The 144,179-nt window shown below is 39.5% G+C and overlaps 4 protein-coding genes across 7 annotated transcripts; 2 read left to right on the forward strand and 2 right to left on the reverse strand.

The window, feature by feature from the left end:
• The first annotated feature begins 18,394 nt into the window (after positions 1-18,394).
• On the forward strand, positions 18,395-28,069 carry HSPA13 (heat shock protein family A (Hsp70) member 13). Its single transcript, XM_082304064.1, has 5 exons — positions 18,395-18,471; positions 19,639-19,979; positions 20,921-21,134; positions 21,764-21,931; positions 23,486-28,069. The coding sequence occupies exons 1-5, from the start codon at positions 18,447-18,449 to the stop codon at positions 24,154-24,156; spliced, it is 1,419 nt and encodes a 472-aa protein (XP_082160190.1). The 5' UTR covers positions 18,395-18,446; the 3' UTR covers positions 24,157-28,069.
• Positions 28,070-29,234: 1,165 nt separating this feature from the next.
• LOC309586719 (multidrug resistance-associated protein 1-like) lies at positions 29,235-66,962 on the reverse strand. The gene is made up of 28 exons (XM_082304063.1): positions 66,895-66,962; positions 65,344-65,405; positions 62,480-62,621; positions 60,921-61,078; positions 59,688-59,865; positions 57,855-58,109; positions 56,293-56,358; positions 55,544-55,681; positions 52,420-52,566; positions 51,101-51,185; positions 50,919-50,985; positions 49,080-49,206; positions 47,496-47,672; positions 46,808-46,975; positions 45,537-45,723; positions 43,855-43,924; positions 42,842-42,902; positions 41,521-41,740; positions 40,848-41,002; positions 39,592-39,747; positions 38,346-38,545; positions 37,411-37,537; positions 35,877-35,978; positions 35,028-35,171; positions 34,204-34,362; positions 31,613-31,779; positions 30,406-30,600; positions 29,235-29,913 (listed from the first exon to the last, which is right to left on the reverse strand). Exons 1-28 carry the CDS (start codon positions 66,955-66,957, stop codon positions 29,802-29,804), a joined length of 3,888 nt encoding a protein of 1,295 aa, XP_082160189.1. The 5' UTR covers positions 66,958-66,962; the 3' UTR covers positions 29,235-29,801.
• A 2,554-nt stretch (positions 66,963-69,516) lies between these two features.
• Positions 69,517-78,963, reverse strand: RBM11 (RNA binding motif protein 11). Of its 4 annotated transcripts, none has more exons than XM_082337656.1 (6): positions 77,656-78,536; positions 76,466-76,867; positions 74,604-74,766; positions 73,615-73,693; positions 72,778-72,874; positions 69,517-70,840 (listed from the first exon to the last, which is right to left on the reverse strand). In XM_082337656.1, exons 2-6 carry the CDS (start codon positions 76,466-76,468, stop codon positions 70,508-70,510), a joined length of 675 nt encoding a protein of 224 aa, XP_082193782.1. In that variant the 5' UTR covers positions 76,469-76,867; positions 77,656-78,536; the 3' UTR covers positions 69,517-70,507. The 4 variants fall into 4 exon arrangements, 3 of the variants coding, with proteins under 3 accessions (XP_082193782.1, XP_082193781.1, XP_082193783.1); XM_082337655.1 differs by having other exon boundaries at positions 76,466-76,871; XM_082337657.1 differs by lacking the exons at positions 76,466-76,867; positions 77,656-78,536 and adding an exon at positions 78,840-78,963.
• LIPI (lipase I) lies at positions 78,940-102,279 on the forward strand (the record flags this gene model as incomplete). Its single annotated transcript, XM_082336462.1, has 12 exons — positions 78,940-79,013; positions 81,857-81,998; positions 82,885-82,969; positions 85,939-86,315; positions 87,952-88,060; positions 90,599-90,700; positions 92,146-92,235; positions 93,386-93,553; positions 95,139-95,231; positions 97,697-97,808; positions 98,185-98,358; positions 102,192-102,279. The coding sequence occupies 12 exons, from the start codon at positions 78,940-78,942 to the stop codon at positions 102,277-102,279; spliced, it is 1,614 nt and encodes a 537-aa protein (XP_082192588.1).
• Positions 102,280-144,179: the final 41,900 nt, after the last annotated feature.

Genomic DNA, 144,179 nt, shown 5'->3' on the forward strand with positions numbered 1-144,179 from the left:
CGTTCCTTTATTTTTAACTACTATTCCACTGAGTCAGAGTATCTGTGGTAAGGCTGGGAGTTTGAAAGAGCAGGAGTCTATGAAGAAATTCCCCCAAACTTCCCACGGACTGGGGAGCTGAAAGACCCGTAGGTGTTAGGTCCTAACTTAAGGCTTGATTGCATGAAATAGCCCACGTGGGGCAGTAATACTGCGCCAGGTCTCTGTGCAAACAATTTTATTCTGCTGTAATGCAGCAATTCTTTCCTCTTTATGAAGAAACTAGGGTTGTGGAGGAAGCTTTTGTACAGGAGATCAGTTCCAACTAAGCCCCAAACAATTACAATACTCATGCACATATTTCTTGGAGGAGGCAAATCTTCACAAAGAGAAAATTGCTAAAGTCCAGAATCAGAGCTTAGAGATGGGATGAGTCCTTCTCTCTATAGGACTGTTCCTTAGTAGTTAGGTTTACAACTTGCCAACATTTGCTGAGATGAATGGAAAGGTTTTGATAGAGAGTGGGACAGTTTAAAATCAATTGCACTTTTCCTTTAAATATGAGTAATATGCAAGCTGGTGAGAAGTGAAAGGGATAAAATCAGAAAGGTGGAAAAAAAATCTTTCCTTGGGTACAAGATCTGATATAGAGATATTTGCTATGTAGGCTGTGCTGAAAACCCTCTAATGCTTTGGAGGGACTATTCTGGTCCTGCTTACCCACTGTGATTGAGGCAGAACAAGGTTAGTGTTGGGACAGCAAGAGAAATTCCCTGGGAAACAGATTTCCTTTGACAGGTGTATTGACCCTGGCTAACAAGAAATGCCACAGAGATGCTGGATTTGAGAACAGGTTTGAACAGACCTTGCTCCAGTGTCCCCACTGTCAGCTTATGTGAATCCAGTGTCCCATACCTTTGCAAAGCCAAAAGAGACAGCAGACCATGCAGTCAGCTGGGTTTGGGTTTCACAGTCCTTTCCTCAATATGTGAAGCTTTTGTGAGGGCCATGCAAGTTCATCAGCCAAGCATGGAGCAACCCAGACACCATGTCCTCACATGTTCAGGCACTCTTTACAAGCCGCAGTATTTTAATACTGTATGAAGTAATACGCCCAGCCAAAGCTGGTTTCTCCCACTCCTGCCAGAAGGTAAATTAGCAGTAACAATTTTTACAACTACACTTTTTCAGTCGTTTTAAAGTCAGTTGGTAACTTATGTGGTCACTTTCTTAGCAAGAAAGCACTTGTGCAGTGTCTGCCATATGTGCTCTAACTATCTAGAATTTAACAATTCTTTTTAATTTAACTGAGAAAGATAACTCCTCTTGCATCTAGTCTCTTCAGGAGGTGCCTTACTTCCTGTGTAATTTCACTGTGTGCGGCATGAAAAACAACGATGCTGTTCATCATTTCCTGTCTCCTCATTTTTAGCTCTAAGGTACAGAGCTTGGTACTGCTGCACATTATGCCAGAGGTCTATTAAGCAGCATACTGGTGCACCGATCTGGAAAAATGTAGCAGTCAATGATGCTGGCTGCATTCAGCACAAGCCTCGTAAATTGTGGGCACGTTCTCTGCATCACTTAAGAGGTGCTGAGGTAAAAGAGAAAAGCTGTGCTACCTGCATTCATCGTTGATTGCCAGCATCGAAACATTCCCTCAGAGCACGCTGCTGCTCCTTTGCCACCTTTGCTCCAAGGGGCATGTCAGCAGGGGAGGCAGAGACGAGAAGGAGGAAGAAGGGCACAGGGGATGTGCCCGGGTTACACCACTGTCCATCCATATTCATTGTGGCTAAGGCCTCAGAGATGCCGCTAGATGCTATATGTCAGAGCAGCTCCCTGGCTGCTCCAGCCTGGCTGTGGGCTGGCAGCCAGGCAAGGAGTTAGGAAGCCACAACCAGTTCCTCACTCTTCAACAAATGTGGACTCAGCAAAGCTGAAGCTCTGGCCCAGAGCCTTTGCTGCACACAGAGCCTGGGACTCGGGTGTATTTTTACCACTTGCATTCTCCCTTGAAGTCTGAGACTGGAACATTTATGCAGAATTCATTCGCTGAGTTTTTGATTCTTTGCAGGCAAAACAGTTTGTCAGCAGGTATTGTCTTGCTCTCTGAAAAAAGTAATCATCTTCAGCAGCCCTTCCAGTCAGAGGGTCTCCAGGGCCAACTCCAAGCTCTGCAAAGTCAAAGGGGATGTTTGAAAGAGAGGGCTCTGGATCCAGCTCCAAAGCCTGTCAGACATTTTAAGTATGCCACATGGCACTCCTTGGAAAGCATTGCTGTCCCTGTATTATGGGCATAAATTGTAACGTAAAGAGGCCCAAGTTTTGCTAAAGGCTCTATGCAAAACAGTGGTGGCTGCTATTACGAGTGATATCCTGTATTTCTCTATGTTCCCCCTGGATCATGTACCTCTGAAGGTATCAACACCTCAGCTCTCACTGGTGTGAGCTGGCACAGAATTTGGAAATAATCTCTTAGCTGCTGGCTGTGAGGGAGCTTCCAAGAGCGCCCGCCTGCCTGCCAGGGGCAGCCAGCCACCAGCTGTGAGGCCACGCTGCCCGAGCAGCTCCCATGCTGCTGGGCAGCCCTTGCAAAGCGGCCTCACTCCTCAAATCTTCCGCACCGAGTGCCCAAACAAGTATCAGGAATCATGCTCAAGCAAACCGTTCATGGTATTGGCACAAAAACAAAATAAAAACCCTTGCCTTGATAACCGTTTCTGAATTAAGATAAATATATCCTCCACTCACTGGGTGTGACTGAAAAAATTAATGTGCTCTTCCTCCTCTGACCCTGCTATTGCTGTCACGAGCGTGCTGGTGGCAGCCATCCCCCCCTCCCCAGACCCGTCCTTCCCATCCGTGCGAGGCTGCCTGTGCAGGTCTCCAGAGCTGCAGCAGACTGGGAAAACCCAATGGCCAAGCCGCGAGGCTTGACTCCTGGCAGGCCAAAAGAGCAATGGTGAATCCTCACCAAAAATGGTGGGGTGCCTTTCCCCCACAGGTGGGCCCTCGGCAGCGCTGCCCACACCCCGCTCCGTGAGGCTGGCTTGCAGCAGCCATCCTGGGCTCGGCACTTGGTTTTACCCGAGAAGTAACATTGAACTGCGTGGCAATGTGGGGAGACAACAGTGAAGTTGCCAGCCTCACGCCTGCATGAGAAGGGCATCCCAGCTGAAACCTCCTCGCCAAGCAAAACCTGCTGGGGCTGGGGGCTCTCGCAGCCCCGGGTCACGGCAGCGCTGGTCTCCATGAGCCGCACACAGGGAAAGCGTCCCGGGTGCAGGGGCGGCCACGAGGGCACGCGGGGCACGTGCGAGGGGAAGGCGTGGGAGGTGACAGCCCCCGGGCAGGCGTGGGGAAGGGGGCGCGATGGCTGGCGGCGAGGAGCACCTGTGGGGGGGGTGAGGGACCGCAGAGCCGCCTGGACCTCCCCGGGACCTGGCAGCTCGGCTGGCGGGTGCTCCTCCACGTTGTAAGCAGATGGGGAGGAGAGTGCCTCTCCTTTGGAAAGGGGGTAATTAAGACATTGGGATTTAATTTATTTGCCTTTGCCCTAAAAATGTTGCATTAGAAAGCTCCTGTTTTCTGTGGCGTTATAAAAGATAACAAAGGTGAGAGGACCGAGCTCTGGCAGCTCAGGCTGAAGAATACCTCATGTTAAACAAGCAAGATAATTATTCTGCTCTACTTAGCATCAGCTAGGCCTCGTTTGGAGAACGGCATTCATTTTGGGGTACCACATTTTAAAACAGATAGCAAAACTGGAGGGAGTTCAGATGAGAGCAACAAAAATGATTAAAGAGTTAGTAAATAAGACCTCTGAGAAAAGGTTACGAGAGCAGGGCCTGCTCGGTCTGGAGGAAAGAGGACTGAGGGGAAGCATTACTGCCTACAAATATGCAAAGGGCTGTTACGGAGAGGACGTAGACCAATTATTCTCATTAGAGAACAAGGACAGAACAAGAAGTAATGGGTTTAAAATGCAGCAAGGGGGAATTTAGATTTAATATTAGGCAAATGTTATAACTATTGGAAAAGTTAGGCAATGGAACAAGCTCACAGGGAAGATTGCGTACTTGCCGTTACCAGAGAAATATGTGGCTGAGATTAGAGACCCGCCTGTCAGGGGTAGGCTAAGGCTAATGAAACTCAGAACCCTTCTCTGGTGCATGGGGGGATGTTCCTGAGCCCCTCACGGGCTTATGACGAGGGCTCACAATAAACAGAAAGCTATCAATTCAGATAAAATTCAAAATGAGAAGTTTGTGTATACGCACATGCACAATGAAAGAAATGGTCTCGGTATTCACAGCCCTTATCATTACTCCATGTGTTGTCCCAAAGCGCCATGCCTCCACATCAGTCTCCCTCCAGCACTATGGAAGCCATTACTGGGACATCAGTAAAACTGTATATACATTTTTGGGTCCCAATCCTGCAGTCAGTTTCCCACAGGATGACGGTGATGGTAGGAAACTCACAGAGCTTGATTTACAAACAACAGAACACACAACATAGAAGTTACCAGGCTACTGCCATGGGTGCTACTGCAACAGCTCCATCATTCTCACCCCTATGCCTAGTTGAGATACAACTGCACAACTAAAACCAGGTTCTTCCTACTCAGTGATTACGTTAACTGCAAGCCAGAAGTCATCAAAGGTGCAAGAGAGGAACCACAGAAGCTAATGGAAGCACTGAGTCACTCCTACTACCACCTGCAGTGTTTGAACACTGGAGAGTCGGCACTGATAAATACCACTTTCCTGCTATGAAAACAGAGTGCAGCCAAATAGCAGTATCTGAAACGCAAACTTTCTCTTATATTTAGATGATCACTACCACTTCTGTGAAGTCCTAAATGCTTTGAAAATCAACATAAGCAACCGTTGTGCTTTAGAAGTTTAATAGCTATCAATACGTTCGGTGATTTTTTTCTAAAACATGAATTTCACCTTTTGTCATTAAAAGAATATCCAGCCCAAACCAAAAAGGCTCATACACTTGGCCCGCTCTCAATCTTTAAAGGCTATTCTGATAATTTGAAATTTTGGACTAAATAATACAATTAATTGCAGGCAGGCAGTTTACATACCACTTAGCCTAGAGTGAGGTTTTATGCTGAAGTTATAAATTCATTTGAAACAGAAAAAAAAATACAGGATGGAGCTATCATAAACAAAGTGTCAGCCTGACTGTGAAACACTGAAAAGGGTGACAGTGTAGTCAAGTGCCAGCACGAACTACTTACTTGCTAATATACTGTAGTCATGTGGAAACGCTCCTCTCCTTGTTGTAGGTCAGTGCTCTGCAGAGGTTATCACCACTGACCAAGCTCTTTGTAACATTTTTTGAGGCTATCGTAAAGGCAAGCAAGAAGCATGTGTTGATAAAGAACTGATTTGAAATGTCAGCCTTATGGGAGAAGGTGCCAGCAGAGCTAGCTGGCTTTTTTTTTTTTTTTTTTTTTTAACAAGTACAAGAGAATTAAAACCTTCCTGGTCAGGAAGCAAACCCTGAGGAAAAGAAGCCAAAAGTCTGACAGGGCTGTGAACCTCATAGCCATAGCAATAATTTCACAAATGACTAATAATAAGGAGTCGATAATCCAAAGGATGATCTCTGAAGTGAAGAGCACCAAATTACTTCAGGGAGAAAATCAATTATCTTCAATGCAGTTTTGTGGCTGCACAGCCTACAATATGCAAATGCAGAGAAGTTACCATAGCCACAGAAACCTGAATATCAAACTTAAAAGAAAAAAAAAACCAAGGAATTTTACAAGAATCCCTAAAAAAATATCCTTCTCATGAATGGATGCATATCTGCTTTATTGACGCAGCTACAATGTTATTCTAATATTCTTCATCACAAAGGCTGACAGCCGTCTAGAGATGTCAGCATCTATGAAAGAGATGCTGCACTGTGGTGAAAGCAGAAGGGGGTGACTGGGTCTGGGAGGCAGTACAGAAATCAAATTATCATCAAATACTGTGGGCAGATTTTTAACATCTTTTCTCTTGCTGAGTGGCGTCTCACTCCATAACTGGGTCACTGAAATTAATGGAACTACTTGCAAGTAAAACAGTACTCAACGTGCCTTAGAGCGTCAGAGTCTGACCCACAGTACATATTCAAATGTCACCTTGTATTTTAATGTATCCCAGACTTAAGGGGTTTTTAAAATTATTATTGATATAGAAGTAGATTCCTTATTGGGATCAGGCTCTTTTTTTCACTAGAAGCAAAAATGTCTTTAGAGGAGATGTCTGAACCATTTGGCCACTTGTTACTAAAAATCCCATTTCCATGCGTGTGTAATCCACGTTCCCTGAAGATTTTGAGAGCAAGGAGCTTATTGCTGATGAAAAGGGAGAAGTGCAGCCTAAGGGCTGCTTGGGAACTCCAGATGGATGGAGGCCTCCAAGGGGAGGGTGCATTCCTCGAGCATCTGCTGGTGAGCCAGGAAAACGACTGTATGGGACAGACCTCATTTACATTGCAGTTAAGCATTGGGTTTGGGCACTTTGGTTAAAACGCATTTAACCTTTGGATTTAAGGATAATAAAATACTATTATCCCTGTCGGGGGATAATTGGCAAAAGGACTGTATCAATTGTGCTTGGAATGAAGAGTTTCCCTGATTACAAGCACCGCCTTTACGACCACACGAGGGAAACCTCTGAAAAGGCTGGGAAAGAAATGAGACAAGAAAAGTTCCTTTCAGAACAGCTTATTTAGGAGCAAGGATTTTTCTCAGCCTCGGTGTATCACTGGTATTTTCTAAAAATGAGAACAGAATGGTGTCACTTCTGAGATGCTGAAAAGAGCTGAAAGTACTTGGACTCAAGCCATGGAGAGAGAGCAACCTAACTGAGGGACATGGATAAGGACCTCCTGGCCTTATTACATGATCTGAGACAAGGGACAGACACTTCCCTAGGGGTTTTGAAAAAAAGAAAAAGCCGTGAGAGATCTTTGTGCCCCACAGGTGAATTTCCCCAATTCTGGACAATACATTTTTAGACATAATAGAGAAGATGGAAAAAGTACTTGCGAATTGCCTCAGTACTTATGGCTGTGAGAGACGGACTGGGGTTAAGACTTCACTTGGAGAAGGAAGTCTCACCTAATACCATTTCACTGTTTCTCAAGCTTATTCTGTGACCCCTTTTATACCTGCCGGTAATGGGTTCTTCAGAGACACTCACTGCCAGTGAATATGTGGGGCTGGATAACACCTTCAGAGATAACTTCATTTAGTGTCCCAAGCTGCTGGGATAGGGCACTAAGCTGAAGTTATTTAAATATTCTTTTTTTAAAAAAAAGTAACTCCTGAAAATTTGAATATAGACCTTAATATTACCTGTAGTACTTTGCTGAAAGCATGGTGAGTTATAACAAGCTGCAAACTTGTCCAGTCCAAGATCCACTCAAGAATATGTACTCCCCAGGCCAAAGATTGCCTCCAAGGATGGTTTAGGTCGGCCCATAAAGTTTTGGGCTTTCAGACACCCTCCCCGCTGGGGTGTTGTTGCTGAGTTAATTTTCAGTCCTGAATTAAACAGACACTGCACCAGCATAAGCATGAGCACTAAACCCCACTGAAGGAACTCTTCTTTTTTCATTGGGTACAAAGTACAGCTGAGTAATCCTCAAAATAAACATTTATGGCAAAAAAAACAGTCAGTCGTGCCCAAGACAGCTGGACCAGAACTACCGTGTAAATGGTGGCTCAACTACACTCTTCACTCTTTCGGAGCAGCACTGAGTGATGCACATTTGCTTGCTATAGTATATGACGTGTTCTAATATTGAAAATATGGATACAGAAATAAATGTTAACAGCAAGATGTAGAGACTACATACCATACTCCATGCCGCTGGGCATTCCCTTGCTTAGGCTCATTAGTAACAAGAATTACCATACTAGAGAAATACATTGGTCTGCCTAGCACAGCAAGCGAAAAGAGCTGCCTCAGAAAGAGGCACTATGAAATACTTGCATATATGAATTCTGTGAAGGCACTTATGGCATTCACGTGCCTTAGAGAAGCTTTGTCCTAACACCTATTTCGTGCAAGTTGGCCCATACTCTGCAACTAGAAAATCACTATCCTTTCTATCAGCTTCTGTTCTTACTCTAATTGTCAACTCGAAAGTCCAGTCTGAGGCGCTCACAACATTTAGCCTTTTATAAGACAGATCTCATCAAGAATTCAGTTCACCAAATCTTGACAAGAACTTTTTTTTTCCGAGTAGCATAGGGAGTATGTGTATATATATATCTGTCTATCTCTCTAAAGATAACATGGGAGCTGGTTGCCTTAGTAACAGGATATTTCAGCCATTGTGTTTAGTATTTACTCAGCACTGGAAACGTACACTGTATTGAGAAGAAATGTGGTATTTTTATTAGTCTACCCCTGTGTATATGCCCATCAGCAGCAAATGCATGCTGTGTAGTTTTGACTTTCCATTTCTGAGCTGTGTGAAACCTCTGAGAAGAGACCATGCAGAAATGAAACCAGGGCACCTGGTGCAATGTATTTTTGTTACAAGTATTTTGAGAGAAAAAACTGTTGTGAGAGTTTAAAGCACTGCACTAAGCATATTCCTTGTCTCACAATTGCATCTCCAGCAGCAGAAGAGAGTAAGAGCATTTCTATTCCATGCTTTCATATTCTGATGAAAAAATCTACAGAAAAGAGTTATGAAAGAGGGTATTTCTGCAGTGCCAGTTTCCACAACTGTATTAATGTGCAGTACCAATTTAACAAGCACCGTTAAATGCTGTTTTACCTGACATTTGTGGGGAGGAGTGAGGGAATAGACATTTAAAGGGCCGTTTCAAAGCCTGCTTCAGTCTGGGAGAAGCAAGGCATCAATTACAGCTGCATCAATTAAAATACAGGAGAAATTAGATAGAACAGATCCGTTTCATTTTGGGTCCAGCCAGCATACCAAAAGGTTTATATCCCTTCTTCTGCAAACATGCCGTGGGATTTTTCATCCTCTCAGCAAGACACCAGAGTTGCCTTTGGATGCTAAGGAAAAATCTACCACCTCCAGCCGCCCAGGCCCTGCGGGGGCGCGGGGCCGAGCAGGGACAGAGTGCCACCTACCGCGGCACCGAGCCCCGTCCTTCCCTCCAGGGCTGTGCAGAGCCTGCCATCAGCCTGCTCCGAAACCACAGCTAAAACTCTCCTCAGCTTTGACAGATTTTGGCTCAAGCCCCAAGGACTCCATCAGCCCCCACCCGCTCGGCTAGCGAGAGCTGACGGGATCACAGCGTGCTGCCGGTGGTGCAGGAGCCTGTCGCTCGGGACCTCACACTCCCAAACGCACAGGGCTGATGCTGGAGAAGACTGAACTGCACGAACTAACCCGGCGCCCTGTTTCTTGTAGTAGTCTGGGCATTACCTCTTGTTCCTGGGGTAGCCCGGCGATTGCACCAACAAGAAATCCACTCCTGGGCTGCTCTCTCTCATTATAATTTCAGATAGCGTAAACCAGTTCTGTGTTACATCAATTTAATATCTGATATGGCCTCTGTCACGGTATTATATCACACCCTTACAGGATGATGGACTCCAGTCTAATATGGCTTTTCTTTCTCTAACTACTGCAATCCTCTACCCATTTTGCCATTCAGATGGAACAGAGCCTGCTCAGATAGAAAAGCAGAATGTTACAGTCACATAGAATAAGTTAAATGTAATTGCAGACAGAACATTTATTCTATATTAAAAAAAAAAGAGCTGGAAAATAGATGTGGAAAGGCGCAATGGTGGTGAGAGCAGGTTGAACCAGACAGTTCTGGTGGTTAAAGCGCTATCCAACAAATGCAGCCTTTTTCTTTCATCATGAACAGTTTTCTCCCCGATCCTCACTTTCTCAATTTTGTTTAGCTCTAAATATTGTTGCATAGATGGGTTCGCAAGAGACTTTTTGGTTAACTACTGAAAATGAGCCAAGGGGACTACATTACCAGGCAGCGTTATCGGACTGCGCGCTCCCCCCGGAGGGGCAGGCACGTGATTTCACCGCGTTCGGTGCGCAGGGCCCTCCCGATGCTCCGCAAGCTGGAAAAGCCGGCGGTGCCACACAGCGCGGGTGCAAGGGAGGTTCCAAAGCACCCAGGTGGATGGAGATCAGCAGCAGGAGGAGCAGAGGTGTGGATCAGTTTCCAGCAGCGATCACTTCCTCCAAGTCGTTTAAAATGTTTGTGTTTAAAAATAAAACTGTTTTTTTTTCTCCGTTTCTTTTGCCATTCTTTAGTACTGGATAAAGAAAGCGTCCTGTTTCTATCAAAAGAGGAGGAAAAGAAGATGGATAATATACGTTGTTTAAAAATGGCATAGAGGTGGTAACCTGATTTTCCTGACAGGCCCTCTGTGAATTATCTCATTAAGATTATCGTAGGCTGCAAACTAAACCGCATTTTTCTTAGGACCGCCTTTTACAGGAAGAGCTCTGCTCCTAACTGTTTATCACACATTTGAGCTAAAATCTATCAATCTGCACTAAAAAAATTAGAGTACTTCTGAGACCCAGGGAAAGGTTTAAGCTAGTAAGGCCTTTTGTCTAATGAACTTTCCAGAAAAAATAAATTGGCTTTGCTTGTCCTCATCAGATTTCAGGGCCACACAATTCAAAACTAAAATATATAAACCAGTCACACAGAAACAGGCTTATCCATAGCATTCTTACCCACACACAGAAGTCAGAATGAAGAAACAGAATGGCAATGAACTACCAGCCCTCAGTGATTGCAGGTAACCGTCAAATCAGTGCTATTTTATGGGAGGTCTGCTGTACGAAATCAAATTACCAAAGAGGTTTAACTATTTGGCTCCCAATCACATACCCTTTGGAACTATCCGGACATGCCACATTTTCCCTATATTGAGCCAGAATGTGTAACCCAACTTCAAAAAGCTGCATGTTACTGTGTCCATACACAGCACGATATACAACTGTTGTTTTGCGTTAAATGAATGTAATAGCAACAAGGATGCAGACACCGATCTTTCAGTTCAGATTATTTATTTCCACTGAAATTGCAAAACCTTTCTTTACCATTTGTTTTTGTTTTATTTTGCCGATATACAAATATTGCAGGCATTGTAGATACGTAGCAGTTGCCTAACTGTATTCTTTTTGAGTAGCACATCGTTATACATCTGTATCTATCCTACAGTTCTGTCATACCTAACCGCTGCTGAAATGACAGCATGGAAGATGGTTACTGTAGCATACAGCAGACAGAGAAAGATAGGTAGCACATGGTATTGTTCCTTGGATCCTTTTCAGCAAAGTGAGGGTAAGGTATTGATGTTGCATGATGTGAACTGAATCTACGTCTCCTTGTGAGAGAGAGGACAGCTATGGTGGGAGTAAACAGGTATGGAAAAAAAAAAAAGGAGTAAGTTTGTTGTTCCTGCAGCTGAAGCTGTCAAGGTCCTTAGGAAAGGGAAAATCTGAAAGAATCGACATCTGTCAGCTCTGCTCACTTTAGGACTGACTGACAGCAAGAAAAGAGCTATTATACTGAGATGGGAAACATTTGGGGCTTCTCCAGAACATATGAAGAGATGCATTCTCTGTCCCAACAATTCAGCAGAAATTAATGTACTTCTATTACATCTTTCTGAGATTGCAAAATCCCTCTCTCACACCGCTGTTTAACTGTAATTATTGCTACTGTGGGAGCACCTCAGCATGCCGACAGCCCCAGCCCCCTTGGTGCTATGTGCTAAGAACAGCAAAAAAAAAAGCAGTCCTACCCAATGAGACTGTTTGCACAGAGTCAGAAATGTTTCTTAGAACCACGACATAAACATACTGTTGCATTTTTATCAGTATTTTGTATTCGGTAAAAATATGCTGAAGCTTAAGGGCTCAGTGCCCACAAATATGCTGGCACACAGATTTCACATATCTTGTAAAGTCTACTACTGTACTGGTGTATGCATATGCAGTAGCTGATTTTTCAAATAGGCAAAAGCATGCGCTTGCATATCTGAGTAGCAGGACTGAGCCAAAAGCATGGCAATGAATTATTGGCTGCAAGAAGGTATTGATGCAGTCCAGCAGACCTATACACAGCACAATCATTCAAGAAGGAGAGAGAAAGCTGGCATGGGACTTTTATTTTATTGTGATTGCAGAGAAAGACTCATTTCTCCTTCTGTGGATGGATCATCTTCTGTAGCAGAGCACACTTCTTCTAGAATGGCTCTAACTTCACAGTATCTGCTTCCAACAAACTTCTCTCCAGGCTAAACAGACACTTGCTACGCACATGACAGCGCACGGGGGAGTGATGCTGAGAAAAGAAGACACGCTGTGGCTAACATCTTTGCTTGTCTTGTAAGAGTAATCTGACTAATGTCGGAATGATTCCATCAAGATTGTCAGAAATAGGTTTAAGAGCCCTCCAGGTACGTTGCAAGCCTTGGCACAGGCAACAACTAATGCGAAGTGGATGCCAATTGACCAGAGGTTCTGGGAAGGTACAAAGCAACACTAAGGACCTTGACTTAGGCTGATGACACTGAGTTTTCTTCTTCTGTGTTCTCAACATTTCTTTCCCTGTTTCAGATGGACTAGTGTATGGCAGAGGCACTGTGGGATATGCTGTCAAGTACTATTGGTTTCATGTATCGCACTCAGAAATAAAACCAAACTGACTTTGTATAACGCTGGATGAGCTTGCTCACATCTTAGCTGTATTTGAACTACGCATCCATTAAACTGAAGTATGCTGGATATTTATACAATGACAACTCCGGTTCCTGCAGGAGAGACACGTACTATGAAGATCATTAGGAAATGCCACTACCACTTTGCCCAAACAGCAATTATAAATGAGGACCCTTCTCTCCCATCAGATCTTTGCTGACCCTCCTTAATACAGATTCCTTTCCTTAAAAGAATGGAAGAAGGCTGATGTTGTCGTGAGCTGTCTGGAATGGTGTTTGAGACATCTTACTTCAAACTGTATCTGCCCTCCAGGCTTCTTCTCTATTCTTGAGTCGCTGAGTCACTGAATTTCTGTATTCCTCCACTTCACACTGTGTAAAGAGGAATACATGCTCTTACTTATTATTTCGCCTGTATACTTGGATTAGAAATAATTTGGGCCAGGGACTAGCTCTTCTATGAAAATAAGTGTAGCATAGTTGCTCCTGGAGTGCCATAACACTACTTATAAGTGATAACTGAAACAGATCTTCTGTGCCAGTGGAAAGATTCACCATAAAGGCCCCAAAGTTCATACCCAGTGTACAAACCCACTGAGGTACTGTAGGTGATACCTTCAGGAAAAGAACAAGTGTAAAACAGATATTCTGATACTAACGCCTCAGTACCCAACAAAAAGAAAAGCAGGACTTTTCTCTATCCACACATATTGCAAAACCTCTTCTCCTTTGCCTGGGGAGCTCACTGTTAAGGCAGCTATATTTGAATGCATTCCTGTTTATCTTTTTGTTGTCATTTATAATACACAAAATTGACAAGCCTGACTGACATCTGTATGGATTTCATATACGCAGCAACAACATGAATGAGAAAATGGCCTCCTGGGAGACTGCTGGGACTCTTGTTCATTATCATTATCACTATCATGATTCATGCAGATGATGAGACTCCCAGCCATATCCTCCTCCTTGTGCTCTACGCTGCACTTTGCAGCACCTTGCTGTCACTGAACGGTTGTACAAGCAATCAGTTTTCCTGTGATCCCCGGAGTTACCGTGGTGTCATTCTCCCTGCTTCCACACAGGACACCCGAGCTGAGCAGAAGGTGGATGATGTGCTCCAGACATCAGCACGAATCTAAGCCAAGACACGATTCGGCCCCACTAACCCAGGCTGCGGGTGGCTGGGGAGAACTCAGCCAATCTCACAGCTGCCGTTCAGCTGTTGGCCTTGCAACACCTACCCAAAATGGCACTTTGGTGAAGCAGGAAGAGAAACTCTCAGTTACCAGACCAGTAAGTGCCAAACCTGCTTTGTCTCTTCAATAAAAGGTCTCTGGTTTGTTTTTTTTTTTCCACACCACAGCAAGCTGTATCAGCATGCAGACCAACTGAAATTCAAGTAGAGAAGTGGGAGAGACACCTGTGAAAATCTCATTGCTCTTCCAGACTGTTTTTCCTGGACATCTACTGGGTTATGTTATACTGGTATCACTGCAACTGTATTCGTAAAAGGGGAAACAGTAATTTCATTGTTAACCTTAAAATGATTTCACGAGGGTTCAGTGAAATGGGTACGTTAAGGCAATTCAATAAACTGTAATGAAAAATGAGGCCTCGTTTTCATGACTTACGCCTTCACAAGAATTTGGATGGCAACTGCAAAAGGTTAATATGCTTTATATGAATCTGCAGGTATCTGTCAAACACTGAAAGCGGTCCGGGGAAGCAACGCTGCATGGCAGAGACATCTGCTGGGAGCTTCTCGCACTTGTCTCACGCCTTGTGGTTCAGCTCTCTGGGGCTGCGAATCCTCCGAGCAGCCCCAAGCTGCTCCTGCTGCCTCCGGCTGGGGAGCAGGTTTCTGGCAAATGAAGAATTCAGTGCACTCCTGCCTGGCGACGGCCAGTCAGCCACTCAACGGAAGCCAGAAATCTTTAAGCTATACACTGGAATTTAAATGGAAACTTTTGCATCTAAATTGAAGGTGATACTTCTCTTCCAGCTGCCTGACATTGAACTGTCTGTCAGAGGAAGACTGGGCACTGGTGAAATTCTTCCCTTTCCCAACTGTATACAGCAGGAGAAGATCAATGTTTTCATTAGGGAAAGGAACTATCTTTGAAGTTCTCTGTAATTTTGACGATGTGATTGCACTAAGGCTAAGAACCTACTTTTACCTACAATAAAAACTGAAAATGAGGGTTCAGATTTCAGCATCTAAATAAATTGCCTCCCTTCTCACAGAGACATCGACTACACTTTCCACCTAAGAACTGGATCCAAATCCCTCTCCCCCTTCCTCCTTCAGAGCGGGAAAACACAGTTTGATCATACTGGGTTGCTGAGATCAAACCATGTTTTGACTACACCCTGGCCCCGTGTTTTGCTTTCCGACACTGGCTTGAAAATTATTAAGACAGTGTGGAAACCCGAGAAAGAGGAAGCCCTGTTTTGTACGACAGCAGAAAAGAGGATGCTTTGCAAACTCAATTCCCTTTTCTCCAACTGCGGGGATACAGCTGATGCAAAGTATCCTACAAATGAAAACGAGCTGCATTTGATTCCACACACACTGAATGCTTGAACTGTGTTTAGCACATCACAGGTCTACAGTTTAAGCGATACTCCCCAGTGTAGCAGGTTTTTTTTCCTGCAGACACCAGTTCACATCTGATGGGAGACCATTTTAAAACCAGCCTCTGCTCTTACATTGTAAGAACAACTCTCTCCCTCAAGCTACTTGCAGACAAAAACATGTTTACCTCCACCTATCAAAGCACCAGGGGAAAACAACAGCCCCTTGAAGGAAATTAATTCCCAAAAACCTTTTGAAATGTTCTAAACAGCTTACTACCAGAGTGAACAGATGCACTAATAAGGATAAACAAGTGCTTGGCCCAGACCCTCGGAGGGAGTTAGCTGCCTGCCCACCTTCCACTCAAGCCAGCCACAGGCGAGTGTTGAGGGCCCAGGAGGCGGTCGCCAAGGGCCGGTTGAAGCCGCACAGCCAGCACAGCCCAGGTATGCAAACCAGCAGATACCAGAAGCTGTTCAGTCCTAGTAGCCCATGTCACCGCAGCACCTCGCTTACCCTAATTCAGCTACATCCAGTGAAGCTTTATCACAGTGATGGGCTTTTTAAAAGGAGTTGTATGAGTCTGAACTTGCATTGCCCACCCTCAGGTGAGGATGTTAAAGACGGCAGTATGCACTTTGCCTGCCATTACAGGCAAGTGGCTAAAGCACATTGTTTCAGGAAAAAAAAGGCCTGCCTTCCAGTGTCAGCCCCTAATCACGTTTATGTATTCCCCACAAAGCAGTCGATGGGGCAGGGGCTACCCATAGCTTTCCCCTCCTAGCCAAACGAGCCTCTCCTTCTATTGACCAACGAATATTTAATTATTCTGTGCAAAATCAAGCAATTTTCTCCAGAAACACTGAACGTTCACTTCTGCTCCCGAACAACCCGCTCCTGGGTATAGCACCCCCTCAGATAAAGGAAGAAAATGGAAACAGGTCTTACCCTCCTGGACGGGAGCTCTGCAAGGGCAGGTAAAAGAAGCTGATCCAGAAGACACTCTGGTAATGCTGGGAAAAAGAAAAGGGCAAGCTCACTAGGACTAGTTCTACCAATTTTGCAGATGCAGAAGAAGTCAGGCATCTCTGTGGAAAGCCCAGGAGTATCCATGAGCAGGTCCTGATAGGTCATGGAGAAGATGTGGGAAAAAAAATTAGGCACTTCTGGACTTCATCTGAGCATGGGTGCTAAACATCAAATATTGCCTTCAAAGGACTACAGAGTACGTAGGCTGGATCCAGCCTTCAAACTACACAAAAGCCAAAAACAGCTACAGGGAGGAAGGTGGCTTCTGAAGGAGTTTCTGGCATGACAGACCTTTGCTGCGGGGCAGAAAGCCTGCCGAGATGCTCTCCTCGATTTGACTCCCAGGCAGGTGCCCCGTGCTGTGTAATTCTGCAGGCAACAGTCAGGCCTCTAGGGAGTCAGAGTCAGGTAGGGAGGCCTTGACTGATACGCTGAATTCATTAAGCAGCTTTGTTTTGAAGAAATAGAATGGAAGCTGTATAGGAAAGGGCATGTGAATTCTGCCCTTCAGCAGGTACGTTATCAAGTGATGCCAGTGTCTTTCAGAGTTTTAACCTCCAGGATGAAGAGCAGAGTCTGGCCGATGCTTTAAAAAAGGATGAAATCTCTGAAATGAGGTTTTGTATCACTATTTTTAAAAAACATCCATACGTACCTGCATTCCACAGCACGACATTTCAGATGGTCCCTATGTATTAAAGCACCTGGTTGCTATCAAATATCAAAATTATGAACAAAACCCAGTTTAAACATATGCCCTGTTTTCACTAGATCTTTTTTTCCTGCTCACCATCCACTGACAGTTGCATAAAATACAAAGTGCCTGCGCTTGAGTTACACAAGTGAAGAAATACTGTAAACAATGATTAGAAGTTTTCCCCCACTTAAATAACTTAAGAATAACCACAATTACAATGGTGCCACTTCAAGAAACATGGTTAAAATATTGAACTCTGATGTATGGAAAAGAAATGTTAGATATGTAATTAGAAAACAGTCAGATCATGAGTCATTAAGAAGGCTGAATGGCTTAACCTTCTCTGCCCTTCCCAAGGAGTTTCCACCTTCTCATGCAGAGAATAAACCACATCGCTATGTTAACAGTAAGTGGAGGATGCATACATTTTTTACGATTAAGTTAAAGTGATTTTTGCATAGAGAAGCAGCTTATAAGAAGTAAGATGGGCAAGAAGGAAACCTCCCCCCACCATTGATATGAAGAGGTAAAAGTGCCATGGCTGTCTCACTGCTGAACCATTACATTCAAAGAACACGGGGAAGTTACAAAAATGGGTCAGAGCGGCTCAGGAAGAGGAGATGACATGTTTTTAAAAGAGAAAGCGTAACCTCGGCGCAGGAGACCCCGGTGCCCTCTCCGGAGAGAGCATGAGAGCGCGGATGAAAGGCGAGTGCCCCGCCTCGGCCTGACGCCTGGGACCAAATCCCCTCCCCAGCCCCCGGACGGCCTCGCTCTGCCGCCGGGACAGGCTCCGGCAGTAAACGCCAGGCCCCGGAGCCCGGGGCTGACACTTCACCACCGGACCCGCGGTCTCTAACGCCTCACGCCGGCCGGAGGGGGCTCGAAGGACGGCGACGGCAGCGGCGGCTGCCCGGGCCGGGCCCCCGCGCCACTTCCCTGCCCGGCACCGCGGCCTGCCGCCTGCCCGCGCCCCCGGGGAGGAGGACGGGCGGGAACCCGGGCGCCGTTACCGCCCAGACACCAGGCCGCTGCCCCGGCGCCCAGCGCAGCCTCACCCCGATGGCGGCCATAGCGCGGCCGCGACCGCCGCGCCACCACCCACCGAACTACCGCTCCCAGCAGGCACCGCGGCCCGCCCGCCCCGCTGTGCGCATGCGCCCGGCCGGTGACGCGCGTCTTCGCTCGCTACCTGTTCCTCCCCTCTCCTGCCGCCCAGTGACTCTTCTCTCAGCCCATTGGCTGGTGTCCGCCGGAAATGGTCGCGCCCCTGTGCCTCCTGGGAGTTGTGGTTTCCTCGCCCCCAGTAGCAGGCGAGCGCCGCTGGGGCGGGCGGGACGTGCGTACCACCAGTTCCGGCGTCCCGCGCGGCGAGGCCCGGCCCGGCCCGGCCCGGAAGGAGCCGTCAGCAGTCGGCGTTGGCGGGCGCCGCCGGGACCGGCGGGCAGCGATGGCCGGGCAGATGGCGGTACTGGGTGAGCGCGGGCGGCGGCCCCGGGGACCGGGCCGCCCCTCGGGTCGCTGAGGGGACGGTGCCCGCGGGGCGGGCGGCGGTGGGGCCGGCGGAGCGCTGGGGAGCCTCCGCCCCGCCTGTGGCGGCCTCCGCCTGGCAGGGCCCAGGCGCGCCTCGTCACCCCGCCCCGGCCGCGGCTGTGTGGCTTCGCTGGGGCTCTCGCAGGCTTTCTGCCAGCGGTATCGCCCCGGACCGGGTTTTCAGATGGTGGGGTTGCTGTGGCGTGCGCGGCGTGTTCCTCTGTCTGCAAAGCCGCAGTGCTCAGCGGCGCGTTGCTGAGAAATGCCGTGGGAGATTCGCGGCCAAAAGTAAACCTGCTCCTTCTCACTGGTCTGCTTGAGGCATAGCTGTGACCGCCCTGCCCTTCTGGGGAAAAGAGCTTATCTTATCCACTCGGTGTAATTTAAGCTATTTAGATTTTTTTTCTTGAGACTTTGTTTGGTGGTGCTTTTTTTTCCTCCTCTGAGGCATTGCTTTATATTACATTTTTGAGTTTCTTGCTTTGTCTGTTGATTATATGTAAAATTAAAAAAAAACCTCAAACTACTCTGACCTTAAACTAGTCTACCCTTGATTTCAAGGTATAGAAAAGGTTCAGAGGTGTGGGGAGATGCTCTTTGGGAGCTATGACTGAAATAGGAGTTAGCACAGTTTTGCATCTTCTTATTTTTAGACTTCCAGTGAAGTTGGAGGAGATGTTTGAATCGGGATGTTTTCATTTCGCTGTGATTTTGTGCGGCCTCATTAAGTAGATGTCCCTTAGGGGTCGTTCATAGGCAATTCCCCCCAAAATACTAATTAACCTATATTTTTGAAGTACCTTGCGGAGAGAAGAAGAATTATTACAGGGCGGTGATATTTTTTGCTTTATCTTCTTGTGTTTTTTTAACCAGCTTAGTATTTAATGCCTAAGATTTTTGACTCTTCTAATCGTTTTTTGTTGAATTAAGAGACACGAACTTGCTGGCGACCTTTGAAGAAATTGAAATCTAATTAGGTAGCTGAACAGGCTTCAGAGCATGAATAAAACTGCATGAGGCGTAGTGTGTAATGCTGTGTAATTTGCGTTGACTTATAAGTTTTCAGCAGTAGATGCTCTAACTCTGGTTTTTAAAAATCTCTGTTTCAGGTTCCGCTATTCTGGCTCTCTTGTTAGCTGGCTATCTAGCACAGCAATATTTACCGATGCCTACACCGAAAGTAATTGGGATTGACCTTGGCACGACTTACTGCTCTGTTGGTGTCTTTCTCCCTGGAACAGGGCAGGTGAAGGTTATTGCAGATGAAAATGGGCACAACAGCATACCAAGTATAGTCTCTTTCACAGACAGAGACGTGTATGTAGGATATGATGGCCTAGAACTGGCAGATTCAAATCCTCAGAACACCATATATGATGCAAAAAGATTCATTGGGAAAATCTTCACTTCAGAAGAACTGAAAAGTGAAAGTAGCAGGTATCCTTTTAAGGTAAGTAGCCATCTCCTTCACTTCTCTCCAAGCAGTAAGCTATAGGACGCTTGAAACATGCAGTAGGTGACCAGCTTGTCTGACCTGGAGTCATTTGGCTAAATCTGATATGCCTGAAAACCTTAAGAGGTATCCAGAGAGGGGAGGAGGAAATGGTTGTGGAAGTTGCGTACCTCTGCGTGAGAGCTGATAGTAATTTTCTAGAGAACCCTGTCCTGTACTGTGAAATGTGTTTCTGGGTAACCTTCCAGGCCCTTCTCTTAAAGAATAAATTTCAACTTGAAATTGTAACTGTGCTTTGCTTTGTCACTTTTTCCCTGAGATTAAAAAAAAAAAAAAAAAGTGTGAAAGTCACGTTTTCTCTGTCCCACTGCAGTTTTTTCCCTATCACTTTTCTAGTGCTTACTTGACCAGCAGCAGCTCTTAAAAGCTGCTTTTTAAAAAAAAAAGTATTGCATTAGTTTAGCATGGTGCAGTATTTGCTGAAAATAGATAAATTTTCAGGTACTACAAACAGTCTTTGAATTCTTTACTTGTTAAGAGAAGCTGTTCCAGTACCAACCTGTTTGCTTCCTTTCAGAAGGAAGAACGAACCTGTGGGAAGCTTTATCAGCAGGGCAAACCTAATGATTGAAAAGCATTGCTTTTGTCTTTGAATGTGGTGTTGAAGTTGATTACGCAGTTGCTAGGTCTTAATTTTTTTTTAATTTGTCTTACCTGGGCACAGTGGGTGTCACTACTGTGGATATACTCCAACCCCTTGAGTTGCATGTTAATACTCATAGTCAAGGAATAAAAGTGATTCAGGAACTGGCAAAAGCACATTCATATTTTTCCAGAATAAACAGACTGTATGAGAATAAAACATTTGGCAGGAGCAGGGTGGGAGAACATAAGAAAAAGACTTCTCACCTGAGGGTTGTGTTGCTTTTTCCTCCAAGATTTTCAACAACAACGGATCAGCTGAATTTTCTGTGACAACTAATGAAACTTTTCACATCACTCCAGAGCATATTGGCTCTCAGCTGCTACTGAAATTGAAGAGAATGGCAGAAGACTATCTTGGCATGCCCATTTCGAAGGCAGTCATCTCTGTGCCAGCGGAGTTTGACGAAAGGCAACGGAATTTTACTGTTAAGGCAGCTAACCTTGCAGGTGATGTGTCTATGCCAGTGTTTTTCTATGAAGCCTTAAAATTATCTTTAGGTCTATTTCACTAACAGTAAAGTCTTTGGGGAGGGTATAGAAACAGTGAATCAGTGATAGAGAACCTCAGAATGGATTATTTTTTTTTTTTTTACAGACCATTACCAATTGTGAGGAACAGCAGAGAACTCTTGGGTACCAACAGGTGCAGCTGGCTAATGCAGACATAGATAGCTAGAAGTAGTAAGTTTTACTTTGGGGAAAATAGTCTTTTTGGTAATCTCCAAATAGAGAGACTCTTCAGAGCACCTTTGGACAATGATTTAAACAGAAATAGAACATGTGAAATAAATCTCCTTAGCAAGGTTTCTCTGGAAGGAATGTGTTTGGGCAAGTCATGGTTCATGACTTCACGCTGACACTGAAGTAGTATTACTTTAGGCTTAAATAAGGAAAAGAGGTCATTGAGTATTATTGCTTAGAAAACTATTTCCTTTAGACCTGACGTTTTACTTAAGGTAAGTTTGGTTCAAAAAAAAAAAAAAAACCAAACCCTAATAGTAAATGTCATTATGATGTGAGAACTGCAGTCTTCTGAAGTGTAGCTGACTGTTGCTTGGTATCTTTTCTCTTTGTAGGGCTAGAAATTTTGCGGGTCATAAATGAACCCACAGCTGCAGCTATGGCTTACGGACTCCACAAAGCTGATGTGTTTAATGTTCTGGTGGTGGATTTGGGTGGAGGAACTTTGGATGTGTCTCTGTTGAACAAGCAGGGAGGGATGTTCCTCACACGAGCCATGGCAGGTAAGAAAAATCCTTTACTTTCTTAAGGAGTGAAGGGAAAGGAAAGGTGCACCTAAAGTCACCATTAGAGGGGGTTTTTAAAACATACCAGCCTTGTCACGGATTGTTCTCTGAAAGTGTTCTCAGCTGCCTTTCATGCAAAATGAAGTTTGTGACTGGTTTCAACAATTAAGATAAATTCATAGGTTTTGGCTGACTCAAAGGAATAAGTTGTGGTTTCATTTTATCCATGGTTTCATTTTATCCATTAACTTTTGTGCCCGCTTGTAAAAGCGCTAGTATGTATTATGATTACTTTGACTGGACTTTTGGGGGCTGGAGGTTTTATGAATCTTTCTATTACTTTTTCCCAGGCTGAAAATATTTGCCAAATCATAGACTAATGCTTTAGAGCATCCTTGCCTTGTGTTTGGCTCCAGCTCAGTTGGGCAAGGTTTGGGAACGCGCATGCTGTTAACCCAGAAGTAAGTTTTGTGATATGTATATGCCAAAGTGATTCATCACTCGGCAAAGAGTTCTGGGAGCAACGTTTAGTAAAACTGTAATGAATACACAACTGCTTTTCAGATGACCTGGCTTCAGACAGGTCGGAGATGCGGTGCTGACCGTCTGCGTTGCCTTGAATGAACAGGTTTTGACGTGAGCTGCTGCTCAGTCCAGTAAGAGTGGAACAGCAAGAAATATTCAGCAGCTTCATTCTGATTTATTTAGATGGAGGTCTACTAAGTGAATTCCTGTTTTCAGTCAAAACAAAATGGTGGAAACTTTGAGAGTATTGATCAACACAGAGGAAAATCTGCAGGCCATTTGTTAACTGTTGAACGGAAAGCATGAACAATTGTTTGAAAGGTTTTGGGAACATGGTGCAAGAATAATCTTTCAGAATAAATTGGTTATATATAATACTTTTTTTTCCTCTCTCTCTCTGAAGGCTAATATAACACATACCTGTTAACATAGCTTGAAGTTGACTGCTTGCATTTTATTACTTCTGCTTTTGGCAGGGCGTATACATATACTTCAGTAGCATGTAATTTTTCATGTGGGTGTATAAAGACAATTAATAACTTGAAACTGTTAAAACAATAATCCCTATAAAGCTGTACTGTGGAATTGCTAAGAGAAGAATCCATTCTGGGCAGAGAAATTTGAAACTGGGAATTTTAGCTGGAAAAAAATTTTCGGTGAGAGATTGCACTTCAGTTACAGGGTTCCAGCTAGAAATTGTTATGTATTTTCTTCTATAAAGAATACCTCTGAGTTAACAACTGCTGCTTTTTTCTGTTATGGTGTAGAAGAGTAGTTCCAGGGGAAAAACATTGAGGGGGATAAATTCTAAAATAGTTGCTAAATAAAAATTTGGAAATTACTATTCATCACGCGTTCTTCAGTGGATGACAATTATGTCTATTTTCCCAGCTCTGTGATCTCTTGCTCTGTGCTTATGGTCTGTTCTGGCCCTGGAGAACCATCTCCGGGTAAAAGAGAAGATGCGTGCTGCTTTCTGAAGCTTTGAAGGTGATGTGTCTGATGCCTTCTTTTCTGATGTTTCAGGTAACAACAAACTTGGAGGACAGGATTTTAATCAGAGGTTGATGCTGTATTTATATGATCAGCTCCATCAAATATATGGTGCTCTGCCAACAAGAAAAGAAGAAATACATCGCCTCAGACAGGCTGTGGAAGCAGTTAAATTAAATTTGACTGTTCACGAGGCAGCTACGCTAAGGGTGTCATTGACTATGCCAGAAAGGAAGCTTACAAAAGGACTTCCAGAAAGTGAGGTAAAAACGGACACTGTGCTAAAAGGCAAGCCTTCACAAAAAGCAAGCGATCTGAAAAATCTTGGAGACGCTTCAGAATTAGAGAACAAGTTTGTCAAAGTTGTGTTTGAAACAGAAATCTCTAGGAAACTATTTGAGATGTTAAATGAGGACCTTTTTGAGAAGATCCTTGTGCCCATTGAACAGGTGTTGAAGGAAGGCCACCTACACAAAGCCGAAGTGGATGAAATTGTGTTAGTTGGAGGCTCCACCCGGATTCCTCAAATACGCAAAGTTATTCAGGATTTCTTTGGAAAGGAACCGAACACCTCTGTAGATCCCGATCTAGCAGTTGTAATGGGCGTAGCTATCCAAGCAGGAATTGTTGGTGGGTCCTGGCCTCTCCAAGTCAGCGCTATAGAAATTCCTAATAAGCATTTACGGAAGACTAATTTTAACTGAGTATAAACTCTTCCCCGTTGCATTCCATCTCTCCAAAAGCGTACTCTGATGGTGCATACTTATCTGACTGGCAGTGGAGCCTAATCTTAGCCATATTATATTCATTTTTTTAATCTGTTCCAGTTAGGTGCTGCTGGATGCCTTACTGTGTTAAAGTTACTTAAAGGTATGAGTGGTTTTTGAAGTTCTGAAGTGTCTGTTTCCTTGTAGGTTGGATATTGGATGAAAATGCTAGTGATGACACACTCACATTTTCTTGCTAAATTTTATTAGCAAATCCTGAAGAGGTGTATGTTTAAAATACAAAGGGAGTGTGACCAAAGGTTAGAGGTAATGTGGTATGGTACTGTAGGTATTCCCAGGTCCAATATATTTACTTTGAAAGAATGTGAAGCAGTGTTAACGCACATAGCATTAGCAGTGTTGAGCTTAAATTTATTTATTAAATTGAGTCATTTGAGCGTTTAAGCACCTTTCTAAAAGGCACGTTGCAGCTTGAATGAGACTTGGGCATTGACTTGATTCTTCTGCTGTTCATAACAGCATAATGGTATTACGGAGGCTATATGGCAAATTGTCTCATGTTTCAGCCGAACTGTATTGAGAAACTTAGCTCTTGCAAACGTAGAGTTACTTCGTGTGTCTGCAAGGGCTTACTTCCTCATCTGGTTTTGATGGTTAACATAGAGGTGCTGCTGTCATACCACTGACGTTCTCCACGGAGAACAAGGGCGTATCGCCAAATATTTATACCTCCCCCTGCCTTATTTGAAAACTGCAGTAATTTCATGTATCTTAAAGCTACACCTGTATATCTTCCCTTGAATTTGGCCAACACGAATTTAATTGTTGCACAACTACAAGCGTGTGACTTCTTTCCCCTTGAGCACCCCAAGCCGTACTGTTTTCAGGGAGAAAGTGTGGGACAGAAGGGACTGCCTGGATGAAGCCTAGTTCCTGTAGTCCTAGTAAATGAAAATTCACCCAACCATTTTGTACTTTTTAGCTCGTATCTCTGGTTTACGTTTTGTCATATCCCCACTCTAAACTGAACATGTATCAGAGATTGTAGCTGTCCTTTTGGGAAGGAAGGAGTGCGTAACTCGGGATTTGAGGTAGCGCTTCTTAGGACTTTATTTTAGGCAAATAGATTGCTACTCAGCTATCTAGCAAATGCATGAGGAGAAAAAAAAATTAATGATCTGAAAAAAAAAATTGGTGACAGTTCTGCTCGCTTTGGAGGGTTAAATCAATAGTTAAAGGATGGTTGAATTCTTTTATCTGTGTAGAACTTTCTGTATAATGAAAACACTTCATTCGGCTAAGACTGGCTTCAACATCCATCAGCCCAGTCTTAATTGGGTAAGCACTAGTAACAGCTGGTTCTAAGCATTTTCTTGTATGCTCCAGAATAATTTTGTTTGTATTAAGCTTGCCAAGATAAAGTGTGGGGCTTAGATTTATTGTTTAACCTATGACTGTACTAAAACAGGCTTATTATTCTCCTGGCAGTAGGCCTGATTTATGGCACTGCAATAAATCCATTGTGCTGATTCAGCTGTTTGCATAGCTATTGTCTAAACATATCTCTGAAGTAATCCAATTAAAATCCTCTTAAATTGAACCGTAGTTGCACACAACCATTCCATCAGCATTGTTTAACTTCACAGAATATTCCCAAAATATTGCTAACATCTGTTTAATGTCCCTGAGTTGAAAACCAAAGTGATTTTTTTTTTTTATTTGAAGTTTTTTTTTTTCCCTTTGCACCTCTTTGAAAGAGACCCTGTCTCTAAGTCTGTATGGAACTTCCAGGAACATGTGATAATGTGTTCAAAAGAAAATGTTGCAGAGTTTTAAAGAGTGAGCGGTAAGTCCTGCGGTAACTCCTGCGTTGAAAGAAGTGCCTCTTCAGTGAAATCATGGATGAATGCCAATATACAGTACAGTTCTCATACGCAGTTGCTATTTGGGGCCTTTGCTTTGCAGATATAAATGTATGTATTTAATTCAACATATATTCCCATGTCTTTGGAGTCATTGTGGCCTTTTCTTCCGCCCTGCTGTAAATTCATCTCAAAGTCTGCTGGAGTTACAGCAGGTTTTAGTCTTCATTTTTTAATGCACTGTGTAAGATGAGCAGACCTGTGTAAAAACAACATCGCAGTGAAGTTAAACTATTAAAAGCTTTTTGCAGTTTTGGGGCAAGTTAGGTAGGAGCGTGGGAGTAACATTAAACTGTTAAACTCTCAATGCAAATAAATGAAGTACTTATTTCTTTTTCTTTTGCATACTTCTTCACTCCGGAGGAGTTAAATCTTCAGTGTTAATCTTGGAATTGTAAAGGAAGGGTGATTTGTTTACTTGTTTTTTAAAAAAAAAATTCACAAAAGGGTATTTATTCAGATTTCTATACAGATTTTTTTTTTAGTAGAGAAGTTACTGTACATTGGATATCTCACAATGCATCCTTATTTATTAAATAACTGTTTTATGAATTCTGCAATCAAGTTATTTATTTTGTCTTTTGATTTTAGTACTGTATTTTGGCACAAACCATTGAATTTTAAAGATGAGTCCACTGTACTAAGTGGATATTTCCAGGTATGCATATGTACTGCTTACCAAAAGTCTCTCTTTAAGCAAATTGATATTTTAAGGCTGAAATCTTTCTACAAACAATCCTTGAAATTGGAGTATGGTTGCCTGTGGTGTTAGCTGTGTAACAAAGTTATAGAGCTACAGCTTGTTTTGTGAGTTGAAATTCTGAAGGTATAAGATGCCTCACCAACTGTATTTTCGTGAATTGTTTCCAAGTGCAGATGTTGAAATGCATTTTATAAATAACCTTTTTGAATGTTTTTAATAAAAGCAGTTTCTGTCCCTTGGACATGCCTTGTTCCAGTTCCTCAGGGAAATACCGTAACAGCACTATTTCCCTGTCTTTCTTGAATCCCGCTGGAGGTTAGAGGATGAGGTTGTAGTTCCTCAACTTGCCGAGGGGTTGCTGTGCCCTGGCGTGACAGGTCTTCTCGGGGAAGTGGCAGAGAGGAGGGTTAGGAACTGGGGTGGGAGGGGGAAAACCCCTTTCTCCTCAAGCTGCTGTTTGGGGTAGAAGAATGGAACTGAGAAGACAAGTGCAGGTTGGCAGAAGGAAAAGCAAGGAATGACTGGGAGGAAGCACTAACGGGGCGGGAAGCCCTGGTCCAAGGGTTTCTCTTGGACTCTTCTCAGGAGTCCCAGGAGACAGTGGCCCATATGAGGCGGAGCCTTTCACAGGCGGTGGGTGCCTGTGAGTAGCCCCACAGGATGAGGCTGGGACCTGATCCCCAAATGCCCTGGAGGCACAGGAGAAGTGCCGTATGGTGGAAAAAGTGCAGGAGAGGGGAGGCGTGTGTGGAGCAGGCCTGCAGGGCTTTGCCAGCGCTGTCAAGGGAGCTAGCTGGTGACATTGTGTTTGGTGGGTTGGGTACTGCAAAGTGAGTTAATGTTGAATTTCAGCCAGCCAAGTAGTTCCTCTTTGTTCTTAGAGTGAGTCTCTTCCACGTCAGGCGTGTGAGGAGAGCAGAGGTTGCACACCCTGGGTGATACTCCTCCTGCAACATGGCCTTTTCCTGCCTACCCGAAGCCTGTTAGATGGTTTACTTGGGTAAGCTGTGGCTGCATGAAAACATGCAGGAGCCTATCACGCTGCTTCTGTCTCCGCTGCACCTCCTTTTTCAAAGTACAGCTATATGCGAGGGCTACAGCTTGCTGAAAGAGAAGGAATGGCTGGCTGGCTTTTGCTGACGCTAGTCCACCCTTTTCTTTTCTCTCAGACTTTACAGTTATTCAGGCTGCAGCTTTGACTAACTGTGGTCTGAAGGTAGTCTGAAGCTGTAAGGCTATGTCAGCCCACCAGTAAGCACAGAAAACTCTCCTCTCCCCAAATAAAAAATAATAATAAGAAAAAGTAAAAATTACCATGCACTGATGCCAGTCCTCAGATTATTTTCTCTGGACCTTGCAAAACGGGTTGGTCTCTGAGGTACTGACATCTACCTCCCCTAGCCTTACGCCTAAAACTTATTAATCAATCAGTTTAGGAATGGCACTCATGTCAGTCCTTTTCAGTTCCTCCTGTGATACTGGCAGGTAAGGGTGGGTTTGGAGGGGAGCATGAAGGTGGGTAAGGGACGGGGACAAGGTTGGGGGAGCAGAGCCCCAGAAGAGCCTGCCTCTGGCACTCTGAACGTTGCGGGGAAGTTAAATATTGGTATGAGATGGTTCTGCTCTGTTGGGAAGGTACCGCTGGCCTCGCTTGGGGGAAAGAAAAGCAATGAAAAGCAGGAAGCTGTTCTCTCTCCTGAGAAACATTCTGTCGCACCCGTGTCGCCAGGACGTTCAGAAGATAGCAGTTACTTGGGCAGGGCTGTTCCTAGCCTAAAATCATTACATGTTTCTAATAGTTTTCTGCAGGTGGTAGTATATTTAGTTGTGTTTTGTAGCCAGTTAAACTAGATGATAGTACTCTGCAATGCAGGAAGACAGCCTTGCTTTTTTACCTTCAAGAAAGGATAGAGAAATCATTCACTGTAGTAGAATCACATCTTTGAGGAGCTCCCTGCAGAGAGCCTCCATCGCTTCTCACCACCTTTCTAAAACAGCAAATATGGTTTGCTTGCTATCAGGCAAGAAATTAAGATCCTACTTGATATTGACCAGGTGTCAATGTTAAAGTCATATAACAAGGCCGTAGACTGAAACTTTATTCATGTACTTCATTTTTTTTTTTTTTTTTAAAGCAGTTGATGGGGATCTTCTCTTAGTTTTTGAAGACTGAGTTGGTATTGAATTTGAAGAGTTTTACAGACTGTAATAAAAATGAAAATTAATATTTATGTGGCCTACAGAAGCACAGGCATGGTTAACTGACACTTTCAGTAACTGTACATAACCTGTCCTGCTGCTGTAATTAGTACTGAGGTTTGCATTAAAAGCTACTAGCAAAGAGATAGACGCACCTGACTCCATTTTTCTGGGATTCTTTCACAATGTGATTTTGTAATGCTCAATTAGATACATAAGAAGTGGTTTTCAGTTATTAAGAAATCACAAGGTCAAAAGGAAAATTAACTTAATGTGGCAAGTTTATCGCCTCAAGAATTACCTAAGTATACACGCAAATATGCATGTCCTAAAAATCGGCACCAAGTGACATCTGCCTGTATGTCCACACAATAAGCAGTTTGGGTTTCCAATGAATTCACAATCATAATAAGAATGTATTAACTAAAAGGGCATAATGTGAGAGCAACTTAATAAAGTACTATTTTTTTTAATTAAAACCAGCATGTGAACAGCAAGATTTATTTTTTCAATCTGTCTTTACTAGTGCAACAGTTAAAATATGCCATGAAAATTATGGCTTCTTTATGTTGTTCCAGTGTCAATATGATCAAAACAAGTGATTTGTATAAAATCAAAAACGTATTTTAAGAAACCTGATCAATATATACAGATTGTGGTTGTAGCAAACAGCAGTGTTGCAAGGAGCTTTCGAGTAAGCTTGTCATTCTATAACATCAGGAATGCCACATATCCCTCAAGTGTTTACTGGAGTAGTGAATTCTCATCTTCATTAAAAATTCATTCATTAGTTTTCTTTAATTTCTTATCCTAGCCTCTGCAACCATTTCAGAAAAGGCACCTTTTCGTTGTAACAAATTATGTGGTGTATCATATTCTAGAATCCTTCCTGCATCCAGAACAAGGACTCTACAATGCAAAAGCAGAAAGGTTACAGGAGAAGCAAAATCATCTCTTCAACCATATTTTCCAGTCCTAATACAGATATCTCTGGGTAACAGGAACTCTTATTTAGAAGAAATATCATTGCACTATGTAATTAATCGTTTTCTAAGCTAGGAACTCCTATAACAAAAAAAAGCCTTTTGAAAGTGGCGTTTTTGCTTAATTGGTAACAATGCTACAGTATATCTATTTACTCTAGAGAATTAAGTGGTCTTAATAGTAGCTTATACCTGTACCTTAGCAGGAAAAATATTAAATTAATTCTGTAATTAGAAGGGGGAAACAGAACACAGGCTATCACTATTTAATTAATATTGATGCTCAAGTCTTTTGTGATACCTTGGATTGTACAAAGATACTAAGGTAAAAAGTGTTGGAGTGTAAATTTTAGTAAGTCTGAAAACTGATGCATTTAAAGGAAGCCATTTATTTTTAAAATGGCTTACTAAAACTTACCTCTCTGAATCCATGACTGTATGTAACCTGTGGGCTATAGTTAATACTGTGCAGTTGTGAAACTCTTTTTTGATGGTGGACTGTACCAAGTTATCTGTTTCCATGTCAACAGAAGCTGTCGCCTCATCTAGGACCAGGATTTTTGTCTTTCGTAGCAAAACACGGGCCAGACAGACCAGTTGTCTCTGCCCAACACTGTTAAAAATACATTTGAGAAGGTCAGGTCAGGCACACTGAGGAAGGGGAGAACAATATAAAGCTGAGATTACTGCAGAGCCTATCTGTTCTGTCTTTCTTAACAGCACTTTATACTTCTAAAAAGACTAGTGAAATATGTTCACCTCATTTTGGAAGTTTTGATTTCTTCTTGCTCAGCGTACCAATAATAGTTAAGGTGTGACTTTTAAACACCTGTGGCTGAATTTTGTAGCATAAACCTAGTCTTGCCTTCAGCTCTACGTCCATGTTATAATGGCAACTTTGAATAAGCCACACTGAATGCTAAACCACTTTTTAATAACGTTCAGTGTAAAAGTTTGGATACTCCTATACGTTAGCTGTGGTGTATGCCTTCTAGGAACTTCCTTGTGAAAATGATCTGTCAAAAAAACTCAAGCTGATATTCAGTACACTCCATTTAAGACCTGCCCTTTTGCTGCTGAAAGCTTCAGTATTTGTCTCCTAGAGTCCTTTTATTTCAAGCATCGCCTTCCTTACATAACTATGGGTTAATGTTTTACAAGGAAAAAATGTTTTGCTTTGCGTAAGCAAATAAAGCAACGGCACAAGCTCTCTGCAGTTTTGCCTTCCTTCCAGGTTTGGTGGTTTTGGTTTGGTTTGTTTTTTTGTTTGTTTGTTTTGTTTTGTTTCATTTTTTAGATTTAAATAAACGAGCACTTTTCTATCCAAATCTAATTAGGGATGCATGAATTGCCCCTCCCTCCCCCCCACTCCTTTACACCTACTCATATACTTGAGCTGAAAATAGTCTACTTCCTTGGCTTCCCATACAGCACAGGCCACAGGACTTCATACAGTTGTGACCAGCTGGCCACCTCACAGAAACTCATACTACCCGAATAATGCTACTTAGAATGACAGGAGAAGTGTCATTTTTATACTGATACTTTCTGAATTAGACTCTCTGGAAGGCACACAGTTTTACAGTACCAGAAATAACTGCAATAGCACTTTTTTGTTTATATACCTGAGATTTTCACCACCTTCTGAAATCTCATGAAGGAGCTTCTTTGGGAGTGACTGGACAAAATCCTTTAAGTCACACAGCTCCAGTACCTCCCACAGTTCAAGATCAGAGTGTTTTCCAAGTGGATCCAAATTTGACTGCAGTGTCCCAGAAAACAAGACAGGATCCTAAATAACAGCAGAATGTGAGTGCACAATTCCAACACAAACTTTAAAAAGTCTGCCATAAATCCTTACATTAACACAGGGAACTGGGACAAATAATTTTGGAAATGGAGTTTGCAAGGAAAATAGTAACATTTTGAAGATGGTGGATGAAAAGACAAGATCATATGGGGTCTCAGTGTGCTCAGTTCTTCATTAATGATGTGAAATGTAAAGAGCAGAAGATTTCTTATGCATTCTCTGTGCTACCGGTTCTATGGCTGACTAAAGACCTGCCCAGCATATGGCAACTGCAACAACATATGAATTATTACTATTGTCAAGTTTGTGAAGCACTGGATACTACATTCACGAGCACTGTTAAGAAAAATTAGAAGGTTATGATTATAAGTCAAATTTTAATTTCCTACAGGAAAGGTGACATATTCAGCAATAAGAACAAAAGCACATGTTGCATAAATGTTTTATTTATAAACAGAACTGATGTTTTTAGAGGCAGTGAAGAGACACCTTGACTAAGTGCAGTCACAGTGGTTGTGACCCAATAGGTAGACTGTAAAAGGCCAATAACATTCTCTAGCAAGTTACAGGCAAGGGGAAGAGTAATAATTTTGAGGGAGCTGGGTGACCAAAAAGGACTGTTAAAATGGTATGAGATCTTGTGCATATTCTTCATTTAAACTTCATGTTACTTGCATTAGAACATCATTAAAGTAATTTGCAAATCTGTACTTTATTATGATTGTTAAAAATTATTTGTATGAGATATATTTGACCGATCTGAAAAAGTGTGTGTGCACTGAAGGCCTTGCTATCTTGCCATGCCCTTTTTTTCTGTCCCATACTTTTATTTTCATCCAGTCCCATTCTCCCAACCTATGCAATTCAACATGCCAGAATCCACCTACTCTCCACAAGCTCCAGTCTCCATTTTTCCACCCTTCCAATTCTCGTTTCCTTGTCTGACCTCAGCTTGTTAGTTCACTGAACTTTCCTGTACCTCTCCAATTTAGTTGTGGATCCAATATACCCCATCCACAGTAAATCAGACCTGCAACTGCAGTTGAGAAAATACTGTGTAATTTAAAACTGTCAGACATTGTGCAGATTCATAGAATCATAGAATCATAGAATCGTTAAGGTTGGAAAAGACCTTTAAGATCATCGAGTCCAACTGTTAACAAGTCCCCACTAAACCATGTCCTCAAGCACCATGTCTACCCGTCTTTTAAATACCTCCAGGGATGGGGACTCAACCACTTCCCTGGGCAGCCTGGTCCAGTGCCTGACTGCCCTTTCGGTGAAGAGTATTAGTATTATATTAGAGTATTAGTATTATATTAGAGTAGTCATAGAGTATTAGCTGCTCAAACCAAGAAAAATGTTACAACTGAGCATGTATGAATTGTTGTGTTTTGAAGTCCTGCAGCATAATCAAATTTGGTTTAGTATTGTCATTCCTGACCCTAAAGTTATATCAAAACCTGGAAATTTATCATTCCCCTGAGAAAATACATTTCTCAAAGGAAAAGCAGCCAAGGATTTGAAGGAATATATACATATTTTTTTCTATTCAACTCATTCTTGGAAAGACCCAAGCTATTTTGGTTTAAATATTAGCTTCGTCTCCATGCACTGGCTATGGTAGTGACACACAGGAACTATTACCAGGGTTAAAGCTCCAGAAAAGGCAGACAAAAAATAGACTTTCCTTTGGAAAATGTCAGATAAATTTATTATAAGTGATGTTAAGATCATCCATGTACAAAAATGGTTTTATGAATGGCATTCAGAGAACATGCAAAAAGTCTTCGGGTGACCATTACATTTGTGTTCTAGGTTTTACTCTATACTCATTTCAATGTAAATCAGTTTACCAGCATGAACACAGTCCTAATGGTATGTAAACTAATCTTGAGTTTCCTGCCCTGTTCTGAAGTAAGCAGGGATACATTCTTCAGACATAACTAGAATTATTTTAAAATATTTTTGCCTTGAGGTGGGACTTGAAAACACCATATGTAGCTATACACATACAGATTCTGGAGAACACAAGTTATTCTAGCTAAGACTGGTAAACTAAACCTGGCATAATAAAACCTAACGTCATACTTGCGGCCTCCCTGTTTTGAGGCTTCTTCCATACAGTTGCCAACATGCAGTTATGACATTTTTCAGGATAGCATTATGCCAGCAGTACTGAAGATTACTGTCTAATCAAATAGCTACGATTCTCAAAAATTCTATTGTAAAACTTGATAGGCTGTAACAGCACCTGTTTTCAAAGATCAGTAAAATTCTATTGGAGTTGTATGCCTCTGTCTCTTGGCAGCCTGTGGACTTTGGGGTTATAATTTCTCCCCAGAAAAATGAAGTGTCTTGTGTTAGTCAAAAAAAAAAAAAAGTTATCCCTAAAACACAGCTCACCTGTGGAATAATGTTAAGATTTCCGCGTAGGTCATGGAGTCCAATAGTTGATATATCAATTCCATCAATAATTATTTTGCCTTCAGATCCCTCTAGAACTCTAAACAAGCAATTTGTGAGTGTTGATTTACCAGCTCCTGTTCTTCCAACAATTCCAACCTGAAACAGAAAGTTTTCTGATAAAGACTATAACTTTCCATGCTACACGTTCTATATCAAAAATGATTAGCGAATTCAGTTTCAGCTTTCAGTTCAAAACTTCAGTTTCTTACACCAACATGCAATCCTATAGGTAGATAAAACTGTTTGTTTAAAATTTACCTTTGGAACACATGACTCGGAATCACAGCTCTCCCTCAGAAGCCTATGCCTGGTTCAGTGGGAATCCTTTCCTTTTCCCCTCCCTGTTGTCTAGCACTCCTCAGCTCAAACCAAGGACTGTAAACTAGGTCTTGCTTGGTGTTCCTTGATCCCAAACCCAAAGTTGATAACACTAATCTGGCAGTGTATTTCTCTACATCATAAATATTCAGCACAGTGGACAAGAGGTTTAATTTCAAATTTGGATTGTCCCTAAAACTGCCAAATTCATAAAACATTATCTCAGTTTCTTACAGGGATAAGAATTTCTACATAGTAGAAGAAAATACTTTTCCTTTCCTCATTTTTTTTTTCTTTAATGTCTTATCCACATAACACTGTCTCTGTTCAACATCACCTTGCTGTATCTGGTATTGGAGTCTTCTCATATGAAATCTTTTTGAAGTAGAAAGTTGGGAAACAGAATTTTATACCTCTGATTTATTTCTTGTCATATACAGTACCTTCTCTTTACTCTGTGTCTTAAAAGAGACATCATTCAGGGCTAAACCAAGATCCTTCCTGTACTGAGCCTTGTAGTCAACAAACTCTATTATTCCTCTATTGGGCCACCCCACTGGTGGTCTTTTTGACATTATCCACGGTTCCTGGAATTAAAACCATTGGTATTTCAGTATATGACTAAAAATGTTACAAGTTAATAAAAACATTAGGAAAACTACATAAAAATCCCAGCAGGTTTAGGATAATTCCAGTGCAATATAAGGGAAGGAGAACCTACTTTCATGAATACTGGGCAGAAACATTCCAGCTGCGTTTTTTAGGAGGTTTGGTTTTGGGTTGTGTTTTTTTTTAACAACATGTTATACACTCATTTAAAAAAGTAAATCAGTTTAACTGGGTAGTTGCTAATAGCCTGGTATCTGTTCCACCAATTGACAGGAACTGAATTTAATCTGATGCCTAATCTTCCAGATATTTAAAATGCATATTTTATGAGAAACATTTTGTTTTAAGGAGTAGGAGAGATCAGGGAGATGTGAACAAAGGTTAAGAAACGTAAACATGGGGGAAGGGTAAAAGAGAATGAAGATGTAGAAGAGAGTCTTGTTTCTGAGACATACCAAGGCTCTCATGCTTTGGTACTTGACATGGGCACTACTTTCAGAGAAGCACAATGCTCCTCTTGGTTGCACATAACATAGAGAGTTCACCTCAGCTGTAGCTGCACTAGTTTTACTGCAAAATCTATTGCTAAGAAGGATGCCAAGAAATTTACTGGTCAAAATAGGAAAAAAACTGCTATGACTATAAATGTAATGAATGTTCACCATTTCAAGAAGAATGCTCACCTCTTTATCCATTTTTGCATATTCACAAACTCTTTCAATTGAAACTGCATTGGTCTCGATTTCACATGCTTTACGCACCCAAAAATTTAGACTCTGAATTATCTGGGGAAATAGTTACATCATAGAACGTAAAAATTTGACTCTACTAGAATACAGCATACTGATTTCAAAACTCACCCTGAATTTAATCATCTCATAAGCTGGATGCTTAATCACAGAAGCCAAAAAGTGTACAGAAAATGATGGCACACCAAATGAACTATCACTTAGGAACTATCACTGATCTCAGTGTTCCTCTGAGCACTTCTTGTCTGCTTTCAGACTGCCCAATGGCTATTGTAATTTTCACGAACATAACAGCTCCAGAAATCTGAAACTACTTCAGGATCAACAGAAAGTGCACAGTAATTGTATGACATGTTGAAAGGAAAACCATATATGGCTCATACTGTGTGTACATTATTGCACTATTCCCTAGGTAAAGTAAGCTAGCAATACAAAAAGAATTTGCAATGGAGATATGTATTTGGTCTACCAAGTTTGCCAAATTTGTCGTCTTCAAGCATTAGGAATGCTTCTGTAGACAGAATTGGTACCACTTCCATGGTACCACTTCCATGGTACCAATTCTGTCGTTAAATATTCCCACTTCTATAGGAAAAAAGTGAGCCTAAAGAATTCTGAGAGTCAACTGTTTTGAGATGCTGTATGTAACTAAATAAAGAATGATGTCAATTTGACATCAGATGAAGGTGAAAAACTGTGTGATACCTGTGACTGTCATCACCAAGTATACGATGATATAAAGGAGATTGTTCTATCCCTGAATAATAGAAAATGGAACTCTTCTGAGTTGGGGGTGACGTGGATATGCCACGACAGGTAGTTGTCTATATATTTTTTTATATTTCTATTCATTAGTATCTGTCAGCTGTGTTTCTGAAGCACTTACCACAGTGAGAATGTGGACACCACTAGACTCCTAAGCATCACAAGATTATAGGAACTTGGATGCTTATTTTGTGTATACATAATACTAAAGATTTATTTTAACTAGAGACTTATCAATACAGTTTACCTTACTTCAAGACACATTTCAAACGTGGCTCTCGCATACTACTTTTACAAGTACAATGCCAAAGTCAATGATTTTAGTAAACTTTTAAGTAAGCATTCCCACATAACATTCAGTAAGTGAGCAAGAACAAGAAATCAAATATGAAGCATAGTTGTACATGACCAGGCTTCTTATTTGGTTTAATAAAACACTTAAAAATAAACCATACCTAGTTTGATTAACTTGATTTTTAAATATGTTTTAATAATTATTATTTAATCTAAATTCAGAAGTGGAAAATAATTAATATGTGACGCTTCCCAGAATTAATGGAATTCAAAGGAAAACTCTGTTCTGCCCATGGGGTTTAGTTTCATTGATGCCACCGTGTATATTCACATACACAACTTCATTGTATGTATTCTTCCCTTTTCATATGCAATGTGGTAGCACCAAAAAATTTATACCATTACTTACATTTAGAGCATAGGATATCGATAAACCCACTGTAGAAGAACTCACTGTATTTCCAGCCAGCACTACAAACAGTGCAGCAAAGAACACCATTAAATTTCCCAGAAATTCAAGCCTGACAGATAGCCACCTGTAGTAAATCAAAGCAAAGAAAAAAGTTAACGACCTATGAAATTTTTTATAGTATAGTGAACATATTGCTAATATGATACTCTTCGAGATCATTATATTAGCAATTTAGCCACTTTACAAAAGAGGTAAGTACTACCATTCCCAGTTTACAGATGGACTGGGGAGGCAATACGACATATCTAGAACTGGTAGCACCGCTAAAAACAAAATGAAGGTCTCTCAACTCCTGGCTAATGCTCCCTTCACTCACTGCTTTCTTACTCTTCCTATCTGGAAAAGATTCAGGTATATGACTGAAAACCAAAACTGAAAATCTTCTCCTTGCTAATCTCTGCCTGTAACTGAACTGAATCACAAAGGAAGGAGAGTAAATGGACTTAAACCCAAGATTTCACTCTCAAGACCTACCTGGTGCCTGTAGGTACAGACACCAGGTTACTTCCACATGAACTACTGAAATATAGATTCAATTTGTTCATAAACTTGTAAGAGGAAATGTTAGCTGAAATGTAGTATAGTCCATGCTCATGATGTATTGGTAAACTTTTTTTTTTCTTTTTTTTTTTTTTAATATTCTCATCCCAGACAGCATATGTGTATTTTCTATAAACCTGCTAGTTTCTGGTACATAAAGAAGAAATCATCCTAGTGCTTAGACATAATCTATGCATTCATTACAAAGAGTAGTGGATAAATTGCTCTTGTCCTTCTGTTTCTCAGTGGGTTTACTCTGACTAAAGGTAAACACTTAGTTGAGGAATTCTACAGAAGGTCTCAGTCGCAGATGCAGAACTGCTGTGAAGTACCTGTTTGAGATGACATTGTTGTAGAAGTAAACTAAGTTCTCATACACAACATCATTATTTTTTCTAATGAATCTTTCTTGGTGGCCAAATGCTCGAACTATTGATCGACCTGCAAGAGTCTCACTGAAGTGGGAGATCACAGGAGAATGCGATGCTCCTGCTAGCCGTCGAATTTGTCGTGAACTCGCTATGTAGTATCGCTAATAAAGTAGTACAGACAAAACAGACATTTTAAGTTGCTACAGTTTCTTTTACATTGTTTAAAATATTTGCCATATTTATTTCCAGTTAAGTAATCTGTTAAGTAAATCCTGTATAATTTTGAATATGAAAAAGCTGGAAGTGTCTACACAGAAAAAAAGCTATTCACAAACAGGATAGAAAAATCTGTTTCTTGGGACACACTAACATTGTAATGCTGACATAACTGCAATATATAAATTACTGGCAAGGTTAAAATAAGAGAACATTATTTCCGAATTCTGTAGAAAATGGGCTATACCACAAGAGGTGTGTAACAACCAACTAAAACTTCTATGTAAACTTTCAAATTAGAATGTCTCACTTCTTTCTCAGATGAAAGTCAGCCTTTATTTCTTCAATGTAATGATGTCTGTATTTAAATTCCTTAGCAGAGACTGAATCCAGGTACTCTTTTCCTTCCTCTATATTCTTATTTTAAGAATTTTTTTAAGGTCTTTAATCACAGACTATACTTTGAGCATCAAAGCAGAAATGCAGCCATTAGTCTTTCTGCAACATTACTTTTTGGTTTCTCAGTAGCATAACTGACATTCTAGACAAAAAAATAGCACAGGTAGTTTAGGCATCATTCTAGTTTACATCTGCTGTTCCAGGATTACCCTTCAACTTTTAACTTTCACTATAATATACACCCCATTTTTTCAGGTAACTTCATCAAATTTCTTGGTGGGATTCATATCAATATTGTATCTTCCTAAGAAAAAGGAAAATATAAAGAGAAAAGCATAAGTCGTTAAAAGTTCCCAAGCATTACAGGATATATTAAAGAAGTGTTCTAATTTCCTTTCCAGAAGCCTGAAGATTTTTTATGAAAGCAATTTCAGATGTGTTTTATATATATATATATATATATATATATATGTATATGTGTGTATATATATATATTTCACAATAAGGAATAATTTAAGCCTGTATCCTTGATTGTTTTGGACATTTCATCTACATACATCTAGAAAACCTTATAAAAGCTTAATGAACTTACTTGGATAGTAAAATAAAAGTATCCCAGGGGAATAATGACCACTATGAATAGTGGTGAGGCATATGTGATAACCAGAATGGTTCCAATAACATCTAGTGTACAATTTAGCCAAGTTCGTAAGTAGTAATGGAAACGTAAGTCCACTATAAATAAGTCCTGCAACAATGCACAGAAGAATCAAGATTTTGTGAGTAAATTTCACTAAAAACTTTGAGAGAGCATGCCTTAAAAATGGAATCAAACTAAAATATCTTCAATAAAAATTAGTAGGATCCCCCCTGATTATATCCTAGTGAAATATATTCATATATCATTATTATTTGTCTAAAAGTGAAATAGACATAATAGCTTTTAGACTACTCATGGTATGTCAGAGAACAGGCTCAGAGCGTGTGTAGTCAAAAAGAGACAGCTCTTGCTATTTTGCTACTCAATACTATTTAGCCTATGCAAAGCATCTCAGACTGAAAAGGAGGCCAGGACTTAAAATCCTAACTCTTGTATACTCCTGTTAGTAATTCTAGAAATGTACTGAAATATTACTAATCTCTTACTGTACACGGTAAAGCTTTTTCAAACCCAGTTTATAATATATTGCTACCAAAGACTAGGGGCTTGAGTGAAACCTAAATCCACTGATCTTTTAGTGTATTACACAACCATTCTTGGGCCTCTTTTAGAGAACACAGCAATCAACAGTCACAGTATTTGAAGTAATCAGTAATGCGTTGCAACAATCTCGTTATGATGTGTGTGGGAAGTATTAAAGTCATAGTAAATAACAGTTGTTTGTGTATTAGAGGTTCCAATTAAAGCCAAAACACTAAAAAAATAGAAAATAACATTCACTTTAAGTCTATATACCTCTTTAATGTATTTATTGGTTTTGACAATAACATTTGATTCTGATATGCAATATACTATCAAAGAAAAATATATTTTTTTTAAAAGCAGATCAGGTTTAGGTCTGATAAACTTGTTGCACTGCAGGAATGGTCTTTGAGGAATGGCCTCCTGATGATCTTGGATAGGTTCTATACAACTTCTACTAATAACGTATTTTGATGATTTTGTAAGAAAATAGCTTGAGACAGTTCTTTCAGTTTTTATGCACTGAAACAGTTTTCTATTGCTAGATATTGCATTCACCTACTTTGATATCTTTAATTTTTCAACAATACTAAGTGGAATTAAATCTATAGTCACTCAGGCTTCATTTTCATAAAATGGAAAATAGTCACGAGTTTTCCCTTTACCTTTGTGAATCTATTGATGATCTGACCAACTGGATTAGTTTCAAAATGCTGAAGAGGAAGGTGCAATACATTGTCTAACAGCTGATGATGCAATGCCCAAGAAGCAGACAGGGATCCCCTGGTGAGCACATAAGCACCGCAGCAAACAAAAAGACCTTGTGAATGGATAAATTAAAAGACAGTATGAATGGCTAGGGAGGGAAAGGAGGTGGAGCTTGTTTCTGTCACTGTTTTCTACCACAGTGAGCAATCCAACAGTTGCACTTCATGTCTTAGTTTTACAAATGTACATATTTGTATTCTGTTGGTACACCTTACTACTTCATAAGTATGTTTTTCCTGTAATTAAGTCTCTCATGCTAGCATGCCACTACACATCAAAACTGATTTCCTTCCTCACTGAAATGCCAACATAACTTCATTAGGTTATTCTTGGATGTTCCAAGAATTCACAGAAGTATCATAAAATTAATTTTTTAATTTTTAATTTTAATTTTTCAGTTTTCTTCTGCATGCCTGTATATCTCTTCTCCTTCTCTTCTGCCCAGGTTAAACTATTATACTGTGTTGCATACAATTCTGTTTATGAAACAACCAGCATTATTTCTTTACTAATTCAGGCAGATCAGACTTGGGAAATGGTGAGAAAACAGTCATAAATGCTCATCCTTGCCTTGTATGAATCCCAGAAGCCCATAGATACGAAGTTTATAGTTTTGTGATTGTTTCCATTCTGTGAAATCATTAACTTTTTCGGTTTCTGCAGTCCAGGTGCTAAGCCATAGATTTTGTCCAACGGCTAGTGCATTTTGTCCTAAATAAGCAGCTATGGTTAGCCACATCCATCGCCAGTTGAAGGCTTGGAGGTATTTCAAAACAACTGACATTTTCATCTAAATACATTAAAAAAAAAGAATATATATAAAAAAAGGAGTTACTCTTAAAGTCACTAGCATTGTTGAAGGCAAATATACATTATATAATGGGAATTGGATACATTAAGTTCAGAATAAATCTAAAGAATTTCTTAATTAAATCTGATAACTTAGGTATATAAAATCATACTGTGAAAAGGTTTCCTCTCCCACTACACTCTGCTCCTTCATGATACATATCATAGGCAACCTTGCTTGTGACACTTTCCAGTATCAGACTTAAAAAAATCTATGTAGATTATACAAAACAAAAACCCAAACAACACTCTGGACTACTGGAGCCAAGGAAATTAGTGTCAGAAGGAGAAAGTTTTCATCCTTGGTGTAGATGAGGACTAATGGGGCCAAACTCAGCTAGGCCACTTGAAAGGTAAACTGGTAGGAGCAGAATACTGACAGATTCTTGGATTTCATTACAGGGTCTGGAGTGAAATGAGCTCTAGTTGGCACAAACTCTTCTGTCTCTTCTGCAAACTCATTTTTTTCAAGCATCTATTTCTACCATCTTGCTAGAAACTCATACCTTCTTCCCCTCTCCATCCCCACCCCCCCATTCTTATTTTAATTCAACTATAGCTTCCCAGGAAGTTTTGACCATCTCCACACTCTGTTTCACTTGTTCTTTTCCTTCTCCCTAGCAACTGCCAGATTTTTTTAATGGAGACTGCAGAAAGTGTGCTTCTAACATAAAACACTACTGCAGCAGTATTATGCAAAATTTCTAGTGTCTGCTCCAGTACACGGGTATCTAAATTTTCTAAAGGTAAGACAGACAGAATGTTTTTCTAATGGGGGTAAAAGCTTTTTTAATCTTCTTCTTTCTGAAATATGCAAAATAGACTGGACCTAGATGTAATATTAAAATACAGCCAGTAGGAGATCATCACAATAGAAAATCTCAGACTATATACTTAAAATTTGGTAAAAACCTGTCAGATTTATTTTAAATTCAGTAATGCAATGTCAGGCAACCTTAACAAGAAACAGAAAACTGCAACTGCAAAATAATACATTTTTATAAAAACAAATGCCAAAGACTTCTCTATTAGTAATACTTACACCACCAGTGGCAACTTTTTCTTTATTGTTAGTGAGTATTTTCCATTGATCAAAGGAAGAACTGCAAACAAGAAACACTTTCAAATCTTCTTGTGAATCATCATACGAAGAATATATCCATTTATTCCCAAGCAAAAATGGATACTATAAAATCTTTTAAATTTTTCCTACAGAGAGACGAACTGTCCTCAGCTGTTCTATTTTTGTTTTTAGAATAACCTCATGGTCAGAAGACAACACTAGGTATGGCCTTTTCATTTCTTGTATAATTGTGTGCAGATAAACCTGAGCTTGCCCTGAATAGATGTCAGCTAGATGTAAGACCACCCTTTTCTGAAGCATATAACTGTGGTGCAACTTGGGTCTCAGCCCTTGTCTGGGCCCAGGATTAGGGCTTACTATTTGACACATCCAGTTCTACTACTTCTGGACCAGAGTGGTTAATCTTAAGTGTCCTGCATTGTCTGAACTTGCTGAGTTGAGTCTCTTCTACTTCATCTTTGTGCTATCTTCTACCACTGCAAATATAGTACTACAGTGCTTTACAAATTGATCTAGGAGGTCATTCAACTATTTGAAAGCCCAGAAGTTTTCTTTAAGGTGGAAAAAGACAAATCAATGTTACAGGGGGAAAAGGAAGAGCATAAACAACTTGTTAATACACCAAGAAGACAAATTGCTGCCAGGGAATTGTGGGTGCATCCGCATCAGCGACTTCAGTTGGTCTTCTGAAAGTCCCCTTCATTCCCGCTTAATGTACTTTGGTTCATACAGTGAAACAGCCCATGAACTGGACTTTTTGAACTCATGCAGAACATATTAACTGGATTTCTTTTGTATAAACCGAAACCAGAAGATGATCTCCAGATACAAGCTCTCCAGCCAACTGCTAATGGGCATTCAGGCTTAACCCATGTTTACACAGTGAAGGATAGTAGCACAGCCTTCAGCACTTAAGGTTGTTCTAGCATTGCATCAGTTAAGCAATGGGCAATTTTTTTTAAAATACTTACTCTTTACGTTTCAGCAGTTCTCTTTGTTGCAGGCTCCTGCCCTGTTGGCCCTCTTCTTTTGAAGAACTCACTGTAACAGAAAAAAAAAATAGAAAAATCTTTTCAGTATTATACCATGAGTAGACACATACAGTACAAGAAGCTAGAAATAAAAAATGGGGATAAAATGATGAATGGGGATACTTTAAACTATGAACTCCTTAAGTCGACCTAGGCTTGGGACAGCTACTACACAAGATGGACACATTTATGACCAAATGCTAGAACTGTGACAGCAAGTAAATATCCCCCATGAGCCTGGAGTCTCTTTGGAATTCCATTCTTGCTTAGTGAAAGTACTAGTATCCCTGCAAATATTAACATTACTGTTTATCTCAAAGTATTCTTGCATCATGGCTGGAAAACCGAGCTTGCTGTTCTTTGTGTGTTAATGAAAGGAGTCGACACTTTTTTCTTCCAGGAATGGATTTTTTTCTTCTTTTTCATATTTGATATTATTTTTGTCAACAGATCTGTTAAGACAAAGATAGGTTTTCTACAGCCATCCATCCTGCTGAATGTGCCTCTGCTGTATAATTTTGTATCACAACACATTTCATGCTGTTTCTTCTCCTCATTACTTTGGTTCCCCTTCCCTCTCTGTATTACCCTTCATGACTAAAACAGGTCTCCTTACATGGCTACCTTACACTTTCATCCCAACACAGCTAACTCAAGACTGCCCACTGCTGTCTTTCCACTGCTCCCTGTCAAAACCAGCAAATATTTGAGAGTGCTGGCTCCAGTATAGGGCCTGAATTAATAAGCCCACCAGACCATGCATTGTACTTACTACAGGCTCAATTTAGAGTTGCTAAGCTAACTGGAAACCAGCATTATAAACATCTGCAGTCACTTATCTGTTACAGGACTCTTCTGTGTCATGTGGAAAGATTCCTTTCTCAAAATTAAATAACCACAATTAATCTCCTCCTGAAGTACATGATGAACACAGGTCAAACAGACTGCACTGTCAATGTACCTGTTTTTTTCCCACAACTCTATAAAGAGCACACATTGAACAACTCAAGTACAGAAGTAAGTTGAGTCCCAACCCATGTGAATGATTTGTTAGCATGCTTTTTTAAGGAACTATGCAGCATTTGTTTGTTTATGCTGTCTACTTGTTGGCTGGAACTATTTCATAAGAATACTAAAAGTTTCATTTATTTTTTTCTCCTACAAATGGACCATATTCTCCTACTCCTCCTGCTGTGCTCCATCATCACAGCAGTCTAAGGTGATGGAAATGGGAAGTATCCAATATAAAACAGGACATAACCGTTGACACTGCAAGATTAATTTGAAATGTCCATAAATTATTTATTGGGGGGTAAATCCTTAGCAGAATCAGGTAACTTTACCAGGTAATTAATACAGTATGTAAAAGTAGAAAACAGCTGCACAAGGCAGCTTTATCATACATTCATTAGTTGAAAGAGTAAAACATTTGATCTCAAGACATCAAAGTCTGATTTTTTTTCGGTTTATAACCTATAATTCTATACCAAAATGTAGACAGGAATGCTCTACATTTTCCAGCAATGATTCTATTCATTTCCAAGAAGAGGAGGAGGAATATTTTGAGAAGCTTGAATGAAAAGAAAAAGTACTAAGCACACACAGTATACAAATTTTCTCACCTTCCATTGGGGTTGTCTCTTCACTTGTGTGCTCTGCACTGAAGACTTGAATAAGCTCAGCAAAATTAGCTCTCTTTGAAATGAGTTCTTGGTAGGTCCCCATTTGACTTATTCTGCCCTCTTCCATTACTATTATAAGATCAGTGTGAGGCAGGAGCGTTAGGTTATGGGTCACCAATATACGAGTCTGAAACACAATGTTTTCCATTTTACCGTATAAATACAAAGCATATATTAAAAGTAAACATTACATTATGATAGCCGGAACGATATAATGGAATTTTTCTGGGATTTTGCTCATTTATTTGTCTACTTTATTATTATTATAGTTATTTATTGCCTACTTTACTACATTACTCTTTTAATTTCTGATTGTAATGTCAAACTTCATGCTTATAGCTACTTGCTATTACTTGTACTTACCCATTTCTTAATGTGTATCTTCTGCTCAAGAATGGTTTAGATTAGGTTGTAAAGAAAAGAGGTAGATACTACAGCTTTTAATATACTACATGTAGTTTTATAGCCTCAGTAATAAAATCTGCTTACAAGTCTACCATTACTAGAGTTCTTGCTTCTGCCAGATACTTATAATCCACGGAGCAGGTAAATTAAGATAAGGAAGAAGGGAGAGAGGGAAAGTGAAAAACATTTACTTCATAGTAAGTAACATATTCATAATAGTAAGTATTTCATAGTAAAACGTGTCTTGCAGGCATCAGCCAGCGGGAACAGTCTGTACTAATTCATAACACTGAGGAGAGATTTTTTTTACCAGCTACCTTACCTTCCCACATGAACAGTTTTTAAATGGGAGAATCTATTCCTTCTCATTCCACTTTCCCCTAGGAATTTCTTCGTTCAACAAGAAGCCTTTCTTTCTATAACCTGTTCTGGCTATAACCTGTTCATTGCGGTGAGGCATCAAGAGTGACCAAAAAGGGCTCCACCCTGCCTTCTGTATGCAGATCACAGCACTCCTCAAAAACTGCCAGTAAAGAAGAAATGAGCCAATATTATATGAATCTTTCAGGCTCCCAGGTCAAGCCAGCTCTCAATCTTTTTTTTGGTCTGTGCTATGTCTACCTGACAGGTTTCAAATTGGCACAATATCAGTGGTGCTTTTTATCTAGACTCTTTATTCAGAATAATTTTTATCAACACACTAGGTAAGAGATGTGCTTTTGCAGAATGACTGAGACTTTTACTGTGTGTGTTGTATTGTACAAAGCAGTTCATCCCCAAATTGAAAGGAAGCCACCCTACTTTACCTTGCTTTTTAGGAGACCTGAAGGCCCAATTAGCTTCTCAAAAAGATGTTTCCCAACATGTACATCTACAGCAGACAGGGGGTCATCCAGAAGATACAAGTCAGCATTGCTGTAAACGGCTCTAGCAAGACTCACTCTCTGCTTCTGCCCTCCACTTATATTGACACCCTAAGAAAAGAAAGCCAAAATAATCCACATTTAAATATGAAATACTAAAGAAGACCAATTTATCACACTCAGTCTCGTCATTATTTTTTTCAGGTAATCAAAGTAAATTATATAGTAGATATGAAAATAGAAATTTGGATTTTCAAGTAATTAGAGCAAAGTTTGGGCTCTGTTGATTAAATTCCCACTCCAAAATGGGCAAATGCAAGGTACTTCGGAAAAATAAAAAATAGCTATTATTTACAGCCATACAGGCATTTTTACGGTATAGAGGAAACCTTTGGAGAACAGGACAGGGCTGACTCAAGCTTCTGTATAGAAAAGAGCCATTTTAAAAATTAATAAGGGTTCAGAGCTTGAACAGAAGTTAAGTTGAAAGTAAGGAAGCTAAGTATGGAGATGGGCTAGATGTACTTGGCTGAGCACTGATTAGTCATCAGTGTAAATTATCAAATAGATAATATATAAAAACATAAAAGTCATAACTTATTGCATCATTTCTGACACCTCAAATTCTCACCCTTTCTCCAATCTCTGTTTGGTCTCCATTGGGTAACTGTTCCAAATCTGGCAGTAAAGCACAAGACTCTAAAACAAGTTTGTAGTATGGCCTATTTAGATTTGCACCAAAGAGAATATTTTCCTGTAAACTGTCATTTTGAATCCAAGCCTGCTGAGAAACATATGCCATTGGACCCTAAAAAGAATTGGAAACAATTTTTTTACTTGGGCTTTCTGAACATAAAAATAGCATTTAAAAATACATTTGAAATGCCAGCTTTACCTCAAAGTAACCAGTAATTACTTCCAAAACTTGAGCATTATTAAACTGTTAAAATTTTGACTGTCAGGTAATAAAACCAATCTGTTGAATATTCCTGTATAACAGCTTGCCTATAATTATTATAAGAGCACATACTTTGAATAAAACTGACAGAGCTGGAACATATATCAAGCACAGTTTTTCAGAGAAAGATCTCAGTGACAAATGGGCATCCATTGTAAGATTTATACGCAGCAAAATGGGTCTGTATTAGGTGTATGTCAAAATACAGTTTGATTGTTTGTGTTTTTACATAACATGCTGTGGAATGTGTCAGCTCTTAGAAATTAAGGTTACAGGATAGGAATGATAACTGGAAATGCTCCTACATCTTTTCTTACATTAAGCTACATGCCCTGTGAAAATCTATTAATTTTACAACAAATTGATAGTATAGATAGACTAGTTGGGTATATGCCTTCCTTATTAGATTCTACATAGCTGATCTTTTTCTCATTAATTATTACTCTCAGATTCGGAACACCTCATCTCCATATTCTTCCCCCAACAGTGGCAGGATACTGTCCTAGATATCCACAGGAGTGGATTCTTGTTCAACACTTATTTTCAAGGACAAGACACCTTTTGTAATGTTGCTACATCCACGTGCAACAAGATTAACTGATATCGTGCTTATCCCTTGATATTTATTGGCTCAAGCACTGTAGTCTGTCATCAGAGGTTAACTTCCTCCATATCTGTAACCTATAAAAAGCTTCCCTAAACTCTGTTCTGTGATGAGGACTTTCATTGCTCTATGTAACTGTAAGAGAAGTTAAGCTACAGGGTTTCCTATCCCTAGAAGAGCCAGCACCTTAATTCCATCTCTGCCTAAAGTTCAACTTTTCCCTCTATTTCCACACCTTGTATCTTCTCTACATAAAAGCCATTGCAAGAAAGATTATCATCTTCTACAACAGTTTATAACTGCTCCAAGTGGGTCACATTTGTACTGCTGTTCAAAACCAGCAACCATTAGATGTTTAGGCTCAACATATGACTTAAACACTTACGATTTTTGCACTGAATTATATAGATTATAAAAAAATGAAAATAGCTTTGCAATCACTTAGGTTGAAAACAAAGAAAATTGTTACACTGTTAACAAAGTATCACTGTGTTACTTTTCTTTGAAGATTTAAGAAGCTGGAGTTACCCTTGCCAGTATTTCTACAACCATAAATAGCTGAGGAAGACAAATTGCACTTTCAAAAGCAGTTCTGCTTAATTTAGGTATCGAGGAGTGGGGCAGGGCAGAGGGACACAGACAGACAATCTTACTCTTCTCTGAACTGTTCCTTCAAGTTTCTCCATTTCTCCAAGAATAGCAGAAAGAAAAGATGACTTTCCAGATCCAACCTGTCCCACAACAGCAACTAAAGAACCTTCAGGAATGCTGACACTCAAGCTGGAAATATTGAGGAAGACAAATTAGTTATCCTCTTTGTAAATACTCCATCATGTACGGGTTGTGGTCACTGTAAGAAAGAAATACTCTATTTTACCCTCAGAACGATGAGAAATTAGTACTTAAGTTTGCACGTCTTTTGACTATTTACTATTCAGAAACTTGCAATAATGACTTTAAGTATAAATTTATTTGTCTGCAAGTTAAGAGGTTGTACTTTCATCTGGTCACAATAAAATCAAATGTGAGACAGTCTAACGAATAGTCAACCAGTGGTCTTATATTCTTTTCAGGCCTGTGGTTCATGTTCCATATTACTCTGACAATCAACTGCTCGACTTCTCATGTAGCATCTGCTGTGTAGGATGTGTGATCCCCCTTAAGGAAAAAAAATAGCCGTTTGGGTAAATAAAAGCTGCCCTTCATCATCTGCATATTTTGATGTCAAAATAAGTACAATATGTACTCATAAACTTTAGCATACAAGGAGAGGCACTTGCTGTATCTGTATTCTATGCTATCTGGATCTAAGCGTGTTCTGATTTGAAGGCCCTATGCTAAGCATAGTCCCTTCAGACTGGAGCTTGGAGCACAAATGAGGCAGAGAAAGACTGTACCCAGAGACTATACCAGACTTTAGTGAAGTCTGTACATGATGCTGAAGGCAGCTCATACCTGGATACTATATTGCAGGCTATGCTGGCTGAGATGTGGACGCTCAATACCATCTTATGGGAAGTGATCCCCCCAGCCCTGAGAGGAATAGGGTAGACAGCGTGGTGAGAGGGTTAGACTGGGTGGGTTGTAACCTCTTCAGCTGCCTTAGTAAAATGTAACAGCTGTATAGAGCTTTTCAAATAGGTTCGTCATTCCACTCCAGAGCTTGGTTACTCCATTTCCTCATAACCATCCAATGTGCTCATTGCATAGCAGTTTAAGAATAGCTGAATTTACACATAACAAATACCTTATTAAGAAACAACAAACAAAAAGAGGGGTGTTTTCAGGCAAGAGAGTCTACTGTGAGGAAAGCAAACTTTTTGTTTGCTTGCTCTTTCCAAAGGAAGCCACAGCCCAGTTTTAAGATCAGCATTCAATGCAAGGCCGCATAAACTACCTTAGCTTACTTGAAGGCAATATAAAATGCTACGCTGACAAAAGGGCATCTTGCCAGTTAACGCTCTCCAAAATGCAATTCAGGGAAAATTGATATTGCAGTTAAATCTCCTTTGTGCAAACTGAGGGGAGAGGTGGTAGGAAAGAAGGAATGAAGAGGAAGGAATGAAGAGGAAGGAATGAAGAGGAAGGAATGAAGAGGAAGGAATGAAGAGGAAGGAATGAAGAGGAAGGAATGAAGAGGAAGGAATGAAGAGGAAGGAATGAAGAGGAAGGAATGAAGAGGAAGGAATGAAGAGGAAGGAATGAAGAGGAAGGAATGAAGAACACGGGCTTCCCATAGCACTTATACAGCACTCTGTTGGGGAACATGCACTTTTATGCGGTTCCTCTTGGAGCATCAGGGAGACCGGGTCGATTTGACTTTCCAGAGCACACTGATCACATGGGATACTCTGGAAACAATAACTGATGTTCTTTTTGGTACGTAACATCATGAACTAGTCTGAATCAGAATACATTAAACCTGAACAAAATCTCTATAGACATCACATTCTGCCAAAGGAACTCATAAAGATAAGTAAGAAATATCTTACTTTTTTAAGACTGGCAGGCCATTTTTTTCCCAGCGGAAAGAAGCACCAATAAACCCAACAGCATGATCTGTTGCAGTAAAGAAAAAAGAGCAAAGAGTTGCTAATCCATCCCCTCAGTTGAGTTTCTTAATGTTCATCCATGCAAACTCATGACCAATTAAAAATTAATAACTACTGCTTACTTCCACTGTAGTTTGTATTGACATCCTCAGGGTTAAGATCCTCAGCACACAGAAAATCCTCTAAGCGGCTCAGAGAAACTTTAGTCTGCAAGATGAACATATATCTGTAATACTTATAACATGCCTGTGCTCCCTAATTTTTTAAATAATATTTTAAAAGTTCTAGATAATATGGAAAGACATATTCTTCATCTTATTTGAAGACAGACAAAAAAGGTGTTTAGGTATTTCAAAATTGTTTTCCTTAAAGCACTAAACAGTCTAAAGTCATAAATAAGTGTATTTTTTTCCTAGGGATCTACTGCTTGGTAGTTATAAAGTATCAGAGCATGCCTGATATATCCAGCATTAGAAGATAGAGTTAATCCTTGAATGTCTGGTTTCTCTGACTCAATTAGTTTGTTTTCATAAACCTGTAGTGAAAACACTTTAGCTTTTTTTTTTTAAGAACTAGCACACAGTAACTCTCTCTTCATGTAATGAAGACAGACAACATTTTACTGTGAGTGCATCACAAGATGTCCATCATTGTGCTGTGACAAAGTGAGACGAACTTATGCTTGTACTAATTTTTAAGCTATTAAAAGTAAACCTTAGGAAAAGACAAGGTTTTGATCTTACAGTATGCTAACCATAAATGAAATCAAATCAGGATGAGTATCTGCTCACGGTGGTCTGCTTCCTTACAAAAAGCTGAGTTGTGTACAAGCTGTGACAGAGTACATTCATGAGCAGCTCATATAATACACCCATAACAGAGTCTTAAAAGTTAAAAATTTTCAACTCATATGGTAACCCTACTGGTGTACCATTAGGACTGAAGGTTGCTGATACAGTATCATCAGCAGTTCTACTCCTTTTTTCTCTACTTCCTTCAGTGGTGACTTGAGAAAAACAGTATTGTAGAGTCCACAATGTGTCTCCCCTACTTGTGACCAAGGGCTCCAATATATAACAATGGCTGAGTGATTTAAACACGTGCAGCCCAAATTGTTCATACTTCATCTTCAGTGGACTATGAAGAAGTGAAGTTGAGAGAGTAGGAGCAGAAGTCGAGTCTAGTCCACCAAAGGAAGTAAAACAAGAAATAGAAAGCTCAGTCACAATTAGGTGTGCTATCCAATCTTCATTCAACTTAAAAGACTAAGAGACATCCTTTAAACAGCCTTCATGCTTCTCATTCCATAAAAATACTGTGCAGTTTCATCTGAATAAAATGTAACTTAAAATAATTGAATGACTTAATCACTCCTAGAAATAGATGAAACATGACAATACAAACATCAGCCTTTTACAGCACTTGTTTATAATATGTTTACCTGGGCTACAGCAGAGATCACAGATGGTAAATCAAACAAAGGCAGCCGTAAAATGTTAAATAAAGAAATAGACGTAAAAACTTTAGTTGCTGTTAAAACATTCTCTTTGTCCAGATGAAAGAAGACTCCAAATGTAGCCAATGAGACCTTTTAAATAAAAAAAAAAATTAAAAAGATAAATCCAGGAGCAAAATCACACTATAACTAAAATTTATACACAGATACTATTTTTATTTGCATTTGAAAGGGGTAGGATCCCATTTCTGCTCATGTATGAACAGGGACTCTGTAACTGCTGCACATGGAAATTATTGCATAGCTGCAATATTGAGTGCAGGAATATTATAATTTTAGTGAGCAAAAAACATGGCTACTGTGTTTGACCCAACCAGATACATATGAAACTATACGAAATAACTTTCCTATCTCAGGAATTGATTTCTTCATTTTGAAAACACCCAAACATGATGTTTCAGGAAATTAACTTTTTTTTCTTTCTTCTTGCTATTGCTATGATATTGGACATAAAACAGAATTATTTACTGCAGGCATTTTTATTTTGATCACTTGGAATTTTTTTCAAAAATCCAGTCAGCAGTCATCAGAGAATAAGCTGGGCTCTTACAACAGATACTCCAGCCTTCAGAATTACCCAGAAAAGCCTAAATTTAACAACCTGTCCTGTGGGGTCTCTTCTGCCTCTTGTTGAGTTTAGGAGCCCTAAACAAAACTAGCCATAAAGCAGAAGGACTCTTAACCAAGTCTTAAATAATAAGTTGATTATTTCACTGCATTTAATTCAAACTTTGAATTTTTCTTGCTCACTGCTTTGAATATTTCAATTATTATCAAGTTTACAGACTGAAGGATGGCCTTATTCCTCCCTTTCACCATTTCTAAGAAATATTCTTCTTCACCTCTTACATATTGTGAGTTAAGCACTAGAAGATGTCAGTTTGTGTAACTCAAGTTAATGGTGGTCATTTATCCCTAACGAAGGTTCCAGTTTGATCCATAGAATCATTTAGGTTGGAAAAGACCTTTCAGATCATCAAGTCCAACCGCAAACCTAGCACTGCCAAGTCCACCACTAAACCATGTCCCTAAGTGCCACATCTACATGGCTTTTAAATACCTCCAGGAATGGAGACTCAACACCACTTCCCTGGGCAGCCTGTTCCAGTGCCAGACCACCCTTTTGCTGAAGAAATTTTTCCTAATATCCAATCTAAATCTCCCCTGGTGCAATTTGAGGTCATTTCCTCTCATTCTATCACTTGTTACTTGGGAAAAAGACTGACACCTGCCTCACTACAACCTCCTTTCAGGTAGTTGTAGAGGTCTCCCCTGAACCTCCTTTTCTCCAGATTAAACAACCCCAGCTCCCTCAGCCGCTCCTCCTAAGACTTGTTCTCTAGACCCTTCATCAGTTTCGTTGCCCTTCTTTGGACACGCTCCAGCACCTCCGTGTCCTTCTTGTAGTGAGGGGCCCAAAACTGAACACAGTATTCAAGGTGCGGCCTCACCAGTGCCCAGTACAGGGGGATGATCACTTCCCTAGTCGTGATGGCCACACTATTTCTGATACAAGCCAGGATGCTATTGACCTTCTTGGCCACCTGGGCACACTGCCACCAACACCCCCAGGTCCTTTTCCACCAGGCAGCTGTGCAGCCACTCTTCCCCAAGCCTATAGCGTTGCACAGGGTTGTTGTGACCCAAGTGCAGGACCCGGCACTGAGCCTTATTGAATGTCATACAATTGGGCTCAGCCCATGGGTCCAGCCTCTCCAGATCCCTCTGTAGACCCTTCCTACCCTCCAGCAGATCAACACTCCTGCCCAACTTGGTGTTGTCTGCAAACTTATTGAGGGTGCACTCAATCCCCTCATCCAGATCATTGATAAAGATATTAAACAGGACTGGCCCCAATACTGAGCCCTGGGGAACACCACTTGTGACCGGCCACTGACTGGATTTAACTCCATTCACCACCATTCTTTGGGCCCGGCCATCCAGCCAGTTTTTTAGCCAGCAAAGAGTACACCCATCCAAGCCATGAGCAGCCAGTTTCTCCAGGAGAATGCTGTAGGAAATGGTGTCAAAGGCTTTACTAAAATCCAGGTAGACAACATTCACAGCCTTCCCCCCATCCACCAAGCGGGTCATCTTGTCATAGAAGAAGATCAGTAACCTGAGCCTTGAACCTGAACCTTGACTAACGTCAAGCAGGACCTGCCTTTCATAAGCCCATGCTGACTGGGCCTGGTCCCTTGGTTGTCCTGTATGTGCTGCATGATGGCGCTCAAGATGATCTGCTCCATGACCTTCCCCGGCACCGAGGTCAGGCTGTCGGGCCTGTAGTTCCCTGGATCCTATTTTTAGCCCTTCTTGTAGATGGGCACCACATTTGCTAACCTCCAATCAACTGGGACCTTCCCGGTTAGCGAGGACTGCCGATAGATGATGGAAAGTGGCTTGGTGAGCACTTCCACCAGCTCCCTGAGTACCCTTGGGTGGATCTCATCCAGCCCCATAGACTTGTGTGTGTCTAAGTGGTGTAGCAGATTGCTAAGCATTTCCCCTTGGGTTATGGGGGCTTCATTCTGCTCCCAGGGGGCTGGGTATCCCGAGAACAACTGGCCTATTAAAGAGCGAGGCAAAGAAGGCATTAAGAACCTCAGCCTTTTCCTCAGCCTTTGTCACTATGTTTCCCCCTGCATCCAATAAGGGATGGAGATTTAGTGTTTGAGAAGGGATAGCTAAAAATTACAGATCAAAAGCGCATTCCCTTAAAACTGAAAAAAGGAGGAGTATAAAGAAGGTAGTTGATTTCTTTGCAATAGAAACAGTATGATTAAAATAGTGAAATGAGATTCAGGAGCTTTGAATTTGGTTTCTGACTTTCTAACAGACGTCTTTAAAAGCTTGGTCAATTTATAATCTCTCTCATTCTTCTCCAGTCATATACATAGCATTAGAACCTGAGAATTCAAATATATCGTGTTGATAAATTTAACGTTTTGAGATACTGTGAGGCAACATTTGTGAGCCATTCAGCTACCAAAGCAATAGGGAACATGAGAAACAGTCCTGCATGAATTACGATTTTTATAAAACAAACCATAAAAGGAATACACGTCAATGTTAGCATGGAGTAAGTCTTCAGATACCCAGATGACTTCAAAACATCCACTTCACATTCTCTAATGCTCATGACCTTCCTTTGATATGCAGGTTCCCATGCATAAAGTTTGAGGATCTAGACAATCAAACAAACATATTTTAACAAAATAAAAAAGCAGTGACCATGCTTCAGAAAACAAGCTTAAGTTCCAAATGTCATTTTCAAATATTCAGCAATGCCAAACTACAAAAATTTGAATGTTTTACAAATGAAAGCATGACCTGAGATGACTCAAAATGAGGTTGTTCTTATGGAAGATATACTCTAGTCACTCTTAATTCTTCAGATTTCAACTTGTCCCTTATGTATCATAAATGATGAGCTGGTTTATTTCAAAAGAGGATAAATAACAAAAATGAGACAACTTTTGAAAGTGCCTTTCTTCTACGCTAAAATTTCACCCTGCTAAAGGTTTTCAGACATCTATTAACATAATTTACATTCTCATTAACAATGTGGTAGTAAAATTAATGCATCTTGGATAGTAAGTTTTTCAAATCAAATTAAACCAGTAAATATTTTCCAAAAACACTTTAAGCACATTATGTTAAAACATTTTCTCTTTAAACTTTTATCATTATCAGCTGAAATATTACTCATAAAACCTTAGGTTTTTTAAATAACTTACTTTCTATCTTCATAACCTAACAGAAAAAAAACAAAACCCGTTTTAGTTGTGGCATTACCTTTATTCCATGTAACATTTCACTTAGTAGCTTGACTCGTTGATCTGAATACCTCATTTGGCTTTTCTGGTTAAAAAACAGCAATGTTTTCATTTTTCAATGAGGAAAAAAAAATTGGAAAGTAAAATATGCAGCATACTGTAGGCAATAAATACCTTTTATGCTATTTTTACCTTGCTGAAAAACACCCTAGCACTGCAGTTATACCGTTTTCAGATATATATGTAGTAAAAAAAATCATTAGATAGGATAAAGGAGTAAATACATTAAAATATATTTTTTCCTGTAAAATATCCTAAAGAGTGCATTTCAATTTTTGTCCTTTTTATTTTTATTCACATTGAATTAAAATCTTAACACGCTTCCAGTTCCCAGGATGTTCAGGATGATAATACAGTTTTAATCTTCAAAATCACTAAGTAGGTAAATACAGACTCAATAACAATATAGTATAACACTATACACACATACATGAATCTGTACGTAACACTATATGGATATAAAACACTGTATACATATATACATATATATACAGGAGTTAGGAAGAAAGTTTCCTTTACTACCGATTAATACATTGTTATTGAAAGAACGAGCCAAAGAAACAGAAATTCTTCCCCCTCCTATGCTATACTCAGGCTCTTCTGCATCTCACATTTCTAAAATACTAATTAACAGCCTCTTTAATGTTTTGAGTCTTATTCAAATACAACAACAAGTTGCAAACTTTTAGACAGAATTATTTTATTGTCCTTTTTATTTCTCCTCTATCTCTTATATCACAACAGGGATCTAAGCGTATATGTAGTTGCTGCACCTCACCTGCAAACAAGGTGAGAGGGGTTTTTGGTTTTGTTTTTTTTTTTTTTTTTTTTTCAATGTCTCTCAACTGTCACAGCCTTACAAAAGAATCAGTGGAGACCCAGAGTCTTCACTGCATGTTGCACCATCAAAGGCAGAGTAAGACAGAGACAAATAATTGCCTTGATAGCAATGCAAAACTTAAGGTTGTAGTATTTTTTTTCAGTGGAGCTCACAGAAATTGTCATAGTAACAGGCAATACAGTGCCAAGAGAACTGTAGCATCAGAGAAGCAGAAAAGAAGTCAGAACGCATGCAGTACCTCTATGGGAATTCCCATAATCTCAGGAGAATGTGCTAAATTTGAGTGAGCAGCTTAGCCTGAATAATAAAAGGGGAAGAGGGCCATAATCCTACAAAATCCCTTATTTAATGGAATTAACTCATGTAATATGCAAAAACATAGCTGTTTCCTAAATTGAATCATCCAGTAATTTTTACTAATAGAAAAGTATTGTTTCAGTATAATGAAAATGCAGGTATACAATCTAAATACTAGTTTAGCTATCAAACATATGGCTTTCTTACTGCAGTTACGCTTCCCCCCTCAACAAAAAACAGCTGTGGCTTGGCGTTGTTTATTTGTTTGGGGTTTAATTTAGATGTACCAATAGTATTCTTACACATGCATAATTTACCCTCTACTTCATTCCTATGTTATGACAACTTAACCTCTCCTTGCTATGCTTATTTAAATATCTCACCTTCAGTCTTTTTACTCTGGCTGCAATGAGTGCATTTATAGGTATAACCAAAAGAAGCACTGCAACACCTGCTAGAACTGAGGGGCCAAGTTCTTTCCAGAGAAAGATGACAGCCATGATGATCTGAAAAGGTGCTGACCACAACAGGTTGATGTTTACAGTCAGCTCCATGAGTTGCTGAGCATCTGCTGACATCAGGTTAACAATTTCCCCAGTTGTATAGTTTCCTCGTGAGGAATTTGCTAAAGTTAAGGCCTGCAACCAGAAAATACAGAGGTCACAAAAATCAACAATTTTGATGGGTGTAGCCGCCCAGGAGAAGCTAAAAGGACAATAATTAGAGCAAAGCGGAACTCAGCGAAATAGACTTGCAACTCTTTATAGTAAACAGACAGGACAACATGCCACAAAGAGGGCTCAGAAAGCCTCAGCTTTGGCGTAGCTTAGAACCTCCCAGTGCAGGAACCAGCAACAGCAGGCTTCACAGCAAGCACATGTATAATCTCAGTGTGGCAGGCTGATACCCCAAGTCCCAGGTGTCTTGGGACTGCCACCCAGACAAACACGTACACACACACACTCTCTCTCCGCCTGCCCGCCTCTCTGTTAGTGCCTCACATTTTTCCACTGTGTCACCAGCAACTCCTGCATGTAACAAGACAGTGCTGCAGCAACTCACTCCAGAATCCATCCCATGTGCAACGCACAACCTGACCCGGCATTCACCAAACAACTCTACTCAGAGAGAGGAATAAGCTGCATCTCGACCCTGTAGCTGTGGAAACTTGCCAGGAGACATACCCACCTCAGCTGGAGCCTCTGTTCCCCTGTTCACGATCTGATGTACTGATACACCTTGATATGCAACTTGAGAGAATGAATTCCTTTATTTAACTGATTTGCAACTTACAAGTAAAATTTTGTGTACTGGTTCAGAAAACACCTGACAAGCCTATGTCAAAAGATCGGTTTGACTCTCTTGAGAAAAGCGACTGTATTTTAAGTTAACAAAGACAGTAATTTATTTCAGATTTGGGTTATTTTTTGTCTTCCTTAACTTGTGCTTAACAGTTAAATACAGCAGTAAAAGTACCCATGTGCCATGTTCATAACAAAGTAAACTAAAGGTGCAGCTCTGAGAAACTAGCTTCATCTCATAAGCCACATATAAAGTCTATTAAACATTTCTATGTTTTGCAGGTCAGACAGCTACTTTTACATTATTAGCACCTGCATCTCTTGTAACTAGTAACGCTGTCACCTGAGCATATCTTATTAAAGGTGGGATAAGTCCACAGCAGTTAGCCATCTTTTAAACATCCAACAAACAATGAACCTACTGGGTATTCAACTCAACAGAAAATCAACTTCACTAAAATCAGGGGGGAAATTTCAACCTCCAAAGAAGACAATATGGCAAACTTCAGCTTCTCATATTCACTACCGCTACATAATAAAAACAGTGATCACTATACCCTTACTTTTTCCCAGACATCCAACCTAAAAAGTTTTTCCAGTTCATTCAGTGAATTTGGGAAATTAACCAATAATCAAAATAGGAAGAGTTCAGTTTCTACATACCTCTCCAATATTATGTCTGTACAGGTGGATGACAAAAATATGTAATTTCAGGATTAGAGCCTTATAATAGAAATGCTGCTGAAATTCCAAATTATTATAAACAAATAACCATCAAAATGTAAAGTCAACCTGTTAGCCTGTCACCGGTGTATAACATCCTGGGTTTTGATAATGCTGGTAAGCATATTATCTTTTAACACTGAGTGTTTATTTTAGTTTTTGTTTTGAAAGAAAAGTAGAATACATGATTACCTTTTTGTATATCAGGCCAACAACTGCAGTCTTGATTTTGACTGCAGTAAGCATATTGTTACGCTGGTATAACTGATGGAGAAGAGTTTGTGAGAGAACTACAAAAAACAGGGCAATAGCATAGCCATATCCACTCCCATATGAACTGGGATGATTTTCACTGACCATTATCATTGCTCTGAAAATGAAGGAAAATAAATTTTAAATTCTGTGCATTAAGTCAAAAACAAACAATAAAAAGTTCAATAAATTGACATACTGGCAACTTGTTTAACTATGTCCATTTTAGATTCAGATACGGCAGGAGGTCACAAAGAAATACCATGTTAAAAAAGGCAGGTCTTATCTGTGTTTTCCAATTCGTTAGCTTAGAAACAACTCTGAAATACTATTTTAGACATGAATGTGCTATTGCTGGCTTCACTGACAATGGAGTACAAAATAAGAATGGCATAAAAGAAAAAAATAAAAAAATTAGATATTTGTACTTAGAAAGGTTGCAACTACCAACCATGAAAGTAAGAGAGAAAAAAAAACCTATAGGAAAATTCTTATTTTTGTGTTAGTAAAAGGTATCTTAAATAACCAGCAACAGTGATGTCTTCAAACAGATTTTATGGTTAACAATTTTGTTCAGGATTACATTGATTCAGGGTATAGTTTGGAGGCTAACAATAATTCTGTTCAATAACTCTTTTCCTTATAAACACATGGGCATTTGATAAATTCTTAACACCTCTATGGTAAGGACAATTTCTAGAAACCACTTCCATCAGCCTCATGGTACCAACAACATGATAACAACAGAGTCATTGCAGTTTTCTATTAAATGCTGAAGCTGTAGATATTACTATATATTTAAGTGGGTTTTTTAAACATAGAGATGGAAAAATACTGACAAAAAAGCAGGGAAGTTAAATATCTTGGTACTCCATTTTTCTTAACATTTGATTTTATATTTAAGTATATTAAATATTTAAATACAATATTGTGGAACTGAACCTCTACTGGTTTTGTATTAGTCCTTTGGCTAAGAAATTCCTGATCTCTTTGAGCTTTCCCTCATTAGATCATTTTCAGATAATCACTAGGTTTGGGGAGGGGTGGCGCAGCAGAGAATAAAATCTTTACACATCTAAGCTGTTGCTTAGTTTGGTTTCGATATTAGTAACCCTTTAGCTTTATTATTACTGTTACTCTCTGAACATAAAGTGAAATACATTAAAAACTTACTTCATTATTTGTGGACTCATGAAAGCCAGAATGTCAGCTGTGACTTTCAGAAATGCAACTTTAGTCAATAAAAATTTAAATGTTTGCCATAACGGCAAAATCAAAGATGGTTTATGGACACTTGTGTTCTTAAATAGCCCTCTTCTGATGTAAGAAGCCTGCAAGATTACAAAAATATGTACAGAATTAAGAGAAAAAAATATTTTCTAACTTCACCCACATTTACAAATGTAAAATATGTAATATTAGCATGTCCATCTAAAGCCATCACTGTACTTATGATCTGAAAAAGTGCATTTCCTACAGTTAGAAGAAAAGCTTTGAGGTAAGAAATGGAGTTTGGTTTTATTTAGTCTGGCTAGTAGTCTTTCAGGAAAGGATAAATATCATTTCTAGGGTTGCCTCAATCATGCACAAATATAATTAGAAAATAATTTAATCCTCAAATGATTATCACAGGTCAAAAAACCTGTATAGGAAAAATAGAAGTAAGCTTCAACATAAATGCATTATCATTTATAGCAGGCTTACAGCAACTTTATATTTAAGGTTGAATAACCCTTCTATTTTTTCAAAATATTTTCAGTTGTCAAGTAACTATTTTTTTCAGTTTTAATTTAGCTCAAACAATTGCAAATATTCTTACAAGGGCTCAAAAAAAAAAAAAAAAAAGAGTGAGCCTTTCTTAATTACCACAATGATGAAGGACAGGATATTTTTTACAGATTACTTGAATAATAGAAACAGTATCTGAATTAAAAATTATCCTTATTGAAAAATATGTTTGAATACTTTGGTAGAAAGGGCTTTGGGGTGTAGATCATCAGTGGAAGAAAGGGCAAATCTACAAATAGATAAGAAAAATACTGAAGAGATGCAGTAAGGTCAGACTCTGAAGGAACTCTCTTCTCAGTAAGTCATTAAAAACCAAAAGCTACACTCTTACTGGACTTATAGGTTAGGTCCTCTCTCCTGTGAACTTCCTAACATTACAGAGCTCCTAGTGCACTTTAACTACCACAACAAAATAATAACCGTGACTGAAACTGTCAAGGATTTACATGAAAATCACACAGGATAACTCAAGCAAAAACCCAAAAATATCTGCAAATCTGTTAAAATTAAAGAAAACTGAAGCCTGTTTCGTGTGTTCTGTAAGCCAGAGCATCTACTGATAAGCAAGCTGATAATAGATTTCTCTACCTACCTGAAATACAGATGCAAAGATAAGACACCAGGAAACAGACAAGTTCAGAGAGAAATTGGACAGTTTTGACAAAGATGGTAATTAATCACCGAAGTAAAAGTCACAGTACATTCCGTATCACCTCAAGTGTTAAAATGTAACTCAATATATTTCTAAAAGATAAGTTTGAACTTAAACGATTTAGAAAAATCCTATAGCCACACTAGAGATCACTGATCACAACACTGAGTGGCCTTTGTGATCAATGAAATGTAGGATGTTCAATAAACAACAAGATTTTAGAAATTATCTCCAGCTTCTAGACTCCTTAAATTTAGAAAAGGATATTTCCTATTGTCAGAATTATAACTACCGTTAATCCTGTGGTAGACTTCTGGATTTCTTTTCTCCATTGCTTTTCAAAGTTAGGACACACACTGTACGGTGAATCACTTTCATTCAGTTCAAACAGGTCATCCCTCTCCAATGGCTTCTTATAGCCTATAGATATTAGTCTGAAAGAAAGCAACTAATTTAGACAGCATGAAATACAGCACACAAAACAAGTAGAACTACTAACTCAAAAAGTTAATGATATCATTTAGTGTATATAAATAAACTCTATAATCAAAATAATGAATGTAATCCTATAAAGGCTACAGACTAAACAGTGAAACATACTTACAGTCTCCTTAAATACACTGAAATTCACGCAAAGTAAGAAGACCCCAAGCAGATTGTCACATCTGAACAGCAAATTCTGAGGAACCTTTGTACCTCAGAATCTGTCTACATTTCTGATCCCATATTTCCTTAGAGGAAAATATACTATTTCATAAACAGATGTGTGTAACATCATTACCCACTTACTCTTGTGATCTGGAATGAAATACCTTTTCTGTCACAGGACTGCCTTATGTTGCGACTCATCTTTAACCAAGGTAACAATCTTAAACTACTGGCTTTCAGCACAAGTACAATAGAAGTTTCCTTACAGCAGATCTTCGGCTGTTAAAATTTTGTTTTAGCAAAGTGCTTTTACCCACTTAAGTGTCAACAAAAACTAAAACTGGTCTTAAAACGGCAAAATAGGGCTGATGAATACACTGAACCTACAAGAACTCAGTCTGAAAGAACAATAGATGATTTTTGATGAGCATGCCAGACTTATGACAACTCAACACAAACCGTGCCATGCCATTTCTGAGGTGGGGAAAATGCAAAAGGGTTAATGTTGGCAATGTCCTCTAACGTAAAGGAAGCCCCAAACACCTAAGAATCAACCAGAGACACATGCATAGACACGGGAGTGTGTGTCCTGTCAGTGGCAGCTCTAATGCTTTCAAGGTGCTGGGGGCTTCCCTCCCTGAGGGCTGCAGCACAAGTGCAGTGTCTATCTTCTCTAGTGAGCACTTCCAGTGTATCATTCCTGTGCCGGTCAGTGCCAGCGCTGGGCTTGGGCCTAACGTGTGTGCCATTGTGCTTATCACAGGACAGAAAATAAGACTCGGAAACACTTTTTTGGAGGTTGTAAAATTCTGGTGGGGGTGGACCTCACTATCCCCAAGGGTCACCCAAACATCCACTGAAGCTGTAACGTTAATACAAAGTGAATTTGCCTTACGCTTTATAAGTTAAGGCAAAAATAACACAGCTTCTCACTAAGAGCGCCAGCTTTTGAGACAGATGAGGAAAGCAGACCAATTGGTATTTGAGTGGGAACTATTGTTTAAGAATTCTGCATAACTCATCTCAGTGCTAAAACTCACTGCTGCCAGAGGATAAACAGATTTACCAAATGCTCTTCACACTGTGATCTCCAGATTGCCTGAATTCTAAAGAAAAATAGTATAGCATTATGGGTTTATCGTATAACAATTAATTCAAGACTTCCTCATTTAGATTGCAAGCACTTAAAGCAAGTATATATTAGCCATAATTTATTGTGTTTGCTTGTGACTGGGAAGAGGGAACATATGTAATGTTCAAAATGTTAGTTTAATCGCATCCAGTTAGTTATTTCATGGCTAAACAAGCTCTCACTGAGCAGAACTGAAATCTTTTTTTTTCCCCCTCTCTTTTTGTTAAACATTGTGGAATTGGTTAAAAAATAAAAACGATAGCCTAGCTTGAAAATTTTGGTGAACATTGTGACATAATGAACAAATAAATGCCATATAGAAGCATTGCAGTCAGTATACTGCATCAATTTCTAGAAAAACTGAAAATTTGTATTTATGGTGTAGCATGTAAGGAGTGGTAAAAAACACAGCTGCTCTGACACTGATGGTGAACTCCTAACTTCAACAGGGCCAGAGTTTAACCAAATCCTCTGAATCCTTGAAAAAAATCTGATTGTTTTGTCTCAGCTCATTAATAGCAAACACCACTTTCAGTTTTTCCTTAAAATTAATAATATTGAATAAAGCAAGAAACAGTTATAATATTCTTAAAATGTTTTTTCTCACTTTTAGATTTTTGAGATGTATATGTCTGATTCAAATTATTTTTAAAGAAGAAAAAAGAAAAATGTTAAAAATGAGTAATGGTCACAAGACACAACACATGGAATTATTTGAAATAACATCCAAAATACTAAGTGACAGGAAGCTGCATGACTTGATATAGTTGACCTTTCAGTTCCTGTTTTTGAGTGGAAAGTTTCCCAAAAAGCAGAGGGACTTTATTAGTGTTTATGAGCAGGTGATCTACAATAATAACATGCAGCCTGACATAAAAGAGGGAAGAAAACAAGCATGAAATTGGCTACTTAGAAAATATCTTAAATGTACTATTAAGATCTAGCAAATTGTTGTATCACTATATGGAGTATAAAGGGAAACTTATTTTAATTTGTGTCTATTGCCAAACTTTACACAGACAGATAATAAATAAAAAAGGATAGCCTAATTTGGCTTTTTATATCCCATTGTCTAAAAATACTGTCTATTGTGCTTAGTTATCAAAATATTAATGTTTTAAATAATGCCATTAGATAACACATAAAGTGACTGTTACTATGTATACTATGACTGTTACTATGTATAAACAATACTGCACAAAATATTTGCATGTAACTTCTAAAAGTTGTAAACTTTGATTTTTGTACAAAAAGCTAACAGTAATCTCAGGCTCAGGTTCTGGGTCAAGCTAGAATGATTGTGTGGAATGTAAGTGCGTGCTCTGTAATTCTGTGAGCATCAATGAACATCAACAAGCAGTTTATTAAATTCTCACCTGCTAAACCAGGAATATGTTAATTTACTGAGGAAAAAAACATTTTCTTCAGGGCTGCGTTTCTGTTTAAAAAAAAGAAAAAAGGAAAAGTAGCAATGTTACTTGAAAGACTGAAGAAAAAGTTGGGTTTTTTTCTTTTACCAAACATGTAGCTCTTGGGAGCTATTTAATTCTGAGCTATAATAAGGTCTATACTTACACTTGTCTGTCACCTTCTCCCACCAATACACTCTAACACAAGTTATGAAGAATGAAAGAGATCTACAGTCTCGTGACTTACTAGAACAACTTAACTTGCTGTAAGAGGATATTAACCATCACCTTAGCTTGATTTTACACTGTTTACACGTACCCTAGAGTATGATCACACCAACAGTAAAGCATACGAGTTGGACTCAATGATCCTAATGGGTCCCTTCCAACTTGAGATATTCTATGATTCTATGTCCAATACAAGCAAACCTTCCTTAAATCTTTTGACAGTTAAAATCCTGTGGGGGTTTTTCCCCCACTTGAAAACCTAGCTATTGGAAGTTATCAACTGCTAATACCTAAAGAACAGCAAACTCCTTTCAGACCTTAAGAGATGAAGTACTACTAGCATGTACTGTACACATAAAGGAGGAGAACATGAGGCTTGTGCACTGCTGCCAATTTCATAAGTCATTGGAGATAAGTGTAATAGAGGCAAAGAAATATGAACTCTCCCATACTTCTTGAGGAATGTGCATCCACACCCAAGAATGACTTCAGCACACCTAGGTAGTAAATTCTGTCCCTCAGTAATTACCATCTTAAAATGATTTCTAACAAAAGATGCAGTTACAGTTCTTTACTGTAGGTGGTGTAAAAACCCACCTGTCAAAAATGTATGCTGCGGGTGCTCTGAGATCCTGTATATTTTCCACAATTTTTCTTGTACTTTCAGTGAAAAGCCAAACGATTCAATGATAACCCAAGAAACAAATACACAACAAATATGTACGTAAGAAACTTCTGTAACAAACACATCTTCTTGTGCATCTACTCGCCCTTCACTATCAGATGTAAACATTTGCCACGGTCCATTATGATTTCTGAATTTTACATCCAAACAGCACCGTTTGTTTGAACTATTTACTATTGAAGAACACGGTAGAAGTCTTAGGTGCGAACATTCCCTGCTCAAATCCTGCTCCTATTCCTACCCGTGGCACAGCTCCTATCCTTAAGAAAAGAAGGATAAGAAATATTGAACGAAACCCCGGCCTAAAGATTACTCCCTCCTTAGAAATTCAAAGGATACATCCCAGGACGTATCAGCTGTCATCAGATGGATGTTTTTTGACACAGGCCTAACACAAAACCTAAATCCCATCAGGTTTAAAGCAGCCACCCGCGGCCGCCCCGGGAGGGAGCCGCCGGCTGCCGGGGGGCCCCGAGCGGTTGTCACCGCTCGGGGCCCCCCGGCAGCCGGCGGCTCCCTCCCGGGGCAGCAGGCAGACCCTGGCGGGGAGGTTCCCCGCCCTCAGCCCCGTCAATAACGCCTCGCCCCCCCCCGCCCGGTGTCACCTTCTTGCCGGTGGGACTCGGGCGCTCGTCGAAGCCGCCCCGCTTCCCGCGGGAGGCGGCCATGGCTGCCTCCCGAGGCGGACGCTCCGAAGGGGCTCGCCGGGCAGCCGGCGGAGACCGTTAACGGCCGCCCCGCGCGCGAGGGGAGAGGCGCTGGAGGCGGCCGTCCGAGGAGGAGCAGGAGGAGGCGCGGGGAGGGCGGCGCTGCCTCAGCCTCAGCCTCAGCCTCAGCCTCAGCCTTCCCCGCAGCTGGGATCCAGGGAGGCCCGGCCCCTTCCCCAGCCCCGCCGGGCCGGAGCGGAGGCCGCGGGTCGCTCTGTCAGCCCGGCCGGGCCGTAGGGCGCGATACGCCCACGGCCGCAGAGCTTGTGGTGAGATGCACTTTGTGGCCTAAAACGGGACCTGCGCGGTCTGCCGGTGATTTGCGTCTCGGGGGTGGCGTTTAATGACAGGCCCGATGTGTGTTGTACTAGTGGGCAGCATTCAAGTAAAACCGAGAGGGCAGGAGAGGGAACGGCGTGTAGTGGTGTGTGTGCGTCCTATCCTGTGACTAAACGTATAAAAACCCTTTTTTGTTTGTTGTTTTTTACTAGCTCTTGGCTGGATGTGTGCTACCAGAAGTCTATTAGTGCATCAGAAAATGGCAAACGACAACAGGACTTTCGTCTTTAATTAGAGTTGGGCCCACAGAGCGAGCTGCTTCGTGACACCAGCTGTGCCTCCCGCTTAAATCAGAGCACTGCAGCGCTGTTACTGCTGAACAGATCCGACTTAAAACTCTTTCGGATAAAACTGAGAAACCACATGCTCACTATCGACAGACCTACTCCACCTGGGACTGGCAGCTGAAATCCCAGCCTGTCTCTGGAACCGGGCTGCTGCAACACTGGGAGCTCTGGCAGATTGCATACCAGATAAGCAAGTTTTGTGTTACTTCTCAATACTTTTTAGTTTTGCTTTTTGGAGGCTTCATACAGCTTGCTCACTAGTATTTAAATGTAAAGGTAGGTAGGAAGGAAGCTATAATAGCAATTTCCATTGCTGTGTTTTTTTCCTGAACATAAAGTTTTTCCAAAAGTTAATAAAAATCAGTATCTTGATTTTACTCTATAGTTAATATGGCACCTCCCCTTTGACTCTTGTTGACCTGGCGCATTGCCACCTTAAATGAGAACACGTCACTGACTGTAGCAATACCGATTTGTCCAAAGTTTGGGAGACTGTAATGGAAATAACTACGCACTGCATTCCATATAACAAAATACAGAGAAACAAGTCTAAATGCAAGACCTATGTGACAGCAGGGAAAACAAGGTCTTGTGGCCAGCCAGTAGCATGGGAAGTGAAAGACCAGGACAAAATAACAATAATTTAGAATCAGAACTAACATAGAATACATTCATTTCATATTCATAAAGAATTTTAAAAAGTGACTGAAACAGATGGGGGTTGAAGAAATATTTGGCCAAGGCCAAACTCAAGTGTTCTTTTTGTTTCCAGTGTTTTATTTCCTAAACATGCTAACAATGTAATGAAAATATCAGTGGGGCCCTGACCAAAGTGATGTCTTAAGTTAACAGATGTACAAAAGAAATTTAGTTATGGCTCAAGTAATTTTAGCACATTCCCACGTGCCCAGCTTTTCTTCTTTTAACACACTGACAATTTTTAGGTAAGCTGATATTGAGAGGTATTAAAATCTGTACCTCCCTCCAGAAAAAAAAGACTGGGAATTAAGAGGGTAAGAAAAATTATTTCGTTAGAAGAACTGTAGTGATATTTTATCAGCCATATGCAATATGATCCTCCTTGACATTCCTTTTGTAGAGTATAATTGCAGAGAACAGATTATCTTATCTATCAATTGGGGAAGTCTGATAAGAACACATTAGCATAGGCCTGACTGGCAACTTTTGTGATCAGTGACTTACTGGTATAACATCAGCAGTATCTTCCAACGGAAGTTAGATTACATCTGCATAGTTTAGTCCTAAAGTTACTGGTCGGGTAAAAAACAAACAAACCAAAAAGATAAAGGGGAAAGTGTTTGTGTGAAAGGGTAGAGGGAAAAAGGGAAAGGGACTGGGCAGACTTAGCAAGCTTCTTAAAACATAAGGCATAAATCTTATTTAAGGCACAAACCTTTATTACGGAAGTTCTTTCTAGAGACGGTTGAATTCAGTTGCTAATGACATTTCAAGGGTGCCATACTGTGGCGTTGTAAGAACGTCTCTTAGGCTAACAAAGTAATCCCTTTGGGAAGTTAAAAGCAGTGTCTTGAGAAAGTGATTTTATTAGCTGTGATTTATCTTATCGGACAAAAGAGAAATCGTTGCAATCGTTCTTCCATTTTTGAAACTCATTTGGGCTTGTAAAACACATCACCTTTAAACCAGTAAACCTGGGATATTCTTTCTCAATACTAAGGATGAAAAGTATTCCTTTCAAGCAACCCAACATTATAATCAAGAAAACTGAGTGTATTAAAACCAAAATCCTTTTTTACTGTGCGGTTTGAAGCCTACATCTAGTCTGAACAGGTGACTTTAAGCAATATTAAATAGCTGAAAATTAAGTGTTTTGCTTTCTCATATAATAGGATCTTAAAAGTGTTTCACCTGTACTTGGTATTGTATAAGACAATAAGTCTGTATCTGTCTATAGGTTGTTGTTGGCAGTTGTGAAAGATAGAAAATAGGTCATTTGACTACTTTGATTCATCACGATATGAGATAGTTTATTCTTCCTCTGCTAAACAAGGGAAAACTTTTCTTCTGAAGAGGTAGTACTAACTCCACTGACTCATGCTTTTGTGCTATCACTTAGATGAGATACTCATTAAATTTTTCATCCATTTGTTACAATGAACATTTAGATTCTCAAATAAGCAAATAAATCATAAGAGTAACATATATATGCATATAGTTCTAGTCAGTACATAACTGCAGCCATAAAGTACATATATTCATTTGAGTATTGATACATATGTAAGTCTTGTAGTTAGTGCAAATGCCCATATTTTACCTCAAGTTTACTACTGGAAAAAAACAGTTCCAATTACCATACAAGGTGATCCTAACTGAAAGTAACAACAGAGCTAAATTAGAAAAGAGAAAAAGTTTTAGGTGTTTGTACTTCAGTGACGAGCACACCTCTGATGTGATGCTTAGAATTTCTAGCCTGCTCACTTCTTCAATGGCTCCAGAAAATTCTTAACGCCATTCACAAAAGTACATTCCATGAGTGATGAAAGTGATACATGTGCTTCATGAGTGGCAGAAATGATATATTTTCATAAAGTTTCTATATTAGTGAAATAATAGCCTCCCGTGATTCTTGGGGGGGCACACGGACGGGGGATGAACTAGTTTTATTCCTTTATTAGGAAAACTTTATCTTCTTAAATGTTTCCTGTACCTTAAATGGTACTTTCCTCTTTAAATAGGTTGAGATTAAATAAAATATCAGTATACTTTATGCATAACACATTTCAAAAATAATATGAATCTTGAACATTCCTTTCTTAATAAAGTGCAAAGATGAAAGATTAAATTTCTCTCAAATAAAAATAGCAACTATAATAAAAAAAAAAGATGGATCCAGTTACACAGTATTAATGCATCTTTTTCTTGGCTTTGCGCTTCTTGTATTTTTGGTCACGCTTTCTTTGTCTCATTTTGTCATCCTCAATACTAGTGTCACTGTCACAACTTTGCTGTTCTCTCTTTCTTTTAGAGGTGCTTTCATCCACCTGGTGCACTTCACAGTCACCTGAACGTGGCAGGGCCAATTCAAAACAACTCTGTGCAGACTTAAAGTTTGCAGCTTGATTCTGATAGGGAGAAAAGGATAAATTTGAAGGCAGTGGTGGAGTCATCTGATAGTAAGGAAATTGTTGACCCATTGGACTCTGTACTGTGTACTGCTGTGCTAAAAAATGGTTCATCTAGAGAAACAGAAACTTGAGTTGTTAACACTGTAAAGAGGAAGTTCTGAAGAGTTTAGTTTTGCATGCATTATGGCTTATACAAGGAAAATACTGATAAATTATAAAATAACAGAACATTTGAGAATAAAGCTTATATATTTTATTATATCAACTAGTATAGCTGGAAAAAGTAGACAATTTTTTCATAGCAAAGTTAGAACAGAGAAGTAATCTGATTTAAGATTAAACTGCCAGTTAGTCCTTGCGTAAGCTAATCAAACATGGCATCCCTTTCATTTCTTCATTTATGTATTTTATAAACATTTGGAACTGCAGTGCCTATTGTCAATATAAAAAGACATGCACATCTGCAATTTTTTTTAACCTGGTTTAACTAATTTTAAATTTAATGTGGAACAAGGCGTTCCAACAAGGTACAGTGAATCCATAGATCAAAGCACTTGGAACAATGCAGTAAGCGCCCAGCTTACTGCTACAGTCCCTAAAGTATCCCAAGAGTCCCTCTCATACAAAATGCACAGCCCTAATACAGAAATAGAATTACAAAGGTTAGAAAAGAGCAGCTTTCTACTGACTGGCAATAACCAGAAAAATGATGGGGAGCATGTCTGAGTATGTTATATGTGCAGGCAGACTTCAAGTGAGTAACCTGCCTGCCTCACCCAAATAAAGGTGAGGGAGATGTGTGAAGGCCTACATGTGACGAGATCGCTTCCTGCTGAAGCTGCAACAAGCTATCACTGGAGACATACTGCAATATCATCCCTTCTAGCAAGCAGAAAATGGTATGAAGTTGGTTGCATGTGCTGGTCTGCCGAGTTTGGTCTCCCAGTGTTTACGTACTGCATTGTTACTGAAGAGTGGGTTTATCAGCAAGCACAGCGGGGGAGATTGTACGCTCCCGAGCCTTCCAACCACAGTGGAGGGGACAGAAAAGTCTGTACAAGCACCAGCTCTTCCAAGAGCACAGCCTGGGAAGAGGGGAGGCAGGCCACCAGTGCAACAGGGAACTGACCCTCTCCATTTTCCTGCCCAGATTGCTGCTAGCTACGGCGATCTATCCAGACTTCACCCCTTCGACAGTGACAAAGGGCTGGCCAATCCCCAGTCAGACTGGGTGGCAGCAGTGCTGTCCACAGTTGGTACCTCACATTAAATGCTGGGCTTCTCCAGTCCTACCGATCCATACTCATCAGATTCAGAAGCTCCGTGATGTGTTTGGTGAGTAGGGTTTGGCCCACAGGTTGCCATCTGAAGAGACGAGTTCCCTTGCCTTGTGGAATATCTCAGACAAAAGAGATTAGGACAAGAATGGCCCGGTGCACCAGAGTCTGTTAGAGGGGAGGTGGAATATGGGTTCGCACTGTCTACTGCTGTGAAAGTAAATCATGAATGTGAGAACTGCAGCGGCATGTAAAGGTTCAGGCCAGAAACCCTCAAACTGTTGTTGCCCTAACTTGGGAAGTGGTGATTTGTTGGGTGAGTTTCAGGTTTGGTTTTAGGACATTTCAAACTTCTGCTGGGCATTTCTGAATTGAGTAGAAGAGCTAAGAGGTTCCTGGACTGAATTAGCTGTATATGAAGAAGCTATTGCTTGCATGGTTGTGATTTTACTAGGTTAGCTTGTCTCACCAAGGGGATTTGATTTGAAACACAGTACAGGAGAGAGATCCATCTGTACACGTTGACATTTTTAGCCTCCCTAAGCTATACACCTTTAATTCATTCCAGCAGTAAGAAAATAGTTTGATTTGGTAGATCCCCTGTTATTATCATACCCTTAAATGCTAAAATAAATAGACCTAATACTGTCAAATTCAGCAGTCTAGACCACATTTTGAGGCATTAAATAAGCACTGCTGTTTGCAGAAATGCAGAATACATCCAACTTCATAAAAAAACTCACAAATTTTTAACTTTTAACAGAAACTCACCATCTTTTGAAAGCCTGAGTATTCATGAGGTAAACTATTGGTCATTGGAAAAGGAGTAACAGGAAATGGAGGATTTCCATAAGGCTCTTGATGATACCTAGGAAAAACAAGCAAACGTACAAAGCCTAGATGTCCACCACATACTGCTTACCAGAGTGAGACTTAACTCTTGGGCTATAATGAGAATTAACAACTGGACTTCCATGAAAAAAAAAAATGATAAAACAAGGAAAATACATCCAAAGGCTCAATTAATGAGTAATCCTCACATGTACTTAAGTGCAGATGCAAGAGAGTTCCGGATTTCACCATGGGAGTTTAGCTTCCACGGAGAGTTCTGTCACATTTGTAAATAACAATGTTGAAACATTGAAAAATACTGAATCTGGGGTGGTCAGACTTCCATTAGAACAGGTTTATACCTGTGCATTCATATATGCATGACAACTGCTTGTACATATACACATAAAAAATACAGATATAAACTCAGTGGGGTTTAAAAAGATTATCTCTATTGTCAGATTTTTTTCCCCCTAACAACTGCAAACCTTGTTAGTACAAACACCATATTTCAGGATTTTCTCATGCTCCTGTATCTTGCAGAAACAAATAAAGAATGGGAAATTCAAGCTAACTGAACCTCTGGGAAGCTAAACAACCAAACATTAAAATTAACTACAGCCCATTGCAAGTCATCAGTAAGGATGCAATTAAAGCATACAACAGCTGTTTTAATGAAAAGCCTAAAGATTACTCTACCACATCAGCTAATTTTTTAGTAAGATTTTTTTTTTTAAATTATAATCATGCAGTTCATTCATAGATGATCTTTGTTACCTATATGAAGATGAATATAAGTCAATATAGTTCTCGAAACCATGTGTAGGGCTGTTTAGTTCTGATGAGTGAGAACTTCCTGTAAATAAGACAAGAGCATAATGACTGTTCAGTTATGACTATTCAATTAACAAGTTGAAAACACAGTAAGTGTTCTGTGTCATCTGTAGTGTGCTAGTATATCTAAGGTAGTATATAAAGGTAAGGTGCCCTTTTATGGCAGATAAGCTACAGCATTATTTTACTGCTTGAAAACATTCATTTATCATTTATTCACTTACAAAAGCATAAATCAGGGCTGTTGAAGTAATCAAGAACAGAATAACTCCCATTCAGTTACAGTCATGCAAGATGCTTCTGCTTTTAGGAACCTCAGCCATTCTACTTAAACCCAGCAACTGTAGAGAGGTACAGCCTTTGAAGTAAGGAGTGGCACAGTGCATTGTGGGAATACGAGTCCTTAATGTTTGGGTTGCAAACGCTGCCTGATCATTAACTTTTTAGAAGGTTTATTTTCATAAACATAAAATGAAGAATGTGACTCTGATTTGACTATATTCTTCGAACCACAATCCCTTCCGCCTAAAACAACAGCTCTGATAACTCTGTGGCTTTAGTATAAAAACTATCAAACAGCTTGATAGCTGCTGCACTTACTAAATCAACTTTTCCTTCCGGACTGCAAGTTAAAGTCACACCCTGATTCCTAAATGTAATCTGGAGTGAAAACCTGTGTTGCTATGTTTTCCATACAGTGTGGTCAGAGCTGGCTTGCAACCTATTGTATTCTCTTAGTAAATAAAAAATACAAAGACTAAATCCTTCCCTATGCAAAAGCCACAGGAAGTTTTTGTTTCGTAAAAAAAAAAGGACTGTAATTTGTTCCAACTATAAATCATCACCTCTGTAAAAGACTGTAGGACTCAAAAAGAGTCATTAAAAAAAAAATTACAAAGACTTAAGCTAAGCATTGAGACTACTGAACGTACCAAACCGATACTGCACTTTAATTGGTCTTCCATACAAACGGATTCCATTCAGCAAAGCTATTGCATAAGGCACTGATTCTTTGTGCTTAAAGCAGACAAATCCAAAAGACTTAGGTTTTCCTTCTTTGTCCTTACAAATCGTCACTTTGGTTAATGGTCCAGCCTGAAAGAAATTTGTATTATTTTCTCACAGAAATAACAGAGATTGACACTTCATTCTCTTTTGAATATTTCATAATGAGGTATATTTTGCCATAGTCAGAAACACTGTAAGTTTCTCAGTATGAGATAATTTTGAAAATGTCTCCCCACATTCCCCAAGCTCAAATTCTGAGCCTTCTACAAACAAAAATCAGCTCCACAAATGTTAAAAGGGAAGCAAGCATCAATCCATGGGTGATGTTCAGTCTTTAATAATCAGGGGGTTTTTTATTATTTTAAAAATATAATGATGACAGCTGCTGCAAGAGGGAAGACTACTGACTATAGAAAAAGTTATCTTATGCATGTACAGCTGCTAGTACAATTATTACAAGGTTTTTTTTGCACAGCTAACATCACTAAGCAAATTGATAATACCAGCTATGTAAAAGTGACCTACTCCATTAACATGCTTCTATTTTACTCTTGCTTAAATTCCTAAAATGGGCAGCATCAACACCGTAGGAAAGCAAACTTGAATAGAGAGTAGCGCTTCTGGAACCACCAAAAACCAGAGTTTTCTGTACTGCCTAACCCCCATGGCAAGGAATCAAGACACACTATCACCTCATCAGAGATAACATACTGTTTCTGCCCCTCCCCAAACAAAACCCCCAAACAACACCAACAACAACAACAACAAAAAAACAAAACCAAGAACAAAAAAACAGACCACACCCCTTGGCTGAAAGATCTTCATTGAAAAGTTCCATCTCTGCCTACAGGTACCATTTTAATCCTTGCATAGTACTTCTAGAACCAAATTAAAGCAGTGATATTCCATAAATACTGGCTCCATTTTCAAAGAAACTGTCATTTTCATAATAGATATCAAAGATGACGAATTTTCTCTACACAAGACGGTATCAGTGCATTAGTCACCAAATCAACAGTTTCTCATCAAAAGAAACTATGTGTCTGTACGGCTGATTTAGCAGAGTGAAACCAAGTGGCCAACAGCAGTCTCCTGCCACAGCTCAGGAGCCTTAAGGATGCAACAACTTAACTTTAGGAGGACAGAATATCCAGATGAACAACGAAGTGAACATAAGTTAAAAAAAAATCAGTCAGTAAAAAAAATTACTGAATGTCTACATTACTGTAGTAGATGGAGAATTCACTGTTCTGAATCAAAAAATAGCACTCATCGGTAGGACTGGCTTCTACTACTACTACTACTACTGATACAATACGTACTTTTCAGTAAAAGTCACTCAGAAGTCATCTATAGCTTCAGGCAAACACAAGTTAACTCATAACAGCTTTATAGCAATTAAACTGCATAAACAGTTAAACATTCAAAATAAACACAGAGCATATGCTCAAATGAAGAAAACAAGCCATAGAAAGTAATCTACTTTATTATTCTGCATTTTCAACAATTACTGTCAAACAACAAATCTGCAATTTATTTGCTGTGAGCATTCAGAGTGATGATGTGGAGCCATCTCCCTTATTATACCCTCCATGTTGTCAGACTGAAGATATTAAGGATTGTCATCTGTGATAATAATGCCTGATTGCTGTATGCTTTTGACAGCTATGTATAAACTAATCTTCAATTAAATAAGATGCTTTTGCTGAAAAATGAAAACACTCCCACCCCCCAACCCTAGTGAAAGTAGCGAAGTCACACAGACAAAGAATCAAAAATAATGTACCATTTTTTATTATTGGTGCAGAGGGTGATCAGGCTATACAGCAAAGGATACTACCTAGGTTGTCCTGTGCAGGGAATCTTCAAAATGTTGATCTCGTCTTTCCAAATATCTTGACGTTTGCTGGGGTTTTTTGTTTGTGTTTTGTTTTGTTTGGGGTTTTCTGTTTGTTTGTTTGTTTTTTAAAGAAGGGATTTCAGTAAGATTCTGAACATGTTTATTTTTGCTTGAGTTGGCTCCTTAAGGCATGTTTGTTGTTGTTGTGCACTACGCTGCAGTTTTTAAAAAAAATTACATATATCCAGTCTTCTGATTATTATTTGCCTAACGAGGAGGATCTGGTTCTTCAAGAACTAGAAGCAACAAACTCAAGTCCTTTGCAGATCAGTCTTTTAAATATGTGGTCTTCCTGTTCATAAATAAAAATATTAATAGTTTAGAAGTAGTAATAGATACTTGCTCATAATTTGATGGGGGAAAAACAACAGGTCAGGAGTGCATCTTTAGGACTATGCCATAGCAGGAATATCGAACTGTATACTTTCCAATAAAGGGCAATACTGCAATGAGAAGCATATGCTGTTGCAGCAAAAGACAGAGAAACCTGAGTGAGAACAAGATGAAGAGAAGGAAAAAGATAAGTAGGTGTTATTGGGATGACCTAGAGACCCAGATAAAAGTCAGCAGTTGGATGACTGCTGCAGACTATGCAGAAGAGTCATGCGAAATGGCATTCTGAGAGCATCCGCTTATTTTTATCACTGTTGTACCAGAATTTGTACGGTATTACTCATGTCCCCTGGTAAGATAAGCTTTCTTAACCTAAGGTTTAAAGTTAAACAGCAGACTACTGTTTAGTATTGGAAACAGGTAGGAATACTGCATAGAAAATGAGGGGGAGGAGGAGAAGAAATAACTGTTTCTTAGCTGATTTTAGGGAAAAGTTAAAAACTGAAAGTTAGGAAGAGATGGGAACAGCTAAAAACCCAAAGGGCTAGAATATACCAAATAAAAATGCCTTTCAATGCAAATGGGGTAGCATGCTGAGGTCTTGCCTAGTTAACAAGACAAACAGCAGATTAATCAGTGGAATAAAACTGATGAGTAGAAATAGTTCTGATTAGCACATGAAATAGCAAGAGAACAAATGATTCTGCCCACCTCTTTTTTTGCACTCTACTCTGCAAACTCACCAAAAGGAAGCAAGGTTCATTCTGAGACTGGGGGAAACTGGTGGATTGGTAGAAGCAAGTTGTCACCATGCTGTCAGCTAAACTGTCCAGTCAGAGCCTGGGACCTTTTAGCTTGACAGAGGCTGACTGGATCCCACCAGGAGGAAAAAAAAAAACAAAACAAAAACCAAACAAAACAAAGGCATGATAAACAAATTCAGGAAAACCCCATAATCAGCCACTATTGACAGCCCATCTTGAAATTTGATGCTTGCATTAGTGATACAATGCTCCCTGCTCTCTATATCCTCCCCCCTCTTTTCCTTACTACTTTCAGGTTACTAAGCCTGGCTTAGCCAGAGAAGCTGTCAACGTGAGATCAAAACTGAAGCCAAGTCAGCGTCTTAACATTGTCTGTCATTTTCTTTCCTCCTTGGCATACCTTATTTCCAAAGAAAGAGAATTAAGCTCAGGTTGGAAACAGGTCCAGCTACTTTGTGTTTTCCCACCACCTCCCTGAAAATCCCACCGATGGAATTTTTAATACCGTCTCAAGCATTAAAACATAAGCCATTTTGATATAAAGGTCATTTATAGGCAGAAGTCCAGAGCCCGGCCTGCAGATCATTCCCACTGCCTCTTGCACTCTGTTAATAGCTTCAACCTTGCTCAACACATTTTCAGGTTTTACACTAATTTTTCTTAATCAAATTAATGATAAAATTTCTTGCTCAGAATATATTTTAAAAAGCGTAAAAAATATTTTTCCATGGGGATTTTAAAAACATCAGTAAATTACTTCCTCACTAACTCGGGGACCCCCGCGGCACCAGAACTCGCAGAGGCGGGAGGAGACCAGACCGCGGACGGGGAGGCGGCGGGGCCAGGGGCCGCTCCCGGCCGCGGCGGCGGTCGCGAACAGGCGAAGCACGGGACGGCGCCCGCCCCCGCCGACGGCCGGCCCCGGCCGCCGCACCCGCGGCGCGCTGCCGGCAGGCCCCGGCCCCGGCCCCGGCCGGCGGCCTGCCGCTTTCCGGCCGCTCGCAGCGCTTCGCTCCTGCGGCGGACGCTGCCGTGGCCGCTCCCCGGTGCGGCGCGGCGCGGCGAGCCGCTGCCCAGGGCCTCGCCTCGGCCCGGCCCCGGGGACAACGCGGCGGCCGCGCCCGGCTGGGGGCCCCGTCCCGCCCCGGGGGCCCGCCCGCCACCTGCAGGAAGAGCTCGTAGAGGATCTCCTCCCGCACGCGGCTCTCCAGGTTCCCCACGAAGAGCGTCCGGCCCGCCTCCTCGGGCCGCCCCGCCGAGGACATGGCGGCCCCGCCGCCGCCGCCGCCGCCGCCGGGTCCAGCGCGGCAGGGGACGGGGGAGGCGCCCCCGCTGCCGTAAAGCGCCGCGCCGCGGGGCGGGGCGCGTTGCTAGGGAGCGGGCTCGGTGTCCTAGCAACGCGGGAGGGCGGCGGGGCGGGCGGAGCGCTCGGCGTGAGGGGAGGAGCGAGCGCGGGGGCGGGGGCGTCGGGCGGGGCCGGGGCCGCGCAGGGCGCGGGCGTCTCTCAAGCTCGCTATTAAATAAAACGTCGGCCCTGCCGCGGCTGTGACGGGCGCTGGGGCAGCGGCCTGGGTGCCCCGGGCAGTTCCTGCTCCTCCGCGTGAAACGGCAAGCGAGCGGGAAGAAACGCGCGTCGCCGGGGCGGGGCGGGGCGGGGCGGGCGAGCTTTGCCTTCTGCGCTCGCCGCCTCGTGGAGCGGGCGGGTGCTGCAGCGCCGCCCCTCCCAACCCCTCCGCGGCCTCGGCGTCGCTGCCGTGAGGCGCTGGGGCAGCTCCCGGTGAAACGCAGGCCTGGGGCGTCGGGTGGCCTGCGTTTTTCCAGATTGGAAAAGAACTGGAATCTGATTGCTGTCTTGAAAGCTGACGTTACACCCACGTTATAACCCACCGCGGCGTGGTTGCGACAAACAGGTTTCGAGCACGTACACACATTTAGCGTTCAGTGTGTATTTTTGAAGCGTTATTTTACAAAGGAGCACATCTTCAGAAGTCCTGTTGACAGCAATGTGAAAAATATTAATTTTTTCTTTTCCCCAAGCATAGGTGGTGTGCTTTACCTCAATGTCCATTATTTTCAAATGGAGGCTTAGTTACTGACTTGTCAAGTCTGTTTAGAAAGGGACTGTCAACTTGCAGGAATTACAAGCCTCAGCACAGAATACCTAATGAGTCTTAAATTTCTTCCAGCCAGTCGGGGTTTTTCCCTTTGTAGTCTTTAGACAGCTTTTTTTCATAGTGAAACACACTGCATTGCAAAAGCCAGGTGTGATTTCATCTCGCCTGAAAGGGAGCAGCGCTCTTAAGCTAGCGGTTAGAAAGGAATTTTTCTGGAGAAGTGGCTTGATTCGTAAGAGAAATGAGAATTGTTATGAGAATCGTTATGAGGATGGGGTTTCCCAAGATTACAAAATCCTCGGGGGTAGCGAGAAGATTAGAAGGGGAAATACATTTACATGTGACCACAGATCAGGATATCAAGTCTTGTGTAAGGATTCGATCTTAATCTTGAAAACCATGCTGTAATGTTTTTAGCTGTTATTTTATCAGAAACTTTTGGGGGTAAAATGAATTGTAAAAGTGCCACCCTGTTACCTGTAAATCGTAGTAATCTCGTACTGTAATAAAGTGAAGTTTTTATATATTTTTTTCAACTTGGATACTTGCCAGTCTTGAGGGGTTTTTAATAGCTGGTGGGCTGTGGGCTCCCCCAAAAGCATCAGGGTTCGTTCAGGAGGTACTACCGGTGCGGTCCTGAGCACTGGGGGGACAGTCAAAGTCCTGAAGAGGCAGTGCCGGGATCCTCCACTGGTTTGCATAAGGCACTTTCGGAGCAGGTAACTCTGAATTTCGGTGCGAGAAGAAGTGTATCCTTGTGAGAAAAGCAGTGGACAAAACAATATGCAGTGAAGCGGGATGGGCAGTGCCTGAACTTCGAGGGTCTCGCATCTGTTTGTGACGGTGTACCTGAAACTCAGTGTCGTCTTGAAGGATTTAGCTGGCAGTGGGATGTCAGTAGAAACAGCAGTATAAGCAGTAACCATAGTTAAGACTTACAAATTTCTGAGTGACATAAGTGCCACTGTTGGTGAACAAAGTCCCCTTGTCATACGACAGAGAGGTGAGTCCAACAAGCACTAGTTCAACATTCTGATTAATACTGCAAAACTTTCTGGGCATTGATTTAGTAAAGGAGTCCTTTCCTGAGACTGATTTCAGAGGGTTGTTATATCGACATGGGTAGCACTGTACTTTACTTACATGTGAGCTGAGCTTATTTGTTTTCAGTTCAAGAGGGAACTTAAAATTTCCTTTCTTTTCCCGATTTGTATGTAAAAGAACAAATGTTTATTCACAACTAGTGGCATTCGATATATGTAAAGGTACATATTTAAGATTTTCTTCTAAGATCAGGTGATTGTCTCTTGGATAAGTGCGGCAGATATTCTACTAGGGCTATTACCAGTTCGTTTTTAGTGGTGTTGAGCTCTCCATGCTTGAACTGGTGTATGGATGCGTATTGCATACTGAGTGCATGCTGAGGCTGCCTAACTGGTGATTGCTCGGGTGCACTAAGTTTTTGTTGTAACAACAATCTATATTAAAAAGTAGAGAGGAGAAAGAGCCACATTGACACTATACCATTACTTTTCTAAGTAATACGTAATATCAGTAGAGCTGTGCTTTTATAACAATAGTTGAACAAAGGATCAAAGATTTGAGATGAAGAGGGAATGCAAAGTGATAACAAGAGCTGCCTTAGTGAACTTTACTGAGAATAGGGTGACAAATTTGAGAAATGGAAGCAAAAAAGTAATACGAGGTCACTGGTTAAGCTCAGTCAATTGTCATATGATTGGACATATTGCATCTTCTTCTCTCTGTGGCTGCATTCAAAGGGGGAAAAAACTTTGAAGAGATTTCCTAAAGGCTATCTGCTGCAGGAGCTTGTGTAGCACAGCTTTGTTGAGCTGCTCGGAATCATAAACCCAGCTGTAGAGGCTGATCACTTAAAAGTAAATAATGAAACACACGCACTCCCCCTCTTAACTGTTGAGGGTGGAAAAGACGGAGACCTAGACCTTATGCTTAGAAGCACTGTGAAGCATACACTATGCAAAAAAACATTCCTGGGATGTGTCTCTCTCGTATTTGAGTGGTTATGGTTTTTCTGTCTCCTGCAGTGGAAATAATTGGGGGCCAGGTAGAGGCAAACTGAGCATCCAGACGGCTCACTTGAATAATGCAGAGTTTATCTGCCTCCTTTGCCTCACTGTGAACGCCAAGAAATGGAAGTTTGTCCGCTTGTATCTACCCAGTGAATTGGTTTGTAAATAAATGAGCTTCACAAAAATAAATGTTTCCTCATCTGTTTTGTAGTTGGGGACACAGAGGAATGAAGTTAAGTTACATACCCAAAACACCCAGCAAGGCAGTGTCTGGGTGAGATTTGTGGGGCTCTAAGCTCCATCTCTCTGCCACATAAGCACTTTCACAGACCTCCTCTGGATTTAGATTAGAGAATGGCTCCTTGGAAAAAGCTCAGAGGGTAATTTTGTGCAAAAATAATCCATAGAGATACAGTTCTCAGAATTCTCTTCAAGTTTTTACAGAAAAATCCTTCTGTCACCAGAATGACTTCTGTTTCTAAGTTTCTTTTGCCCATCTCAGCGCCTCTAATTGCAGTCGAGTGACACAGTTAAAAAAAGACACATGGTGGGTCTCTGATGTGATGTACCTCTAGTTACTCTGCTTCCTAAATTTCAAGCGTGTAACAGAGTCGTCAGTGATATATAACATCGGTTGCTTACGTGTTAATCTGCTGATAGCCAGAGAGGGAAATAGATTAAAAACCAGTCCCAACCCTTAAAGACCAGAAACCACCCTACCTACTGAAGTCATTCAATAGGAGGAGTCATGAATTGCAGAAGCTTGAATACAGCTTTGCTTTCTGCTTCCTACTCTACATGTCACTTACTTCATTAGTGGCATTCAGTTAAGTTAGAAGTCTAGCATACTATACGGAAACACTAGATTTGCCACTTGTCTGTGGATATTACATATTGCTTTTCTCTGCTTCCACATGCTGAAATTGTGTTTCTTCATCTGTTTGATATACTGGGTGAAATCAGGTAAGAACCATTAGCTTATTCTTTGTGATGTAGTCTCTTGCCTTTATTCAAGCATAAAAAATTAATATTCCTTCATTTAGATTGGCCAAAAGATTAAACCTTGTGAATTATGCCTAATGAAGCAGATGATTAGTAAAGAGAATTCTGTCACTCTGAAACCGAGACGTAGGTTTTCATTTTAAAGTAAATAGAACAAAGCCTGATACTTTATCTCTGTCTGTACTTTGCACGGAGACATACTTAGGTATGTGCACTTTGTAAGAAGTAAAAAGGTAATTGTGAAATAGTTTTAACACATTAACGTAAGTTTATTGTTTACTGCTGATTTGATAGGTTGACAGTTTTTCAAGTTATGTATTAGGCTTTAAATAGTAAAATTTAGTTAGAAAAAACTCAGTGTGAACTTAAGTTTTTCTCCTTTTCAACCACAGAAGGTACTTACAATGCTTACAAACGCACACAGGAAAGTTAAAATTGTATATTAACTGAGTTAAACTGCATACGTAACTGCCCAACGCCTATCTGTATGTTCTGACTGTACAGAAGAGCGTATGTGAGTACTCCCACAAGCGTGCACAAAGGGCAGCTGGGTATTCCTTCCAGTAATCAACCAGAAACAGGAGTTTGAAAAACCTCCCCTCAATGACTACGCGCTAAACGATTCAAAGTATTCAATCTATAAATCTATTCATAGTACTTCTCTAATTCCACAGTAAAGACATCGTATTTTCTTTTTTTCTCTGTTTACTTTTCAAAGAATAACTGCTGTCATTTCACAGCCATAAGTAAACGAGTTTTTTCCCTTTGATGTTTCCCAGCTAGATTTCGTCAGTTAAAATAATTTCCTTGTGATAGATTTCTCACTTCCATGGACCAGACTGTGTCTCTGGTTTATGTCACTGTCATTCCACTGGCTTTAGAAGAATTAATTCTTATTTCTAACAATCAAATTATAAGAAATCAAAACATTTAAATGGATATGGAGGAACACTTCAACAATATCTTAGCATGAATCTTTTGTATGTTAGATATGTAGGAGTGAATTATAAGGATTAGTGATTAAACTTGGATTTAAGAACAATATTAGGCACAAATGAAGAGTTTCATGTTGTAGCTTTGAATCTGAATAGCAAAAATTTAATCAAGTAGCTGTTTTTTATCATTTGGCTTTGTATATGACATTTGTGTAATAGAATTTCTATTCTAGTTTTATTGTTGTGTATCATTATATGAAAACTAGAGATTAAATGTGACACATTCTATTAACATTTCAGTATCATGTCACGTGTATGACATTTTACCAGGTTGTTGAATATTGTTTTCATTAAATTCAAGGCAACTGCAGCTGAACAGCTCTTAATTTCTGAAATTCTTCTTAGATAAGTCTCAGCAATGAAACTGAGTTGCCTTCCTGTACCACTAGTTAGTTAATAACCTGTCCAGTAATCAGTTACTTAAGTTATTCAATGTCAAAATGAGAATGGTGATATTTATTTTGAAATATAGGTAGTTCTAACTTTTCCTAGACGTAATAATGGTAGCTATTGTCATAAGGTGATGATAGGCACGAACCTTTTGTCTGGACAATTTGAGACAGGAATTTTCAGGCCATTGTAACACTCTGTAACTTCAACCCTGATCCTGTTTGCAAATATCCATTACTTTTTTGTGATGTCCAGTCCAGAAGTGTCTGGTCTAGTGGTTTGGCCATGGTTTGGCCTAGAGGTGATTCGTCTAGTTCCCTAAATGAATTAGTGTCTTTATCGCATCTTTACTGCATCTTAATTGCTGTAATTCATATTGTTTAGCTTTGTTTAGGTCTGCACTATAGTATCAAATACATTTTTCAGATACCTTGTAACTGCCTCCCCACTTGCCCTTCGCAGCTTTATAAACCAGGGAGGGCTCGCTGTCTGTCTCAGATGTGCAAATGTGGTGGATTCGGTTCTGCCAGCTAGCCGCTTGCTGGGAAAAGGAGAAGAGCTAGAACTGCCTCTCCTATAACTCGAAAATTCTGAGAAATGCAGGTTACTTTTTTTACTATTTTTTAAGGAACTGAGTAGGTACTATTTCTCTTCCTACTTTTGCTTTCTAGAAGTTGACTGAGTCTTGTTTTACAAAGTTGTTAATAACAGGAAAATTGAGAAAGGTGCCATCAAATGTCAGACAAAAGCCTTGTGTAAAGTTGCGTAGCCCACTAGAAGTCAAGAGATTGGCCCAAATTTCTTTGGCCATACATCAGCTAGCACCGTAGTGAAGGTGAAGAGGCCATACAGAAGAACTGTGACAGGCCTCGGCATTGTGCCCAGAATCCTGAAATGGCTTATCCACACAATGTGACCTCAGTAGCCAAAGGATACTTTCTAAAGTGTTAACTTTTGATGTTGATAAGCACACAGGGGAAAAATTAGGTCTTTTTAGACTCTTTTGAAAATCTCCATCCTCTTGCTGATCCTGACTGGTCTATAGCTTAACCTTGTATACCATAACTGCCCGAGTACAGAAATGCTAAATAATACAGCTTTTCTTGTGCCATTATGTACATTGACCTTACAGATTCTTATTTTTTCAAACTCAGAACAGGATCCTTTGTTTCTTCTTTCTTTGTTTCTTGGTAATGGTGATCCAAAACTAGGGAAGGGTTCTGGATTATCCCCATACTGTCAGGCAACTGTTTCTTATTGCTAGATCCAACAATAAGGTCTAAGGCTTGGCAACTTTGACATCCTGGCCGAAACAGGAAGATACAACCACAGTGGTCTTCCTGTTTATATAGCACGCACGAGTTGTGAAAAAGTTCTGAGAACCTAAATTTGATGGTTAAGCAAAGGATCTTATCAACACTGACTACTAATTTGTATTTGTTATGGAGAAAATATATGGTTCAGGAACAATTAGAATGGTTAATTTTGTATTTGAAGGGTTCAGAGGAGCATAGTGGTATCTGCAGAGTCAGTAGTTAAACTGTGTGTCCTCGTTCAGCGCACATTCTGGCACATCATTCCAAAGGTCTGGAGTGAAGAAAATTGAAGTTCTTCACTTTTAGTGGAAAAATGTGGGGAAAAAAGTGAAGAGGTGGTATTTCAGGTGGTCTAATTCATCAAATGATTGTCTAACATTTTCATCTTTTTCAGATGAGGAGGAAAAATGTCCTGAATTCACAGATCTCAATATAGGCAATGCTTTGACTGGGACAGAACTCCGAGTCCAGCTACTGCTATACACAAGGGAAAATGCAAATTGTTCTGAGAGACTCATTGAACATAATGTTACTGCGTCCGAGTACCTTGATACCTCCAAGAAAATTGTCTTTGTTATTCACGGCTTCAGACCAACAGGATCTCCACCGGCATGGCTAGGTGACATGAGGAAGCTTTTACTGTCTTCAGAGGATATTAATCTCATTATAGTTGATTGGAATCGTGGTGCTACAACTGTGAATTACATAACTGCTGTCGAAAACTGCAGAAAAGTTGCAGAAATACTGAAGAACTATCTTGACCAGATGCTGGTAAGGCAGAGAGTTGCATCTGTTCTGAATAAGTTTAAATAGCATAGTTTGAGTGGGAATGGATATTTAAAATATGTCTAAGGAGAAGCCCAGTGAACAATATCAAATGACATTTCTTTACTGAAGTGTTTACTAACTTTGCATGCAGTTATCACTGCATATCTTTAACTCCATCCCTTTCACTGAAGTATGCCTGAGAGTGCATCTGATTTCTTTAGCCAGCTGGAAGTTTTAGGTCTTCTGGAAAGAGTGAATGCACCAGTGAGGAGGGGAAGTGAGAGATGTTCAAAGAGTATGCAGCATTACAATTTTACAAAAACATTACGCTACTCTTTTTACAATTAACCTACTATAATTAAATATTTTAAATGAAAAAGAAATCACTGACAGAGATAGATACAAATATTTGTTTCAAAATTATATAAACTTCTTGATTCTAGAGGGAGTTGCTGAAACAATTGTTGATGTCAGTGATCTTAACTGGGCTTTAGATTTATTGCTTAAACAAATGAACAAAATGTGTTATCATCTCATTTATGGCATTGTTAGATTTATCACTTGATTTTTCTTCTGTTCTCACCACGTCTTTTCCCAGCTATTCTCAGAAATTTTGAATGCTGTGCAGTAAGAAAATATTCATATGGAATTTGAGTAAAAAATCCAGCATTTTTGAGAAAGGATGAGGTGAAAGAAGAGAGACCCTATCAGCATCTGCCCTCTGGGACTAAATATATTCATAAAAATTCATAATTATGACAGTAAATTTATTGTTATGGAATAGAAAAGTAAAATAGGACTATAAGAACAGTCTCCAATGCAGAGTGGGTTAAAAAGGTGTATTTTGCAAATTTCTTGATGCAGATTTTTGGTTAATTGCTAATTACAGATCTGCCTGGCAAAGCAATGACTACAGGGCATGCTTGGGCCGATCTTTTTGTGCGGGTCATCGAAGTGATGGTGGTGGGATATGTTGTGTCCCACAGCTATCAGTTTCATACTTGCAAGCTGTCATGAGGCCTTTGTTAATTCATTTTGAGAAGCACTAACATTTCAGATCCCCCATGTCATTCCATCACTTTGTAGAGATTCTGACAGGTCTGCTGATACTATTTCAGAGTTTTTCAGTAGGGTTTTTTTTTTTAAATACTGCCTGCTTTGTAGAATGAGCATCTTAAGGCTTTCCTGCAGATGTGCATTTGACATCATTATTCAGCAGATCTGAGGCATAAGTGTTAATGGTATTATGTTTTAAATTTATTTTATTGGAAGGATAAGGCAGGGGGATATAAGAGATTTTTTTTTTTCCTAGTTGATAGTTTTGGTTCATCTTTCTTGTATCTGATAAATGTCTTCCTCTTCCCTTCCCATGCTCCCCTTCTAACTAGTGTCACAGTTTGGAAGAAATGTGACTCAAGCTTCCTTTTTACATTTTTCTAGTGAAAGAATTTCATAATTACTACACTGTTTAAGTAGCACAGAATGTCAAACTGAAAATAACTTTGTCAGTTCCATTTGTTTTTAAAGTTGGAGCATTAGAAATATAATAAAGTACTGACAAAAAGTGGAAACTAAATCAGTCTACTGATGTCTGCTCAGTTAACCGTGTGTGTGGCTTTGGTTTTTTTTTCCCCAACAGGTAGATGGAGCTTCTCTTGACGCTGTGTATATGATTGGTGTTAGTCTTGGGGCTCATATAGCTGGTTTTGTCGGCCAGAAGTATAATGGCAAAATTGGCAGAATTACAGGTAAGGCTTTTAATCCTGATACACGTATTCTAATGTACCTTGTATTGTTGTCATAGCTGTGAATCACATAGATACTAGCACTGAAATATCAGCAAATGAGAACTGATTATTTAGTAACATACATGAGGCAAAATGTATCCCTGACAGAAGTTCAGAAAATTGTGAAAGTCTGCCTTCAGGACATAAGTTACAGCTGAAATTTTCCAACCTGTTTACCTCTAGTGTCTCAAATGAAAATTGAGTGCTACATCCAAATGCCACTGAAGTTAAATTACATACCACCTGAATTTCTGTCGAGTTGATGGAGCAAGTCAGGTCCCTCTGAAGGGAAGTTCAAAAGCTCTTGGTCAGACCACAGGAATCAGGCACAAGGATTTAGTTTCAGTTTGAGGTATCTGAACATGGTGCAGGCTTTAGTATGTTGAGCTATCTGCTACAGGGAGCTTAAATCAGGTGTCCAGCCAGTGTATGGATACTGCAAAGCTTACCTCATACTTGTTACATCGTCAGCATTGTCATCTGTGGGAAGTGGTGCATACAGTGAAAACTGGAGTACCGTCGTTTGGGTATATCTTTCAGGACCAGGGCTGCACGAAGTTTAGGATTAACTTCTAGATGATGGTTCCTAGGGCAGAATCCACAGTGCTAATTTGGGTGCACAGGCTTCAGATACTTCTTGTGGTGAAAGAGCAAAACTCAGCTAGTGTGTTGAGAAGGAAGCTCACTAAACTATCAGAAAAGGTGCTAAGGGGAGAAGGGACTGTTGGATCCTCAGTGTTTTGGATTTAAGAGAGCAGCTGTTTTCAGGCTGAAAGGAGGCAGTTACCTCTCCCTGAGATTCATAGCTCCAAACACTCTCTTCAGAGTACTTAAGTAATTTTTTCCCAAAATGTAAAAGCAGCCAGTAGCCAGCCTTAAGAAAGGGAATTAGAGACTCCTCCCCTTTTAATACAGTAATCTGAAAGTTGGGGCATTTTCTAAGAGTGTGATAGGCTCCAGCTATATTCCTTTGGTTAAGAATACTCCTTTCCCCTTTACACAATTCCCTAGAGTTTTGTGGCGTCACTGGTGGGGGACAGTCTTGATTGCAATGCTAGGCTAGCAGGTCTGCGTCCTCTCTGTACAATAACTGGGAGCTAGAAGATCCATGTCATTTCTGAGCTCAGATGCTCACAGGTAAACGGAATTATATGAAATGTTTCGGCCACCTTCTTATAATTACAGATATGGATGAATAAAGGCAAAGGCTGAGTAGTCCAAACACACAAGGCTCATAACATCTTAAGTGACTGTTTTGATACGCTTTCTTTCAAAGAAGTTGAGCCGGTGGCCCAAACTGGTGTTGGAAAAATGAAATTAAAAAAAAAAAAAAAAGAAAAAGATATTTTCTTCTTCACCGTTTGGAGGTTTCTGAAATATAAAACTAATCAGTGGACTAAAACGATGACCTTTATCACCTGGGGTACTATGAATGTGAACTCCTGACATTCCATGATTCCCTGTGGTAGTTTGTGTCTTGGTTATCTTGATCCTGAGAGAGAACCTTCCTAGACTAGTTCTTAAAGAACATCTGCCAGTTAAATCATCATACAAATTTGGATAAGCTAAGGTCATACTATGTCCCTGTCTCTCAATGCAATTAGAAGTCAGTTAAGTGTAAGAATATGTTTTGCCTTGACAGTTGTATTTTCCATCTTTTCTGCTTTTTCATTTCATCTCTTTCTCTGTGCTTTTGTTGTCAAGAAAATAGGAGCAGAGCAAACCTCAGCTAACGATTTCCCTTTCCTGTGAAGGACAAAAATTACCATAATGAAAATTATCAGGCTTCAGGGCTGCATAACATAATTCTCTATCCCTAAAATGAATGAGGATATGCAGTATTTATGCTTCAGATACTTTGCCACCTAAATCTCCTCCTCCTTGATATAAAGTGCTTTTTATGGATCTCAGTTGGAATCTCTTTTGTCATAGTTGAGTTTTGATTTGAGTATAAGATTTCCAAACCTCCTTTGGGTGACAGTGTTGTCAAAACCTAGTATTTCACTTAGTGGTATAGAACAATTTTTTTTCTATAAGTAATTTTAACACCAACTGATAAAATGATTGAGGCATGTTTGAAATTGTCTCCATCCAAGATGCCCTCATCTTGTGTTCTGGTGGTGAGAGTAGTTATATTGTGCATTTCATTTTTATGAACTACATAACAGGTATGGTATTTTCTGGGGAAAAGGACAAAATTAATTCTCCTGATTTGATCCCTAATGCTGTTGGCTTGTAATTAATCTGGAGAACTGGGAGATGAGCACAACTCTTTAGGGAGAAATTCAAAGATATGGATTGATCAATCTTCTGTAGGAACTCTTGCTTTGCTTAGCAAGTTGAAGAATGGAAACTTGAGAAGAATTGTGCTGGTTTTTATTTTTATTATTATCCCAGGAAAACGAAGAGTCATTGATGAATAATGCTCAAATGTCAATCTTGTATATATCTGTAGAAACAGACCCCAGGATTTGTAATGCTAGTGTTATTTTCATTTAGGTCTCGATCCAGCAGGCCCTTCGTTCACTCGAGAACCACCAGAGAGGAGACTGGATCATACTGATGCACAATTTGTTGATGTAATCCATTCAGATACTGATGGTAATGACATAGCCTTAACTTTCCTATTTCAACTTGAGGAAAGGCAGGAAAGCAAAAGAGAAGGGATAAGCTGTTTCAATAACATCCAAATAGTGCTGCAGAAGTATATTTTGTGTTATCAGGTGGATTCCTGTGCTGTTGCTTTCTAACAATGTCTATACTTTTGAAATCATACTGTGTGTTATTATGCCTATTCATCAAGAAATTGAAACTCAACTTTGCTAATGACTTAAGCAATGATGGGCTGTTTTGTTCAGTTCTGACATGAGTAGCCATGTTATTGAGTTCATTCATGACTGAATCTGAAAATATTGAAATAACTTTTGTGTCCAACAGCTAACTGAAGGCATATGTAGATAACCATATAGTCATGAGTCCATTTAACGTCATGTAAAAGTAGCGATTACACCACTGTCATTTATGTCTTGTTTGTTATAGCATATTCCTTCTGAATATAAAAAAAAAAGTCAGCACATTGAATAAAGCATGCACATTGCATTAATTTATGATACTGCTATTTCCAAAATAGTTTAGCACTAACATCCTTTTGCTGTGCTACTGTGTATGAACATAGAGGTCGTAAGCATGTGAATTAGTCCCTCCTGAGACAGCCAGTCTCAGCTGTATCACGTTAGTACACTACAGATCCACTGCTTAAAATTCTAAATCACATTGCTGTAAGGTTAAAATGAAGAACGTTGTAAAGTCTGCTTCATCCATACTATAATCTGGTTTAATTTTTTTCTCAAAACCGTAAGTAAATCTTTCAAACCTACCACACTTGTCCCATTATTTGTGTAGTTTCATATCAGTCTCTTTAATAATATTAAAAATTAAGCATTTTACTATACAAATTTATATGTGAAGCTGTAAAATACCAATTTTTGTAATGTTCCAATTTTGTGAATAAAGATAATGTGTGGTAAAAAAGAAGGTAGGTCAGATTGTGCTGAATCTTACTCATGGTCTTTTATAGGACAGATACAGATTTTTCTGCTTTGATATACTGCTTATATTAGTGTAGCTCAGAATCCAATGTCATGTGCTAAAAATGGAAAATCTTGCTCTGATGAAAATTACATTGGGAAAAAATTTTAGTTCCTGGAGAGAATATGAATTTCATGAATTTCTTTGTGCAAATAATGTTTCAGCTACAGCACTGGATAGATTCTTCTGTTCTTTCCTTTTTCTTTTGGGGCAGTAGGAATCTTACACAAATTTGTATACATTTGTATACAGCATTTTACATATGTAAAATTTTCTTAAAAAGAAAAAAACCATGGATTTTAACTCGTAACATGACTTCCATTTACAGAACAAAAGAACAGTATAATTGCAAACATTTTCTTTAAGACCTCAATGTTATTTTGTAATGAATGTGATGATAAATAATTGACTGCATAATCCTGTTTATGTTTTTTTGATTCATGATGTTTTTACTTTAGTACTAGGTTTCAAGAAACCTTTAGGAACCATTGATTTCTATCCAAATGGAGGAATGGATCAGCCTGGTTGTCCACAAACAGTATTCAGTGGTAAATAAAAATATATTCAGTTAATGAGAACAGAGTTTGAGATCAAATCAAAAAAGTTTAAACTGAATTCAATGGACACTGCACATATTCGGCAATATGGGAGCCGATGGCATTGTATTTTTTCTTTTCCATCCCCACTCAGCAAATGAGAAATAACAAAGACATTTGACCTCTTTTTTTTTTAAATAAAGATCTTCCTGTAAGCATGCATATTCCACCGTACCACTATTATTGGTATGATGGAATTATATTATTATATTATACGTACAATCTGCATATATTGTTCATTATTTTTCTATGTTTATATATGGCTAGGCATGGGGGAGGATGTTTGTGTGCAAGTGGTTTGGACAGGATCGCTTGCATATGACACGGAAGGCAAGGCTTTCAAGTCTTCACTGTGGCTTAGGTTCCTCCTGGTTGGCAACGATGAACTAGGTTTTGGACAAGTCTTTTAGGCTCTAGGATGAAAACAGTTTTATGACATGATCTTTTGCTGCAGAATTTTGCTTATTTCAACCTCTGTAAATCTCAGGCAAGGTTGCTGCCTGTTGTTTTTGTTTACTCTTTTTGGATATGTTTATGTCTGCCTATGTTTCTATTACTAATCTGCACAGTGCTGCTACAATTAGAGGTGCTGCAAAAGCATAGGGCTTCCACTTGTGTGTTGGTGAGTATGGGAGAATCCCTTAAGGCTCAGGATCTTCATCTGTACAATTCTCATAGTTTGTTTTGCTAGTAGAGGAAGTAATTTCTTACCCCCAAAAAACACAGAGAAGAATCTCTGAAGTATTCCTCACAGTAACTTTTTTACTGAAATGTTTTGCACTGGATGCAACAAGCCAAATTTTAACTCAGACTCATGCTATATAACAAAAAATTCTGTAAATTTGATAGGACTTAGTAGACTATTTCTTACATATAAAACCTTGTAGACTTTTCTCTGTACCTGTAATATTCAAAATAGTCTTCAATTTCTTCTTGTATGTGTGCATCCATTTTTTACACTTGGTGCTCAACTAACCAAAGCATAAAAACATGGCTAACTAAGAATGACTCAGGTAAATGGGATTACTTTGATAACACCTTCTATTTTACGAAGAAAAGGGATTACATATTCTTCATGTATTTTGTTTTTTCTTTCCTGAAGGACTTCAGTATTTTAAGTGTGACCACCAAAGATCTGTCTTCCTCTTCTTATCATCTTTGAAAAGAAGATGCGACATAATAACGTATCCTTGTGACTCTTACTTGGATTACAAGAGAGGAAAATGTGTTGATTGTGAAGCTTTCCAGCCAATGTCCTGTCCAGTACTGGGTAAGCGTTATGATATCTGCTCTGGGCTGGGTGAGATTTTCCGTGAAATCCGGACTAGCTCATTCTGAGGCTACTCCAGAGATCTGTCGTGTCGTGTTAGGGGATCTGTAGAGATTGATCGCGTGCAGAGCTGCATACTGTTTAACGTAGTTTAAAGTTTATGGCTTTGTCTGCTTTATAGTTATCTCTGTTAGACACAGGTGCTGAACGTTCCTAATCTTTGATCATTGTGCTTTCCAGTCTGAAATGGATTCACAGTGTATTTCCTTTCTACAGAGAAACTGCTTCTGCTTCGTTCATCACTTTAGGCTTTCACAGTGTGTTATCATCCCTAGAGTACCTGTGGGTTTTATTTAAGAGTAATAATGTTTATAGCAACTTCATGGTTTCTCTGGCTCTTCTTTTGGAATCAGGCTTTTATTTGGAGGGGTTTTTAGTTGTTCGGGGTTTTATTGCTTTTAGAGAGGATCTGGGGACAGTCTGAAAAGAGCTACAATAGTGTGAGCATTTCCCAGTTGGCAGGGTTTTTTAAGAATGAAATTTAAAAAATATTTAATTAGAAGTTAACTTTCAATTTTTACCTTGTCTTTTTTACATCCTTATGTACACCCTATATTAGTTAGATCAGGTTTGAAGAAAAAGCGTAGGCAGATCTGTGTGCTATTTTATAAAAAAACCCAACCATAATGGGACCTTATAGTAGGGCAGGAAGACTCCAGGATTTCCCCAGCATGGTTATTAGCTATGCTTGATGCATTACACAGAATGCTCGAGCTAGAGGTGGAGAAATATTTGACCAGTCAGTTGCCACCTTTTTTTTTTTTTTTTTTTAATAACCAAGAAACCTATGTGGAAATGGCAGGCAGCTGAATCTGGGAACTGAGAGGAGAACCTGCATCCTTCTGCTGCAAGCTTTCCTGCGTGCTGCCTTGCAGTGGCAGCTCTGCAGCCTGGAACTAGCCCTCATTGTCCAGTCTAGGTAAAGAAATCAAGAGGGACATAATAGGATCAGCCTTTTTAGAAACAAGGACTGTTATCAAGCCCCAGAGACAATAAGCATAGAAGTGTATAAACCAAAAGTTCTTTCTACTTTACATCCATAAGCTTAGGAAGTTTACAGAGTATCTAACATTTTATTAAATAATATCCACAATTATAGACCAGAGGGTTTACAAATATTTGCTTTAATGATTCAAAAAAGAGAGGAAGAAATTTTACCTCATGTGAAGATGTTCTGTAACAGTTCTCTGCAAATATGTGGGCTACTTTTTGGGGTTTGGTTTTATAATCTGTGCAGGAGTTTATAAGCACTATTTTTTGGAGTTAGTACTCTAGAGTAAATGGATTCCAACTATTACATTATGACAATTTTAGTGATACTAATATATTTGAAGAATGAAATACTTGCATACTACATTCTATTATACTTAGGGGATTCCTGCATTTTCAAAGTCAATTTACTTTCTCAGAGAATATTTGAGAAAATTAAAGTCAAGTCTGTCACTTTGGGTGAGTTTCTTTTGTGTAATTATATGTGTATTGTGATTTTGCTAAATGTCTGAAATATTTAAACTTTGGATTTCAGGTTATGATGCTGATAGATGGAAAAAACTGTTAGTCCCAATGAGTTCACCAACAAAAGCTTATTTTGATACCTCAAATCAAGACCCATTCTGCAGTGAGTGACTGAATACATACGTAACAAACTCTTTATGAAATATTATGGCTGTTGTTTGTTAGCTGATCTGGAGTGAACGCATGGAAAAAGCAGAAAGTTATTGTTAACTGCTGTGTAAAATGGTATAATAAAGCATGAGCTAAGTTTCAGTTCACAGACTGGAGGAAGAAGAAGAATGATTCTGGCAGAAGAGTAAGCGATACTTGAACTGAGAAAGACATGTGACTTTAAAAGTAATGGGATGGACTGCCAAGAGGAAGAAGGAAGCCAGAAAATGAGGATCAAGTGACAGGGAAAAAGCTGGACTGAGAGAACCTGCCTAGATGGGATCATTGCTGCCTTTTTCAGAGGGCAGAAATGGGAAGCGAGACTGCCCTGGGTGGGGGACAAAAAAGAGACACCTCTATGTTCCACCCTAGGAGGAGAGCACCCCACAGTCAACTAAAGCTACTCCAGCTTTTAAAAGTCCATGTCTCCCTAGGAGTAAAACAGTGGAGGGAAAACATAGCTGACTGTTTCAGGGTTATACTGTATGGGAATGAATTCTCATGGCATGGGCTTTAGCTGCAACAGTTTAGATATCTGCCTATCCATGTAGAGGTCCAGTTTAGATTCTCATCCAGTTTCTGGTTTTATTAACAGACTTTACCACCATAAGCAAATGTTAGCACAGTCTTCTAATTGGTTATGTTTAAGGTTCTTTGATTTAGGGTATGGGGATAGGCTTCCACGAAATTCCAGTGAAATCAAATTTTCCCATTAGCTTTTTCGATCATCTTGGCAATGTTTTGTGGCCAGGGACTGAGTATCTCTTTTTATAGTGGTAATCATGCTTACTTACATCACTGTTTCTTCCAAAGGGCCAAGGAAAGGTTAATGAAGATGTGATGGATTTTACATAAAATAACTCCTATTCACAGTAATCTTCCAGCTCAACCCCAACCTGCTACTGCTGTTCTCCCCTGCTCCTGTTTGCTTGGGCTTTGCTCTTCCATGCTCTCAAGGCTGCACAGACTGCTAGGTCTGTCTCCTCATTCATTCTTCTGGCAGAAAAATACAGCTTTGCTTTCACTCTCACACATATTAAAATCTGGACATTCATCAAAAATCCAACCAGGCAGAATCCTAATGATGGAAAGAGTACATTGCAGAAGGAAAAGATTATGTATAGTATTCTGGGAGAGGGGTGGTAGAAGAGAGAAAAGAGGGGGAGAAATATTACCAAACATAGGAGGAGGCACATGGAGAGTAATAAGAAACATTGTAATGACAGCATAAATTTAAGGAAAAATATGCAAAGTCAAGAAGAGAAATGAGTGTACTAAACCAGTCTGAAAAACAGGGTATTTATGAACTAAAACCTTATTTTAATTACTAGATATTTGAAAACATGGGAAAAAGAAGTAAACAAGAGGCCTTAAAACTAAGTGAAACTGTAAACCTGAGCAGGACAAGTTTTTCATATAAAGTGAGGCTTAGCCTTTCAGGAGAGAGTGTTAAAAAGCAACAAGCAAAAAAAAAATAGTTTGAATTGGCTTCCTTGCTTTGGGAGTAGTAATGTTGTGTTTCCTCTGGATAGCCGTAGCATGGTTACAATACTGGTGGTGGTTACAGAAGTGCGGTAGAAGGCCAGGTCAGGGTTTCCAAAGGCACAGGAGAGCAGGTCAGCTCCGTGCCAGTGCGCGGAGGGTGCCAGCCCCAGGTACCCAGCCTGTTTTCCTGAGGCTGTGGGCCCTCCAGGGGAGGGGGAGAAGGGGCTGGAGCATGGGAAAGCAATCAAATCCCTCTCCTCTTCCTCAGCCTTCCCCATGCAGTTTTTCTAGTACCCACACAGAGGTTTTGGCAGGTCGAGTTCTCTGCGGGAAGGGTGCTTGGAGGACCTGTACTGCTGCACCTGCTCAGGCTGGGCAAGCAAAGCATAGGAATAATGTCTCTCTTTAGCTTTTACCACCTGGTTCATCTGCTCACCTAGCTAAATACCCACTTTGCCTATACACAAGGCTTGTGCCAATGCTGTTCCTCCCCTCTCCCTGCCAATGTACCTCAGCTGTTTTCTGGACATGTCACTTCTGTGGGTAACGTGATAGTGTTGCTACACCAATAGCTCAAATATCCCCTCTTTGCAGAGCTTGCCAAAACCTGAAGGTGCTAGTCAGGGCTTGATTTTGCACTTTCTCCTTAGGCAGGTCAAACTCTTCATGCTAATTCTGATGGTAGCTTTCTGATGCAAATCCTTTCCATGTAAAAACTAGAGGAAATGATACACTAATTGCACAAAACTCCAAGTAGCCATTTGGTAGAAGCTAATTTTTGCCAATAGCCGCCTTATTCTGCTTTGAGCTGGTAACTTAAAGAGTCGCTATTCCCATCATCAACCAGTGAGTACTTTTAACAGTGTGATAATAACAACTGTATCCTGTTGAAGTCATTCTTTGAATCTTGTTATTTCATATTTCTGTTTGCAGTGTATAACTACTTACTGGATATTACTACCTGGAATAAAAGCATTAGGAGAGGTTTCATTAAAGTTAAAATAACAGATTATGCTGGAAACACAGTAGAATCGGAGACAAATAGGTATGTTGTGCTTTGTCTTTAAATCTTTTTTATCACTTTATAGGACTAATTTTCTGAGTTTCCTAAACCTTTTAACTTGTTAACATGTAAGTCAAAAAAGTATCATGAGGTCGTTAAGACTTGGCCGTGGCTCCTTTTCCTGGACATGGCTCAGTGTCAGAGGCAATGCTCCTCACACTGAAGTGATCATCTCTCCATTTATGAACTAGCCCAGGTTCTTGCATGGTACTGGTTTGAATCCAGTTCTGGGTGTCCTTGTTCTGAATGCTCGAAGTCGGTATGTCTTACAAGATTTCTGATCTTAATAATAATGCTTAGTAATACTGAATATTACTCAGCTAACAAAACCCTGACTAGAAATAATTTTTTTCTTTAGTGAAGCTTCAACATTTCAGCAATATAAAAGAGTCAAAATACTAACTGGATTTTACCAAGACCTTGACAAAATATCAAAAATTTCCTTGACCTTTTCTACGAAGACATTAATAGGCCCAAAACACAAGCTTAGGATTCTCCAGATGAGGCTGAAATCTCTTAATAATCCAGAAAGGTACGTGTTTGTCATGTATCAAATTTGCATATCAACTAAACTGCTCAGGATGTGTATTTGCCTCTATTGATTTTTTTAATCACACATTCCTAAATGCAGGAATATCCTTCTCATCCTACCTAGGATCAAATTTATCATGTGGAAGAGCTGCTCTGTACATTAACATTTAGGGCACAGCACCCTCGGTTTGCATCTCTTGTGCATGTAGACGTCAGCAAGCGTGCTGCTTGTTACAGCAGGCTGCTGCTGCTGTCTGGTCACAACGGGTTTTCAAGGACCACTTATGTGGACCAGCCTGACTTACACCTGCATGGTTAAGTTCTCTTGCAGAAGAGAAATTTTATTAAGCACTTTTCTGATTTTAATCACGTGTCTGTACACAGCTTTTCACACTCAGATATGAAATGGAGCACTTCAGCTACTTGTGTGACCAGAATAGGTTTTTGGTCTTCTTGCTGATGGTAAAGACCTTCCAAGATGAAAACACAGTCTATGCTTCCTACACTTAAAATGAAATCATCTGCATTTGTTGATATTTAAGTGTCATTACTAAGCTTTTATTAATTATTTCTGGTTTTAAATACTTGGGCAGTATTGCCATATGTTCTTTTTTTAGATCTCCAGAGTTACTTGTACAATAGCATTAGTAATTAAATTTTACATTTGCATCTTGTGAAAATAACATATTACATGGAATAGGTAAGAAATATCCAGGAGTAGCAAGAGTACTTTATTTTAGAGTTATTATGTTAATTTGCTTCATATGAACAGCAGATTCAACAAAGTCAGAATCTAAAATAAAATCTAATAATGGCTATCAAATAAGTAATGAGTGGGAATAATATTACAATATGAGTAAGTCTTAAGTCAGTATATTTTGTTAACTTGAGAAATGACATTTAAGGCTTTCTGATTTGGTATATGGTAATTGTCTAGTAGCAATTGGGTATGATACTTTGTAAAAATTATGAAACCTTGTTAAATTAATCTGCTATTTCGTATTTATGGAGAAGGAGGAGACAGGTGGGAGAGAGTTAGAAAGAAACAGAACAGTAATCAAAATATTGCCCTAAAATATGTATGCATTAGACTTTATTAACTTTTCAAGGCCATAAGTCTCAAGCTCTCAGGTGAACTGGCATGATTTTATTTAAAAGCATTTGGTGATGAGAGATAGTCAAAGCTCTAAATTGTATTGCAGTTTTTTTTTTCAACCCAACGGTGATAAATCAGAAGATACATTTCATGCAAACCTATCAGCATTCAGGACTTTTTCAGATAATGATCTAGCAAATAAGGAAGACTTTCAGTGAACATCCCTTACTGGTTTTGAGTTTTCATTCCTGTTACTCTGACTCTTGTTAGTTTTGAAGTAAGATGCACTTTATTTGCTTTAATATAGGATCCACTAAAGTCCTCCACATGGAGCCTCATCAGATGGCAGTCATATAGGCACATTAGATACTTTTAGATAGCAATGGAAAATAGTGTATTGAATCAGCATGTAAAGGGAATTTAAATGCAGATGCTACAACACTATTGCTTGGTATAGTTACATAATTGCTCATTGTAAATATAACTACCTATATTTACCTTATTTAGTTACATATAATTACAACAATTACTTGAATACAGGATAATCAACTAGAAACTACATTAAAATATTTAAATTGTTCATATAACAAAGTAATTGGTAAAAACCAGGGGACAGGTGCAGGGATAAAAGGAAATAGGAGTCTCAGTCTCCCCAGATCTGGGCTAATAGCAGACAGTGGGAGTTTGGGGAATATCACTGACTGTTGTCTACTGGGCTGGTCCGTTATTCACACAGATGGTGTGTGAATGTGGGAGTGCTAAAAGGTACATATAATTTTCAGACTCTTCTGGTCTCTGAGATAAATCATTCCAGCTCACCCATAAAAACAGAAAGCTTTCCTAATTTGTGTGTGTCCAGGTGTCAGTTCTCCCAAAAAGCTTTTGAACCCATCAGTCAATTCAAACGCAATTGATGGGGAAAGTGAGTGTCTCAAATATACTTAGGTCAGCCACCTTTGGGTTTTTTTAACCAAAACAAGAACAGGTGTAATAAAAAATAAGAGCTTATTAATACCTCTACTGAAGAAGAGAGTGTGGCATTCCCTTGCTTTTTAGTAGACAGCAGAGAAGCCACATGGGGCGAGGGATTATGAAAGCCTAACCTAACAAAAAAATTGTGTTTTACTCCTTGTTGGTGAACTGGAGAACCTGCTCCTCGCTCAGGGCTACTCTCCCGTAAGGCATTCCTGGTACTCAATAATCACAAGCTTAGATGGATTGCACTTCAAATGAGATACAATATGTTGGAAAACATATTTTTGTTTCTAGTATTCATCATTATGGTTCATCTAAGTGTTGTGTCCCCTGTGGTTAGATAGAGCCCTTCCCAGGTGATGACTGCTGTTGGAGAACTGGCTGTGCTAACACATTGTGCTGCTGTGTTGCAAACACCGTTGCAAATGTGCTAAAATACAGCATTGTATTGTTATGTGAGATATCGAAAATCAACTCAGAAAATGGATGCATATAATAATCTTACATTGTATTAGTTGGAAATTTGTCCTGTGAAGTCTTTCACAGTCTTTTATAAGGACTTTTAAAATGCTGGAAATTTCTTTTTTTCTCCCTCTGCAAAAATAATATAGTAGTAAACCATTAAATTCAAATAAAAACAAATTGTGGATGAAGGACTGGATGAAATTCTATGCTTTGTGTTATACAGAATACCAGAATTTGTCTTGATCGTCTTAGTCTTAAAATCTACTATCTTAGCTTTGTGGGGTCCTTAAAGGGCCTCAAATTCTTAATAGAAATCTGACAGCCCTTTCACATACAGACGGGTGGAGCCTTGACTGGTTGGAAACCTCACACTAATGGGCAACAACAGAAGTGCCTGGTGGGATGTTCTTTCTCAGGCTTTGTCCTTTAGCTCGTTCACTCTACGCTACATCCCAGTCCGAGGTGGATTGTGTTGTATAGCCACATCTGTGAGTGAGATATAGAAGATAATTTTAAATAAAATAAGTATCATAGCTTGTATGCCCTTAGAAGTGCCATCAGAGGGTATGCTAGTCATTTGCCTGTTCAAACCAGCTCTCACCGCCTATCTATGGTAGCGCATGAAGGGCAGAGCTATGACCTGCCTCTGCCCTAAAAGGCAGAGCATCTATGTTGACCTCAAAAAGTAAAATTTTGTGTGTGTGTGACTCCCTTTGTGACCTCTGTATGCGCTCGCGTAGTATTATGTAGTTCTGAGTTTTCTAGGTGTTTAGATGACAAATTACTCCTTTGCTTGAAACATCCTTATGCATGCTGCCATTGCAACTGAAAGAGTTACAAGAAATTATGATGTGTTTTTCTACTTTCCTCTGTGGAATGAAAGCAGAGAAACTTTCATACCTAGGGAACTCAAAAGAAATTATTCAGGCCCAGTGTTAAGAGGAATTGGGCTGTTCTTAGGCCATTGTTCTAAAGAATTAATTTGAAGGCAGATTAATAGCTTTAATGGATGAAGTATTGCATCTTCGTATTTCAGACTAATGTGATACACTTCTTACTCATGCCACTTTGCACCATCCAGCTGATGTCCTGGTTGTTGTTCACAGTCTGGCAAAACTACTCTAGTGATGCGTAAAATAAGGTGTAAACTTAGACAAGAAGACATTTCTTCTTGTTCTGAGTAGCGTCTCTCAAAGGTGGTAAATACTGGAGGTTTAATAATTCAAATACTGAAATATTTTTCTGTTAATGTTAACTTTTTCTGTTGTGCACATTTTTTTCTTTTTCTACTTTTGTAGGCTGCAGCTGTGCAGATATGATTTTGTACTGATGGAGAACACTGAAGTGACCTTCAAACCTATCCCTTGCCCAGAGAGGGGTACATGAAGAGAGAGCTTCTACTAACTTAATTTCTCTTACAGCAGTGACATTTTGATTCTTCCTCAGGATAAAGACTGCAATGAGAAAGGAAATGAGATAAGCTAGATTTATTTTCAAGAGTCTACCTGGTAATATGCATTACTTGCTTTGAGTGCCTTAGGGTGACAGTAATTGAAAAGTTCAGATATCTATGTATTTGGGAAATTTGAATAAAGTAAATGTATCATGGTGGAGAACATGCAATGGTCTATTCGTCATTATTTGTTAGCAGTGAAGCAACTACTGAATTAAATATGAATTATCTGCATAATCCTGGCACGTTATTTGTCAAGTCATACATATATTTAATTATTTATTATTTATAATGGCTTTTTCATGGAAACATAATTATCTGTCTCCTAAGTGAATTTAATATACTGTACATGTGATCTACAGATCTAATACACAGCAGTTTTGCTGTGCTGTGTTCATTGGATAAATGAATTCACATTTTCTCATTATATAGTATCTCAGTCTCTGAGATCTGGAACAATAAGATTTGTGGGCAGATATGTAAATTTGCTATTTAAATCAATTATCTTTATGCTCATTGTAGATTAATATTATTGCAACTGTTCAGATTTTTTTCTATTAAACCTATGGACAGGGCAGCAATGTTTCAGATATGAAGCAATTCTAAAGTCTGTTCTGAAGAGAATAACTTAAAGATGAAATAAATGCATTTTCATTCTGTTTCTGTTTGGGCACCTTGGAATTAGAGCTGCTGCTCAGGTTGAGATTGATGACAGCTTTTCACCTATTGGAATGTGGACAGGAATAAGCCCTACATAAAGATTTCCTCCTCCAGTTCAGAAAAAGGTTTTCCAATGCCTGATTGCCTTTCCTGATGGTACTGATTGAGGAACAGATATGTATATTTTTCTTCTGTAAGGTTGTTTTATGTATTTAACCCTGGTTTCTCGTGTACATGAGTCCTATGCATATATCCTTTTCCTTTCTTTCCTATGCCCCCACTGTCCCTGCTCTTCACAGCCATACTTGGTTGAACCTATTGACAAATTTCATCTGAATGTCAGAATGGGCTGTCCAAAACCTACGAATTGTAAGTTTTATTGAAAGTCAGCAGCTGGGTTAGAAGGAAGATGGAAGATAGTGTCTGAAGGAAGGGAAAACAAGTTAATAGCTTTGTCCTTGTCATTGCAAGAGGCAGCTCCAGCATGCTGGTCAGTATGTGCAAAGCTCTGAACCAGCCATTGCACATGCTTTTACTTGTCTAGACACACCAAAAAAATACAGAACTCTGGACAGACTTGCTCATGGACTGATGTTTTAAAAAAATATTTATTCTATAGAAATGGTAATTTCATTACCATAGGTTTTCTCAGGTGGTGTTTTTCTAAGCTTTATCATTTTATTGTGTACTACTTTGTTCCTTTCCTCTGAGGCAGTCATTAGGAGATACACAGTAAAAGGCATTTTTATCTGCTTATAGGCATGTGTATGGAGGGGTGGGGTTTTTTGTATTTCTCCTTCCTTTTTTTTTAAACTGCTGTTATTCTGCTTGTTTTCATTCTGCAGGTTTTGTCCAGGCTTGCTCTCATCACCCCTAGCTTCCCCTTTACAGGTCTCTGAGCCTCCTTTCTTTCATCACCTTGCATCCAAATACCTGTTTCTTATGTCACGTTAAAAAAGTGTAGAGACTCGAGAGTAAATTTCAAATGTCTTGAACTAGAATCTTCCAATGGGTGACACAGATGCTCAGGCACAGAAATGTTTCAGATGGCTCCTTAAGTTTCTTTTTAAAGTTGCTTACTACAGCTTCTCTGAGGTTTTATATTTGTATATATTTTTAAATTTTTAAAACATTTTTTAATGTTTTATATTCTCGCTTTTTTTTTTCATTGATTTTATGTCCTGCTGAGAAGAACTGAAGTACAGAGGTATAAATACAATTTTTGACTATAAACTTTTATTTTGCTTGAGATATTCAATTGCAAGTTAAGATCTGGAAAAATTAATGAAATTGTATTAGCTCTAAATTGCCAGCATAAAGGGTAGATACACCACTCTTTCCAGTAATGGACCTGAGTGCTTGTTTATTACCACAGCTATTATTGATGTAGTTGTCCAATGAGTGGTTTTTTCCCCCTGTTTTGTGGATTGTTTATCCATATGAGCTTGATTTTCAACAGCTTACTCTACTAAAACACAAAGACACATAAAAGTCTACCTTTTCAGTATTTGCTGGGGTTGACATTTTCACTATGAGCTATATCCTTTGCCATTTACTTGCTCCCCAAATTAGGATAGAGCTCTGGTATTGCAGCCCTTGGAAAGGGGAACTTGCTCTAATATATGCTTTTAGGCAGTAGTCGTAACTCATATACAACGGACTACTAGCCTCATGCATCCTTTATCTATCATGTAAACATACTGGCAAAATGGTGGCTATACAGGCAGTCATGATATATTGAGTTGTGGCTTAGAGCATAAGACATGAGCAAGAAACTGCGAAGAATTGAGGACTGACATACCTTCCTAGAATTTTTCCATTATAAATGCATGGAAAAAATGTGAGGTAAGGTGCTGTTGAAAAGATACAAGGAGACATACAGACATGACTAACAGTGTTGCACAGTGGTGCGGTATAAGGGTAATGATAATATTTTCACACATTTTAAACATACCTATAAAAAGTGTAGGACAGGAATAGTGATTTGTTGTCTTGATTTGGTTAAACTTTGGGTAAAAAGGAAAGAAGCAGTGGGGTTGATAAGGAGGTTCCAATAAAAAACATGAGACAGAAAGAAACTTTTTTTTTTCTAATTTCCCAATTTAGTTGCTAATTTCCATTTCTTAAGAGGGACTGTTCCAGGCAGTGCATTTCCAGTGCATAATTGCACTTCTCAAGTGGCTAAGCACTTGGACCGTAGCCTTGTGTCTCCCAGCACCAAGAAAAATGTGCCGTAATTGTTTGGAAATGCATTGCTTTTTATGGCTCATTGCCACATGCTACTTTGTGCTAATTCTGTCAGCTCCCTCGAGCTCAGCAGAGGATGCCACAGTCAAGCAGAAAATGAAAATCTTCCGAGAAGTTCCCTGTTCTGACGCAAGTGGTGATGGTAGTTCAGTGGAGCACACTTCTTCTGCATCAGAGCTGAAGAGGGGTTGGAGTCAGTGCAGTACGGTTTTCACTGGGAAAATTCAGAATGAGATGAATACCCCAAATCAGTTTCCATCAAGAAAATCTAAAATGGAGAAATAGCTCATTTCAGACTAGTTTGACTTGGAATGAAATATTTGCTCTATAGAACTACCTTAAATGCTCCAATGTTCTCCTGGTTCAGTATTTGGCAATAAGCACTGACCTGTCGGGTGGCCTAGTGATACTGTTGGGCTTTGGTTTTCTTACCTGTAAAATGGAAAATCGTCCAGCCAAAAAACACTTCTCAATTTGTAATGATAAATTTTGTTAACTTTATTTTAGAAGTTTGCTCGTATCTAGTGTTTTTAACCATAAGGAACAATCTCTATACATGTGAAGAAAGATATATCCCATGAGTAAATGTAGGCTCTGTAATTAACCAGTCTACTGTAGTAATACCAAAGGGATCCTGTTAGTATATACTTGTAGTAATGAACTCTAAATTATTTCTACCAAATGCAACAAGCTTCGGAGATTTAGTGCAGTATTTATATTTGGTTTTTAGTCACAGGGAAATGAAATTGTTAAGTGACAGGTTTATAAAACTAATATAAGCTTGTTTTTCCTTGTTAGCTTGTGTTAGACCTGATTTGTATTTGATAATATCATCTTTTCTTTTAACCATACTATTATTTCAAATGACATGACAGTGAGGATATGTCAAGAAACTCATTAAGCGCAAGTAATCACTGGAGTAAGCAACAGGTTACTTACTTAGGCAAAAAATAATGTATAATATAGGAGATGTTCACTACATCACTCTCAATTCACAATAAGTTGAAGTGGTCTAGATTAAAGATATGTAAAACAAGACCATTTGCCAGTTTATTTTGGGATGGCTTTATTGATTTCAGTGATGCTACATACAGTTAGATCTGTGGTTTATGATCTCTGCCTCAGATAAGGATTGATTTCACATCGGGATTACTTATTTGTATAAGGTGAAGTGCAGATATACGTTGGTGGAATTAATGGCTAAGTTTATATACACCTAAGTGGAAAGCAATTTAGTAAGGAGATGCTGAAAAGAGGTCGGGTACCTTTTTAGGAAGAAGAAAGCCCTGTAAAAACATCTGCTCTTTTTATGTGAATTTTGTAAACAGAGTTATGGTTTACCTCTAAAGGAGCATTTCAGGGTAATTAATAATCACATGAGACATTAACATCTGGATGGCAAGTGATGGACCAGTACAATGCAGCTGATATGAATGAGGAAGGAAGGATTAAGAGGGACTTAAAGAAGTACTAAATCAGGATTTATGCTAAGTCCAGAGTCACCTACCACATTTGACAGCTGCCACTGACAGCACTCAGTGGGTACCTCAACTTACTTTTTCACTCTGAAGTTTTCAAGATTTCTTTTGAGCATATCAAGATGTGTGCATCAGTCTTAGTGCTGAACAGTTTGACACTGCCTCCTAGCTAATCAATATCCCAAGTCTAAGCATGCTTACACCTCCCCCTTCAGTCTGGTGGGCATGCCTGGTGCACATCTAATGCTTTGAACTAAAGTCCACACAAAAAGTTGAGACAGACTCTATCTTCTGTTAAAAAAATGTAAGGAAAATGATATGCTGCTGCTCCCTAGCAGGAACAATTTATGGTTAAGAGACCATGTCTGGAGTACAAGTTAGTCGTCTGTGGCACAGGGGAGGTTTAGGTCTACATCTATGGATTCCCAAAGGAGTGCTTCTGCCCTCATGCTCCAAGCCCTCCTGGGCTGGGCACACTTTTCCCCTTCCTCTTGAAGGTGTGCCAGTGTGCAGAAAGGGACCAAGATTGACTGGGACAGACAAAGCACAGGTCTGCCCAGCAAGGGGAGTACTCAATGGGAGAGGGACTCTTGGGTGACAGGCCTTACTTCAGGAGCTGTTAAATGGGCAACGTGTAAAATGGGCTGACTCTTAAACATCTGTGTTCAGTTGGTCTCAATTCCAGCTGAACTACCTGTGTTTTCTCAGAAGGTGAAGAACCAGCCTGTATGCCTACTGCCACAGAGCCCTGGATTCACTGCAGCTGCCAAAGAGGGTCTGCACTGTGGCATCAAAATCCAGTTTTAGTTTCAGCCCTTGCATCCTTCTGTGTACTGTAGGAGTGAATCATAGAATCATAGAATGGTTTGGGTTGGAGGGGACCTTAAAGATCATCTAGTTCCAACCCCCCTGCCATGGGCAGGACACCTTCCAGTAGACCAGGTTGCTCAAAGCCCCATCCAGCCTGGCCTTGAACACTTCCAGGGATGGGGCATCCACAACTTCTCTGGGCAACCTGTTCCAGTGCCTCACCACCCTCAGAGTGAAGAATTTCTTTCTAATATCTAATCTAAATCTACCCTCTTTCAGTTTAAAGCCATTACGCCTTGTCCTGTCACTACATGCTCTTGTAAAAAGTCCCTCTCCAGCTTTCTTGTAGGCCCCCTTCAGGTACTGGAAGGCTGCTATAAGGTCTCCCCAGAGCCTTCTCTTCTCCAGGCTGAATAACCCCAACTCTCTCAGCTTGTCCTCATAGGAGAAGTGCTCCAGCCCTCTGATCATCTTCGTGGCCCTCCTCTAGACTCGCTCCAACAGGTCCATGAAATACCAATTAAGAGCTTTATGACCTAAAAAAGAAATGTGGTAGCTTTTAGATAAGCTCAGGTCTTAGGTCCCTGACCTGCTGTGACTGCAGTGCAGCTGGATACAGTGGTTGTGGCCATCAAATAGCATGGCCCAGGAGGAGAGGATTGGTAGCCTTAGCCATTGATGTGAGACTTGATTACTCACCATATGCTCTAGCTCTAGCGAGCCCTCAGACAAGCTCTGTTCTGGTCCCACTGCTGACTCCTCAGTACTGATCAGAGTGCATTAGGTGTGCTCCTGGAAGGCATCTTTCAATTTAATGTCATTTGAAAGCAACCCACTCTGCATGCTCGGAGACTGCTCTGCAATGCGAACTAGGATGTGGTAAGTTGAGATGGTTGTTTCAGAAGCACAGTCCTGATTCAAACTAAAAGGCTTATGCAGCTACTGCCAAAATGCTGCGGATAAAGGTATCCGTACCGTGAGTGTATCTGAAGATGGGAATATGACACCTGTTTAAAAAGTGGAAGTGTGACACCTGTGGTGGTTAATATTTCTACCATACCTCAGAATACCAGACATCCACTTGCTTCCTGCTTGACTGTTTGAATAATGGAGGGGTGGTGATTTTTATCATGTTTATCAACTGCATGCAGTTTACACATTAATTGGATAGTGTATTTAATCATCTTATATCTATGTTTCTTACATTGTTCCGAATATGAATGTAAGGAAAAGGGATAATGGTCCTACCAGTACAATGTACAGAGAAACAAAGGATAAAGTGTAACTGGAGACGAGAAAAATGTGTGAAGATTTTAGAAGAAATGAAAAAATAGTCAGAAGAGGGCAGCCTTTTCACATAAACTGTAAACCAACAAATATACAGAAAACATCTTAAGTTAGTCCTTTCACTATAGTTAAGCACGCCAGTGGGGGGTTAACTTTGTTAAGGGAACTGCAACATGCACAAAACTTGATCACAAGAAGAATGCTTCTCTTTTGTGCTACCTTCAAAGGACAGAGGCCTGGCTTTGTAGTTCAGAAAATAGATTTAGATGTTGTTTTAAAATGAGTCAACAAAGGGACATGTGATAATCCTTTTTTTTTTTTTTTTGTAGCTGAAGGCAAATGAACTTTGAATACTTTGGGTATTAAGGGCAAAATACGCTTGCTTAAATATTTTTGCAGAGACGTAAGCCAATATTTAGATTAAGAACTAACAAAGCACTAGTAAATTAAGCAAATGATACTTTATTAATGCATTCTTAATCATATCAATCTGTCTCAGTATTTATTCAAATACAATATGTAGTCATGAAGACTGTTTCAAATAGTGAAATTTTTATCATCAGCAATTGGCAGACTACACTGGTTTTATACAGAACTTGTTGCAGCCAGTAGACTCCAGCTACAACTAGTCTGTAACTATTCCAGTGAATATACCACTGCAGTGGAAAAAGAGAAATCCTAAAATTTGAATGAACATCATTTGTGAACTGATACAAGAGATTATGAAGACGTGTTTGTTTTAACTTCTGATTCCTGAGTGGAAGGAGTAGCCTTGTGGCTGTGTCTCTTTGCAGGCAATTTAGCCCAGAGTAGGTCAGGGCAACAGAACAGGAACTCCCAAACTGTCTAGGGAAGGCTTTCTGAAGATCACCGCCAGTGTAAGTAAGTAAGCATACTTCATAAACATTTAACACAAACATGACAGTTACATGCATTTTGTGTCAGTATCTAGTGGAACTTTTCCACATTAAGACCTTTCCTCAAATCTCAAATTAAAATGTCCAGCATCTCGGCAAAGCTTAATAACTCAGCCATTGTTGCCAAGTGACTTCAAGACCAGAGGCGTCTCATGGCCAGCAGCTCAGAGCAGGAGCAGAGGGAGCTCTTATCTCATCTGCCTGTAGATACTCAATCTACTGTCTGTGGAAAGGGTAAAATGTAAAAGATGCAGGCCAAAGAGGAAGACTATAGTCAACTCTATATCTGTACCTTAAATCAGCAGCGTTCCTTGAACATACAGGGATTTACACCAGTAAAAATTAACCCAAGTGCTTTTGGACCCCCTGTTCCAAACAGTGTATACAGAGTATATATCTGTTGTGGTCTAAGAATGGGAACCCCAGTTGCTAGCTATGCAAGACCATGCAATTTGAACACATTTTGTCTGTTCAAAAATAGAAAGGAAAGGAAAAAGCAAGTCAATTAGAGGATTAAGGGTCTTGACTTTCCAGAGACTTAATATGCTTGTATATATTTAAGATGGGAACTTTGCCCATTTTGAAGTGCTTCTAACTCAGGTTGTTATTTCCTTTTAGCTGATATGTCAATGAATCCCTGAAAGATGTAAGATAACACAGCCACTTCTTTCAGAAGCCTTTAGTGAATTAGATTCTGCAGCATTTTAACAAAATGGTCTGAAATTAGAATTAGGCTAAAGTGATTTTTTTTTTTTTTAAAAGAACTGACTAGCAACAGCTCATGCACATAGTGCTATTAGTTTTTTCCTGTGTTAAAGAGGAATTTGTTGCACTCAACACAGAAATAATCTCTTCAAATATATTTTTAAGTTGCACAAACTAGGAGTCTAATTGAACTAGCTTGATGTTCAGACTTTCTTGCTACCTCAGAATGTTTTCCTTGTCAATTAGGAGGAAAATGTCATGAATCAAAGTAAAGTCTTGTGGCCTTCTGATCGGCGAGAGGCAGTGGCAAGTGATTTTTAAGAATGAAGTAAAAAACCCTGGGTAGTTGAAATAAAGAAATGTATGATGTCAACGCAAGGCTAGTTTGGATTTCTCAGTGTTTCAAAACAAATTCAGATGTTGGCCAAGCCAATGCAAGGGACCCCAAACCTCTCACTTTAAAAAAAATCAGAAATATCTCTAGTGAAGGAAATTAGAACCCTAGAATTATGTTGCTGGAAAGGCAGTGGGAATGAAGGAGGTGAAATCAGAAGAATCATCAACCTTATATTTGAATATATATTGATGTAATTCTGTAACTCCAAATCTATTTTAACATGTGTCAAATGTTAAAAAAGTTCCCAAATTTCCTTAAGGTTTGGAAATCTATCTTGAGCAGAAATTTGTGTCTAGGCACTTGGCTGAGTGAGGACTCAACTTCAGTTAATGAAGTTTTTAGGGCTTGATTCAATAAAGCATTTAAACTCCATGTGGTTTAAGTGATTGGTTAAGATGAGAATTAAGTAAGCACTTAAACAGGAGCCTACCTAATTGCAGTCTCAAGCAATGAAGTATTTTTTCTCAAAGATCAAAGATTTTCTTAGCGCTCAAAACTGTCATAAAAGATTTAGTCTGTGTACATTATGCAAGTCTATGCCTTTGTTTCAGCTAAGAAATAAATACACAGCATAAGGAAGGAGCAAAGAGTGTCTAAAGGCTCTACCAATCTTCTCCCTCCCACCCCTCTACTCCATGCTGTAGTTCCCAGCCTTCAAGCAAGTCTAAGGGGAAGGCAGAGAGTTAATCATAGCACGGCATACTGCTCAGCATGAGGTGCATGCATTGTCATGTATTGGATGCCAAGACACACCCCTATTCCTGTAAAATATAGCAAGACATCCTCACTGTGGATGCAGAGCAGATGGGGCTTTAGCTTTTCAGTTCTTATTCAGTACAATTCTTTCACTTTAAAGCATTTGATTTCCAGCTGATTTTCCTGAAAGGAACAGAGGGCTGTATGAAAGGTGTCAGGAACTGTGCTTATGGTTTGAAGGTGTTGTAGTATATATAATACATATTATCGTATTTTAAGATAGCTGAATTTTGGATATTTCCCAATGTTTTGACTAGCAAAACACATGGGATCCTGGTAGGTCCACGTTATTAAAGAGACACATATAAATTGGAAATTTTCCAGAAACAATATGACTCTGCTTGTCTGTTAAGATCTGTCTCCTTCTGAGCCTGGTTGAATTGGAGGTAGTAGACTTGTATAGTTGTCTACGTATATGCATGTAATAAAAGCTTCAGCTCTCGTATAGGTTATTGTTAACTTCTCCATAGGATCCCTAGGGCACCCTTGATTATCAATCAATCTAATTTTAAAAAGTGGGCTTTTTTCTCTTTCTCATTTTTGCATTCCTTTCTTTCTCAAATAACCAGAGAAAGACTGTTCTGGTCACCAAAATTGCCAGATTTACTTTGAAATCATATATCCTTATTGTGGAAAGAATACTTTAAAAAAAGTCTTAAACTAGAACCATTTTTTAAATAAATGTAATAAACATATAATACAATATATAATGCTATAGCATATAGCTCTATCAAGTGAAGGACTTGTGCTGATTGCTGTTGTATTTGGTCCATGTGCCCTAACTTCTGCAGTCAAGAAGAGTTTGTTTTTTCTTAATGTCTCTGAACCAAAGTTTTTTTTCCCCTTACTATTACTGTCTTTCTGGTTGTTCTTTGAAGTACCTACATCTATATTTTATTAAATATGATAAACTGAGGAAAGAAAAGGAATATCATTGGATGAAATGAGGCCAAGAGTTTCACCAACTGTTCAGCAACCCACACAAAAAGACTGTGGGTTGTTTGGGGTTTTTTTGAGTGGGGAGGCTTGGAGAGGTCAGGGGAGCAGGGAATACGTAGATAAGCATCTTTCTTGAAAAAAGAATAAACAGAGGCTTTATCCAATATGTGCAAGTAGGCATCGAGACTTGAACAGAAGCTGACCTCAAGTCCTTCCCTGAGGACTGGTAGGCAATGCAGAGCGATGCGGACAAAGCGCAGTCAGTCACTGGCAGATCCCTACTGGTAACCCTTTAGACTTTTGGCTTTCCTGCAAATGTAATTGCCACCCAATCTACCGCAGTGTATTTTGATTGGTATCAAAGACCTACTGTTTAAATTGCTCTAGCTAAACTATGTCACCTTTATAGGGACAGATTAGGAAGCTTATAGATTTGAGGACTTTGTAACTACCAGGACAGTGGTGACAAGTCTCAAAGAATGGAGCCAGAAAATAATGCAAATCTTCAACCCGATCAGCAGTCTAAAGTGAGAGAAATAAAGAAAAATGTAGGAAGTCTTTCAGAAGGCGAGACAGTCAAAATAATGACAAAAACAAGCTCTGGAACATGCTCAGGGAAAAGGAGGGAGATTTTTGGGTGCAGTGTTATCTGGGAAAAGAACTTCGAAGGAACCTGTCCCCTGGGGGGGACTTTGTTCATAGACATAGTTGCATCCCAGGCTGAGCTACATGGGGTTAGTTCTAGTTCAGATGAGTGGGTTTTAAAGTCAGAGCTGGATCCTGAACTGTCTATCAGCTGAAGAAGTGCTGCCTCCAGCAAGCGCTGCTCTCCACCCTGGTACACTCTTTGCTGGGAGCCATGCCACCCAAATTTGGCTCAGCCAGCACCTCCTCCTTCCCCTGCCCACTCAAGCACAGAACAAGAAGTCCCCATCCCTGGAACTGCCTGCAAGCCTGGCAGCTCACCCGTTCCTTCACCTCCCTCCAGCAGCGATTTTTCCTCCCAACAAAAACAACCCACAGGACCAGAAATGTTAGTTTACTGCTTGGTTCTTAAAGGTGATGCTCAGTGACAGGATAAGTTTTGTGCTTAAAAAATAGAAGTGTCTTTCTCACAAAAACAATCCCAATGAACAATAACATTATTGGCATTCTTCAAAGTGTAAAGGCTGAAACGAGAAAAAATGAAGCATTACTGTATCTACTCCTGAATGGCTTTCAGGTTGCAACTGAAGGACTGGAGCAGTGTGATAGCTAGTGCCAATACTCTGCACTCCATGCCTTCTCTGTATATTATGCAGAAAGCTCCAAGTTTGTTACGTTGCAAGGTATGGTACTTTTTTTGTTACTATGTCTTGAAGTATTCAGCAGAGTCAGTGGAAAGATTCCTGCTGATTGCAATGGGCTTGAATCACACCCCCCACCACCACCAAAAAAAAAAAAAAAAGAAAAAGAAGAAAAGAAGAGATTATATCAACATCAAATCTAAAGCCAATTAAGGGGGAAAAAAAAATCTATAAACACCTGCCTACATCAGGTACAATGTTAATGAAACTTTGAAAATGCAATCCATTTAAAAAATTAAAATAACTAGAGCTTTTTCAGTAGTTTTATCCCATTATCTACAGGGCCATAAACATTGCACTTGGTTTCTGTCTCCTGCAAGACTTTGAAGAAGAGATAATGCTTTGCAGCATACAAATCACAAGAAAAAAGATCCAAGATTGAATAAAATAAGCTTGAAATGATTCTCTAGATGGAGATGCAGCTTTTGCCTACAGTGTTAATATATTACAGTTTGGCATCTCTAAAATATAGCTGTGAAGTATGCTGTGAACCTGCTAATTAATAAGACTCTCTTTCTCAGACATTTCATTAACCTAAACTTTTTAGTTTTCTGTAGATTGAATGCATGCATGCCTGTTTTTAACCTTTGCACAATGGCTCCTAATGTTATAATTAATTTATTCCTGCTAGCAAGAGGAGAATATTGGGTTATAGAAGTAATTCAAAATGAGTCATGCATAATTTATACTGATCAATATTGTTGAGCAGAGTATTTTATTTTCTCTGATGACTTTTCATTTTATGGAAATAATGTATTGTCAAAAATACAGAACTCTAATGTTTAATTTATCATTTAGCTTTAAACAAAACACAGGCAAATATTTAGAAGGGTCCAGACTAGACATGAACATAAAGAGTTAAAAATACCTTGCTTGCCCAGGTATTTTTGCTTGCCCAATTACCCAGACTATGTCCAGTATCTTCTAACATCACCCTATGTGGATGCCTTTTTATTTATGATGTACCACAAAAACTGAATCTGTTTTTTTTTGTAGAGAGGACACTTCTGATCCTTCTGTTACAGCTCTGCCTAGAAGGTGAGAAAAATCAGCTGAGAATATTATCCAAGAGCTGGAAAAAGTCACGTCATGTACAGGTGGGGACAGAGTAACGACTACACCCAGTTCCTTTTGACCCTGACGCTCCATCACTGCTAAAGGCCAGTTTTGCTCCTCACTTTCCCCACCTATTGGATCAGAAGAGGAGCGTGTTTGACGATTCGCACTGTGGGCTGTTGAACTGGGGGGGGACTGAAAGGGAGCAAGGGGGGAATTTTCCCTTCCTACAACACTGGGCTGGTCAAGTTTCTTTGGTTTGTTCTTCTTTGCTTTTTCTCCACCCATATCCACAGCAGGTGAAGAACCACAAGGGTTTGGTTATCCGATAAACCAGGCTGGATATGGGCTGGCAGAAAGAGGGTGAAGGGCATCAAAATACCTCTTCTCTGTGAGACCACAGGGTAACAAATAACAGTCATTAGGTCTCCTTTAATTTTTAGCCAAGGAGGGACTGAAGGACTAGCCAGCATGTCAGTGGGCTGATGAGCACCCTCTGAAATAGGTTGGGGCAATCATGGGAGGAATGATTTACTGCTGAGAAATGATCCCAGATTTAATGAAGCTGCAGCCTAATTAAACTATATCCCTTGCATCTTGTCCTTCTTCCCTTTTACCTTGTTTTCTTCCTCCTTGGTGTTATTGCTGATGCCATCACTTTGCAGAGCTCCAGGAGGGGAATTTGCTAGTGTGTTGGCTACCTGCATTCACAGGTACCCAAAGGTTGGTGTATGTCAGGTTGCAATGCTGATGTTAGATGAAATGGAAGAAGTACTGTTCTGTAAATAACTCACCTGTGAAAAACCATCAGTTAATTCACACATTTTTCATTAATGGTTAAGGTTTTGTTTCCTGTGACAGATGCAGTACTAAATATAACTAGCTGGGTACTTCTTCAGCACAGATATCAGTTGACGTGAATTTTACTACTGATTTAATTCCTTGTGAAATTAGATTTAAGTCCATATGAGAATAATGCCTTTATTTAATGGGCAAAGAAGGCAAGAGTACTCCATGTTTGGGAAAATAAAAGGTACTTCTGCAGCAGGTAATTGTTTAAGATATGGTAATTAGGAAGTTAATACGTTAGTAAAAAGGAATGTGAAGGAGGTGGATTGATACAAGTTAGAAAGAGGGTATAGTAAGTGTTATTGATGCAGGCTGTTGCTCTTCATGTTTTGCATGTCTATGATCAGGTGAGTACAGAAAGAAGACTCAGTAAATCTCTAGGCAGAATAAATTCTATTTTTCTTGTTAATGTAGCAGGTTAATATTAAAGTATTTGGAGTCAATCTTAGCACTGAGTAGACCTTAACTTCTTAATTTAAACAATTGATTGTAGATGCTCTTACTCTCTTTTTTTTTTTTATTTTCCTGTAGCGTTTTTTGTGAAGCATTTTCTTATGTAGTGCCTATATAGTAATGTCATCACAGTTGGAGAATTATATAACAAGAATGTTGTTATTATGGTATCCTTTCCCCCCCTCTGCCCAGTTTGGTAATAAATAATTTTTCAGGTATTCAGTTACGCACAGACTGTTTTGAATTCACGGTATTTTTCAGTGTGCAGATGGCTTTGGTTTTCCTGCTTTAGTATTCATTTTGTTATTCCCCTTGTGATTGTTCTGGCTTAATTGGCGTTTATTATATAGCTCTCTCCTAATTATATACTTGCATATTGCAAAGTTTAGGGGTTTGAATGTCTCTTATGTGCCTATTCTGCAGCTCTTCATAATTTTTTTTCAATATGCTTTAACACTGCAGTCATTCCAGAGAATATCATTAAAACTATCCTTAATATCTTTTAACTTGTTAAGGGTGGCAGTTCAAGTTTGTTTTCTTTGTCATTCTTATTCCATGCTTTCTTGCCTAGCACTTTGGCAAAGTGAAATGAAAATTGCAGAACAGCAAGAAGAGTAAGCAAGCCAGTAATTATCTACTTTGTATGCTTATGTTGTGAAGTATTCCATCCTGAGTGTTTTGAAGATTTAGGGATGCGTGCTTGTTTCAGATGGATGTAGAGTTACAAATTTTTTTTCTCAAGAAATGGTCCTGTGCCTGCATTGGTCTGCTCAATTCAGATCTTGTCTTACCTGAAGCTGAAACTCCTGTCTAAGTGATGCTCAAACTATGGTTTCACAACATGGCTGAACTGAATTGGGAAACAGACTGGCTTGAAAATAGTAACAACAAAAGCAGAAAAGAGCTTTTGCAGACCCAGCTTAGTTCCCAGATGTAGTTCATAGCATACCCTCGCAAACAGTTATTGTAACTTAGTTGAGGCCCTGGCTACTGTGGCTACAGTTTCCTGTACCAAAGCTAGCCAATTTCAAGGTCAGGCTACCATAGCTGTTGAATGCACTGTGACCCTTCTTTGAGTTAGGAAATCCCTGCTGTGGTTGGAGCAGTTTGCAGTCTTACCAGTTGAGTCAGGCTCTCTCCAGATCGGTCTCTTCAGCACTTAAGCTTTCTTGTCCAGCTGCTTTTCTTAAATTGAGAAGCTGATCTGAAATATCCCATCTCCACTTCTTCCCCCCCCCCCCCCCCCCCCGCCCTTTCCTCACTGTAATTTATTGCTTCTAACTTCTGCCAGCACACTGTTAAAGGGGTAAACTGATCAATGGAAAAATCTGTGTGGTAAAAATAAGCTAAAAGACATCTCTGAAACATTTTTAACCCAGGAAATTACAGAAGTCTCTCTCATTGCACTGACTTCCAGCCAGTTGTATGGGATAACTCGGGGAAGATGAAATGAAGTAGGAGTATGAGAATGGTCTGGTTTTACTGCAAGAAATAAACATGTTTTAAAGCATACCTTTAGTCTGTATTTTAGGTTTTCTTTGAAATCATTACAGCTAGATGGTAAATAGTAGGACTTTTGTGAATCAATACAAAGACGCCTGGGTATGTGGCTGTCACAGTGTTTTCATTACAGCAGAGACAGGAGGCATATTTCCAAAGAATAGAATATATCTTCTTGTCTTCTGTGGTGTCTATCCTGAATATTTTCACAATTTTTCTTCCATCTGAAGATAACATTCAATTGTTCATGTTTGTTTTAGAAAGAGAATATGAGTAACAGAATATTTCAGTTGTTATGACATGTCGGTAGGAGTTATTGCTGCTCAGATGTCATGTAATAATAGGAAAAGAACATAAATCCTGAAAGAAAACAAAATAAGATTTTATTTTCAGTCTACCATGACATTTCAGCCTTTTCTGGAGCAAATTACAAAATATACTAACAACAAGTTCCAACTAAAAAAAATATATCTATAGGAATTCTTATTGAAGCCAATATAATTATACATAAATATTTGTTTTCTCGCTGAAAAAGTGTTCAAACTGCCACAATATAGCTAAGTGTATAAGTAAACAAGAGCATTCAGCAATGATCTCAGAATTTTCCAGTTCAATATACTTCATTGTGCAAGTATCTATGATTGGTTCAGTTATCTATTAAAGTAATCCGATTATCTGTGTAAGTTATGGTCTCATGACGTTTTTCCAAATCCAGGGCACTGCAGTTAGTAGAGATGACAGCAGATCTACTTTTCCCTGAATTTCACTCTTTCTGGTTGGTTTCCTTCTTAGGTGCTTTACTCATTAAATAAATTGCCTCCATTCCTATGTCCATGCTTTCCATATGTGAAAGATTTCAGTATCAAAGCACTCTACCCTTATGCAAACTTCTGTTAAAATGAGTAGGAATTTTGTTTGATTGCAAAGCACTGGGAGGGCCTTATCTGAATGCTGCATAACAGCTCTTCTTATCTTTCAGGCTTCTCAGATTGAATTAGTCTACAAGAGTTTTCTTTTCTTAAGTTAAAAACGAGCACATAATTTTCATTTTTTCAATTATCTGTAATACATTGGAGGAGTTTTAATTTCTGAAAGAGGAAGAATGCAGAAAACATTAATTTTTTTTTTTTAACTAGGCATTCCTTTTATCTTATTAGAGCCACACAGAGTGTCAAAACAAAAGGATCAGAAAATATAAAACACATTCCAAGAGACTGATCGTTACAATCAGTTTTTTGAAGTTGAAGTGCAAAAGTTATCAATGCAAGCAATGACTAGCTCTGATTACATCCATTTGTGTTAAGAATTCATAAGCAGTACAGGTTTATGAACATGAACAGTTTAACTAAAGAAGTTCACATCAGAAGTAAAGTAGCCGATTCCTTAAATTTATATGCTTTTGTTTTATCTAGTAGAAAGACAGACTTTTAAAAAATAAAACATTTTAAGCTACAGACAGAGAACAGATGATAAGGAATGCAGCAGTGCTGGAGAAGAATTCAGAATTTGGGAGTGTAGGAAAAATATGATCTATGTAGATACACTATAAATATGCATGTATATGTGTCTGTGGAGAATGCTGTTCAATGGAAAATGCTGCAGGAAAAAGCAGTGGAAAAGTCAGCAATGTTTCATTTGTGTAATTTTCTTGTATTGTTTTCTTCTATAGAGGAAAAAATTCTCCTGCATTCTGGAATGAAGTAGTATGTGTTTGGAAGGAGGGAGGAATTTGGGCTCATTTATAGAAGGCCAGGAAAAAAAAAATGCAGCATTTTGGGAACATATTCTGATTCTCCCTATTGCTACTGATGGTCCCAAGTTTCCTTTGTTACTGGTGGGTTACAAAATGGAAACCATAAATAACTAAGGATTTGTAGCATTTTCTTCAGGCTGCTCCCCGGGGCAGTTTTGTGGCAAATCCTGCAGGAATGAATCTCTGTTGACTCTGTTCCTTCCTCATGGTGACACCTATTGGCAGCCAAAAAATGATATGATTTAGAGCTGCTGAGACACCTGTTGTTGCAAGAGCTGTTGTTCTATGGGCTCAGGATGACTGCAGGGAAAAGAGGCAAGGACACTAAAGGTGCTTGCTAATGAGCATATACTATATATGTGTATAGCTAAATGAATAAGCTGTAAGCTGCTTGTGTCCTTTTGTAAATTAATGTACTTGTTCACTGATTTGACTGAGTCAAATCCCAGTCCAGGTGTTGTCCCGTCAAGGGGAAAGGTGCTGTCTTGACAGATGTCTGTCTTTTCTGTCTCCCTTGCAAAGAGGTTATTGTGGTTTACAGCAAGAGTGCCAGGGTGCCTACATCCCATTATTTTCGTATTGTCTGTTATGCATTGCTGTAGAAATTATATGTAACTATTTGGTAAGAGCATGAAATCATCCTGATTTCAGGTCCTTCTTCTAGTTTCATATAATAGTTTTCATATCAAGCATAACTTTATTTCAGCAAGCTAATAATATACCTAGAAATATCAGGTATGTATATAATATGCTATATATTAAAAAAAGTCTACAGAGGTGCAGCTACCAGCAAAACAAAAATTTGTGTTGCATATGGGTGAGCGATGTTAAAGCATCAGCCTCTGTTAACCTACGTAGGCCTATAGCAAGGCTTTAGTAGTCTTTTATCTGGTTTCAGTGGTGCTTATACCTGGAGTATCACCCTGTTTGCCAATACTGGGAAAAGATTTTCACCCTCCTAGTCTTACATCACTGTGTCTGACAGTTGCTTTAGCTAGCTGAGTAAGGAAACTAGATCAAAACCATGTTTGAGAGGTACCCTATTGCTCTATATCATTGCTGGTATTTTTTGCCTTGGGAGCCTCATCAGATGCCAAAATTTCCAGAACAGATTTTTCTGCTCTAGGCTAAGATAATAAGGAGCAGAAACTCCTGAGAGCAGTTCAGATGTCTATGATAATACTACATTATCTCCTAGACTTTTTAAGGAACCGGGGGAGATGTCAATATTGGTCCCCCAAGGAAGCAGGGACGGGCACTCTACCTTTTCTTGATGTAATGCTATCAGTGTTTCTATCTAGGACTATCCCTAATCAGGGGTAAAAAAATGCTAGTGGTGGAAAGCATTGCCCAGTATTTAGGGCAGTGGCCCAGGAATCCAGAAATGAAGATTCAAACTCATGGCCGTGGACAAAGTGTTCCCCTTCCTCTGCCTCAGCCCTCCATCTGTAAAATGAAAAACAATGGTATTTCTCTGCCTCCCAGAAATGTTACAAATGCATTAAGGCTTGTGAAGCACTTGCTATTTAGTGACAGGGAATACAGAAGTATAGAAGATAGAGTTCCTTGTGAAAAAAGCTTTTTGCTATTAAGGAATTCTCCATAGCATTTATTTTACTCCTAACAATCAGTTTTAGCTGACAGTGTTTAAGTACTAGAGCTTTCAGAGATGTCTGCTTTTTTTTTTTTTTTTTTTATTGCAAGTGCTATCAGCATTTCTAAGTTAGACCAAGCTGTGCTAGACTCTATGCCAAATTGAAACGTCTACCTTCTAACATTCCTCTGTGTTCTCTGCTTTTTGCAGTGATCAAACTTATAACTGGACATACTATTAACATAGATGACCTACCCCAAAACAAGGTTTGTGAAGGGAACTTTGTCTTCCCCTTCCTCCCAGAGTGGCCAGCTTTCTTGTTGCTTGATCATTCATATCTTACAGGGAAATATTTTCATGGTTTTACTCGGAGGAAATTAATTAGCACTGGTAATGGGGAAATCGGACCTGTGGCCATTCCCGCCTCAGAGGAGGGAGTGGCTGGACTCAAACCAGGCCTGCTGAGCTGGCAGGAGACCTCTGCCATTCCTCACCCCCTCTGCTAACTGAGCACTGTGTTGGCGAGGACGGTGTCGTTAAGCTGTCACGGATGACACAGAATCAAAGCTTTAAAAGCTTAATAAAATACTATACATCAGCTGGTTTCACTTGGGTGAAAAATCAGCGTCCAGGCCCTGAGTGCCTTGGGGCCTGCCATCAGGCCTGCCCCGGCCTGCCCCTGGGCCTTGCTGGGCTGGGCAACACCCTCACCCTGACCCGGTCCCGTCCTGGGGGCTGCCTTCCCAGCCAGGCCGGGCTGCAGCGGGGCCTGGGGATGGCTGGGCGGTGGCTGGCCCCGGTCACCTCCCCCAGCCTGGCTGGCCTTGCGGAGGCTGAGGGAGGTGGCGGGTTGGGGAGGGAGAGCACCGCGGCCTCTGCCCCCATGACGCCTGGCACAGATTGATCCACCATGTTTTATACTGTTCCCATGAATTATAACGCCGCAGACTTCCTTGCAAATAATATTCCCAAGGGCTTGATAACTTCAGGAGGATATATTCAGCCTGCCTCTTCTTCCTAGGTAGCAGTGCCTCTATTTTTTTATTTTTTTTTAATATATTTCTAAGTAGGGGGGAGATGGCAGCTAGCAGGTGATGAACAGCTCCCTCGGCCCCGTGCGCCTGTCGCTGGTAGGAGAGACGTGTAGTTCCTGCCACCAGGCATCGGTGCACCAGTGTCGGGAACTGCACACCGCAAGGTGTGAACAGCCTGGCTCCCAGCTCTGGCAGAGACTTAGCAGCCGAGAGCAGGGCCATCTCAACTACTTGCCGTGATAGCACTTTATGGCACGTTTGCTTTCCAAATCCTTTTGGAATCAGAAGCAAGAACGTTTCCGCACCTCTGTGCGATTACAGAGCTGCTTCTGTAAACAGGTGCAACAGAAATCATTTCTGATGCTTGCAGGATTTGATGGGTGCTCTGGTGGCCTCTCACCTGAAATCCTCGTGATGGGACATTCTCCATCGGGAATACTGAATAAGTAAAGTTGTCAGGGTTCAGTATGGTACCACGTGGATTTAAAAGCTAAATTGTATAATCAAATAATGGCTTAAGGCAGGAGGAATTGTTTTGAGAGGATTGTTTTGGGCCATGGAGCCTGGTTTATTTTTGTCTCATGTTTCAAGATTGTTTGGTAAACTATTTCATGTACGTGAGAGTTTGTACTGCAATGGGCACTCAGCTCATCGTTTATATGATTACATAAATAGATCAGAGATCCAAATAGGCTGAAATGCTGCTCCAAACAATATGCAGTCTAATACTTCCTATAGAATTAAATAAATGTAAGCCTGTCACTTTAAATATATGGAAATCTCTTGACTTTAATGACACAATTGCAAGACTTTCCTACAGCTGCAAAGCACATGACTAATCTGGAGTGAGTCTTTGAAGTGCAAATTGTACATTTCCCACCAAACACGTGAAGTAAAAGATAGGAAACATCAATTCACACTACTGACAAAAAAAGACTCCAGTTTGTCACAAGAAGAAAGGTTTTAAATTTGCAATTTTCATCTACAAGATAAGGTGTTAATGAATTTTATATTTTATCCAGATGGGTATGTAAATTTCTTCTGAACTTTGTTACAGAGCATCTATTGTGCAACTACTAAAAAGGGTGGAGACTGTAGTCAGTTGAGGGGGAAAAACGTCTAATTTACCTTGTCGTGTGGTTTGTTTTGGTTTTTTTTTTCCCTAGTTCTTTCATGGATTCTGACATGGGAGCTTCGTCCAATGCTGTGATTGAAATCAGTGGAAATACATCTATCTATCTATTTTTTTTTTTTTTTTTTTAAATAAGTTTCAGATCAGGCCAGTGTTGGAAGAGGCAGAAAAATCTCCTTTTGAGTTTAGTCAGAGTAGACAATGTCCAACACTCTTACCAATTCGGGTTTTTTTTAGATAATAAGCCACATTCAATAAATTGAAAGGCATTTCTTGTGAGAGAGGTGGAGGGTTCCATATAAATGACCTTGATCCTGTGATATCAATTGCCACCAGTAGCAGACAGTGAGTGTTCATTTACTTTCTCTGTAGAAGCAGAAGAAGAGCTGTAGAGCAAGAGTTAATTTCCTAAAGACAGATCTATTTCGACGACAACAACGAAAAACCCCAAACTGCGGAACTATTACGTACAAAAGATTTTGCTATAAAGTCTGACCTCTGTATAAGCTGAAATATCGCTTTACATCAAGAGTAGCTGAGTAATTTGCAAAAACCTAACAGAAATTTAACCTATCCACAGTTAGAGAATTGCACTTATATTTAAGTGGAATACCCTGTATTTCAGTTTGTGCTGCCTATTGCCTCTTGTCATGTCACTGGATACCTCTGAGAAGAGTCTGGCTCTGTCATCTTTACACCCATAAAGCCTATATAATTATGATGAAAGTGTTTTAAGTAGTTGAAGCTCCAGATTAGAGTAAGGTGACCAACGGCTTTTGTTCCGGATTTATTCCATTTTCTTATTAACTCTGTCTCTTAGGTTATGACTTTTATTTTGATGTATGAAGTTGTATTACAGGAATTAGGTAACATGAAGTTGAAGCCTTTGTTAAAATGTGAGGAGCAATCAGCTTTACAGAACTATTCCCTACAGCTAAGTCCTAAGAACTATTTCATATCTGAAACACATACACTTTAAGTCATAGGTGGCTGCGTACATCTGGCTCTTCATAGTAATGCAGTCCCTGAAACATTTAAAAAATTTTGCTCTGGAAACACTCCTCAACCATGAATTCTATCTCCAATTACTAGGAATTTTTCAAGTACAGACCACTTTCAAAGTGCAAAACTGAGTCCAACCTAGATCTATCTCATTTATGGAATAAATCACTACGATGAATGTCATGCTTGGCTACAGCAGTGTAAATGTAAAGTAGATTCATTGAAGTCAACTGGGTAACTGCAGATTTATGCTGCCATTAGTGAGAAGTGATTTGCTGGAAAGGTTTGCTTTTTCGCTCCCTCGTTGCTACAGTTTCTAGACCAGTAAAATGTGTAATAGTTACTATTAAGTGACATTCTAACAGTTAAATTGCGAAGAGGTAAAACTTACCCAAATCAGGCATAAACAGTTATTTTAAGTGCTTACTTCCTGCAGGTAGTAGGAAACTTGAGTTTCCTAGGAGGATGTAGGTTATGGTGTCAAGCTGTTTCTCTGTCCAACCGTTCCTTTGAAATGTAATTGTTCTGTTAACGAAGATAGTGTGATCTTAGAGACAGTAGCTTCTGCATTTTGTGAGAATAGGTGCCACAGAAGAGTCAGATACTATTAGCTCACCCCAAGGGAAAGAAAGGTTGTGGGGTGAACTTAATCCTTACTAAGTACCAAAGCTACAAGGGAGAAAGATGTTACCAACGCCCCACTCACAGGAAGACTTCTTCCATAATTCAGATGTAGTTATCACACATATGTGATGCTCATGTATGATGTAGTTATCACACATATGTGAGCTGAAATATGAAACAACATCACGCAACACTTGGTTTGATGAGCCTTGTTGTTCCTGTAAATCAGCAGACCGGTATATAGTAGCTTCTCTGAGTTAATATTATCTTCTTGGTGTAGCTGGAGGAAAACGAGAGCATATCAGAGGGGCAGTGAATCACTGCAAATTGCAAAACGACTGTTTGGATAATCCATTCTTGCAAAATTATTCTCTCTATTCTAATAATATGCACAAACAGTAGGTTTCCTAGCTGTCAGCAGCACTGGATTTGGGGGTCTGTTGCAGGACAGGGTAGTGGGGGAAGGATCCTAAGAAACTTCAGTCTTCACCTCTTTTTTTCAGGCCCACGTTTATGGCAGTGGCCATTAATGACAGAGTCCATTGGAAGAAAAGGGCAATGGAAAAATATTTTTCAGGCCCACCTGAAATAAGTTAAATATCAACTTTGACATGAGCATCTAAAGAGTGGCCTTGTCCATTAGTATTTATCACGGTAATAGTCATCAAGCCTGGTAACGCCATACTTTTTCTGTGACAACTGCTATCTCTATTACAGCAAATACAATGGATCAACCCCCCTGCATCAATTCAGCAGATTGATAGTGTACTTTAGTTTATTGCAATCTTATTGGTCTGCAATGTATATCTGCCCTTGTGGCTACCTTCTCTTCTTTGGAAAAACACTTTCAATCTAGCAATTTATTGCCCGACACGCTTCTTAAAATGTCATATAAAATTGAATTTTAATAGACACAGTTGGTAATAATCAATGACCTTTTGGGAGATATTGTGCCAATAAGTGGTTACAGACTATTTTGCCTGAAATATCTGCAATGATCCTATTCTTTTTCCAAGTACCTGAATAATTCCTCCAGGAATTTAATGAGAACTTCACAGGCTAGTAGATAGGGCAAGTACTCTCTCTTGCCTTTTGGTTGTGGTATCTGGAAAGAAGGTTTCTGCAAACAGAGCAAATGTGTAGACTGAATTGTATAACTTTGTATTAGGAGAGACCATATACAGCGTCATCACATCTAATATAAGTTGTGGCTGCACTGATATTTTTTTAAAGTGAAATTTCCCATACCCCAGCCACCTTGCGGTGGGTTTGTCTGGCTACACTGAGCAGAGTTACAGGTTTGCCTGGCTGAGCACCGCCCCTGAGGTCCCAGGTTAGTTAATATAGCTAAGGCTTAAGTCTGTGCTGCTATGGTTAGATAGTTACAAACACGCAAATTAACTAGGTTAAAGTTACACATGGTGCAATTACTGTTTGGATTGTGTTTCAGGCGGACACTAGAAGAAGGATTCAGCTATGGGTGTCTATACTGGAAATATCAGTTTATGTAAGTGGAACTAATTGTGTGAATTTAGCAGTGGGTAACTGCCTTTCTCAGGGAAACAATTCCATTACTTTAAAAACTGTTTACTAAAAAGGTAACAGTGGGATCAGCTTATATCATAAGCTGCCAGCTGCGAAGTGTTAAGCTTCATTAAAAGCTCAGTGTCCTGTGTAGCACATCTGACTTATGTGAATGGTGCACTATGAGACAACTTAAGAGAGGAGGGAATTGCTCTCCATATGATGTCCTTCAATTCTGTCCCTAAGCAAGGACCTTGACTGAGCCTGGGGAACAGGTTACTGGGCAGGCAGGCAAGAAAGGAAGAGAGAAAATACGTAGAATAACTTAGCCGGTGTTGTGGGCTGACCCCAGCCAGTAGCTAAGCACCCACACTGCCACTTGCTCGCTCACTCCCTCCCTCCCCGTGATGGTGTGGGGAAGAAAATGGGAAAAGTGAGAAGACTCATAAAGACATTTTAATAGGTGAAGGAAAGGGGGGCCAAGACAAGCAAACAAAAAGTGATGAAAAAGCAGTCATGAACCACCTCCTGCTAGCAGACTGATGCCCAGACAATCTCTGAGCAATGGTCACCTTCAAAGCCAACCTTCCCCCCTGCCCCAGCCCCTTTTTCCTGTACCCCAGGTTTTATTGCTGAGCATGATGTTATGTGGCACGGGACATCCCTTTGGCCAATTTGGGTCAGCTGTCCCAGCTGTGTCCCCGAACTTCTTGCATATCCCCAGCTTACTCACTGTGGAGACAGAGTGGGGAGAAAGAGAAAAGCTTGACTCTGTGGAAGCCCTGCTCAGCAATAGCCAAAATATTGGAGTGTTATCAGCACTGTTTTAGTCAAATCTATACAGGCTGCTGTGAAGAAAGTTAACTCCATCCCAGCCAGATCCAGTACAGCAAGAAAGCATGGTCAGGGTAAAAAGAAAAGATGGGCATCTATGGTGAATTTTTGATGTTCCTAAAGTAGAAGAAACTTGGTGATATTTGTCCCTAATTGAATCTCGTATAAATAAAAGAAAGTTCAATGCCCAGTTCTTGATGTATTCTAAGTCACAAGTATGAAGCAGACAGGATTTGAATTGTCAAATTGTCAAGTGAAGATGACTTATTGAAAAGCATCTACAAGATGCTTTTGGAAAGTATTTCGATAGTTTTTCTCAATATTTTTAGGTTTTATCTGCAGAGATTATTCTTTGTGCTCAACATAAAGTAAAACATTAGCTACAGGTGCAAACAGTTAAGAAGTTTATCCTGACTAGGAGGGTAAATATTTTTTGTTTTAAAGGAAACAGCCAGCTATATAACAGTGTGCAAGTCCAGAAAAAGGTGCCTAAAATCCTTTTTACATAGGCCATGTAGGTTATCTATTTAGGATTCTGCAACAAATTCTTCAGTGGGAAAGATGGTCAGTATCTTTTTTGCTGTTTAGTTATAAAATGTGTTTATATTGCTACAGCCACTACTTATGACAGTCTAGGACAAATAATTGTGTGATAATTAATGGCTTGCCAAAAAGCTTTTCTTTTCTTTTTTTTTTTAAACAAAAATTTATTCAAAGGGAATTTTAAGCAGGCACTTTCAATGCTCAGTTGAAAGTATATCTTGGCAGACACTATTTATCTGCCCCACTACTTGAAATATAATGAACAAAGTTGATACACTGCAGAGAGAGAGAATTGAAAAGGAAGTGCAAAACACCAAATGGAAGTATCAAAATGCACTGAACTCAGCAAAATGCATTGAAATATGTCATATTACCGGTAAGGTGACAGTGGAGGGAGGGTTTCCTAAACCAGAAGTAATACATTTGTAGCCAATGGAATACTGATTTTCGGTTGGAGACATAATCATGCACTTCAGGAGAGCGATATAAATCCAAATGAGACTATATTTTCTAACAATAGACACTTCTGAATAAGGGGGGGTTGTCTAAATGTAGTCGAAATGTTAAGCCCTTGCAGTTATTTTTTATGAAGTTGAATCTTGGTGTAGAGTTGAGGTTGATTTATTTACTTATTTATTTATTTTTGTGATGAAATAACATTGACGTTTAAGGACTCTATCAAGTTACATTTGGTATACATGGTAACCATGACCTGACAGTGATGGCTGGGTCCTGCAGCCCACTGACTGAATAGATTTCTTAGTTTAATTACAATAAAGGGTGAAAACAATTAGCAGGATCAATTCTGTCTACCTCTTTGCTTACATCGATATAAACTTCTGGACTTCTGCCTTTTGGATGAATATCATTCCTACTATGACTGACAACTGGAGAATGTACTTCTTTTTCTCCACTTTTATTCAGATCAATTGCTGTTTGTTAAATGACAGATTAGCTATCAGGAATACTGTGATCCATGACAGCTTCTGTTATTATTGGGTTTTTTTGTTTGTTTGGTTTTTTTACTTTGTTTGGCTGGTGTTTTTTTTTTTTTCCTTAACTTTCACTGTAACTCAGCATCTCTGTATTTCACTTTCTTGCTTAATAACACATATCTGTCAGGACTATTGTAAGATTGAAATCCTTAACATTCATAAGGCATTGTGTTACATTGGTAAAATCATGGAAATTATTTTATGTTAGTGTAATAATGGAAGTAATGGCATCATAGAAATAGAAGCCTCATTCTTTGGGATTCAGACTTGGAATAATTGGCATATCAGTTAGGCTTTTTGAGTTGAAAAATCTGACCTAAATACTTTTTCTTATATTCAACCATAACAACTCTTCAGAGCTCAGTTTCATGATTTGAGGTGTGGATTCCTCAGTGTTTTCCAAAATGTGAGAGAATTAAGAGGAGGTGTGGATGGTGGGATGGTTCCTTGGAGCTTGGGTAGTCTATATTTGACCCTCATGTATATGAAACTGAAATGTAACTTTCAGAGGAACTAAAACTGAATATGAAAGTACTAGAGAAGTTGCTTAACAAACATCTCTCTTTGATCCTGCCCTACTCTAATAGCAGAGGAACACTGAGGTGAGAACTGTTGCTAAGAGTGTAAAACTTAAATTGCACAGCTCCTTCAGAAAAAGAGCAAAAACTTTAACGTACCATCACGTGTCTTCTATAAAGAATAGCAACAACTTTCTTTTTCCCAGCATATAGTAAGAAGAGAAATGCAAACAATAGAAATAATGGTTACTTCCTCCACCACAGCTGCTCTTTTTTTTTTTTTTTTAATTAACAGATTAATGTGCATGAGTGGTATGGACACTGCCATCCATACCCACTGTAGCAAGTGAGGCAGAAGTTAGTAAAATAGAGGTTTGCCCATCTCTGTAAAAATCCTTTTTCCCCACACTAGCATTCTAGTATTACTATGAGCCTTGCATTAAAATTATAACATGATTTAGCACTTGAATATAGCAAAATATAGCACTTGAATGGAAAGATTAGTTCCTTACCAGTCATAATCTCAGTTACAGCATCTTTAGCAATAAACCATTCTGAATCACTGGACTTTGTTACCCTTCTGTAATTAGTAGCTCTCCTTTTGTAGGGCTGTTCCTAGGGTAATGTTGATGAAAAGTGTTTTGAATATAGCCTTTGGGAAAGCTTATATGTGTCTTCTATGTGCTTGTGCTACAAAAACAAGTGTATCCATCTCCCATTGGTTCTGCTTTTTGTTATTTTCATACTTCATTTGTATTGGAAATAGTAATCTCCATACATATGCACCTATGATTACTGCAATTTATACAGCAAAATAAGAATCCAGGCATGGTTTTGGATACAAACAACAAAACTACTGTAGCAGCTTCTGTGGAGCTGAGAGAGTTGCATGAGCCTGTCTAATCTAATTTCAGAGTTCCAGCTGCGCTGAGGTCAGGAAGGATGGTGAGTGAGATGGAAACAACAACAAAAGCAGCAGCAGCAGCAGAAAGTAGGAAACCATTAACTAATTGGAAGAGAAAGGTGTCCATCTTTTGGTCAGAGAGAAACACCAATTAAAATATGTCAAGGGTACAGCTGAGAAGTTGTTGGGAAAAGGAGACTAAAATGCCTTACCAAACACTGATGTGAAAGGGAAGGTTAGAAAAATTGCTTGAGGCAGTACAGAATTATTGTTAACACAAGGGGAGGAAATATTGTAGACTCATATAGCTGAATACTAGCTACAGATAATGATATTAGTATAGGTATAGGCATAGGCCAATGTTAGAAGATGACAAGAAGCTGTGAGAGTAGTTTACATGGTAAATTAGTGAACTGGGGAAACAGTATTTGTGTTTTCCCGGCTCAGTCATCAAAATCTGCAGCTATTTTCACAAGGTTTCCATGAAGGTGCCTCCAGCTTTAATCTTTCATAAGTATATGCTCACAAGAAAGAAGGGTAAAGCCTGAACAGCCTATGGTTCTTCCTTTTGCTTGACCAGAACCTTTTCTTCATGAAAAGTGAATTAAATACACTCAAACCTCTCACAATCCACTCAGCATATTTTTGAGGTACCAAGTGGTTCAAACATAAGTGGCTGCTGGGTAGGGCTGAGGATGTAAGCACCAAAGAAGAGCAGAGGATTCGTTCTCTGATTCATTCTCAGAATTTTTCACAGTTACGTTCTGCTGTTTCCCAGAGCAAAATGTGGACTTCCAATTCTTTTTCCTTCAAGGATGAAACAGCCAGATGCAAGAAAAGGAGGTGAGAAAAGCAAGGGAAAATTCAGGAAGAGGAAGATATAACTATCATACATATAAACCATGCATCCTCCACACTGGAATCTTTGAAAAAGCCATTTAAGACTTCAAAAGGTATGGATACTGCCAAGTGTGTGATTCCATGGTACTTTCCATGGTGCATGTGTTCTCATTTTTCCTTTTGGAGGCTTCCCTGTCCAGTGTAATTTAAACTGCTCAAATTACAGTGTATTATAACAGTCCCTGAAAGGCTACTGTGCCAGACAAGGAAAGCAGCTTGTTCCAGACTAAGTTTCTAGACCCATCATCAGTACCTGGGGAATACCCAGTTAGTTGTTTATATTCATGGCTGTCTGGCTCACCTGTCCTTGTATAGAGACAGAGCATAGGTGCTACACGACAAAATCTAGCTCAGGACATCCTTGTTCAGGTAGCCTGCCCAGTAGACTAGTCACACCTGTCCTGACAGTAGGCTAGTTCAAAGCAAGAATAGCACACTGCCTTTGTTAACGTCAAGGCAATGGTTGAGACACTATAGCACAGAAACCAAAGTCATTAAAATGATTTTTACATAGATTTTTAAGGTCCTTTGATGTGCAGCAGAAGGAAACTTTCAGAAAAAGTGTTTCTATATATATGCTTGCCTACTTTTAACATGAACTTACAAGAATATATAAAAGAGGAATTCAAGAAAAAACAAAAACAAACAAACAAAAAAACCCCAAAAACCCAAAAACTCTATCCCATTAAATCTCATTAGATGAATCTATTCCCTGGAACTTATATCTATTTAAAACCTTATTACCAACACACAGAATCTTCTGTTCCATTCTAGCTGTGTGTCCTATAAAACATAAATGTAATCAGGAACAAAATGATAGGAAAATTCTTCATAAAATAGCTATCACTTGTTCTTGGGGCTCTTTCTCCTGAGCTATGGAATGGATGGTACATTGCTTGGTCAAATCTAAGGAGACCAAACAAACTGTTCTCCTCCTTATTCTAATCTCCCTAACTAGTATATTCATGTCCAGTAGTAGAAATTTCCTTTGGAATTCAAAGAAGTTATATTCATAAAACTTTCTGGGAAGTTGCATAAAAGGAACAATGTTGAATCATCATTTTCAAATCAGAAAGTGTGTTTCGGTAGCTTTCTGACCAGTTATGTCTGCATATGTTTTCAATGATGCACTTCTATTGGTAAAAAGGTAGTTAACAGGGGTAGTTAAGAAATATGAAAATTATAGTATTTATCACTGTCTCATTTTGATTCAGAAGAAGGCATGCTTTTAAGTTATGAGCAGTTTGTAGGTAATAAGCTATATTTAGTGTAGACGGTCAAGTAAATACTTTCAAAGCTGCACAAAATCCTACCTAATTAAGTGAGATGTAACTTCTCTGCAGCCAGCTTCTTCCTATCAAGGTCATTACAAAGTGTTATGGGATGTGATGTTATTTCCCATTTCATGATAACTGGTTCCATTGGTTTTTTCTGCTATACACAAAACATTAATCTTTCTGGAGTATATATTCATCTATTCCTATGGTACCTTCTTCAAAGCTTTCTATTGATTTATGCTTTTCATCTGTCATTTACAAGTAACTGTTCTAGCCCTTATGATTTTTTTAAACTATTCCCTAGATTACTGTTGCTATTGATTTTTTTTTTCTACCTTTGTGTGTTATTTTCCAGAATTAGTCCTTTTTGCAGCTTTTCTTTTTTCAATATGTATAATAAAAAAACCTGGAGCAATCACTTGTCTTTCTAATAAAGGACATAACCAGTTGCTGTGGTGCTATATTTCCAACTCTTCGTCTTTCAGAAAGATATTAATGATTTTTGAGTACATCTATTACAGAACAGTAGCAAAAGGAATTGAGGTTTCTTTGAATATACTAGCTCATTCTCTTTGTTACCTTGACCTAAAAACGGTTTATAAAAATAATTGAAAATCTAGTTTCACTTTTGGGGGGATTCTCCTCACCCTCCCAGTTATATTCCCTTCCTCCTCTTCATTGTCCTTTAAAATGCCTATTTCTACTCCTTTTTAATTCTGCAAGCAGGCTGGTGGCCTGCAGTGTCTCTAATGGAATACCACTCTTAAAATCTGTGCATAATATGCCAACAAAGACAATTGCAGGTCTGTAAGGGTTCAAGTGAGTTGCAGGTGTTTTGATGGCTTAAAAGCCAACAGAAATGCCTCATAAATTGGTTCTTTATTAAACTGAGAACAATAGTTATAATTTTTATTTTCCAATAAATCTCAAGCAACGCTGAGGTACAGAGTACTATACTCATCTGTGCTCTAAAATGCAATTGGAAATTTGTTCTCTTCATACAGAGCAAATAAAAAGATTATTTGTTTTTTTGTTGTGGTGGTTGTTTTTTTGTTTTTTGGGTTTTTTTGGTTTTTGGGGTTTTTTTTGGCATCTATGGGGCATATGAACGTTATTCTTTCCTGTGCTTGGAAGGAGGGAGCTAGCATATAGGTACATGACTTGCCAAAGGAAGAAAGTCAACTTCCCCAGCCTAACACCAAAACCAAACAACCCCCCCATCTCCTAGAAATGTGGTTTCACATATCTGGAAGTGTAAGTAGTGCATCTAATAATAGTCTAGGGGAAAAAAAAAATCTATTTCAACTCTCCTTACTGAGTCTTCTATGTGTCCTTAGATTCTTATGTGTGAGAATCTGGTCCTACCAACATTGCTGAGGTTTCAAAACACCCCTTTAAAAAAAAAAAAAGCAGAGTGGAAAAACAGATATGTTGTTGTTGTTGTTTGTAACAAACATTACATGCCGGAATCCCAGTCACTATTTTTGGGGTGATTTATTTTTCCTAATCCATTTTCCAATTGGGTTACCACATACCCAGTGAATAATTGCCTTCATTGAGTGCTGCTTACTGGAAAGCATCAGAAATAGCATGGCTTCCTTCCTTTCTTTTTATGCATCTTCATGTTTTTAATTCTACTGTGATGGCTAAAATCACTCCTCTTCCACTACTGTAAGGGTGTAATATTTGCCTGAACAACACTTTTATTTGGAGCAATCATCAGTCTTTTCAGTTATGATTTTCACCGCCTGTCCATCTGTTCCCTGCAATGTGTTTTCCCTGCACAACGTGACCTCCGCAACCGGGGGAAGCCCTGAGGTTCTCTCCCTCGCAGCGCAGTGGCCACTTGCATTTGCTCCAGCACTGTGCTCTGTCACTCAATCTGCAACAGCCACGCTGGTGGCGGTTGTGCCCTGAAGAAGACATGGGAGAAGTACTCCTTTAAAGTAACCAAAGGCTTGTCTTCTTCTCTGCTGCTCAAAGTTTTTTGCCTCTGAGGCAGTAGAGGAAGTGTTTGAGGTTTGGGGTTTTTGTTTGTTTGTTCATTTTAAAGAAAAAGTATCCAAATACTCATTTAGTCACTGTAGTTTTAGAATCAGATTACTGGCTGATACAAAAACAGCACTGAACTTTGATTTTTTTTTTTTAACTTTATTTATTTTTTTTTTTTTAAGGAATTTTGCTACCAAGAGCTGAAAAGATGAGCAAAGGCTTTCAATTCAGTTGGTAGAATGCTCATTGTTTTTAGGGAATGTGAAGTGAGAAATAGAGCTTATTTATGAATGCTACTGGTCAAAACAGAAAACTAAACCTTTGTTTAAATCTTATGTGCTGACTCATTGTTTGAAGTTATGAAAACAGTGTTCAGAAGCAACAAAAGACAGGTAGATGCTGTGATATTCCTCTGGAAATAAGATTTCCTCAGGCATCAAAATGCTTTTAATGCTCATCGTCGGGGGGGTGATGTGGTAGTGCTTTTTCATGGGGGGAAAAAAAAAATCCACAGTCTCAACTTCACATTTAACAGCCTTGCTTTTGGTATGAAAGGCATTTGACAAGTGAACCCATTACGATAATCAGGAGTGCTGCTCTAACAACTGCTGTCAGGCAAAGAGCTTCTGTTGCCTCTCCTCTCTTCCTACTCCTTTACTTAACAGCTACATTCAGTGAACAGAGTCAAGCTGTAAATAAATAATTCTTAAATAAACTGGAACTTTGGGGTCTGGCTTTCAACTTCTGCCCTTTCCTGTCCCTTCTGAAATAAAAGAAAAAAGGAATTTTCTTTTAGGTTCTGATTTTGCATTAAAAGGAGTAGCTACATGAATAAAAAAGGCATTACTACTAAACATAAGCTTACTGCTTTAAATGCCAGGATACAGTAAGGTGGAAAATGCCCATCCAATGTGACCACAGTTGTATCACCATAGTTTAATGTTACATAGTAATGAAATAACATACCATGTGTTGCATGTGTATTTGTTAGGCTTACACAAGACAAAGATTATACTGGTACAAATATTTTGGCAAGAAAACCGTGCTCTTACCAAAACAGTTGGGCTGCTCTAGTAAGTGTATGTGTAGGTGGGTTCCAACTGCAATACTTTGAACTCTGTCCATTTACAGATTACGGGGTTATTCAACATGTGGGTTTTGGTTAAGCACCAATTCCAAAATTGGTAGCTGTGAGAGTAATTAAGATCATTTCTTACTGTTGAACATTTTCAAAACAATGTAATTGAGACCAAAATTCAATTTCTTTATTCCCTGCAGTTTTACTTGTGGTTTTACTTTCCATTTGGAAGTGGAGCCAAGGTCACAGAATATCTCAATAACCTACAGTCGATGGCTGCTAAATGTCATTCCCTTGAATACAATTACAACTTTAAAAAAAAAAATGCATTGTCCATTTACTCTAAATGCATCTTTGATGGATGCTTCTGTATCTTTGTGATAGATTCCCCCCCTCCCCCTTATAACTCAATTGGATGAAGTCTTACATTGTTGTAATAATCAATGGTGATATAAAATCAATTAGAAATTGGTCTGGCATTATGAAACTGAGATTCTGGGTCAGATTCTAGATACAAAATAATCAAAGTGCTTAACCTTCTACACCATAAGGTTTAGGTGCTAATTTTCACTCAAAAGCATGATTATGTTTGTAATTAGGCAGCACTGTTAATAGTAGTATAACTGCTTTTGACACAATTCAAATTATCATTCAAAGTTTTAATTGTTAAGGTGAGTAATTGGGAAAAGGTAAATGACCTCTTAGTTCATCCTGGTAATCCAATACTTTATTTTGTACTCACGTGACTGATATCACAATGATGGGTTTGCTCTTATTTGTGCCATCAGTTTTCTATTGGATGTGTCAGATGCCCTTCAAAATTGACACTGCCTTTGGACAAGTAGAATGTAAATCTGGCTTTTAAGTTGAGGTTACCTGGGGGGAAAGAAAGAGGTTAATAGACACGCTTCTAAAAAGAAAATGTGAATCACAGCAGTGATGGTGGTGATTTGCATATATTTCTTTATAGGTTTAACTAGAGATGTTGTTACATATATGGCCTATTCTCCTCTCATTCTGTTGACACATTCCTACCTCATGCCTACTAAAAATTGTTTAATAAAACTCCGATCCTGCTGAAATTACTGCCAAAACACCAATTCATTTCAATGTGCCAAATGTTCACACATGAAGTTGAGACTTCATGAAATTTATATGGATAGATATGCATTAGCTTATTGAGAGGAAAGACAGTTGCTCTAGCTGATCTTCCTGTTTTGACTACAGGAGGTGATTTCCTGCTCTTTTTGCTACCTATCAGTAATATTAATATCTTAAAAAACATCCCCCCCCAAAAAAAAACCCCAAACCAACCCAAATAAAAAAACACAACAAAAAAAACCTGCAGCCTGTCCAGAAAGATACACTTTACAGCAGAACTAGGATGACTCTTACAAGAATGTTCTTGAATAGACTATATGTGTTAAAAAAGACTACATAGCCCACAATTGGTACATAAGGGTGAACATTTCCTCTTTGCTCTGAACAGTCAGCTGTTGATACCTGTCACATTTAGACCGTTGCCCTCTGAGAAGACCTGAGCAATAAATGCTACTGATCCTGAGTGGCTGGGCCACAATGATAGCAATTGTCTAGATTTTGTTTCCCTTTCTCTCTGCTTCGTGTATTTCCAGTTCTATTTTGTTTCATCACAAATGGATGCAAAAAAAAAAAAAAAAAAAAAAGCAAGCCGTCTATTTAACACTGTTTAGGTGATATGGTTAGAAATGTAGATTTTCTGTATAGTTGATGGAGAGAAGTTTTTCCTCGGCAGTAATTCAGATGACATCAGTTAGAAGGTGTGAATACCCACTCAGAGGTTTACATTTTAATTAGATACTTTGTACTCCACTACTGAAACACCTAGAAAAGGAAATGCATTGTACTCTACAGTAACTAATATTTTTGAGCCTGGATTACCACTGGAAACATAGCATAAAGTTGGTATTGCTTGGAGCACGTTTTTAGGAAGGAAGCTGATAAGTTTGTACGCGTGGACAAATAGCTGCATTACTTTGGTATCTTTCTCCCTCAGGTTTTTTCTTTTCTTGTTTTATTCACATTCAAATCTTTTGCATCTGCTTATATCATTCCAAAACCAGTTTAATGCCAAGATTTGATTTTGAGTTTTTTACTTGAGTCTCCAACCAATCTGTTTAACCATTTATTAAGTGTCTATCACAGCAGTCTCTTTCTTACCCTGTACGCATATTAGGAATCATTAGCTTTGTCACTAGAGGATAAGCATCCACATGGAAAAGCTCTGTAATGCGCGCAAGGTGCAGTCTATTGACATTACATCATATGCCTTGTTATATTACCAAAACAATTAAGTTATCTGAGTATCAACGCTGCACGTACACATCACATCATTTTTAACTCAAAGCACTTAGAAGCAAAGAAATGAATAATTAAGAACACATAAAACTTATGCTGCCCACACAGTAAGTACATTATTCTTATCAAGATTTTTACCTTACTAGGCTATAAGCTCTTCAACGAAGGAAGGTTTTTGCTGTTGCTGTTCCACACTTGCCTACTCTCTAACATAATAGGGCACTGTCTGGTCTATAGCAAAAGAGGAGGAAACTGAGGAAGATTCCTTGTCTTAAAAATAATATGCAGTTCACCTAGTAATTTTAATTCTGATCTAAGCTGATCATTATTCAGTCCCTAATAATTTCTGAGTATAACTGCTTGACCATTGTTTAACTTTGATTTTTTACTACCTGAGCAAAAATTTTCTCCTGTGGAAACTGCACTGAGACCATAGATGCCAAGAACTCAGTCTGTATTAAAGCAATCTTACCCTCACTGCCAACTGTTAACCATAAGGATGTTTTTGACTGTCCTGTAAGATGAGCATACCAAACTGGTCACTACCTTAAACAAGCCTCCTGACTGTGAATTAGTGGTTAGCACAGGAAAGCAAAGAAACCCTTCTCTGCCACAGCAGGATACATCGTACGTTACTTCGTGCAGTTGGTCCCATTCAGTTCATGACTTCTGCCACTAGCATTTTAGCTTTCTTCTTCCATGCTTCATCTCTCAGACCATCTGTATAGCAAGGTGACTTATGAGTCTGAAGCCATAGCAGCCTGGATTTTGACACGATCATATCCATAGTCATGTACTAGTACTGGATACGCTCCAAGACACTTTCACTAAAAAGGCCTGTGTCTTCACTGCACAATCTGTGATGAGCCTAATTGGCACACCTGCTTTCAGGCTGTTGTTGGGAAAACTTGCATGACGTGATTTTAAGTGTGTTACTACTCTGAAAACCTTTTTCTAAGCTTATGTTACGGTCTACATCTCAAATCCTGAGCTTTCAAAGTCTATCTTTCCTCTCGTTTTGCTCCATTTTGCAAAGTGCTGTAAATGCCTGGCATTAGGTTTTGCCATATGTGTATAAGTGTGTGTGTGCGCATATATATATATAAAAAATTTCTTAGCTAACAAAAAGAAGCTTAGTAGAAAAAGAAGACATTTTAGAATATGCTTTAAACAGTAAAAATCTTGGGAAGGCTGTGAGGAATTGCGTATATAACAAAAATAATAAAAATTGCATATATAATAAAAATAAAACATATAATATACATAATTGCATATATAATAAAAAATAATTTAAAAAATCCTCTCAGCCTTTCAATTCTCATAGTCCCTTTACTTTAAGGTAGAAAGTGTGTGAAATATCACAGTTTAGTAGTTATTTAGAAATTTGAGGGTTTTTTTCATAGGATTTCCATCCGTTCAGCCTTCCATACTCCCATTTCCACAGCTGTAATTTGTATTCTCGTGTCATACATGTATTTAGAAAAGGTATGCACATAAATAGATCATATAAATTTTGATGAAGAGTCATGGAGTACTGGTTTAAGATTCACCTTACCTTTCTCTTGTCTGTCTTGAGCATTGATGAACTTTCCCCAAGCCTGCCTTTATTTTTTTCCAAACTCTAAACTATTTTCAATAACAAGCAAGAAGTGGGTTCTCTTTGTTTACTCTTTATATGAATTATTAGTAATGAAAATTTCCTTTCTCACTGTAATATATCAATATTTTTTTCCACAATAACTTAACTCCACTCCTGTTGCCACACTTATTCTACAATGCTGAAACAAAGCTTGTTTGTTGTCCTGGAACGCTTATTCAATATTTCACGAACTCTGGAGATGATAGATAAGAAGTATTTAATTTCTGGAAACTTTTCTTTGCTGAGATTTACAAAAGGTGAATCCTCTCCTTTCTGCTTGAGAGACCCTAACATGTGAATTCTTATCCCACTTGCTTAACATTCATCTCTGTGTAGATAAAAGGTCTAGTTCTATTCTCATGCTCCTTATTGACTGTTCCTTACAAAACCTTGCTTCTTTGTTTTGGGATATTACATTCACCATAGCAACTTTCTGAATTTGGAGGACCTCAAATCACATTTCAGTGTTGGGGTGAGGTCTATAAAAGCTTCCAGAGTTGATGGCCAAGCTATTGCTTGCACCCAAGGAAGAAGGAGGAGGGAAAGAAATGATCTGAGGAGGAAGATGATCCCACGGGTTAGGCACGTTCAGATCTGGAGTCATGTAGGGTCTGGCTTTGTGTATGTAATCTCGATTACTTCTTAATCTGTCTGTCCCGACGTCCTCAGCGGCAGAATAAGATAAATAATATTTATCAGCCAGTGGCAGTGGATCACTAATCAGTCAGAATATGTGCAGTAAAATATCATTTATGTGTATTGGCAGGATATGAGCGATTCTGCAGGCAATCACAACCTGATGCCTACTTTCAGCTGGTGATGGCTGGCAGAAGCCACTTGGCAAATTCCCAGGAGGACTAACAGGCAAACTTCTACGTGTGGTGACAGCTAACCATTGGACCGCTTTGCCTAGCAGCACGGGCGACTTTCCACCGCCCGAAGTCTGGGCTTGCCGCGGGCGTGTGCGGGCCGACGCGGCGCGCGAGCCGGGCGGGGCGGGGCGGGCGCCGCTCTCCGCGGTGCTGAAGCGCGGTGGCGGCCGCTTCCCGGCTCCGCCCGCGCGGGCGCGTTTCCCGGGATCGCGGCCTGGAATTAAACTAACTCCTCCCTTCGGCTGCAATAATTGCACGGCCAGAAGCCTGTAGGAGCGGGTGCCTTCCTCTCGCTCTCCACCCACCTTTTTTTTTTCCCCTTTAACAGCGCAAGTAAGCTAGCTCCGCCTGGGCTGTGCAAACTCCCGGCCCTGCACACCGGCGGCTGTCACTCCCGCGGGATCTGCCCGCCGCCCTTCCCCGGCAAACTTAAGGCACGCCTCCGGCAGCTCCTGGGACCCCGTTTCGGGGCTCCCGGTGCCCCCTCCCGCCGCCCAGGTAAGAGCCGGGGGGCTGGGGCAGAGAGAAAAAAAAGAGTGGGCGGGGGAAAGGCGGAATCCCGCCCTTTCCTCCCCCGAAGTTTTACCGGGGCTGGAGCAACGGCCGGGGGGCGGCTGGAGGTGGGGAACCGGGATCTGCCTGGGTGGGGGGGTCCGGTACGGTGCGGAGCCCAGGGGCAAAATACATCCCGGGGCAGCGGGGGTAACACCAGATGCAAAACCGTGCTTTGCTTCCAGTTAGGCTGTTCTGGGCGTCCCTCAAAATCTTAACGCCAGAGCTGTGGGAGGAATCAGTAAAATGCTGGTGTGAAGAAAGGGCATAGGAGTTTTGCTCGTTTATCCTCTTTTACTTACAGTTTAATTCATAAAAGTGCCAAAGTCTTTTATTTCAAATTATGGATGACAATATACAAAGCAGTTGTTTAGCTCATAAAAGGTATTAGAGTGTAGTGTGTAAATTGGAAATTGCAGATTTCCTTTATTAATTTGGAACTAGCATAACATATTCAATTTTGTTGATGTTAATAGTAAGAAAAAGGTAGGTAATAAAAATAGTTGTAATTAGCTTTGGGAGAAGTAATACAAATGCAGATGAGTTTGATGGCACTTGAGTATAGGCATGTTTCACCAATGAAAACTCAAGTTTAAACTTTCTGCAACCAACATAGCAGGAGGCCTTTCTTTTGCAGTTTTCATAACTTTGGATAAGAGGAAATATGTCCATTGCATATATATGTGTATAGGTAAAGAATTTATGGTCAAGAAGGAACATTAATACTCAAGATGGGTTCCTACGTAGGCCTTTAGGATTGCAGAAATAGTCTCTAATTTTATTGTAAGGAAAAACTTGGGTCAAGAACAGCCAGGGTACCAGCTGTAAATTAGGGGAAATAACTATCCTGCTGGCCAAAGTTATGGCTCATTATTTAAAGTTGTTGATACTGGGTCACTTATTTGAGATTTAACCTACAATATATATATACTTCATGAATTAAAATACTTGTGGAAAATCAACCCTGTTTTATTCCTAATGTTATGGAAATTAATAATGGAAATTAGTTGTGGGGTTACATGTTACATATTACATTTCAGGTACTTCTTTGCAGCTGTACATGTTTCACTATTTCTCTGGCATTTTTATACAGCTGGAGATAACAAGTGCATAGGTGGTTGCTTTTGGTCATTACACAAAGTGTAAGCCAGAAGTACAGAGGCAAATTTTTTAAAAGGATTAATTCGCTTGTATCGTGTCTCAGACTGGGTGGTGAGAAGTAGGTATACTCTGCTGCAGTTCAAATCTGATGCAAGTAGAAGGTGTTTACCTGCATTTGCCCATCCAAGACTCCATCAACAATGTGAGTCAGAGAAATAAGAATGGTTAATATAGATATAGTATTTTCATAAGGTTATCGATGTAACTAATGGTTACTATTTATACTCAGTTGTCAGTCTTACTTGATAACGTTAATAACCCACGTGCAATTAAAGAAAACTCGAAACAACAGATGTATAGGTTTCTTTTTAGTTGATATGGTGAAATTGGGTGTAAATGTGTGTTTTTCCTCTCTTCAATGAACTTTACCTGTATGCAGAGGACTGCCACCTGATCTACGTGTTGCTCAAGCACCTGATAAATTACTTACAATGTGCTGTTTCTCTGAGTAGTTACGAATTTCAGTTGCATGTTTTTCCCTGACTTCAGAATGAATGAAAAAATATCTGTGCTGATGTCAGTACAGCTCTCGAAATCAGCAGAGAAAAATGTTTATACTGAGGATTCCTTTATTCCAAAATTCCTAAATCAAGCAGGTTGCAAACGAACATAGGAATAAATATGAAAAAATCCCAGCAATCCTATATCCAGTCATATAGAAATGATAAGGAAAAGAAATAACTTTATGGATGAAAGCCATTTCTTAGTATGTTTTTACTAAAATTCAATAGGATTAATGTTTCCGATGTAAATTTTTGTGCAGGTTCAAGGACTAGGTGGGCACTATTACCTTTCTTTGTCCTTCATTGACTACCTGTTTGTGCTAAAATTAAGTTTCCCAACTGTGAGAGGTCATCAGGCTTTTTCACAAGTAGCAACTGAAATTGCTTAGCATGCCTACAAAACTGGAAGCCGAGTCATCTGTTTAAAGAATGTTTTGAACTGGTGTTTTTCTTTGTCAGTTAACTGAGCAGTGGAGAAACGGTTTATCTGACATCAATTCCCTTGGAATATGTGGGGTTTTCTGTGGAATAAGTGATCTTAATCAACGTGGGGAATTGGCATCAGATTAAATCTTTTTCCATCATTCAGCTCATTGAAAAAACTTAGTGGTGCCTTCAGCTCAAGGGCTTTGCCTTTAAACATTGAAGGTGGAGAACCTGTTACAGGGTCAGCTAGAAATTATAAGGAACGACAAATGGCCACTTATGAAGTCTCTACTGACAAAATATTTTGTGAGAAGAAGAAAGCAGTCTGCACCTTTGGAGGGGAAAAATGGAGCCTGAATACCTGTTTATCTGAGTATCACAGTCACAATATTTAATTAGTCTCTGATATCCTACTAATGCATCTTTAGCTTACTATGAGTGAGAAAAAAGTCTTTGCAGAAAACAGTAGTAGCCTTTATGAAAGAGGGAAACAAGCAATGTGGCTACAATTGGAACTGAGGCAGAAGTCACCCATACTGGACAACATGGAAAAGCATAACTTGACATCAGGGGTTAAACTTAGGTAAAAGTGGAAAAATAATGGTAGTCATTGTCCAAAAAAACCTCAGTCAAGGTGTCAAAATGAGATATTGCTTTTATTACACTCTACTGATGCTCAGGCATTGATTTTTCTTTTGTCTGCTTCTCAGTCAGCACAATTTCTTCATCAGCTCTACCTGGCACCTCACAACTTCATAGGGTTTGACTGGGAGTTGTGGCTGGGCATCTGGAAGGTAGCATGCTCTTGGCTATGGGGAAAACACAGTATTAAATGCTGTGTTGATTTTCACAGTATAATATTTTCTCCTTTTCTTACCTGTTTTAAACCATAATGTGGAAAATAGATTTACTTTCTTCACTAGGACAGCTTCTAAAACCCAAGGCCTCCAAGAATGCTAGTTTTTCTTTTAATCATAAGAAAAACACCCCACAGCAATAAATCCAAACCAACAGCTGCAGAAGCGTTTCCCTCCCTGTTCACTCCGTAAACAAGAAATTTCTGTCACAGAAATACACTAGCTAGAGCCTAGAATCTGTGACATAAAATATTGGATGAACGATGGATTTAAGGTGACACGTTCTCAGAAAGCTTTGTCAGAATAAAGACCTCTTCAGCTCACAGACAGCAAGTATCTGCCCTCAAAGTTAGCTATTTCTAGCTCTGGTGCATCAGGTCTT

The sequence above is a fragment of the Platalea leucorodia genome (genome assembly GCF_965183815.1).
Source record: "Platalea leucorodia genome assembly, chromosome: 2".
NCBI classification, from domain to species: Eukaryota; Metazoa; Chordata; class Aves; order Pelecaniformes; family Threskiornithidae; genus Platalea; species Platalea leucorodia.

Excerpts from the sequence above, each read along its gene's own strand:
- HSPA13 (XM_082304064.1), top strand. The coding sequence starts at position 18,447 with ATGGCCGGGCAGATGGCGGTACTGG. Across the intron at positions 21,135-21,763 it reads TAAGGCAGCTAACCTTGCAG|GGCTAGAAATTTTGCGGGTC; the intron begins GTGATGTGTCTA and ends TTCTCTTTGTAG. Across the intron at positions 21,932-23,485 it reads CCTCACACGAGCCATGGCAG|GTAACAACAAACTTGGAGGA; the intron begins GTAAGAAAAATC and ends CTGATGTTTCAG.
- LOC309586719 (XM_082304063.1), bottom strand. The coding sequence starts at position 66,957 with ATGGCCGCCTCCCGCGGGAAGCGGGGCGGCTTCGACGAGCGCCCGAGT. Across the intron at positions 59,866-60,920 it reads ATGAGTCCACAAATAATGAA|AGCAATGATAATGGTCAGTG; the intron begins GTAAGTTTTTAA and ends CTTCATTTTCAG. Across the intron at positions 50,986-51,100 it reads CAATACAAACTACAGTGGAA|ATCATGCTGTTGGGTTTATT; the intron begins GTAAGCAGTAGT and ends TTACTGCAACAG.
- RBM11 (XM_082337657.1), bottom strand. The coding sequence starts at position 78,941 with ATGTCCTCGGCGGGGCGGCCCGAGGAGGCGGGCCGGACGCTCTTCGTG. Across the intron at positions 73,694-74,603 it reads TAAAGTGCAGTATCGGTTTG|GAAGTTCTCACTCATCAGAA; the intron begins GTACGTTCAGTA and ends TCTTATTTACAG. Across the intron at positions 72,875-73,614 it reads TTATATTCATCTTCATATAG|GTATCATCAAGAGCCTTATG; the intron begins GTAACAAAGATC and ends TGTTTTTCCTAG.